The sequence below is a fragment of the Rhinoderma darwinii genome, unplaced genomic scaffold (genome assembly GCF_050947455.1).
Source record: "Rhinoderma darwinii isolate aRhiDar2 unplaced genomic scaffold, aRhiDar2.hap1 Scaffold_127, whole genome shotgun sequence".
NCBI lineage: Eukaryota > Metazoa > Chordata > Amphibia > Anura > Rhinodermatidae > Rhinoderma > Rhinoderma darwinii.
Genome location: NW_027461959.1, coordinates 67,867 through 212,045, shown reverse-complemented (window position 1 = coordinate 212,045; position 144,179 = coordinate 67,867). Strand labels below are relative to the sequence as shown.

The 144,179-nt window shown below is 48.3% G+C and overlaps 1 protein-coding gene across 7 annotated transcripts; it reads right to left on the bottom strand.

The window, feature by feature from the left end:
- Positions 1 to 68,686: 68,686 nt before the first annotated feature.
- LOC142699081 (EGF domain-specific O-linked N-acetylglucosamine transferase-like) lies at positions 68,687 to 119,914 on the bottom strand. 7 transcript variants are annotated; one of them, XR_012865971.1, is made up of 6 exons: positions 76,604 to 76,754; positions 74,126 to 74,338; positions 71,197 to 71,297; positions 69,347 to 69,448; positions 69,182 to 69,276; positions 68,687 to 69,052 (listed from the first exon to the last, which is right to left on the bottom strand). XR_012865971.1 is itself a non-coding variant. In XM_075847989.1 (6 exons), the coding sequence occupies exons 2-6, from the start codon at positions 74,321 to 74,323 to the stop codon at positions 69,043 to 69,045; spliced, it is 513 nt and encodes a 170-aa protein (XP_075704104.1). In that variant the 5' UTR covers positions 74,324 to 74,338; positions 76,604 to 76,754; the 3' UTR covers positions 68,687 to 69,042. The 7 variants fall into 7 exon arrangements, 5 of the variants coding, with proteins under 5 accessions (XP_075704104.1, XP_075704105.1, XP_075704106.1 ...); XM_075847989.1 differs by having other exon boundaries at positions 69,347 to 69,455; XM_075847990.1 differs by lacking the exon at positions 76,604 to 76,754 and adding an exon at positions 76,175 to 76,303 and having other exon boundaries at positions 69,347 to 69,455.
- Between the last annotated feature and the right edge of the window lie 24,265 nt (positions 119,915 to 144,179).

Sequence of the window (144,179 nt, the reverse complement as noted above, 5' to 3'; positions counted from 1 at the left end):
CCCGAGGACAACCTCTTTCATCGGAGTTTCTGTACTTCAGATTGCCCCTTACATACAGCCTCCCATGGAAGCAGCGCCAAGCCAGATCCCAAAACTTCTGGGGAATCCTCACAGAGTTTAAAAGTTTTAATCCCACCCCGAGGTCGCTACTTGGGCAGTCCCTGAGCGCCAGGGGCTTCTGGAAGCAGGTCAACAAGACCTTTCTGTCAAGAAATTTTCTCGACATGGTCTTGATCTCCCTCGCCTCCAGACCCCACCGACGAACAACCTTCAGAACTGGGGCGGCATAAGCCGGGAGGTGCCCATGGGGTACACGCAGGTCTTTCGCTTGGCCTCCTGTCTCCCATTCCTGGAAGAAAGGCCGAAACCATCCCCTGCAGGAGGATATCCACAGAGGAGCCCTTTCTCTTTCAAAGAGGTTTGCCAAATTAATTTTAATGAAGGTGTTTACTAGAAACACCACTGGGTTAACCATACCTAACCCACCTAGTTTCCTCGGTAGGTAAGTAACCTCCCTCTTGATTAGGTTAAGCCTGTTTCCCCATAACAGTTGGAAGAACAGGCTATAGACCCGAGTCCAGAGAGGCTCTGGCAACATGCACACGCTGCCAAGGTAGAGCAACATGGGCATCAGGTAAGCCTTGGCCAGGTGAACCCTTTCCCTAAGGGACAAAGACCATCCCTTCCATTGGCCAACCTTCTGGGCAGCTATTGATAGCCTACCTTCCCAGTTTTTCATGGGGTAATCACCCGGGCCAAATTCAATGCCTAAGATTTTAGCAGACCCTTTGGGCTCTGGGAGGGTGTCCGGGAGATCAAAACTAGGATCCCCTCCCCCCAGCCAGAGACTTTCACACTTGTCCCGGTTGATCCTGGACCCAGATGCCCGTGAGTAGCGCTCAACTTCTGACATCACCCACTCTGCCTCCCCTCTCGAGGAGACAAAGATAGTGACGTCATCCGCGTACGCAACCACCCTCTGAGTGGCTTCCGGCTCCTCCAAGTCCATCCCCACCCCCGCCAATGGCCCACGATCGAGCCGCCTAAGAAAGGGGTCGATCGCGAAAACATACAGCAAGGGGCTTAAGGGACAACCCTGGCGGACACCAGACCCAACCTCAAAGGGGGTTCCAGTCCAACCGTTCACCAGTGCAAAAGACTCAGCCCCAGCGTATAGGGTCTGGAGCCAATTAACGAACTCACCCGGTAGGCCATACCTCAGAAGGACTGACCAAAGGTACTTGTGATTCACCCGGTCAAAAGCTTTGGCCTGATCCAAGGACAGCATGTACCCCTCCCATCGGCCAGAATGTCCCTGCTCCACTGCCTCTCTGACACTGAGGACAGCACTAAAGGTGCTGCGGCCTGGAACAGAGCAATGCTGGGCCGACGAAAGGAGCCGGGGTGCAAACTTCACCAGCCGATTAAACAGTACTTTTGCGAGAACCTTTCTGTCCGTATTGAGGAGCGCTATGGGACGCCAGTTCTCAATACGGGTCGAATCCTTACCCTTTGACAGAATGATCAAGGCCGACTTGCCCATTGACTTTGGAAGAGCGCCCGAGGAGAGGCACTCATTAAAAACCGCAGTCAAGAGGGGAACTAAGGTTCCCTTAAAAGCCTTATAAAACTCAGATGTTAAGCCATCTGGGCCTGGCGACTTTTTGATGGCCAACCCATCAATCGCCAGCATCACTTCCTCTTCCTTGATCGACTCTGTCAAAACACCAAGCGAGGGGTCTGCTCCTGGCTCAGGGATGGTTTCAGCCAGGAAAGCCGACATTTCGTCTCGGTTTAGATCCTGCTCACCCAAAAGCTGCGAATAAAAGGATCTGATGACCTCCAGGATCCCTGATTTGGATCTCATCAGGGAGCCTGTACTATCTACCAGTCCTGTCACCACCTTACGACTCACTGACATCTTGCAGTTCTTGTAAGGGTCGGGCGAGCGGTACCTCCCGAAATCCCGTTCAAGAACCAAAGACGTGTGCCTATCATATTGGCATCTTTTGAGCAGAGCTTTCACCACGGAGATTTCCTCACGGCTACCTCCGGTTGAGACTAGATGTTCGAGTTTCCTCCTCATGTCTTGATACAGGCGATACCTGCTCATAGACCTGAGGCACGAGATCTGACGGAAAAACTCAGCCACCCGTTCTTTGAACACCTCCCACCACTCAGACTTAGTACCACCTAGATCCAATAAAGGTACCTGGCTCTGAAGAAAATCCTCGAAGGCCTGTCTTATCTCTGCTTCTTCCAGGAGAGTAGAATTCAGCCTCCATATACCTCTTCCCATCTGGAGGGACTCTGCAACATTCAAAGAAAACATAATCATACAGTGATCGGAGAACTCCACCTCAACGACGGACACTGCCGAAGAGATGGCGTCCTCCTTTAAAAAAAACCTGTCTATTCTGGATCTACGACTACCACTATGATAGGTGAATCCCGAGTGGCCTGGGGTATACCGAATGTGGATGTCCTCCAGGCGAGCATCACTAGCTATTCTATTCAACTCGACACTATCATAGGCCAGTACCTTTCTGGAACCTCCTCTGTCTTGGGGCCTAACGACAGTGTTAAAGTCCCCTCCAAAAATGACTTGTCGGCCTGTAAAAAGGAAGGGCTTAATCCTCATGAAGAGACTTTTCCGGTCCCACTTTGTCTGGGGACCGTAGATGTTAATGAGTCTTAGTTCTTGTCCCCTCATGAGAACATCTAAGATCAAGCACCGCCCCATTTCTAACTCGATCGTCCGCCGGCATGTGACCGGTGCGGTAAAAAGTACCGCCACCCCGCTATATGGCTCAGCCGCAAGAGACCAGTAGGAGGGCCCACGTCGCCACTCCCTCCTAGCTTTCACGACCTCTGCCAAAAGTGACAGTCTGGTCTCCTGCAAAAACAAAATGTCAGCTTCAACCCGGCCGAGAAAATCAAAGGCTGCAAATCTAGCCATATTCGACTTAATGCTGGCAACGTTAATCGATGCCAGCGTCAACGGAGTGGGTGCCGCCATCATAAATGATTGAGTTAGACGGTTTTCTTCTTCCCACCCCTTGCTTTCTCCTCTGAGGAGGACCCCTCACCCTCTTTACCTCTTTTTTTTGTTTTTGAGGAGTCCATAACCTCCACCACCCCCCTCCCATTCTCATCTCCTGGGTCCGGGCCGACCCCCTCCCCCGGAGACAGTGGCCCCCGCAGAAGAGGAGGCTCAACGACACCTAGACTCCCTACCGTGCTCTCCCCCCCGTCCTGGGGGTCTGGAATATCCATGAGAACACGGTATCGGTTGGGGGAGCACACCAGGGGGGTGCAGGTTTTGCCTTCCTTGGCCGGGGCAGGGCCAGATGTTTTTAGCCCTGTTTTGATGTTACCCGGTGTCCCCTGTTTTGTTTTAGGCTGTGACCTCCCTTCCTCTTCCACACTTTCATAGTGGGAGGACTGGGAGTCCTCAGCCCTCTGCTCTCTCTCTATCCTCCTTATCTCCTCGTCCAGTACGGCCCCCCCAAGAGCATCAGTATCCTGGGGGGCATCCAGGTCCGAGCCAGAGGAGTCCCCAGTTTCCTGGGTCCTCCTCAGCTCTCGTTCCCTTCTGCGTTTTTCCGCCCTTCTCTGACGAGAAGGGGGTCCCCTCCTGGCGTTCGTCCTTTGCTCTTGGGCTCTATCGTCTCTGTCCGCCCCCTCGCCCACGGAGACCTCCCTCCTTACATTCTCCGTAGGGTTGGAACAGACATTGACGACTGAGCGCGGACACCGACTGAAAGGGTGACCTAGGTCACCACACAGGTTACACCTAATCTGCTCACACGATGCGGCCAGATGGCCTACCCCCCCACAATGAGCGCACTTCTGCACAGTGCAGCTTGCGCTCAAGTGTGAGGGGTCGCCACACCGGTGACACAGCTTCGGCTGCCCCTGGTAGAAGACAAGGATTCGATCTCTTCCCAAGAAAGCAGATGATGGTATGTGGGACACCGTCTGCCCCAGACGCTTAAGTTTAACCATAAACGTCCAGGCTCCCGACCAGATGCCAAACTCATCGCAGTTCTTCCGTGGCATCTCTGCTACCTCACCGTATCTTCCCAACCAGGTCATGATGTCCACACAGGAAAGCGACTCGTTACGGGTAAGAACGGTCACTTTCCTGAGACCATTCTGGCGAGAGATTGCTTGCGCAGCAAACCCTCGCCAGCCGGGCTCGCTTTTCACCAGCTCATAGTTCCCCCAGAAGACCTCAAGGCCCCCCGGCTGAACAAAGCTGATGTCAAACTCAGCCGTACCATGAGGATGTATCAAGGCGTAGATGTCACTCGCCTTGAAGCCCATCTCCAGCAGAAGCTCCACCACCCTCTTACGAGGAGGGCACGCATCATTGCCACGCCACTGGAGACGGACCACATTCCTCCTGGCCACGGCCGGCCCGGTTGTTGGGAGCGACCACTGATCTCCCCGTCTCTCTCGGAAGGCATCCAGACCATACCTATTTATCCAAAAGGATAGGTCCTTCTGCACTCCCCCTACTGTTATCGTCTGCTTCCCCTCCCTTAAGGCTTCTAGGAGGCGCTGTTGCAAACTGCCGTCCCCGGGCCCAGAAGATGAGGATGGGTGGGCCGACGGTCCCCCCACCACAACGCCCGCATACGACCTGCCGGGCGCTCTGGCAGAAGGAGCAACCGGCCCGCCAATGGTTGACACTCCCCCCACAATATTACAACCCACATTAACATCCACAACATTACCACCACCAACAATATTACCAACACTACTAACATTACCATTAATATTTACATTTTCACTTACATTCCTCTCCACAACTTTCATACCGGCCAGGCTGGTAACGGAGTTCTTCCTTTTGTCCATAGGCTTTATATATGTTGTTTTTGGGGTCTCCACATCATCAGGTGCCGCTACTTCTGGGGCGCCGCCGGATATCTCAGGCGGCAATCCCTCAGCACCCTCCGCTTCACCGACCTCCATTTCTGCTGCGCCACCAATGCAATGTTCGGGAGGAGGGGTGCCGTCACCCCCCGTGCCCGCTAAACCCCTCCCACCGCCTTGCGGCGAAGCAGATGGAGGGGCCGCAGGCACAGCTAGAGCCGCTCCCGGCACCAAACCACCCCCCCCTCCCGTCGGGGGATGGCCAGCAGTGCCGAAGCCTCTCCTACCGCCACCACTCGCTGCCGCAACACTTTCTGGTGCGTCCGCCGGCCGAGTCACATGACCAGCGGACTTCCGGTTTTTCGGCGCCACATCCGGTTTCCGGTTCCCCCTGTCCCCCGGCCTCCGGCTTGCGCCAGAGACCGGCTTCTGAGGTTCCCCATCCGCCGGACACGGGGACACGCCCCCTAGCGCCACGTGGCCATCGACACCACCTCCTTTACAGGAGACGGCGTCTGGCGCCATCTTGGCCACATTGCTCAAAACCAGCACCATATCTTTCTGCCCACATACCCGCCACGACCCCACTGCAGAGGCCGGAGCTGGGGGATTTGCGGGGTTTGCGTCCCGAACCGAGCTCTCACCCGGTCCGGAACGCAAGGAAGACAGGTAGGAATATTTATAGGATACCCCACCTGTCTTCGCCTTTGTTTTCTTCCGCCTTAACTTCCAAAGCTTCTTCTTCTGTACTTTGTCCTCCTCTGGTGGCAACTCAGCTCCAAAAGTAAAGTTCTGGAGGGACACTGGGGACTCCTGCAGCCGTATTTGCGTGAGCAACCCCGGGGGGTGCCCACTGCCCGATTCAATGTCTTGCACACCTTGGCTGCAGGAAAGTTCCCCACTTGCCCCTCCATTACTGCCCTCCCAGGGGTCCTCCGAGCCCGTCTCCTCCCGGGTAGGCGTCCTCTCCACCTCCACGCTTTCCTCCATTTCTGTGGCCTCCACTTCTGCGGCCTCCAATTTTGCGGCCTCCATTTTTGCGGCCTCCACTTTTGCGGCCTCCACTTTTGCGGCCTCCACTTTTGCGGCCTCCACTTTTGCGGCCTCCACTGCCTCTGCACTTTTAGCAGCCAATGCCTTTACTCCCCTTTTGCAGGGGGTTTCATTACTTTGCGTGGGGGACGCCATCAGGGAAAACCTTTCATCATTCTCCAATTTCTCCCCGAAGGCTCCCCCACCGACCACAATCTCCATCTTTCTCTCCTCCACCATATTAATTTCTTCCAGTATTTCCTTTACCTGTAGATTATACCGGGACCTCTTGGAGCCTGATGTTTTAGCTGCTCGTCCCCTTGCGGCCGCCAGATCTTCCCGCAGCCGCCGCAGGGACTTACCGAGGTCCCGGTATTCTTCCAGCCGGGCAGCTAGGCGGGAGCTGAACGTCTCCACAGACTCTCCTGACCGAAGTAGCCCCCACTCCTCGACCGTGCTCTGGTCCCTTGGTCGGGCATCTGGCCTCGCTGGGCCTTCTGGTCCTCCACCTGGATGATCCTCCATGTCTCTCCTCCTGGCTCCTTCCAGAGCCCCAGCATCAGGGGGGGCCGCACAGATCTTTCCACGGGATGACCTTCTCACCCCTGATGCTGGCTGCACGCTCCCAGCAGGTTGGGAAGACCCCCTACCCCCCGCCTGCATGCTCCAGGGGGTAGAGGTCTGAGGCTCCATGTATGAATGGAGCCTCCTTCAGGGAAGCTTCCTTAGCCCAGGCAGGTGATAGAAACCTGGGCTGGTGAAAGAAAGGAAACTCCCTGGATTCCGGGTGTGGTCCACTCAACTCCACACACACAGCAGCTCTCACTCACACAACCTCCCTCCTTGCTGGTCACTGCTGCTACTCTTTTAATAGAAAAATATAAAACATTACAAAATAAACGGTATTTACAAAACAAACACAACAAAACAAAACTTATGTACATTTCTGCACAATTTACCCAGCCTGGCCCTTCTTACATAAATCCCCATGCATACATAACTATAATCCCATACTCATTCATACACACACCTAAACCCCCCTAACCCCAAGAAAACATAACTATAACACTATATACAACATACTCTTAAAAACCATGTGCCAACAAATGGCCCCCTAAAAAAAAAATCAAGACATATATAAAACAAAAAAATAATAATCACAATAATAATATAAACAAAATAATAATAATAATAATAATAAACTCTGAAAATAAAAGTTACCATCCCATGGTGCACTTACTCCAGTGCACCATGTAAATGAAAAGAAAAGAACAAAACACAAAAAACAAAAAAAAATATATATATATATATATATATATATTTATTTATTTTTTTCTAATTTTTTTCAATTATTATTTTTTTTTAAATATATTTTTTACTTTTTTTTATTTTATTAACTTATCCACATTCATACCTAACCCTGTACACACTAACTTATCCATCACCACCCATCACCTCCCCCAACCAGCATCACGCCTCATGTCCTTCCATGTCCGCATAGTTCAGATGCTGGCCCCCACCACCCAACACATCACCCACCCAGCCCGATCCCACGTCTCATGTCCTCCTCACGTCCACGTAGTCCAGAATCGGGAAGGGCACACCCCCAGGCCCCCCACCCCACCTATCTACTGCCCATCTTATCTAAACATTCACTCAAACCCATGCATACACCTATACACCATATAATCATACCGACACATAACTATAACAAAATATCATACTGTATACAATAACCCGAAAACCTAAGTTTGGCTGCTTGTAAGCCCTTTTTCTGTCTCCAAAAAGCTCAAAACAAAAACCTACTTGTGCTTACTCAGCCCATCACCAGAGGAGAGAGAGAGGAAAGCCCCCCTAGAGCACCAGCCCAGAGGCCAAAGCCAACCCCCAACCACCACCCCGGTCCCTATCGCTAAACCTATGCTGCTTGCCCTATCTCTATCCCTTATTACTTTATAAACTAATCTGTCCCTCCTGCTGTCTCTCATTCTGTCCCTATCGCTATTTCCCGGTGTCATGGCCAGGTGCAGACCCCCACCTCCAGTCTAATACCCAGGGGCACTCCCTCCCCTCCCCCTGAAGGTTGGTTCCACCTAGGGCACCCTAAAATTGAAGCCCCTCCAAAGTCGAGAGGCCTTGGATGCACCCAGTTTCTCAACCTCCAGAGACCGGACCTTCACCAGGTCACCCATGATATTCCTACACACCTCGTCCTCCAGGAGGATTTTACACTGAGTCGATACTAAGCACCGTGCGTTCCACGTGAAATACCTGATCACTAAACTAACTAAAAAAGAAGTGCAATGATCCCTTCCACCCAGGTCTCCGAATGCCCCATAGGCCCAACCAGCGTAGGAGAGGTTGGTCAGACCGGGCCAACCGATGGAGGCACCCACCCGTTTGTAAACCTCTGCATTGAAGGGACACTGAAGCAAGAAATGGTCCATGCTTTCCAGCGTGTCATCGCACTCCTCCCGAGGACAACCTCTTTCATCGGAGTTTCTGTACTTCAGATTGCCCCTTACATACAGCCTCCCATGGAAGCAGCGCCAAGCCAGATCCCAAAATTTCTGGGGAATCCTCACAGAGTTTAAAAGTTTTAATCCCACCCCGAGGTCGCTACTTGGGCAGTCCCTGAGCGCCAGGGGCTTCTGGAAGCAGGTCAACAAGACCTTTCTGTCAAGAAATTTTCTCGACATGGTCTTGATCTCCCTCGCCTCCAGACCCCACCGACGAACAACCTTCAGAACCGGGGCGGCATAAGCCGGGAGGTGCCCATGGGGTACACGCAGGTCTTTCGCTTGGCCTCCTGTCTCCCATTCCTGGAAGAAAGGCCGAAACCATCCCCTGCAGGAGGATATCCACAGAGGAGCCCTTTCTCTTTCAAAGAGGTTTGCCAAATTAATTTTAATGAAGGTGTTTACTAGAAACACCACTGGGTTAACCATACCTAACCCACCTAGTTTCCTCGGTAGGTAAGTAACCTCCCTCTTGATTAGGTTAAGCCTGTTTCCCCATAACAGTTGGAAGAACAGGCTATAGACCCGAGTCCAGAGAGGTTCTGGCAACATGCACACGCTGCCAAGGTAGAGCAACATGGGCATCAGGTAAGCCTTGGCCAGGTGAACCCTTTCCCTAAGGGACAAAGACCATCCCTTCCATTGGCCAACCTTCTGGGCAGCTATTGATAGCCTACCTTCCCAGTTTTTCATGGGGTACTCACCCGGGCCAAATTCAATGCCTAAGATTTTAGCAGACCCTTTGGGCTCTGGGAGGGTGTCCGGGAGATCAAAACTAGGATCCCCTCCCCCCAGCCAGAGACTTTCACACTTGTCCCGGTTGATCCTGGACCCAGATGCCCGTGAGTAGCGCTCAACTTCTGACATCACCCACTCTGCCTCCCCTCTCGAGGAGACAAAGATAGTGACGTCATCCGCGTACGCAACCACCCTCTGAGTGGCTTCCGGCTCCTCCACGTCCATCCCCACCCCCGCCAATGGCCCACGATCGAGCCGCCTAAGAAAGGGGTCGATCGCGAAAACATACAGCAAGGGGCTTAAGGGACAACCCTGGCGGACACCAGACCCAACCTCAAAGGGGGTTCCAGTCCAACCGTTCACCAGTGCAAAAGACTCAGCCCCAGCGTATAGGGTCTGGAGCCAATTAACGAACTCACCCGGTAGGCCATACCTCAGAAGGACTGACCATAGGTACTTGTGATTCACCCGGTCAAAAGCTTTGGCCTGATCCAAGGACAGCATGTACCCCTCCCATCGGCCAGAATGTCCCTGCTCCACTGCCTCTCTGACACTGAGGACAGCACTAAAGGTGCTGCGGCCTGGAACAGAGCAATGCTGGGCCGACGAAAGGAGCCGGGGTGCAAACTTCACCAGCCGATTAAACAGTACTTTTGCGAGAACCTTTCTGTCCGTATTGAGGAGCGCTATGGGACGCCAGTTCTCAATACGGGTCGAATCCTTACCCTTTGACAGAATGATCAAGGCCGACTTGCCCATTGACTTTGGCAGAGCGCCCGAGGAGAGGCACTCATTAAAAACCGCAGTCAAGAGGGGAACTAAGGTTCCCTTAAAAGCCTTATAAAACTCAGATGTTAAGCCATCTGGGCCTGGCGACTTTTTGATGGCCAACCCATCAATCGCCAGCATCACTTCCTCTTCCTTGATCGACTCTGTCAAAACACCAAGCGAGGGGTCTGCTCCTGGCTCAGGGATGGTTTCAGCCAGGAAAGCCGACATTTCGTCTCGGTTTAGATCCTGCTCACCCAAAAGCTGCGAATAAAAGGATCTGATGACCTCCAGGATCCCTGATTTGGATCTCATCAGGGAGCCTGTACTATCTACCAGTCCTGTCACCACCTTACGACTCACTGACATCTTGCAGTTCTTGTAAGGGTCGGGCGAGCGGTACCTCCCGAAATCCCGTTCAAGAACCAAAGACGTGTGCCTATCATATTGGCATCTTTTGAGCAGAGCTTTCACCACGGAGATTTCCTCACGGCTACCTCCGGTTGAGACTAGATGTTCGAGTTTCCTCCTCATGTCTTGATACAGGCGATACCTGCTCATAGACCTGAGGCACGAGATCTGACGGAAAAACTCAGCCACCCGTTCTTTGAACACCTCCCACCACTCAGACTTAGTACCACCTAGATCCAATAAAGGTACCTGGCTCTGAAGAAAATCCTCGAAGGCCTGTCTTATCTCTGCTTCTTCCAGGAGAGTAGAATTCAGCCTCCATATACCTCTTCCCATCTGGAGGGACTCTGCAACATTCAAAGAAAACATAATCATACAGTGATCGGAGAACTCCACCTCAACGACGGACACTGCCGAAGAGATGGCGTCCTCCTTTAAAAAAAACCTGTCTATTCTGGATCTACGACTACCACTATGATAGGTGAATCCCGAGTGGCCTGGGGTATACCGAATGTGGATGTCCTCCAGGCGAGCATCACTAGCTATTCTATTCAACTCGACACTATCATAGGCCAGTACCTTTCTGGAACCTCCTCTGTCTTGGGGCCTAACGACAGTGTTAAAGTCCCCTCCAAAAATGACTTGTCGGCCTGTAAAAAGGAAGGGCTTAATCCTCATGAAGAGACTTTTCCGGTCCCACTTTGTCTGGGGACCGTAGATGTTAATGAGTCTTAGTTCTTGTCCCCTCATGAGAACATCTAAGATCAAGCACCGCCCCATTTCTAACTCGATCATCCGCCGGCATGTGACCGGTGCGGTAAAAAGTACCGCCACCCCGCTATATGGCTCAGCCGCAAGAGACCAGTAGGAGGGCCCACGTCGCCACTCCCTCCTAGCTTTCACGACCTCTGCCAAAAGTGACAGTCTGGTCTCCTGCAAAAACAAAATGTCAGCTTCAACCCGGCCGAGAAAATCAAAGGCTGCAAATCTAGCCATATTCGACTTAATGCTGGCAACGTTAATCGATGCCAGCGTCAACGGAGTGGGTGCCGCCATCATAAATGATTGAGTTAGACGGTTTTCTTCTTCCCACCCCTTGCTTTCTCCTCTGAGGAGGACCCCTCACCCTCTTTACCTCTTTTTTTTGTTGTTGAGGAGTCCATAACCTCCACCACCCCCCTCCCATTCTCATCTCCTGGGTCCGGGCCGACCCCCTCCCCCGGGGACAGTGGCCCCCGCAGAAGAGGAGGCTCAACGACTCCTAGACTCCCTACCGTGCTCTCCCCCCCGGCCTGGGGGTCTGGAATATCCATGAGAACACGGTATCGGTTGGGGGAGCACACCAGGGGGGTGCAGGTTTTGCCTTCCTTGGCCGGGGCAGGGCCAGATGTTTTTAGCCCTGTTTTGATGTTACCCGGTGTCCCCTGTTTTGTTTTAGGCTGTGACCTCCCTTCCTCTTCCACACTTTCATAGTGGGAGGACTGGGAGTCCTCAGCCCTCTGCTCTCTCTCTATCCTCCTTATCTCCTCGTCCAGTACGGCCCCCCCAAGAGCATCAGTATCCTGGGGGGCATCCAGGTCCGAGCCAGAGGAGTCCCCAGTTTCCTGGGTCCTCCTCAGCTCTCGTTCCCTTCTGCGTTTTTCCACCCTTCTCTGACGAGAAGGGGGTCCCCTCCTGGCGTTCGTCCTTTGCTCTTGGGCTCTATCGTCTCTGTCCGCCCCCTCGCCCACGGAGACCTCCCTCCTTACATTCTCCGTAGGGTTGGAACAGACATTGACGACTGAGCGCGGACACCGACTGAAAGGGTGACCTAGGTCACCACACAGGTTACACCTAATCTGCTCACACGATGCGGCCAGATGGCCTACCCCCCCACAATGAGCGCACTTCTGCACAGTGCAGCTTGCGCTCAAGTGTGAGGGGTCGCCACACCGGTGACACAGCTTCGGCTGCCCCTGGTAGAAGACAAGGATTCGATCTCTTCCCAAGAAAGCAGATGATGGTATGTGGGACACCGTCTGCCCCAGACGCTTAAGTTTAACCATAAACGTCCAGGCTCCCGACCAGATGCCAAACTCATCGCAGTTCTTCCGTGGCATCTCTGCTACCTCACCGTATCTTCCCAACCAGGTCATGATGTCCACACAGGAAAGCGACTCGTTACGGGTAAGAACGGTCACTTTCCTGAGACCATTCTGGCGAGAGATTGCTTGCGCAGCAAACCCTCGCCAGCCGGGCTCGCTTTTCACCAGCTCATAGTTCCCCCAGAAGACCTCAAGGCCCCCCGGCTGAACAAAGCTGATGTCAAACTCAGCCGTACCATGAGGATGTATCAAGGCGTAGATGTCACTCGCCTTGAAGCCCATCTCCAGCAGCAGCTCCACCACCCTCTTACGAGGAGGGCACGCATCATTGCCACGCCACTGGAGACGGACCACATTCCTCCTGGCCACGGCCGGCCCGGTTGTTGGGAGCGACCACTGATCTCCCCGTCTCTCTCGGAAGGCATCCAGACCATACCTATTTATCCAAAAGGATAGGTCCTTCTGCACTCCCCCTACTGTTATCGTCTGCTTCCCCTCCCTTAAGGCTTCTAGGAGGCGCTGTTGCAAACTGCCGTCCCCGGGCCCAGAAGATGAGGATGGGTGGGCCGACGGTCCCCCCACCACAACGCCCGCATACGACCTGCCGGGCGCTCTGGCAGAAGGAGCAACCGGCCCGCCAATGGTTGACACTCCCCCCACAATATTACAACCCACATTAACATCCACAACATTACCACCACCAACAATATTACCAACACTACTAACATTACCATTAATATTTACATTTTCACTTACATTCCTCTCCACAACTTTCATACCGGCCAGGCTGGTAACGGAGTTCTTCCTTTTGTCCATAGGCTTTATATATGTTGTTTTTGGGGTCTCCACATCATCAGGTGCCGCTACTTCTGGGGCGCCGCCGGATATCTCAGGCGGCAATCCCTCAGCACCCTCCGCTTCACCGACCTCCATTTCTGCTGTGCCACCAATGCAATGTTCGGGAGGAGGGGTGCCGTCACCCCCCGTGCCCGCTAAACCCCTCCCACCGCCTTGCGGCGAAGCAGATGGAGGGGCCGCAGGCACAGCTAGAGCCGCTCCCGGCACCAAACCACCCCCCCCTCCCGTCGGGGGATGGCCAGCAGTGCCGAAGCCTCTCCTACCGCCACCACTCGCTGCCGCAACACTTTCTGGTGCGTCCGCCGGCCGAGTCACATGACCAGCGGACTTCCGGTTTTTCGGCGCCACATCCGGTTTCCGGTTCCCCCTGTCCCCCGGCCTCCGGCTTGCGCCAGAGACCGGCTTCTGAGGTTCCCCATCCGCCGGACACGGGGACACGCCCCCTAGCGCCACGTGGCCATCGACACCACCTCCTTTACAGGAGACGGCGTCTGGCGCCATCTTGGCCACATTGCTCAAAACCAGCACCATATCTTTCTGCCCACATACCCGCCACGACCCCACTGCAGAGGCCGGAGCTGGGGGATTTGCGGGGTTTGCGTCCCGAACCGAGCTCTCACCCGGTCCGGAACGCAAGGAAGACAGGTAGGAATATTTATAGGATACCCCACCTGTCTTCGCCTTTGTTTTCTTCCGCCTTAACTTCCAAAGCTTCTTCTTCTGTACTTTGTCCTCCTCTGGTGGCAACTCAGCTCCAAAAGTAAAGTTCTGGAGGGACACTGGGGACTCCTGCAGCCGTATTTGCGTGAGCAACCCCGGGGGGTGCCCACTGCCCGATTCAATGTCTTGCACACCTTGGCTGCAGGAAAGTTCCCCACTTGCCCCTCCATTACTGCCCTCCCAGGGGTCCTCCGAGCCCGTCTCCTCCCGGGTAGGCGTCCTCTCCACCTCCACGCTTTCCTCCATTTCTGTGGCCTCCACTTCTGCGGCCTCCATTTTTGCGGCCTCCACTTTTGCGGCCTCCACTTTTGCGGCCTCCACTTTTGCGGCCTCCACTTTTGCGGCCTCCACTGCCTTTACTCCCCTTTTGCAGGGGGTTTCATTACTTTGCGTGGGGGACGCCATCAGGGAAAACCTTTCATCATTCTCCAATTTCTCCCCGAAGGCTCCCCCACCGACCACAATCTCCTTTTTTCTCTCCTCCACCATATTAATTTCTTCCAGTATTTCCTTTACCTGTAGATTATACCGGGACCTCTTGGCGCCTGATGTTTTAGCTGCTCGTCCCCTTGCGGCCGCCAGATCTTCCCGCAGCCGCCGCAGGGACTTACCGAGGTCCCGGTATTCTTCCAGCCGGGCAGCTAGGCGGGAGCTGAACGTCTCCACAGACTCTCCTGACCGAAGTAGCCCCCACTCCTCGACCGTGCTCTGGTCCCTTGGTCGGGCATCTGGCCTCGCTGGGCCTTCTGGTCCTCCACCTGGATGATCCTCCATGTCTCTCCTCCTGGCTCCTTCCAGAGCCCCAGCATCAGGGGGGGCCGCACAGATCTTTCCACGGGATGACCTTCTCACCCCTGATGCTGGCTGCACGCTCCCAGCAGGTTGGGAAGACCCCCTACCCCCCGCCTGCATGCTCCAGGGGGTAGAGGTCTGAGGCTCCATGTATGAATGGAGCCTCCTTCAGGGAAGCTTCCTTAGCCCAGGCAGGTGATAGAAACCTGGGCTGGTGAAAGAAAGGAAACTCCCTGGATTCCGGGTGTGGTCCACTCAACTCCACACACACAGCAGCTCTCACTCACACAACCTCCCTCCTTGCTGGACACTGCTGCTACTCTTTTAATAGAAAAATATAAAACATTACAAAATAAACGGTATTTACAAAACAAACACAACAAAACAAAACTTATGTACATTTCTGTACCATTTACTCAGCCTGGCCCTTCTTACATAAATCCCCATGCATACATAACTATAATCCCATACTCATTCATACACACACCTAAACCCCCCCAACCCCAAGAAAACATAACTATAACACTATATACAACATACTCTTAAAAACCATGTGCCAACCAATGGCCCCCTAAAAAAAAAAAAATCAAGACATATATAAAACAAAAAAATAATAATCACAATAATAATATAAACAAAATAATAATAATAATAATAATAATAAACTCTGAAAATAAAAGTTACCATCCCATGGTGCACTTACTCCAGTGCACCATGTAAATGAAAAGAAAAGAACAAAACACAAAAATATACAAATATATATATATATTTATTTATTTTTTTCTAATTTTTTTCAATTATAATTTTTTTTTTTTTTTTATGTATTTTTTACTTTTTTTTTATTTTATTTTATTAACTTATCCACATTCATACCTAACCCTGTACACTAACTTATCCATCACCACCCATCACCTCCCCCAACCAGCATCACGCCTCATGTCCTTCCATGTCCGCATAGTTCAGATGCTGGCCCCCACCACCCAACACATCACCCACCCAGCCCGATCCCACGTCTCATGTCCTCCTCACGTCCACGTAGTCCAGAATCGGGATGGGCACACCCTCAGGCCCCCCACCCCACCTATCTACTGCCCATCTTATCTAAACATTCACTCAAACCCATGCATACACCTATACACCATATAATCATACCGACACATAACTATAACAAAATATCATACTGTATACAATAACCCGAAAACCTAAGTTTGGCTGCTTGTAAGCCCTTTTTCTGTCTCCAAAAAGCTCAAAACAAAAACCTACTTGTGCTTACTCAGCCCATCACCAGAGGAGAGAGAGAGGAAAGCCCCCCTAGAGCACCAGCCCAGAGGCCAAAGCCAACCCCCAACCACCACCCCGGTCCCTATCGCTAAACCTATGCTGCTTGCCCTATCTCTATCCCTTATTACTTTATAAACTAATCTGTCCCTCCTGCTGTCTCTCATTCTGTCCCTATCGCTATTTCCCGGTGTCATGGCCAGGTGCAGACCCCCACCTCCAGTCTAATACCCAGGGGCACTCCCTCCCCTCCCCCTGAAGGTTGGTTCCACCTAGGGCACCCTAAAATTGAAGCCCCTCCAAAGTCGAGAGGCCTTGGATGCACCCAGTTTCTCAACCTCCAGAGACCGGACCTTCACCAGGTCACCCATGATATTCCTACACACCTCGTCCTCCAGGAGGATTTTACACTGAGTCGATACTAAGCACCGTGCGTTCCACGTGAAATACCTGATCACTAAACTAACTAAAAAAGAAGTGCAATGATCCCTTCCACCCAGGTCTCCGAATGCCCCATAGGCCCAACCAGCGTAGGAGAGGTTGGTCAGACCGGGCCAACCGATGGAGGCACCCACCCGTTTGTAAACCTCTGCATTGAAGGGACACTGAAGCAAGAAATGGTCCATGCTTTCCAGCGTGTCATCGCACTCCTCCCGAGGACAACCTCTTTCATCGGAGTTTCTGTACTTCAGATTGCCCCTTACATACAGCCTCCCATGGAAGCAGCGCCAAGCCAGATCCCAAAACTTCTGGGGAATCCTCACAGAGTTTAAAAGTTTTAATCCCACCCCGAGGTCGCTACTTGGGCAGTCCCTGAGCGCCAGGGGCTTCTGGAAGCAGGTCAACAAGACCTTTCTGTCAAGAAATTTTCTCGACATGGTCTTGATCTCCCTCGCCTCCAGACCCCACCGACGAACAACCTTCAGAACCGGGGCGGCATAAGCCGGGAGGTGCCCATGGGGTACACGCAGGTCTTTCGCTTGGCCTCCTGTCTCCCATTCCTGGAAGAAAGGCCGAAACCATCCCCTGCAGGAGGATATCCACAGAGGAGCCCTTTCTCTTTCAAAGAGGTTTGCCAAATTAATTTTAATGAAGGTGTTTACTAGAAACACCACTGGGTTAACCATACCTAACCCACCTAGTTTCCTCGGTAGGTAAGTAACCTCCCTCTTGATTAGGTTAAGCCTGTTTCCCCATAACAGTTGGAAGAACAGGCTATAGACCCGAGTCCAGAGAGGTTCTGGCAACATGCACACGCTGCCAAGGTAGAGCAACATGGGCATCAGGTAAGCCTTGGCCAGGTGAACCCTTTCCCTAAGGGACAAAGACCATCCCTTCCATTGGCCAACCTTCTGGGCAGCTATTGATAGCCTACCTTCCCAGTTTTTCATGGGGTAATCACCCGGGCCAAATTCAATGCCTAAGATTTTAGCAGACCCTTTGGGCTCTGGGAGGGTGTCCGGGAGATCAAAACTAGGATCCCCTCCCCCCAGCCAGAGACTTTCACACTTGTCCCGGTTGATCCTGGACCCAGATGCCCGTGAGTAGCGCTCAACTTCTGACATCACCCACTCTGCCTCCCCTCTCGAGGAGACAAAGATAGTGACGTCATCCGCGTACGCAACCACCCTCTGAGTGGCTTCCGGCTCCTCCAAGTCCATCCCCACCCCCGCCAATGGCCCACGATCGAGCCGCCTAAGAAAGGGGTCGATCGCGAAAACATACAGCAAGGGGCTTAAGGGACAACCCTGGCGGACACCAGACCCAACCTCAAAGGGGGTTCCAGTCCAACCGTTCACCAGTGCAAAAGACTCAGCCCCAGCGTATAGGGTCTGGAGCCAATTAACGAACTCACCCGGTAGGCCATACCTCAGAAGGACTGACCAAAGGTACTTGTGATTCACCCGGTCAAAAGCTTTGGCCTGATCCAAGGACAGCATGTACCCCTCCCATCGGCCAGAATGTCCCTGCTCCACTGCCTCTCTGACACTGAGGACAGCACTAAAGGTGCTGCGGCCTGGAACAGAGCAATGCTGGGCCGACGAAAGGAGCCGGGGTGCAAACTTCACCAGCCGATTAAACAGTACTTTTGCGAGAACCTTTCTGTCCGTATTGAGGAGCGCTATGGGACGCCAGTTCTCAATACGTGTCGAATCCTTACCCTTTGACAGAATGATCAAGGCCGACTTGCCCATTGACTTTGGAAGAGCGCCCGAGGAGAGGCACTCATTAAAAACCGCAGTCAAGAGGGGAACTAAGGTTCCCTTAAAAGCCTTATAAAACTCAGATGTTAAGCCATCTGGGCCTGGCGACTTTTTGATGGCCAACCCATCAATCGCCAGCATCACTTCCTCTTCCTTGATCGACTCTGTCAAAACACCAAGCGAGGGGTCTGCTCCTGGCTCAGGGATGGTTTCAGCCAGGAAAGCCGACATTTCGTCTCGGTTTAGATCCTGCTCACCCAAAAGCTGCGAATAAAAGGATCTGATGACCTCCAGGATCCCTGATTTGGATCTCATCAGGGAGCCTGTACTATCTACCAGTCCTGTCACCACCTTACGACTCACTGACATCTTGCAGTTCTTGTAAGGGTCGGGCGAGCGGTACTTCCTGAAATCCCGTTCAAGAACCAAAGACGTGTGCCTATCATATTGGCATCTTTTGAGCAGAGCTTTCACCACGGAGATTTCCTCACGGCTACCTCCGGTTGAGACTAGATGTTCGAGTTTCCTCCTCATGTCTTGATACAGGCGATACCTGCTCATAGACCTGAGGCACGAGATCTGACGGAAATACTCAGCCACCCGTTCTTTGAACACCCCCCACCACTCAGACTTAGTACCACCTAGATCCAATAAAGGTACCTGGCTCTGAAGAAAATCCTCGAAGGCCTGTCTTATCTCTGCTTCTTCCAGGAGAGTAGAATTCAGCCTCCATATACCTCTTCCCATCTGGAGGGACTCTGCAACATTCAAAGAAAACATAATCATACAGTGATCGGAGAACTCCACCTCAACGACGGACACTGCCGAAGAGATGGCGTCCTCCTTTAAAAAAAACCTGTCTATTCTGGATCTACGACTACCACTATGATAGGTGAATCCCGAGTGGCCTGGGGTATACCGAATGTGGATGTCCTCCAGGCGAGCATCACTAGCTATTCTATTCAACTCGACACTATCATAGGCCAGTACCTTTCTGGAACCTCCTCTGTCTTGGGGCCTAACGACAGTGTTAAAGTCCCCTCCAAAAATGACTTGTCGGCCTGTAAAAAGGAAGGGCTTAATCCTCATGAAGAGACTTTTCCGGTCCCACTTTGTCTGGGGACCGTAGATGTTAATGAGTCTTAGTTCTTGTCCCCTCATGAGAACATCTAAGATCAAGCACCGCCCCATTTCTAACTCGATCATCCGCCGGCATGTGACCGGTGCGGTAAAAACTACCGCCACCCCGCTATATGGCTCAGCCGCAAGAGACCAGTAGGAGGGCCCACGTCGCCACTCCCTCCTAGCTTTCACGACCTCTGCCAAAAGTGACAGTCTGGTCTCCTGCAAAAACAAAATGTCAGCTTCAACCCGGCCGAGAAAATCAAAGGCTGCAAATCTAGCCATATTCGACTTAATGCTGGCAACGTTAATCGATGCCAGCGTCAACGGAGTGGGTGCCGCCATCATAAATGATTGAGTTAGACGGTTTTCTTCTTCCCACCCCTTGCTTTCTCCTCTGAGGAGGACCCCTCACCCTCTTTACCTCTTTTTTTTGTTGTTGAGGAGTCCATAACCTCCACCACCCCCCTCCCATTCTCATCTCCTGGGTCCGGGCCGACCCCCTCCCCCGGGGACAGTGGCCCCCGCAGAAGAGGAGGCTCAACGACTCCTAGACTCCCTACCGTGCTCTCCCCCCCGGCCTGGGGGTCTGGAATATCCATGAGAACACGGTATCGGTTGGGGGAGCACACCAGGGGGGTGCAGGTTTTGCCTTCCTTGGCCGGGGCAGAGCCAGATGTTTTTAGCCCTGTTTTGATGTTACCCGGTGTCCCCTGTTTTGTTTTAGGCTGTGACCTCCCTTCCTCTTCCACACTTTCATAGTGGGAGGACTGGGAGTCCTCAGCCCTCTGCTCTCTCTCTATCCTCCTTATCTCCTCGTCCAGTACGGCCCCCCCAAGAGCATCAGTATCCTGGGGGGCATCCAGGTCCGAGCCAGAGGAGTCCCCAGTTTCCTGGGTCCTCCTCAGCTCTCGTTCCCTTCTGCGTTTTTCCACCCTTCTCTGACGAGAAGGGGGTCCCCTCCTGGCGTTCGTCCTTTGCTCTTGGGCTCTATCGTCTCTGTCCGCCCCCTCGCCCACGGAGACCTCCCTCCTTACATTCTCCGTAGGGTTGGAACAGACATTGACGACTGAGCGCGGACACCGACTGAAATGGTGACCTAGGTCACCACACAGGTTACACCTAATCTGCTCACACGATGCGGCCAGATGGCCTACCCCCCCACAATGAGCGCACTTCTGCACAGTGCAGCTTGCGCTCAAGTGTGAGGGGTCGCCACACCGGTGACACAGCTTCGGCTGCCCCTGGTAGAAGACAAGGATTCGATCTCTTCCCAAGAAAGCAGATGATGGTATGTGGGACACCGTCTGCCCCAGACGCTTAAGTTTAACCATAAACGTCCAGGCTCCCGACCAGATGCCAAACTCATCGCAGTTCTTCCGTGGCATCTCTGCTACCTCACCGTATCTTCCCAACCAGGTCATGATGTCCACACAGGAAAGCGACTCGTTACGGGTAAGAACGGTCACTTTCCTGAGACCATTCTGGCGAGAGATTGCTTGCGCAGCAAACCCTCGCCAGCCGGGCTCGCTTTTCACCAGCTCATAGTTCCCCCAGAAGACCTCAAGGCCCCCCGGCTGAACAAAGCTGATGTCAAACTCAGCCGTACCATGAGGATGTATCAAGGCGTAGATGTCACTCGCCTTGAAGCCCATCTCCAGCAGCAGCTCCACCACCCTCTTACGAGGAGGGCACGCATCATTGCCACGCCACTGGAGACGGACTACATTCCTCCTGGCCACGGCCGGCCCGGTTGTTGGGAGCGACCACTGATCTCCCCGTCTCTCTCGGAAGGCATCCAGACCATACCTATTTATCCAAAAGGATAGGTCCTTCTGCACTCCCCCTACTGTTATCGTCTGCTTCCCCTCCCTTAAGGCTTCTAGGAGGCGCTGTTGCAAACTGCCGTCCCCGGGCCCAGAAGATGAGGATGGGTGGGCCGACGGTCCCCCCACCACAACGCCCGCATACGACCTGCCGGGCGCTCTGGCAGAAGGAGCAACCGGCCCGCCACTGGTTGACACTCCCCCCACAATATTACAACCCACATTAACATCCACAACATTACCACCACCAACAATATTACCAACACTACTAACGCTACCATTAATATTTACATTTCCACTTACATTCCTCTCCACAACTTTCATACCGGCCAGGCTGGTTACAGAGTTCTTCCTCTTGTCCATGGGCTTTTTATAAGTTGTTTTTGTCGTTTTTGGGGTCTCCACATCATCAGGTGCCGCTACTTCTGGGGCGCCGCCGGATATCTCAGGCGGCAATCCCTCAGCACCCTCCGCTTCACCGACCTCCATATCTGCTGCGCCACCAATACAATGTTCGGGAGGAGGGGTGCCGTCACCCCCCGTGCCCGCTAAACCCCTCCCACCGCCTTGCGGCGATGCAGATGGAGGGGCCGCAGGCACCGCTAGAGCCGCTCCCGGCACCAAACCAACCCCCCCTCCCGTCGGGGGATGGCCAGCAGTGCCGGAGCCTCTCCTACCGCCACCACTCGCTGCCGCAACACTTTTTGGTGCGTCCGCCGGCCGAGTCACATGACCAGCGGACTTCCGGTTTTCCGGCGCCACATCCGGTTTCCGGTTCCCCCCGTCCCCCGGCCTCCGGCTTGCGCCAGAGACCGGCTTCTGAGGTTCCCCATCCGCCGGACACGGGGACACGCCCCCTAGCGCCACGTGGCCATCGACACCACCTCCTTTACAGGAGACGGCATCTGGCGCCATCTTGGCCACATTGCTCAAAACCAGCACCATATTTTTCTGCCCACATACCCGCCACGACCCCACTGCAGAGGCCGGAGCTGGGGGATTTGCGGGGTTTGCGTCCCGAACCGAGCTCTCACCCGGTCCGGAACGCAAGGAAGACAGGTAGGAATACTTATAGGTTACTCCACCTGTCTTCGCCTTTGCCTTCTTCCTCATCTTCCATAATTTTTTCTTCTTCCTTTTTTCCTCCTCTGGCGGCAACTCTGCTCCAAACGAAAAATTCTGCATAGACACTGGGGACTCCTGCTGCCGTATTTGTGTGAGCAACCCCGGGGGGTGCTCACTGTTAGATTCATAGTTCTCCACAGATCGGTTATAGGAATGTTCCACATTTGCCTCTCCATTGCTGCTTTCCCAGGGGGCCTCTGAGCCCGTCTCCGTCTCCCCCCGGGTCGGCATCCTCTCCTCCTCCGCTTCCACACTCTCCTCCGCTTCCACACTCTCCTCCATCTCCACAATTTCTCCAGCCTCCACTTCCACGGCCTCCGTTTCCACGGCCTCCAATTCCCTGGCCTCCACTTCCACGGCCTCCACTTCCACGGCCTCCACTTCCACGGCCTCCATGTTTATTGCAGCATTAGCATCCTTATTTTTCCTGACTTTGCTGTCTTTCTTTTTTGCTACTTCCCCTTTCCAGGGGGTTTCGTTACCTTGTGTGGGGGACGCCATCAGGGAAAACCTCTCATCGTTTTCCAGCTTCTCCCCGAAGGCTCCCCCACCAGCCACGATCTCCGATCGCCTTTCCTCCACCGCCTTGACTTCCTCCAGGATTTGTTTTACCTGGAGACTATACCGGGACCTCTTGGTGCCTGATGTTTTTGCGGCTCGTCCCCTGGCGACCGCCAGATCTTCACGCAGCCGCCGCAGGGACTTACCGAGGTCCCGGTATTCTTCCAGCCGGGCAGCTAGGCGGGAGCTGAACGTCTCCATCGACTCCCCCGACTGCAGTAGCCCCCACTCCTCGACCGTGCTCTGGTCCCTTGGTCGGGCATCTGGCCTTGCTGGGCCTTCTGGTCCTCCACCTGGATGATCCTCCATGTCTCTCCTCCTGGCTCCTTCCAGAGCCCCAGCATCAGGGGGGGCCGCACAGATCTTTCCACGGGATGACCTTCTCACCCCTGATGCTGGCTGCACGCTCCCAGCAGGTTGGGAAGACCCCCTACCCCCCGCCTGCATGCTCCAGGGGGTAGAGGTCTGAGGCTCCATGTATGAATGGAGCCTCCTTCAGGGAAGCTTCCTTAGCCCAGGCAGGTGATAGAAACCTGGGCTGGTGAAAGAAAGGAAACTCCCTGGATTCCGGGTGTGGTCCACTCAACTCCACACACACAGCAGCTCTCACTCACACAACCTCCCTCCTTGCTGGTCACTGCTGCTACTCTTTTAATAGAAAAATATAAAACATTACAAAATAAACGGTATTTACAAAACAAACACAACAAAACAAAACTTATGTACATTTCTGCACAATTTACCCAGCCTGGCCCTTCTTACATAAATCCCCATGCATACATAACTATAATCCCATACTCATTCATACACACACCTAAACCCCCCTAACCCCAAGAAAACATAACTATAACACTATATACAACATACTCTTAAAAACCATGTGCCAACAAATGGCCCCCTAAAAAAAAAATCAAGACATATATAAAACAAAAAAATAATAATCACAATAATAATATAAACAAAATAATAATAATAATAATAATAATAATAAACTCTGAAAATAAAAGTTACCATCCCATGGTGCACTTACTCCAGTGCACCATGTAAATGAAAAGAAAAGAACAAAACACAAAAAACAAAAAAATATATATATATATATATATATATTTATTTATTTTTTTCTAATTTTTTTCAATTATTATTTTTTTTTTTTTTTTTTTTTTTTTTTAAATATATTTTTTACTTTTTTTTATTTTATTAACTTATCCACATTCATACCTAACCCTGTACACACTAACTTATCCATCACCACCCATCACCTCCCCCAACCAGCATCACGCCTCATGTCCTTCCATGTCCGCATAGTTCAGATGCTGGCCCCCACCACCCAACACATCACCCACCCAGCCCGATCCCACGTCTCATGTCCTCCTCACGTCCACGTAGTCCAGAATCGGGAAGGGCACACCCCCAGGCCCCCCACCCCACCTATCTACTGCCCATCTTATCTAAACATTCACTCAAACCCATGCATACACCTATACACCATATAATCATACCGACACATAACTATAACAAAATATCATACTGTATACAATAACCCGAAAACCTAAGTTTGGCTGCTTGTAAGCCCTTTTTCTGTCTCCAAAAAGCTCAAAACAAAAACCTACTTGTGCTTACTCAGCCCATCACCAGAGGAGAGAGAGAGGAAAGCCCCCCTAGAGCACCAGCCCAGAGGCCAAAGCCAACCCCCAACCACCACCCCGGTCCCTATCGCTAAACCTATGCTGCTTGCCCTATCTCTATCCCTTATTACTTTATAAACTAATCTGTCCCTCCTGCTGTCTCTCATTCTGTCCCTATCGCTATTTCCCGGTGTCATGGCCAGGTGCAGACCCCCACCTCCAGTCTAATACCCAGGGGCACTCCCTCCCCTCCCCCTGAAGGTTGGTTCCACCTAGGGCACCCTAAAATTGAAGCCCCTCCAAAGTCGAGAGGCCTTGGATGCACCCAGTTTCTCAACCTCCAGAGACCGGACCTTCACCAGGTCACCCATGATATTCCTACACACCTCGTCCTCCAGGAGGATTTTACACTGAGTCGATACTAAGCTTCGGCTGCCCCTGGTAGAAGACAAGGATTCGATCTCTTCCCAAGAAAGCAGATGATGGTATGTGGGACACCGTCTGCCCCAGACGCTTAAGTTTAACCATAAACGTCCAGGCTCCCGACCAGATGCCAAACTCATCGCAGTTCTTCCGTGGCATCTCTGCTACCTCACCGTATCTTCCCAACCAGGTCATGATGTCCACACAGGAAAGCGACTCGTTACGGGTAAGAACGGTCACTTTCCTGAGACCATTCTGGCGAGAGATTGCTTGCGCAGCAAACCCTCGCCAGCCGGGCTCGCTTTTCACCAGCTCATAGTTCCCCCAGAAGACCTCAAGGCCCCCCGGCTGAACAAAGCTGATGTCAAACTCAGCCGTACCATGAGGATGTATCAAGGCGTAGATGTCACTCGCCTTGAAGCCCATCTCCAGCAGCAGCTCCACCACCCTCTTACGAGGAGGGCACGCATCATTGCCACGCCACTGGAGACGGACTACATTCCTCCTGGCCACGGCCGGCCCGGTTGTTGGGAGCGACCACTGATCTCCCCGTCTCTCTCGGAAGGCATCCAGACCATACCTATTTATCCAAAAGGATAGGTCCTTCTGCACTCCCCCTACTGTTATCGTCTGCTTCCCCTCCCTTAAGGCTTCTAGGAGGCGCTGTTGCAAACTGCCGTCCCCGGGCCCAGAAGATGAGGATGGGTGGGCCGACGGTCCCCCCACCACAACGCCCGCATACGACCTGCCGGGCGCTCTGGCAGAAGGAGCAACCGGCCCGCCACTGGTTGACACTCCCCCCACAATATTACAACCCACATTAACATCCACAACATTACCACCACCAACAATATTACCAACACTACTAACGCTACCATTAATATTTACATTTCCACTTACATTCCTCTCCACAACTTTCATACCGGCCAGGCTGGTTACAGAGTTCTTCCTCTTGTCCATGGGCTTTTTATAAGTTGTTTTTGTCGTTTTTGGGGTCTCCACATCATCAGGTGCCGCTACTTCTGGGGCGCCGCCGGATATCTCAGGCGGCAATCCCTCAGCACCCTCCGCTTCACCGACCTCCATATCTGCTGCGCCACCAATACAATGTTCGGGAGGAGGGGTGCCGTCACCCCCCGTGCCCGCTAAACCCCTCCCACCGCCTTGCGGCGATGCAGATGGAGGGGCCGCAGGCACCGCTAGAGCCGCTCCCGGCACCAAACCAACCCCCCCTCCCGTCGGGGGATGGCCAGCAGTGCCGGAGCCTCTCCTACCGCCACCACTCGCTGCCGCAACACTTTTTGGTGCGTCCGCCGGCCGAGTCACATGACCAGCGGACTTCCGGTTTTCCGGCGCCACATCCGGTTTCCGGTTCCCCCCGTCCCCCGGCCTCCGGCTTGCGCCAGAGACCGGCTTCTGAGGTTCCCCATCCGCCGGACACGGGGACACGCCCCCTAGCGCCACGTGGCCATCGACACCACCTCCTTTACAGGAGACGGCATCTGGCGCCATCTTGGCCACATTGCTCAAAACCAGCACCATATTTTTCTGCCCACATACCCGCCACGACCCCACTGCAGAGGCCGGAGCTGGGGGATTTGCGGGGTTTGCGTCCCGAACCGAGCTCTCACCCGGTCCGGAACGCAAGGAAGACAGGTAGGAATACTTATAGGTTACTCCACCTGTCTTCGCCTTTGCCTTCTTCCTCATCTTCCATAATTTTTTCTTCTTCCTTTTTTCCTCCTCTGGCGGCAACTCTGCTCCAAACGAAAAATTCTGCATAGACACTGGGGACTCCTGCTGCCGTATTTGTGTGAGCAACCCCGGGGGGTGCTCACTGTTAGATTCATAGTTCTCCACAGATCGGTTATAGGAATGTTCCACATTTGCCTCTCCATTGCTGCTTTCCCAGGGGGCCTCTGAGCCCGTCTCCGTCTCCCCCCGGGTCGGCATCCTCTCCTCCTCCGCTTCCACACTCTCCTCCGCTTCCACACTCTCCTCCATCTCCACAATTTCTCCAGCCTCCACTTCCACGGCCTCCGTTTCCACGGCCTCCAATTCCCTGGCCTCCACTTCCACGGCCTCCACTTCCACGGCCTCCACTTCCACGGCCTCCATGTTTATTGCAGCATTAGCATCCTTATTTTTCCTGACTTTGCTGTCTTTCTTTTTTGCTACTTCCCCTTTCCAGGGGGTTTCGTTACCTTGTGTGGGGGACGCCATCAGGGAAAACCTCTCATCGTTTTCCAGCTTCTCCCCGAAGGCTCCCCCACCAGCCACGATCTCCGATCGCCTTTCCTCCACCGCCTTGACTTCCTCCAGGATTTGTTTTACCTGGAGACTATACCGGGACCTCTTGGTGCCTGATGTTTTTGCGGCTCGTCCCCTGGCGACCGCCAGATCTTCACGCAGCCGCCGCAGGGACTTACCGAGGTCCCGGTATTCTTCCAGCCGGGCAGCTAGGCGGGAGCTGAACGTCTCCATCGACTCCCCCGACTGCAGTAGCCCCCACTCCTCGACCGTGCTCTGGTCCCTTGGTCGGGCATCTGGCCTTGCTGGGCCTTCTGGTCCTCCACCTGGATGATCCTCCATGTCTCTCCTCCTGGCTCCTTCCAGAGCCCCAGCATCAGGGGGGGCCGCACAGATCTTTCCACGGGATGACCTTCTCACCCCTGATGCTGGCTGCACGCTCCCAGCAGGTTGGGAAGACCCCCTACCCCCCGCCTGCATGCTCCAGGGGGTAGAGGTCTGAGGCTCCATGTATGAATGGAGCCTCCTTCAGGGAAGCTTCCTTAGCCCAGGCAGGTGATAGAAACCTGGGCTGGTGAAAGAAAGGAAACTCCCTGGATTCCGGGTGTGGTCCACTCAACTCCACACACACAGCAGCTCTCACTCACACAACCTCCCTCCTTGCTGGTCACTGCTGCTACTCTTTTAATAGAAAAATATAAAACATTACAAAATAAACGGTATTTACAAAACAAACACAACAAAACAAAACTTATGTACATTTCTGCACAATTTACCCAGCCTGGCCCTTCTTACATAAATCCCCATGCATACATAACTATAATCCCATACTCATTCATACACACACCTAAACCCCCCTAACCCCAAGAAAACATAACTATAACACTATATACAACATACTCTTAAAAACCATGTGCCAACAAATGGCCCCCTAAAAAAAAAATCAAGACATATATAAAACAAAAAAATAATAATCACAATAATAATATAAACAAAATAATAATAATAATAATAATAATAATAAACTCTGAAAATAAAAGTTACCATCCCATGGTGCACTTACTCCAGTGCACCATGTAAATGAAAAGAAAAGAACAAAACACAAAAAACAAAAAAATATATATATATATATATATATATTTATTTATTTTTTTCTAATTTTTTTCAATTATTATTTTTTTTTTTTTTTTTTTTTTTTTTTAAATATATTTTTTACTTTTTTTTATTTTATTAACTTATCCACATTCATACCTAACCCTGTACACACTAACTTATCCATCACCACCCATCACCTCCCCCAACCAGCATCACGCCTCATGTCCTTCCATGTCCGCATAGTTCAGATGCTGGCCCCCACCACCCAACACATCACCCACCCAGCCCGATCCCACGTCTCATGTCCTCCTCACGTCCACGTAGTCCAGAATCGGGAAGGGCACACCCCCAGGCCCCCCACCCCACCTATCTACTGCCCATCTTATCTAAACATTCACTCAAACCCATGCATACACCTATACACCATATAATCATACCGACACATAACTATAACAAAATATCATACTGTATACAATAACCCGAAAACCTAAGTTTGGCTGCTTGTAAGCCCTTTTTCTGTCTCCAAAAAGCTCAAAACAAAAACCTACTTGTGCTTACTCAGCCCATCACCAGAGGAGAGAGAGAGGAAAGCCCCCCTAGAGCACCAGCCCAGAGGCCAAAGCCAACCCCCAACCACCACCCCGGTCCCTATCGCTAAACCTATGCTGCTTGCCCTATCTCTATCCCTTATTACTTTATAAACTAATCTGTCCCTCCTGCTGTCTCTCATTCTGTCCCTATCGCTATTTCCCGGTGTCATGGCCAGGTGCAGACCCCCACCTCCAGTCTAATACCCAGGGGCACTCCCTCCCCTCCCCCTGAAGGTTGGTTCCACCTAGGGCACCCTAAAATTGAAGCCCCTCCAAAGTCGAGAGGCCTTGGATGCACCCAGTTTCTCAACCTCCAGAGACCGGACCTTCACCAGGTCACCCATGATATTCCTACACACCTCGTCCTCCAGGAGGATTTTACACTGAGTCGATACTAAGCACCGTGCGTTCCACGTGAAATACCTGATCACTAAACTAACTAAAAAAGAAGTGCAATGATCCCTTCCACCCAGGTCTCCGAATGCCCCATAGGCCCAACCAGCGTAGGAGAGGTTGGTCAGACCGGGCCAACCGATGGAGGCACCCACCCGTTTGTAAACCTCTGCATTGAAGGGACACTGAAGCAAGAAATGGTCCATGCTTTCCAGCGTGTCATCGCACTCCTCCCGAGGACAACCTCTTTCATCGGAGTTTCTGTACTTCAGATTGCCCCTTACATACAGCCTCCCATGGAAGCAGCGCCAAGCCAGATCCCAAAATTTCTGGGGAATCCTCACAGAGTTTAAAAGTTTTAATCCCACCCCGAGGTCGCTACTTGGGCAGTCCCTGAGCGCCAGGGGCTTCTGGAAGCAGGTCAACAAGACCTTTCTGTCAAGAAATTTTCTCGACATGGTCTTGATCTCCCTCGCCTCCAGACCCCACCGACGAACAACCTTCAGAACCGGGGCGGCATAAGCCGGGAGGTGCCCATGGGGTACACGCAGGTCTTTCGCTTGGCCTCCTGTCTCCCATTCCTGGAAGAAAGGCCGAAACCATCCCCTGCAGGAGGATATCCACAGAGGAGCCCTTTCTCTTTCAAAGAGGTTTGCCAAATTAATTTTAATGAAGGTGTTTACTAGAAACACCACTGGGTTAACCATACCTAACCCACCTAGTTTCCTCGGTAGGTAAGTAACCTCCCTCTTGATTAGGTTAAGCCTGTTTCCCCATAACAGTTGGAAGAACAGGCTATAGACCCGAGTCCAGAGAGGTTCTGGCAACATGCACACGCTGCCAAGGTAGAGCAACATGGGCATCAGGTAAGCCTTGGCCAGGTGAACCCTTTCCCTAAGGGACAAAGACCATCCCTTCCATTGGCCAACCTTCTGGGCAGCTATTGATAGCCTACCTTCCCAGTTTTTCATGGGGTACTCACCCGGGCCAAATTCAATGCCTAAGATTTTAGCAGACCCTTTGGGCTCTGGGAGGGTGTCCGGGTGATCAAAACTAGGATCCCCTCCCCCCAGCCAGAGACTTTCACACTTGTCCCGGTTGATCCTGGACCCAGATGCCCGTGAGTAGCGCTCAACTTCTGACATCACCCACTCTGCCTCCCCTCTCGAGGAGACAAAAATAGTGACGTCATCCGCGTACGCAACCACCCTCTGAGTGGCTTCCGGCTCCTCCACGTCCATCCCCACCCCCGCCAATGGCCCACGATCGAGCCGCCTAAGAAAGGGGTCGATCGCGAAAACATACAGCAAGGGGCTTAAGGGACAACCCTGGCGGACACCAGACCCAACCTCAAAGGGGGTTCCAGTCCAACCGTTCACCAGTGCAAAAGACTCAGCCCCAGCGTATAGGGTCTGGAGCCAATTAACGAACTCACCCGGTAGGCCATACCTCAGAAGGACTGACCATAGGTACTTGTGATTCACCCGGTCAAAAGCTTTGGCCTGATCCAAGGACAGCATGTACCCCTCCCATCGGCCAGAATGTCCCTGCTCCACTGCCTCTCTGACACTGAGGACAGCACTAAAGGTGCTGCGGCCTGGAACAGAGCAATGCTGGGCCGACGAAAGGAGCCGGGGTGCAAACTTCACCAGCCGATTAAACAGTACTTTTGCGAGAACCTTTCTGTCCGTATTGAGGAGCGCTATGGGACGCCAGTTCTCAATACGGGTCGAATCCTTACCCTTTGACAGAATGATCAAGGCCGACTTGCCCATTGACTTTGGCAGAGCGCCCGAGGAGAGGCACTCATTAAAAACCGCAGTCAAGAGGGGAACTAAGGTTCCCTTAAAAGCCTTATAAAACTCAGATGTTAAGCCATCTGGGCCTGGCGACTTTTTGATGGCCAACCCATCAATCGCCAGCATCACTTCCTCTTCCTTGATCGACTCTGTCAAAACACCAAGCGAGGGGTCTGCTCCTGGCTCAGGGATGGTTTCAGCCAGGAAAGCCGACATTTCGTCTCGGTTTAGATCCTGCTCACCCAAAAGCTGCGAATAAAAGGATCTGATGACCTCCAGGATCCCTGATTTGGATCTCATCAGGGAGCCTGTACTATCTACCAGTCCTGTCACCACCTTACGACTCACTGACATCTTGCAGTTCTTGTAAGGGTCGGGCGAGCGGTACCTCCCGAAATCCCGTTCAAGAACCAAAGACGTGTGCCTATCATATTGGCATCTTTTGAGCAGAGCTTTCACCACGGAGATTTCCTCACGGCTACCTCCGGTTGAGACTAGATGTTCGAGTTTCCTCCTCATGTCTTGATACAGGCGATACCTGCTCATAGACCTGAGGCACGAGATCTGACGGAAAAACTCAGCCACCCGTTCTTTGAACACCTCCCACCACTCAGACTTAGTACCACCTAGATCCAATAAAGGTACCTGGCTCTGAAGAAAATCCTCGAAGGCCTGTCTTATCTCTGCTTCTTCCAGGAGAGTAGAATTCAGCCTCCATATACCTCTTCCCATCTGGAGGGACTCTGCAACATTCAAAGAAAACATAATCATACAGTGATCGGAGAACTCCACCTCAACGACGGACACTGCCGAAGAGATGGCGTCCTCCTTTAAAAAAAACCTGTCTATTCTGGATCTACGACTACCACTATGATAGGTGAATCCCGAGTGGCCTGGGGTATACCGAATGTGGATGTCCTCCAGGCGAGCATCACTAGCTATTCTATTCAACTCGACACTATCATAGGCCAGTACCTTTCTGGAACCTCCTCTGTCTTGGGGCCTAACGACAGTGTTAAAGTCCCCTCCAAAAATGACTTGTCGGCCTGTAAAAAGGAAGGGCTTAATCCTCATGAAGAGACTTTTCCGGTCCCACTTTGTCTGGGGACCGTAGATGTTAATGAGTCTTAGTTCTTGTCCCCTCATGAGAACATCTAAGATCAAGCACCGCCCCATTTCTAACTCGATCATCCGCCGGCATGTGACCGGTGCGGTAAAAAGTACCGCCACCCCGCTATATGGCTCAGCCGCAAGAGACCAGTAGGAGGGCCCACGTCGCCACTCCCTCCTAGCTTTCACGACCTCTGCCAAAAGTGACAGTCTGGTCTCCTGCAAAAACAAAATGTCAGCTTCAACCCGGCCGAGAAAATCAAAGGCTGCAAATCTAGCCATATTCGACTTAATGCTGGCAACGTTAATCGATGCCAGCGTCAACGGAGTGGGTGCCGCCATCATAAATGATTGAGTTAGACGGTTTTCTTCTTCCCACCCCTTGCTTTCTCCTCTGAGGAGGACCCCTCACCCTCTTTACCTCTTTTTTTTGTTGTTGAGGAGTCCATAACCTCCACCACCCCCCTCCCATTCTCATCTCCTGGGTCCGGGCCGACCCCCTCCCCCGGGGACAGTGGCCCCCGCAGAAGAGGAGGCTCAACGACTCCTAGACTCCCTACCGTGCTCTCCCCCCCGGCCTGGGGGTCTGGAATATCCATGAGAACACGGTATCGGTTGGGGGAGCACACCAGGGGGGTGCAGGTTTTGCCTTCCTTGGCCGGGGCAGGGCCAGATGTTTTTAGCCCTGTTTTGATGTTACCCGGTGTCCCCTGTTTTGTTTTAGGCTGTGACCTCCCTTCCTCTTCCACACTTTCATAGTGGGAGGACTGGGAGTCCTCAGCCCTCTGCTCTCTCTCTATCCTCCTTATCTCCTCGTCCAGTACGGCCCCCCCAAGAGCATCAGTATCCTGGGGGGCATCCAGGTCCGAGCCAGAGGAGTCCCCAGTTTCCTGGGTCCTCCTCAGCTCTCGTTCCCTTCTGCGTTTTTCCACCCTTCTCTGACGAGAAGGGGGTCCCCTCCTGGCGTTCGTCCTTTGCTCTTGGGCTCTATCGTCTCTGTCCGCCCCCTCGCCCACGGAGACCTCCCTCCTTACATTCTCCGTAGGGTTGGAACAGACATTGACGACTGAGCGCGGACACCGACTGAAATGGTGACCTAGGTCACCACACAGGTTACACCTAATCTGCTCACACGATGCGGCCAGATGGCCTACCCCCCCACAATGAGCGCACTTCTGCACAGTGCAGCTTGCGCTCAAGTGTGAGGGGTCGCCACACCGGTGACACAGCTTCGGCTGCCCCTGGTAGAAGACAAGGATTCGATCTCTTCCCAAGAAAGCAGATGATGGTATGTGGGACACCGTCTGCCCCAGACGCTTAAGTTTAACCATAAACGTCCAGGCTCCCGACCAGATGCCAAACTCATCGCAGTTCTTCCGTGGCATCTCTGCTACCTCACCGTATCTTCCCAACCAGGTCATGATGTCCACACAGGAAAGCGACTCGTTACGGGTAAGAACGGTCACTTTCCTGAGACCATTCTGGCGAGAGATTGCTTGCGCAGCAAACCCTCGCCAGCCGGGCTCGCTTTTCACCAGCTCATAGTTCCCCCAGAAGACCTCAAGGCCCCCCGGCTGAACAAAGCTGATGTCAAACTCAGCCGTACCATGAGGATGTATCAAGGCGTAGATGTCACTCGCCTTGAAGCCCATCTCCAGCAGCAGCTCCACCACCCTCTTACGAGGAGGGCACGCATCATTGCCACGCCACTGGAGACGGACCACATTCCTCCTGGCCACGGCCGGCCCGGTTGTTGGGAGCGACCACTGATCTCCCCGTCTCTCTCGGAAGGCATCCAGACCATACCTATTTATCCAAAAGGATAGGTCCTTCTGCACTCCCCCTACTGTTATCGTCTGCTTCCCCTCCCTTAAGGCTTCTAGGAGGCGCTGTTGCAAACTGCCGTCCCCGGGCCCAGAAGATGAGGATGGGTGGGCCGACGGTCCCCCCACCACAACGCCCGCATACGACCTGCCGGGCGCTCTGGCAGAAGGAGCAACCGGCCCGCCAATGGTTGACACTCCCCCCACAATATTACAACCCACATTAACATCCACAACATTACCACCACCAACAATATTACCAACACTACTAACATTACCATTAATATTTACATTTTCACTTACATTCCTCTCCACAACTTTCATACCGGCCAGGCTGGTAACGGAGTTCTTCCTTTTGTCCATAGGCTTTATATATGTTGTTTTTGGGGTCTCCACATCATCAGGTGCCGCTACTTCTGGGGCGCCGCCGGATATCTCAGGCGGCAATCCCTCAGCACCCTCCGCTTCACCGACCTCCATTTCTGCTGTGCCACCAATGCAATGTTCGGGAGGAGGGGTGCCGTCACCCCCCGTGCCCGCTAAACCCCTCCCACCGCCTTGCGGCGATGCAGATGGAGGGGCCGCAGGCACAGCTAGAGCCGCTCCCGGCACCAAACCACCCCCCCCTCCCGTCGGGGGATGGCCAGCAGTGCCGAAGCCTCTCCTACCGCCACCACTCGCTGCCGCAACACTTTCTGGTGCGTCCGCCGGCCGAGTCACATGACCAGCGGACTTCCGGTTTTTCGGCGCCACATCCGGTTTCCGGTTCCCCCTGTCCCCCGGCCTCCGGCTTGCGCCAGAGACCGGCTTCTGAGGTTCCCCATCCGCCGGACACGGGGACACGCCCCCTAGCGCCACGTGGCCATCGACACCACCTCCTTTACAGGAGACGGCGTCTGGCGCCATCTTGGCCACATTGCTCAAAACCAGCACCATATCTTTCTGCCCACATACCCGCCACGACCCCACTGCAGAGGCCGGAGCTGGGGGATTTGCGGGGTTTGCGTCCCGAACCGAGCTCTCACCCGGTCCGGAACGCAAGGAAGACAGGTAGGAATATTTATAGGATACCCCACCTGTCTTCGCCTTTGTTTTCTTCCGCCTTAACTTCCAAAGCTTCTTCTTCTGTACTTTGTCCTCCTCTGGTGGCAACTCAGCTCCAAAAGTAAAGTTCTGGAGGGACACTGGGGACTCCTGCAGCCGTATTTGCGTGAGCAACCCCGGGGGGTGCCCACTGCCCGATTCAATGTCTTGCACACCTTGGCTGCAGGAAAGTTCCCCACTTGCCCCTCCATTACTGCCCTCCCAGGGGTCCTCCGAGCCCGTCTCCTCCCGGGTAGGCGTCCTCTCCACCTCCACGCTTTCCTCCATTTCTGTGGCCTCCACTTCTGCGGCCTCCATTTTTGCGGCCTCCACTTTTGCGGCCTCCACTTTTGCGGCCTCCACTTTTGCGGCCTCCACTTTTGCGGCCTCCACTGCCTTTACTCCCCTTTTGCAGGGGGTTTCATTACTTTGCGTGGGGGACGCCATCAGGGAAAACCTTTCATCATTCTCCAATTTCTCCCCGAAGGCTCCCCCACCGACCACAATCTCCTTTTTTCTCTCCTCCACCATATTAATTTCTTCCAGTATTTCCTTTACCTGTAGATTATACCGGGACCTCTTGGCGCCTGATGTTTTAGCTGCTCGTCCCCTTGCGGCCGCCAGATCTTCCCGCAGCCGCCGCAGGGACTTACCGAGGTCCCGGTATTCTTCCAGCCGGGCAGCTAGGCGGGAGCTGAACGTCTCCACAGACTCTCCTGACCGAAGTAGCCCCCACTCCTCGACCGTGCTCTGGTCCCTTGGTCGGGCATCTGGCCTCGCTGGGCCTTCTGGTCCTCCACCTGGATGATCCTCCATGTCTCTCCTCCTGGCTCCTTCCAGAGCCCCAGCATCAGGGGGGGCCGCACAGATCTTTCCACGGGATGACCTTCTCACCCCTGATGCTGGCTGCACGCTCCCAGCAGGTTGGGAAGACCCCCTACCCCCCGCCTGCATGCTCCAGGGGGTAGAGGTCTGAGGCTCCATGTATGAATGGAGCCTCCTTCAGGGAAGCTTCCTTAGCCCAGGCAGGTGATAGAAACCTGGGCTGGTGAAAGAAAGGAAACTCCCTGGATTCCGGGTGTGGTCCACTCAACTCCACACACACAGCAGCTCTCACTCACACAACCTCCCTCCTTGCTGGACACTGCTGCTACTCTTTTAATAGAAAAATATAAAACATTACAAAATAAACGGTATTTACAAAACAAACACAACAAAACAAAACTTATGTACATTTCTGTACAATTTACCCAGCCTGGCCCTTCTTACATAAATCCCCATGCATACATAACTATAATCCCATACTCATTCATACACACACCTAAACCCCCCCAACCCCAAGAAAACATAACTATAACACTATATACAACATACTCTTAAAAACCATGTGCCAACCAATGGCCCCCTAAAAAAAAAAATCAAGACATATATAAAACAAAATAAATAATAATCACAATAATAATATAAACAAAATAATAATAATAATAATAATAATAATAATAAACTCTGAAAATAAAAGTTACCATCACATGGTGCACTTACTCCAGCGCACCATGTAAATGAAAAGAAAAGAACAAAACACAAAAATATACATATATATATATATATTTATTTATTTTTTTCTAATTTTTTTCAATTATTATTTTTTTTTATTTATTTTTTTTTTTTTTTTTTTATATATATTTTTTACTTTTTTTTTATTTTATTTTATTAACTTATCCACATTCATACCTAACCCTGTACACTAACTTATCCATCACCACCCATCACCTCCCCCAACCAGCATCACGCCTCATGTCCTTCCATGTCCGCATAGTTCAGATGCTGGCCCCCACCACCCAACACATCACCCACCCAGCCCGATCCCACGTCTCATGTCCTCCTCACGTCCACGTAGTCCAGAATCGGGATGGGCACACCCTCAGGCCCCCCACCCCACCTATCTACTGCCCATCTTATCTAAACATTCACTCAAACCCATGCATACACCTATACACCATATAATCATACCGACACATAACTATAACAAAATATCATACTGTATACAATAACCCGAAAACCTAAGTTTGGCTGCTTGTAAGCCCTTTTTCTGTCTCCAAAAAGCTCAAAACAAAAACCTACTTGTGCTTACTCAGCCCATCACCAGAGGAGAGAGAGAGGAAAGCCCCCCTAGAGCACCAGCCCAGAGGCCAAAGCCAACCCCCAACCACCACCCCGGTCCCTATCGCTAAACCTATGCTGCTTGCCCTATCTCTATCCCTTATTACTTTATAAACTAATCTGTCCCTCCTGCTGTCTCTCATTCTGTCCCTATCGCTATTTCCCGGTGTCATGGCCAGGTGCAGACCCCCACCTCCAGTCTAATACCCAGGGGCACTCCCTCCCCTCCCCCTGAAGGTTGGTTCCACCTAGGGCACCCTAAAATTGAAGCCCCTCCAAAGTCGAGAGGCCTTGGATGCACCCAGTTTCTCAACCTCCAGAGACCGGACCTTCACCAGGTCACCCATGATATTCCTACACACCTCGTCCTCCAGGAGGATTTTACACTGAGTCGATACTAAGCACCGTGCGTTCCACGTGAAATACCTGATCACTAAACTAACTAAAAAAGAAGTGCAATGATCCCTTCCACCCAGGTCTCCGAATGCCCCATAGGCCCAACCAGCGTAGGAGAGGTTGGTCAGACCGGGCCAACCGATGGAGGCACCCACCCGTTTGTAAACCTCTGCATTGAAGGGACACTGAAGCAAGAAATGGTCCATGCTTTCCAGCGTGTCATCGCACTCCTCCCGAGGACAACCTCTTTCATCGGAGTTTCTGTACTTCAGATTGCCCCTTACATACAGCCTCCCATGGAAGCAGCGCCAAGCCAGATCCCAAAACTTCTGGGGAATCCTCACAGAGTTTAAAAGTTTTAATCCCACCCCGAGGTCGCTACTTGGGCAGTCCCTGAGCGCCAGGGGCTTCTGGAAGCAGGTCAACAAGACCTTTCTGTCAAGAAATTTTCTCGACATGGTCTTGATCTCCCTCGCCTCCAGACCCCACCGACGAACAACCTTCAGAACCGGGGCGGCATAAGCCGGGAGGTGCCCATGGGGTACACGCAGGTCTTTCGCTTGGCCTCCTGTCTCCCATTCCTGGAAGAAAGGCCGAAACCATCCCCTGCAGGAGGATATCCACAGAGGAGCCCTTTCTCTTTCAAAGAGGTTTGCCAAATTAATTTTAATGAAGGTGTTTACTAGAAACACCACTGGGTTAACCATACCTAACCCACCTAGTTTCCTCGGTAGGTAAGTAACCTCCCTCTTGATTAGGTTAAGCCTGTTTCCCCATAACAGTTGGAAGAACAGGCTATAGACCCGAGTCCAGAGAGGTTCTGGCAACATGCACACGCTGCCAAGGTAGAGCAACATGGGCATCAGGTAAGCCTTGGCCAGGTGAACCCTTTCCCTAAGGGACAAAGACCATCCCTTCCATTGGCCAACCTTCTGGGCAGCTATTGATAGCCTACCTTCCCAGTTTTTCATGGGGTAATCACCCGGGCCAAATTCAATGCCTAAGATTTTAGCAGACCCTTTGGGCTCTGGGAGGGTGTCCGGGAGATCAAAACTAGGATCCCCTCCCCCAGCCAGAGACTTTCACACTTGTCCCGGTTGATCCTGGACCCAGATGCCCGTGAGTAGCGCTCAACTTCTGACATCACCCACTCTGCCTCCCCTCTCGAGGAGACAAAGATAGTGACGTCATCCGCGTACGCAACCACCCTCTGAGTGGCTTCCGGCTCCTCCAAGTCCATCCCCACCCCCGCCAATGGCCCACGATCGAGCCGCCTAAGAAAGGGGTCGATCGCGAAAACATACAGCAAGGGGCTTAAGGGACAACCCTGGCGGACACCAGACCCAACCTCAAAGGGGGTTCCAGTCCAACCGTTCACCAGTGCAAAAGACTCAGCCCCAGCGTATAGGGTCTGGAGCCAATTAACGAACTCACCCGGTAGGCCATACCTCAGAAGGACTGACCAAAGGTACTTGTGATTCACCCGGTCAAAAGCTTTGGCCTGATCCAAGGACAGCATGTACCCCTCCCATCGGCCAGAATGTCCCTGCTCCACTGCCTCTCTGACACTGAGGACAGCACTAAAGGTGCTGCGGCCTGGAACAGAGCAATGCTGGGCCGACGAAAGGAGCCGGGGTGCAAACTTCACCAGCCGATTAAACAGTACTTTTGCGAGAACCTTTCTGTCCGTATTGAGGAGCGCTATGGGACGCCAGTTCTCAATACGTGTCGAATCCTTACCCTTTGACAGAATGATCAAGGCCGACTTGCCCATTGACTTTGGAAGAGCGCCCGAGGAGAGGCACTCATTAAAAACCGCAGTCAAGAGGGGAACTAAGGTTCCCTTAAAAGCCTTATAAAACTCAGATGTTAAGCCATCTGGGCCTGGCGACTTTTTGATGGCCAACCCATCAATCGCCAGCATCACTTCCTCTTCCTTGATCGACTCTGTCAAAACACCAAGCGAGGGGTCTGCTCCTGGCTCAGGGATGGTTTCAGCCAGGAAAGCCGACATTTCGTCTCGGTTTAGATCCTGCTCACCCAAAAGCTGCGAATAAAAGGATCTGATGACCTCCAAGATCCCTGATTTGGATCTCATCAGGGAGCCTGTACTATCTACCAGTCCTGTCACCACCTTACGACTCACTGACATCTTGCAGTTCTTGTAAGGGTCGGGCGAGCGGTACCTCCCGAAATCCCGTTCAAGAACCAAAGACGTGTGCCTATCATATTGGCATCTTTTGAGCAGAGCTTTCACCACGGAGATTTCCTCACGGCTACCTCCGGTTGAGACTAGATGTTCGAGTTTCCTCCTCATGTCTTGATACAGGCGATACCTGCTCATAGACCTGAGGCACGAGATCTGACGGAAAAACTCAGCCACCCGTTCTTTGAACACCTCCCACCACTCAGACTTAGTACCACCTAGATCCAATAAAGGTACCTGGCTCTGAAGAAAATCCTCGAAGGCCTGTCTTATCTCTGCTTCTTCCAGGAGAGTAGAATTCAGCCTCCATATACCTCTTCCCATCTGGAGGGACTCTGCAACATTCAAAGAAAACATAATCATACAGTGATCGGAGAACTCCACCTCAACGACGGACACTGCCGAAGAGATGGCGTCCTCCTTTAAAAAAAACCTGTCTATTCTGGATCTACGACTACCACTATGATAGGTGAATCCCGAGTGGCCTGGGGTATACCGAATGTGGATGTCCTCCAGGCGAGCATCGCTAGCTATTCTATTCAACTCGACACTATCATAGGCCAGTACCTTTCTGGAACCTCCTCTGTCTTGGGGCCTAACGACAGTGTTAAAGTCCCCTCCAAAAATGACTTGTCGGCCTGTAAAAAGGAAGGGCTTAATCCTCATGAAGAGACTTTTCCGGTCCCACTTTGTCTGGGGACCGTAGATGTTAATGAGTCTTAGTTCTTGTCCCCTCATGAGAACATCTAAGATCAAGCACCGCCCCATTTCTAACTCGATCATCCGCCGGCATGTGACCGGTGCGGTAAAAAGTACCGCCACCCCGCTATATGGCTCAGCCGCAAGAGACCAGTAGGAGGGCCCACGTCGCCACTCCCTCCTAGCTTTCACGACCTCTGCCAAAAGTGACAGTCTGGTCTCCTGCAAAAACAAAATGTCAGCTTCAACCCGGCCGAGAAAATCAAAGGCTGCAAATCTAGCCATATTCGACTTAATGCTGGCAACGTTAATCGATGCCAGCGTCAACGGAGTGGGTGCCGCCATCATAAATGATTGAGTTAGACGGTTTTCTTCTTCCCACCCCTTGCTTTCTCCTCTGAGGAGGACCCCTCACCCTCTTTACCTCTTTTTTTTGTTTTTGAGGAGTCCATAACCTCCACCACCCCCCTCCCATTCTCATCTCCTGGGTCCGGGCCGACCCCCTCCCCCGGGGACAGTGGCCCCCGCAGAAGAGGAGGCTCAACGACACCTAGACTCCCTACCGTGCTCTCCCCCCCGTCCTGGGGGTCTGGAATATCCATGAGAACACGGTATCGGTTGGGGGAGCACACCAGGGGGGTGCAGGTTTTGCCTTCCTTGGCCGGGGCAGGGCCAGATGTTTTTAGCCCTGTTTTGATGTTACCCGGTGTCCCCTGTTTTGTTTTAGGCTGTGACCTCCCTTCCTCTTCCACACTTTCATAGTGGGAGGACTGGGAGTCCTCAGCCCTCTGCTCTCTCTCTATCCTCCTTATCTCCTCGTCCAGTACGGCCCCCCCAAGAGCATCAGTATCCTGGGGGGCATCCAGGTCCGAGCCAGAGGAGTCCCCAGTTTCCTGGGTCCTCCTCAGCTCTCGTTCCCTTCTGCGTTTTTCCGCCCTTCTCTGACGAGAAGGGGGTCCCCTCCTGGCGTTCGTCCTTTGCTCTTGGGCTCTATCGTCTCTGTCCGCCCCCTCGCCCACGGAGACCTCCCTCCTTACATTCTCCGTAGGGTTGGAACAGACATTGACGACTGAGCGCGGACACCGACTGAAAGGGTGACCTAGGTCACCACACAGGTTACACCTAATCTGCTCACACGATGCGGCCAGATGGCCTACCCCCCCACAATGAGCGCACTTCTGCACAGTGCAGCTTGCGCTCAAGTGCGAGGGGTCGCCACACCGGTGACACAGCTTCGGCTGCCCCTGGTAGAAGACAAGGATTCGATCTCTTCCCAAGAAAGCAGATGATGGTATGTGGGACACCGTCTGCCCCAGACGCTTAAGTTTAACCATAAACGTCCAGGCTCCCGACCAGATGCCAAACTCATCGCAGTTCTTCCGTGGCATCTCTGCTACCTCACCGTATCTTCCCAACCAGGTCATGATGTCCACAGAGGAAAGCGACTCGTTACGGGTAAGAACGGTCACTTTCCTGAGACCATTCTGGCGAGAGATTGCTTGCGCAGTAAACCCTCGCCAGCCGGGCTCGCTCTTCACCAGCTCATAGTTCCCCCAGAAGACCTCAAGGCCCCCCGGCTGAACAAAGCTGATGTCAAACTCAGCCGTACCATGAGGATGTATCAAGGCGTAGATGTCACTCGCCTTGAAGCCCATCTCCAGCAGCAGCTCCACCACCCTCTTACGAGGAGGGCACGCATCATTGCCACGCCACTGGAGACGGACCACATTCCTCCTGGCCACGGCCGGCCCGGTTGTTGGGAGCGACCACTGATCTCCCCGTCTCTCTCGGAAGGCATCCAGACCATACCTATTTATCCAAAAGGATAGGTCCTTCTGCACTCCCCCTACTGTTATCGTCTGCTTCCCCTCCCTTAAGGCTTCTAGGAGGCGCTGTTGCAAACTGCCGTCCCCGGGCCCAGAAGATGAGGATGGGTGGGCCGACGGTCCCCCCACCACAACGCCCGCATACGACCTGCCGGGCGCTCTGGCAGAAGGAGCAACCGGCCCGCCAATGGTTGACACTCCCCCCACAATATTACAACCCACATTAACATCCACAACATTACCACCACCAACAATATTACCAACACTACTAACATTACCATTAATATTTACATTTTCACTTACATTCCTCTCCACAACTTTCATACCGGCCAGGCTGGTAACGGAGTTCTTCCTTTTGTCCATAGGCTTTATATATGTTGTTTTTGGGGTCTCCACATCATCAGGTGCCGCTACTTCTGGGGCGCCGCCGGATATCTCAGGCGGCAATCCCTCAGCACCCTCCGCTTCACCGACCTCCATATCTGCTGCGCCACTAATACAATGTTCGGGAGGAGGGGTGCCGTCACCCCCCGTGCCCGCTAAACCCCTCCCACCGCCTTGCGGCGATGCAGATGGAGGGGCCGCAGGCACCGCTAGAGCCGCTCCCGGCACCAAACCAACCCCCCCTCCCGTCGGGGGATGGCCAGCAGTGCCGGAGCCTCTCCTACCGCCACCACTCGCTGCCGCAACACTTTTTGGTGCGTCCGCCGGCCGAGTCACATGACCAGCGGACTTCCGGTTTTCCGGCGCCACATCCGGTTTCCGGTTCCCCCCGTCCCCCGGCCTCCGGCTTGCGCCAGAGACCGGCTTCTGAGGTTCCCCATCCGCCGGACACGGGGACACGCCCCCTAGCGCCACGTGGCCATCGACACCACCTCCTTTACAGGAGACGGCATCTGGCGCCATCTTGGCCACATTGCTCAAAACCAGCACCATATTTTTCTGCCCACATACCCGCCACGACCCCACTGCAGAGGCCGGAGCTGGGGGATTTGCGGGGTTTGCGTCCCGAACCGAGCTCTCACCCGGTCCGGAACGCAAGGAAGACAGGTAGGAATATTTATAGGATACCCCACCTGTCTTCGCCTTTGTTTTCTTCCGCCTTAACTTCCAAAGCTTCTTCTTCTGTACTTTGTCCTCCTCTGGTGGCAACTCAGCTCCAAAAGTAAAGTTCTGGAGGGACACTGGGGACTCCTGCAGCCGTATTTGCGTGAGCAACCCCGGGGGGTGCCCACTGCCCGATTCAATGTCTTGCACACCTTGGCTGCAGGAAAGTTCCCCACTTGCCCCTCCATTACTGCCCTCCCAGGGGTCCTCCGAGCCCGTCTCCTCCCGGGTAGGCGTCCTCTCCACCTCCACGCTATCCTCCATTTCTGTGGCCTCCACTTCTGCGGCCTCCAATTTTGCGGCCTCCACTTTTGCGGCCTCCACTTTTGCGGCCTCCACTTTTGCGGCCTCCACTTTTGCGGCCTCCACTGCCTCTGCACTTTTAGCAGCCAATGCCTTTACTCCCCTTTTGCAGGGGGTTTCATTACTTTGCGTGGGGGACGCCATCAGGGAAAACCTTTCATCATTCTGCAATTTCTCCCCGAAGGCTCCCCCACCGACCACAATCTCCATCTTTCTCTCCTCCACCATATTAATTTCTTCCAGTATTTCCTTTACCTGTAGGTTATACCGGGACCTCTTGGCGCCTGATGTTTTCGCTGCTCGTCCCCTTGCGGCCGCCAGATCTTCCCGCAGCCGCCGCAGGGACTTACCGAGGTCCCGGTATTCTTCCAGCCGGGCAGCTAGGCGGGAGCTGAAGGTTTCCACCGACTCTCCCGACCGCAGTAGCCCCCATTCCTCTACCGTGCTCTGGTCCTCAGGTCTGGCATCTGGCCTTGCTGGGCCTTCTGGTCCTCCACCTGGATGATCCGCCATGTCTCTCCTCCTGGCTCCTTCCAGAGCCCCAGCATCAGGGGGGGCCGCACAGATCTTTCCACGGGATGACCTTCTCACCCCTGATGCTGGCTGCACGCTCCCAGCAGGTTGGGAAGACCCCCTACCCCCCGCCTGCATGCTCCAGGGGGTAGAGGTCTGAGGCTCCATGTATGAATGGAGCCTCCTTCAGGGAAGCTTCCTTAGCCCAGGCAGGTGATAGAAACCTGGGCTGGTGAAAGAAAGGAAACTCCCTGGATCTCGGGTGTGGTCCACCAAACACACACACACAGCAGCTCTCTCACACACAACCTCCCTCCTTGCTGGTCACTGCTGCTATGTATGGATCTGTGCGGCATATACACTGCTGCTATATATGGATCTGTGCGGTATATACACTGCTGCTACTCTTTTAATAGAAAAATATAAAACATTACAAAATAAACGGTATTTACAAAACAAACACAACAAAACAAAACTTATGTACATTTCTGTACAATTTACTCAGCCTGGCCCTTCTTACATAAATCCCCATGCATACATAACTATAATCCCATACTCATTCATACACACACCTATACCCCCCCAACCCCAAGAAAACATAACTATAACACTATATACAACATACTCTTAAAAACCATGTGCCAACCAATGGCCCCCTAAAAAAAAACACCACATATATAAAACAAAATAAATAATAATCACAATAATAATATAAACAAAATAATAATAATAATAATAATAATAAACTCTGAAAATAAAAGTTACCATCCCATGGTGCACTTACTCCAGTGCACCATGTAAATGAAAAGAAAAGAACAAAACACAAAAAATACAAAACAAAGCCAAAATCTATATATATATATATATATATTTTTTTTTTTTTAATATTTTTTTTTTCCAATTTTTTTTTTTTTTTAATATTTTTTTTTACTTTTTTTTTTTATTTTATTTTATTAACTTATCCACATTCATACCTAACCCTGTACACACTAACTTATCCATCACCACCCATCACCTCCCCCAACCAGCATCACGCCTCATGTCCTTCCATGTCCGCATAGTTCAGATGCTGGCCCCCACCACCCAACACATCACCCACCCAGCCCGATCCCACGTCTCATGTCCTCCTCACGTCCACGTAGTCCAGAATCGGGATGGGCACACCCCCAGGCCCCCCACCCCACCTATCTACTGCCCATCTTATCTAAACATTCACTCAAACCCATGCATACACCTATACACCATATAATCATACCGACACATAACTATAACAAAATATCATACTGTATACAATAACCCGAAAACCTAAGTTTGGCTGCTTGTAAGCCCTTTTTCTGTCTCCAAAAAGCTCAAAACAAAAACCTACTTGTGCTTACTCAGCCCATCACCAGAGGAGAGAGAGAGGAAAGCCCCCCTAGAGCACCAGCCCAGAGGCCAAAGCCAACCCCCAACCACCACCCCGGTCCCTATCGCTAAACCTATGCTGCTTGCCCTATCTCTATCCCTTATTACTTTATAAACTAATCTGTCCCTCCTGCTGTCTCTCATTCTGTCCCTATCGCTATTTCCCGGTGTCATGGCCAGGTGCAGACCCCCACCTCCAGTCTAATACCCAGGGGCACTCCCTCCCCTCCCCCTGAAGGTTGGTTCCACCTAGGGCACCCTAAAATTGAAGCCCCTCCAAAGTCGAGAGGCCTTGGATGCACCCAGTTTCTCAACCTCCAGAGACCGGACCTTCACCAGGTCACCCATGATATTCCTACACACCTCGTCCTCCAGGAGGATTTTACACTGAGTCGATACTAAGCACCGTGCGTTCCACGTGAAATACCTGATCACTAAACTAACTAAAAAAGAAGTGCAATGATCCCTTCCACCCAGGTCTCCGAATGCCCCATAGGCCCAACCAGCGTAGGAGAGGTTGGTCAGACCGGGCCAACCGATGGAGGCACCCACCCGTTTGTAAACCTCTGCATTGAAGGGACACTGAAGCAAGAAATGGTCCATGCTTTCCAGCGTGTCATCGCACTCCTCCCGAGGACAACCTCTTTCATCGGAGTTTCTGTACTTCAGATTGCCCCTTACATACAGCCTCCCATGGAAGCAGCGCCAAGCCAGATCCCAAAACTTCTGGGGAATCCTCACAGAGTTTAAAAGTTTTAATCCCACCCCGAGGTCGCTACTTGGGCAGTCCCTGAGCGCCAGGGGCTTCTGGAAGCAGGTCAACAAGACCTTTCTGTCAAGAAATTTTCTCGACATGGTCTTGATCTCCCTCGCCTCCAGACCCCACCGACGAACAACCTTCAGAACCGGGGCGGCATAAGCCGGGAGGTGCCCATGGGGTACACGCAGGTCTTTCGCTTGGCCTCCTGTCTCCCATTCCTGGAAGAAAGGCCGAAACCATCCCCTGCAGGAGGATATCCACAGAGGAGCCCTTTCTCTTTCAAAGAGGTTTGCCAAATTAATTTTAATGAAGGTGTTTACTAGAAACACCACTGGGTTAACCATACCTAACCCACCTAGTTTCCTCGGTAGGTAAGTAACCTCCCTCTTGATTAGGTTAAGCCTGTTTCCCCATAACAGTTGGAAGAACAGGCTATAGACCCGAGTCCAGAGAGGTTCTGGCAACATGCACACGCTGCCAAGGTAGAGCAACATGGGCATCAGGTAAGCCTTGGCCAGGTGAACCCTTTCCCTAAGGGACAAAGACCATCCCTTCCATTGGCCAACCTTCTGGGCAGCTATTGATAGCCTACCTTCCCAGTTTTTCATGGGGTAATCACCCGGGCCAAATTCAATGCCTAAGATTTTAGCAGACCCTTTGGGCTCTGGGAGGGTGTCCGGGAGATCAAAACTAGGATCCCCTCCCCCCAGCCAGAGACTTTCACACTTGTCCCGGTTGATCCTGGACCCAGATGCCCGTGAGTAGCGCTCAACTTCTGACATCACCCACTCTGCCTCCCCTCTCGAGGAGACAAAGATAGTGACGTCATCCGCGTACGCAACCACCCTCTGAGTGGCTTCCGGCTCCTCCAAGTCCATCCCCACCCCCGCCAATGGCCCACGATCGAGCCGCCTAAGAAAGGGGTCGATCGCGAAAACATACAGCAAGGGGCTTAAGGGACAACCCTGGCGGACACCAGACCCAACCTCAAAGGGGGTTCCAGTCCAACCGTTCACCAGTGCAAAAGACTCAGCCCCAGCGTATAGGGTCTGGAGCCAATTAACGAACTCACCCGGTAGGCCATACCTCAGAAGGACTGACCAAAGGTACTTGTGATTCACCCGGTCAAAAGCTTTGGCCTGATCCAAGGACAGCATGTACCCCTCCCATCGGCCAGAATGTCCCTGCTCCACTGCCTCTCTGACACTGAGGACAGCACTAAAGGTGCTGCGGCCTGGAACAGAGCAATGCTGGGCCGACGAAAGGAGCCGGGGTGCAAACTTCACCAGCCGATTAAACAGTACTTTTGCGAGAACCTTTCTGTCCGTATTGAGGAGCGCTATGGGACGCCAGTTCTCAATACGTGTCGAATCCTTACCCTTTGACAGAATGATCAAGGCCGACTTGCCCATTGACTTTGGAAGAGCGCCCGAGGAGAGGCACTCATTAAAAACCGCAGTCAAGAGGGGAACTAAGGTTCCCTTAAAAGCCTTATAAAACTCAGATGTTAAGCCATCTGGGCCTGGCGACTTTTTGATGGCCAACCCATCAATCGCCAGCATCACTTCCTCTTCCTTGATCGACTCTGTCAAAACACCAAGCGAGGGGTCTGCTCCTGGCTCAGGGATGGTTTCAGCCAGGAAAGCCGACATTTCGTCTCGGTTTAGATCCTGCTCACCCAAAAGCTGCGAATAAAAGGATCTGATGACCTCCAGGATCCCTGATTTGGATCTCATCAGGGAGCCTGTACTATCTACCAGTCCTGTCACCACCTTACGACTCACTGACATCTTGCAGTTCTTGTAAGGGTCGGGCGAGCGGTACCTCCCGAAATCCCGTTCAAGAACCAAAGACGTGTGCCTATCATATTGGCATCTTTTGAGCAGAGCTTTCACCACGGAGATTTCCTCACGGCTACCTCCGGTTGAGACTAGATGTTCGAGTTTCCTCCTCATGTCTTGATACAGGCGATACCTGCTCATAGACCTGAGGCACGAGATCTGACGGAAAAACTCAGCCACCCGTTCTTTGAACACCTCCCACCACTCAGACTTAGTACCACCTAGATCCAATAAAGGTACCTGGCTCTGAAGAAAATCCTCGAAGGCCTGTCTTATCTCTGCTTCTTCCAGGAGAGTAGAATTCAGCCTCCATATACCTCTTCCCATCTGGAGGGACTCTGCAACATTCAAAGAAAACATAATCATACAGTGATCGGAGAACTCCACCTCAACGACGGACACTGCCGAAGAGATGGCGTCCTCCTTTAAAAAAAACCTGTCTATTCTGGATCTACGACTACCACTATGATAGGTGAATCCCGAGTGGCCTGGGGTATACCGAATGTGGATGTCCTCCAGGCGAGCATCACTAGCTATTCTATTCAACTCGACACTATCATAGGCCAGTACCTTTCTGGAACCTCCTCTGTCTTGGGGCCTAACGACAGTGTTAAAGTCCCCTCCAAAAATGACTTGTCGGCCTGTAAAAAGGAAGGGCTTAATCCTCATGAAGAGACTTTTCCGGTCCCACTTTGTCTGGGGACCGTAGATGTTAATGAGTCTTAGTTCTTGTCCCCTCATGAGAACATCTAAGATCAAGCACCGCCCCATTTCTAACTCGATCATCCGCCGGCATGTGACCGGTGCGGTAAAAAGTACCGCCACCCCGCTATATGGCTCAGCCGCAAGAGACCAGTAGGAGGGCCCACGTCGCCACTCCCTCCTAGCTTTCACGACCTCTGCCAAAAGTGACAGTCTGGTCTCCTGCAAAAACAAAATGTCAGCTTCAACCCGGCCGAGAAAATCAAAGGCTGCAAATCTAGCCATATTCGACTTAATGCTGGCAACGTTAATCGATGCCAGCGTCAACGGAGTGGGTGCCGCCATCATAAATGATTGAGTTAGACGGTTTTCTTCTTCCCACCCCTTGCTTTCTCCTCTGAGGAGGACCCCTCACCCTCTTTACCTCTTTTTTTTGTTTTTGAGGAGTCCATAACCTCCACCACCCCCCTCCCATTCTCATCTCCTGGGTCCGGGCCGACCCCCTCCCCCGGGGACAGTGGCCCCCGCAGAAGAGGAGGCTCAACGACACCTAGACTCCCTACCGTGCTCTCCCCCCCGTCCTGGGGGTCTGGAATATCCATGAGAACACGGTATCGGTTGGGGGAGCACACCAGGGGGGTGCAGGTTTTGCCTTCCTTGGCCGGGGCAGGGCCAGATGTTTTTAGCCCTGTTTTGATGTTACCCGGTGTCCCCTGTTTTGTTTTAGGCTGTGACCTCCCTTCCTCTTCCACACTTTCATAGTGGGAGGACTGGGAGTCCTCAGCCCTCTGCTCTCTCTCTATCCTCCTTATCTCCTCGTCCAGTACGGCCCCCCCAAGAGCATCAGTATCCTGGGGGGCATCCAGGTCCGAGCCAGAGGAGTCCCCAGTTTCCTGGGTCCTCCTCAGCTCTCGTTCCCTTCTGCGTTTTTCCGCCCTTCTCTGACGAGAAGGGGGTCCCCTCCTGGCGTTCGTCCTTTGCTCTTGGGCTCTATCGTCTCTGTCCGCCCCCTCGCCCACGGAGACCTCCCTCCTTACATTCTCCGTAGGGTTGGAACAGACATTGACGACTGAGCGCGGACACCGACTGAAAGGGTGACCTAGGTCACCACACAGGTTACACCTAATCTGCTCACACGATGCGGCCAGATGGCCTACCCCCCCACAATGAGCGCACTTCTGCACAGTGCAGCTTGCGCTCAAGTGCGAGGGGTCGCCACACCGGTGACACAGCTTCGGCTGCCCCTGGTAGAAGACAAGGATTCGATCTCTTCCCAAGAAAGCAGATGATGGTATGTGGGACACCGTCTGCCCCAGACGCTTAAGTTTAACCATAAACGTCCAGGCTCCCGACCAGATGCCAAACTCATCGCAGTTCTTCCGTGGCATCTCTGCTACCTCACCGTATCTTCCCAACCAGGTCATGATGTCCACACAGGAAAGCGACTCGTTACGGGTAAGAACGGTCACTTTCCTGAGACCATTCTGGCGAGAGATTGCTTGCGCAGTAAACCCTCGCCAGCCGGGCTCGCTCTTCACCAGCTCATAGTTCCCCCAGAAGACCTCAAGGCCCCCCGGCTGAACAAAGCTGATGTCAAACTCAGCCGTACCATGAGGATGTATCAAGGCGTAGATGTCACTCGCCTTGAAGCCCATCTCCAGCAGCAGCTCCACCACCCTCTTACGAGGAGGGCACGCATCATTGCCACGCCACTGGAGACGGACCACATTCCTCCTGGCCACGGCCGGCCCGGTTGTTGGGAGCGACCACTGATCTCCCCGTCTCTCTCGGAAGGCATCCAGACCATACCTATTTATCCAAAAGGATAGGTCCTTCTGCACTCCCCCTACTGTTATCGTCTGCTTCCCCTCCCTTAAGGCTTCTAGGAGGCGCTGTTGCAAACTGCCGTCCCCGGGCCCAGAAGATGAGGATGGGTGGGCCGACGGTCCCCCCACCACAACGCCCGCATACGACCTGCCGGGCGCTCTGGCAGAAGGAGCAACCGGCCCGCCAATGGTTGACACTCCCCCCACAATATTACAACCCACATTAACATCCACAACATTACCACCACCAACAATATTACCAACACTACTAACATTACCATTAATATTTACATTTTCACTTACATTCCTCTCCACAACTTTCATACCGGCCAGGCTGGTAACGGAGTTCTTCCTTTTGTCCATAGGCTTTATATATGTTGTTTTTGGGGTCTCCACATCATCAGGTGCCGCTACTTCTGGGGCGCCGCCGGATATCTCAGGCGGCAATCCCTCAGCACCCTCCGCTTCACCGACCTCCATATCTGCTGCGCCACCAATACAATGTTCGGGAGGAGGGGTGCCGTCACCCCCCGTGCCCGCTAAACCCCTCCCACCGCCTTGCGGCGATGCAGATGGAGGGGCCGCAGGCACCGCTAGAGCCGCTCCCGGCACCAAACCAACCCCCCCTCCCGTCGGGGGATGGCCAGCAGTGCCGGAGCCTCTCCTACCGCCACCACTCGCTGCCGCAACACTTTTTGGTGCGTCCGCCGGCCAAGTCACATGACCAGCGGACTTCCGGTTTTCCGGCGCCACATCCGGTTTCCGGTTCCCCCCGTCCCCCGGCCTCCGGCTTGCGCCAGAGACCGGCTTCTGAGGTTCCCCATCCGCCGGACACGGGGACACGCCCCCTAGCGCCACGTGGCCATCGACACCACCTCCTTTACAGGAGACGGCATCTGGCGCCATCTTGGCCACATTGCTCAAAACCAGCACCATATTTTTCTGCCCACATACCCGCCACGACCCCACTGCAGAGGCCGGAGCTGGGGGATTTGCGGGGTTTGCGTCCCGAACCGAGCTCTCACCCGGTCCGGAACGCAAGGAAGACAGGTAGGAATATTTATAGGATACCCCACCTGTCTTCGCCTTTGTTTTCTTCCGCCTTAACTTCCAAAGCTTCTTCTTCTGTATTTTGTCCTCCTCTGGTGGCAACTCAGCTCCAAAAGTAAAGTTCTGGAGGGACACTGGGGACTCCTGCAGCCGTATTTGCGTGAGCAACCCCGGGGGGTGCCCACTGCCCGATTCAATGTCTTGCACACCTTGGCTGCAGGAAAGTTCCCCACTTGCCCCTCCATTACTGCCCTCCCAGGGGTCCTCCGAGCCCGTCTCCTCCCGGGTAGGCGTCCTCTCCACCTCCACGCTATCCTCCATTTCTGTGGCCTCCACTTCTGCGGCCTCCAATTTTGCGGCCTCCACTTTTGCGGCCTCCACTTTTGCGGCCTCCACTTTTGCGGCCTCCACTTTTGCGGCCTCCACTGCCTCTGCACTTTTAGCAGCCAATGCCTTTACTCCCCTTTTGCAGGGGGTTTCATTACTTTGCGTGGGGGACGCCATCAGGGAAAACCTTTCATCATTCTGCAATTTCTCCCCGAAGGCTCCCCCACCGACCACAATCTCCATCTTTCTCTCCTCCACCATATTAATTTCTTCCAGTATTTCCTTTACCTGTAGGTTATACCGGGACCTCTTGGCGCCTGATGTTTTAGCTGCTCGTCCCCTTGCGGCCGCCAGATCTTCCCGCAGCCGCCGCAGGGACTTACCGAGGTCCCGGTATTCTTCCAGCCGGGCAGCTAGGCGGGAGCTGAACGTCTCCACAGACTCTCCTGACCGAAGTAGCCCCCACTCCTCAACCGTGCTCTGGTCCCTTGGTCGGGCATCTGGCCTCGCTGGGCCTTCTGGTCCTCCACCTGGATGATGATCCTCCATGTCTCTCCTCCTGGCTCCTTCCAGAGCCCCAGCATCAGGGGGGGCCGCACAGATCTTTCCACGGGATGACCTTCTCACCCCTGATGCTGGCTGCACGCTCCCAGCAGGTTGGGAAGACCCCCTACCCCCCGCCTGCATGCTCCAGGGGGTAGAGGTCTGAGGCTCCATGTATGAATGGAGCCTCCTTCAGGGAAGCTTCCTTAGCCCAGGCAGGTGATAGAAACCTGGGCTGGTGAAAGAAAGGAAACTCCCTGGATCTCGGGTGTGGTCCACTAAACACACACACACAGCAGCTCTCTCACACACAACCTCCCTCCTTGCTGGTCACTGCTGCTATATATGGATCTGTGCGGTATATACACTGCTGCTATATATGGATCTGTGCGGTATATTCACTGCTGCTATATATGGATCTGTGCGGTATATACACTGCTGGTACATATTTATTTATAGGTTGTGCGCAGTTTATTTTTTGCTTTGCTTCTGTTCCATATGCCTTTTTTTCTAAATATACATTTTTGCCCCTTGCAGTTAAAGGGGTTGTTCCAAGATTAAATGTTATCCCCTGTCTACAGGATAGGACATAACATGCTGATCGGTGGGGGTCTGACCACTGGGACCCCCACTGATAACTGGAACGGTGGTCCCTTGTACCCCTGAGTAACTGGAGCGGCAGGGTGTATGCTTGACCTCCATCGTCATTAACTCAGGGGTACGAGGGACCCCCACTGATCAGCATGTTATCTCCTATCCTGTAGAGAGGGGATAACATTTAATATTGGGACAACCCCTTTAACCCCTTAATGACCGGGCCATTTTGCACGTTAATGACCAAGGATTATTTCTTGTTTTTTTACGGTTGCATTCCAAGAGTCGTAACTCTTTTTTTATTCCGTCGACATAGCCGTATAAGGGCTTGTTTTTTGCGGGACGAGTTGTATTTTGTAATTGTACCATTTTTAGATGCTTATAACATATTGATTAACTTTTATTAACTTTATTTTAGGAGAGAATTGAAAATAAGCAGCTATTCCAGCATTGATTTTCACGTTATAAGTTTACGCCGTTTACTATGCAGCGTAAATAACATGTTAACTTTATTCTGTGGGTCGGCACGATTACGGGGATACCAAATATGTAAAGGTTTTATATGTTTTTCCTACGTTTGCACAATAAAAACCCTTTTAGAAAAAAATTACTTGTTTTTGCATCGCCGCGTTCCAAGAGCCGTAACGTTTTTATTTTTCCGTCGATGTGGCCGTATGTGGGCTTGATTTTTGCGGGCCAATGTGTAGTTTTTATTAGTACTATTTTGGGGTACATAGGACTTATAGATTAAGTTTTATTTTATTTTTTATGGGGGGAATGGGAGAAAAGAGAGAATTTTGACGTTGTTTTTTGCGTTTTCTTTGGACGCCGTTCATCCGGCGGTTTAATTAATGCGTTCATTTTATTGGTAAAGTTGTTACGATTGCGGGGATACCATATATGTGTATGTGTGATTTGTTTTGACCGTTTTACTAAATAAAACCACTTTTTGGGCCAAAAAAGTAGTTTTATTTGACTTTGACTGTAATTAATTTTATTTTTTTTTCACAAACTTTATTTAACTGTTTTACTTTTTTTTTTTTAGTCCCACCAGGGGACTTCACTATGCGATGTGCCGATCGCATATATAATGCTTTGGTATACGTAGTATACCAAAGCATTATTGCCTGTCAGTGTAAAACTGACAGGCAACCTATTAGGTCATGCCTCCGGCATCGCCTAACAGGCAGATGCTGAAGGCAGACCTGGGGGTCTTTGTTAGACCCCCGGCTGTCATGAAAACCCGACGGCGACCCGCGATTTGTTTGCGGGGGCGCCGATCGGGTGACAGAGGGAGCTCCCCCCTCTGTCAAACACATTAAATGCCGCTGTCACTATTGACAGCGGCATTTAATGGGTTAAACTGCCGGAATCGGCGCGCGCTTCGATTCCGGCAGTTGCAGCAGGAGCCAGGCTGTGTATAACAGCCGTGCTCCTGCCGCTGATATATCCGTCCTCCTGCGCGAACTAGCAGCTGCTGAGGACGGATATATCCGTCCTTCGGCGTTAAGGAGTTAAAGAGGCTCTGTCACCAGATTTTGCAACCCCTATCTGCTATTGCAGCAGATCGGCGCTGCAATGTAGATACGAGTAACGTTTTTTTTTTTTTAAACGAGCATTTTTGGCCAATTTATGACCATTTTTATATTTATGCAAATGAGGCTTTCTAAAGTACAACTGGGCGTGTTTAAAGTAAAAGTACAACTGGGCGTGTATTATGTGTGTTAGATCGGTGCGTGTTTACTTCTTTTACTAGCTGAGCGTTGTGAATGGGAGTGTATGATGCTGACGAATCAGCATCATCCACTACTCTTCACAACGCCCAGCTTCTGGCTGTTCACAGACACACAGCGTGTTCTCGAGAGATCACGCTTTGACGTCACTCACTTCCTGCCCCAGGTCCTGCATCGTGTCGGACGAGCGAGGACACATCGGCACCAGAGGCTACAGTTGATTCTGCAGCAGCATCGGCGTTTGCAGGTAAGTCGATGTAGCTACTTACCTGCAAACGCTGATGCTGCTGCAGAATCAACTGTAGCCTCTGGTGCCGACACGATGCAGGACCTGGGGCAGGAAGTGAGTGACGTCACAGCGTGATCTCTCGAGAACACGCTGTGTCTGCACTGCCAGAAGCTGGGCGTTGTGAAGAGAAGTGGATGATGCTGATTCGTCAGCATCATACACTCCCATTCACAACGCTCAGCTAGTAAAAGAAGTAAACACGCCCAGATGTAACACACATAATACACGCCCAGTTGGATTTTTACTTTAAACACGCCCAGTTGTACTTTAGAAAGCCTCATTTGCATAAATATAAAAACGGTCATAACTTGGCCAAAAATGCTCGTTTTAAAAACAAACAAAAACGTTACTCTTATCTACATTGCAGCGCCGATCTGCTGCAATAGGAGATAGGGGTTGCAAAATCTGATGACAGAGCCTCTTTAAGACCTGAACATGCAGTGAATAGTTTTCAGATTATATTACTGGCTCGATGATCACATTCATTCCTAGTCTGGTCTGTGCAGTTTCGGTTTACAAATATTACGGATTGGTAGTACAGATCCAACAGACGTGGACAGAAAGCAAGTGCAGTGTGCGTTACTATACTGACTGTAAAGTGCCGCATGTGTTACTATACTGACTGTAAAGTGCCACATGTGTTACTATACTGACTGTAAAGTGCTGCATGTGTTACTATACTGACTGTAAAGTGCCGCATGTGTTACTATACTGACTGTAAAGTGCCGCATGTGTTACTATACTGACTGTAAAGTGCAGCATGCGTTACTATACTGACTGTAAAGTGCCGCACGTGTTACTATACTGACTGTAAAGTGCCGCATGTGTTACTATACTGACTGTAAAGTGCCGCATGTATTACTATACTGACTGTAAAGTGCAGCGTGCGTTACTATACTGACTGTAAAGTGCCGCATGTGTTCCCATACTGACTGTAAGATGCCGCATGTGTTCCTATACTGACTGTAAAGTACTGCATGTGTTACTATACTAACTGTAAAGTGCAGCGTGCGTTACTATACTGACTGTAAAGTGCCGCATGTGTTACTATACTGACTGTAAAGTGCCGCATGTGTTACTATACTGACTGTAAAGAGCAGCATGTGTTACTGTACTGACTGTAAAGTGCAGCATGTGTTACTATACTGACTGTAAAGTGCTGCATGTGTTCCTATACTGACTGTAAAGTGCTGCATGTGTTACTATACTAACTGTAAAGTGCAGCGTGCGTTACTATACTGACTGTAAAGTGCCGCATGTGTTACTATACTGACTGTAAAGTGCCGCATGTGTTACTATACTGACTGTAAAGAGCAGCATGTGTTACTATACTGACTGTAAAGTGCCGCATGTGTTACTATACTGACTGTAAAGTGCCGCATGCGTTACTATACTGACTGTAAAGTGCCGCATGTGTTACTATACTGACTGTAAAGTGCCGCATGTGTTACTATACTGACTGTAAAGTGCTGCATGCGTTACTATACTGACTGTAAAGTGCCGCATGCGTTACTATACTGACTGTAAAGTGCCGCATGCGTTACTATACTGACTGTAAAGTGCTGCATGTGTTACTATACTGACTGTAAAGTGCCGCATGTGTTACTATACTGACAGTAAAGTGAAGCGTGCGTTACTATACTGACTGTAAAGTGCAGCGTGCGTTACTATACTGACTGTAAAGTGCAGCATGTGTTACTATACTGACTGTAAAGTGCAGCATGTGTTACTATACTGACTGTAAAGTGCAGCGTGCATTACTATACTGACTGTAAAGTGCAGCGTGCTTTACTATACTGACTGTAAAGTGATGCATGCGTTACTATACTGACTGTAAAGTGCAGCGTGCGTTACTATACTGACTGTAAAGTTCAGCGTGCGTTACTATACTGACTGTAAAGTGCAGCATGTGTTACTATACTGACTGTAAAGTGCCGCATGTGTTACTATACTGACTGTAAAGAGCCGCATGTGTTACTATACTGACTGTAAAGTGCAGCATGTGTTACTATACTGACTGTAAAGAGCAGCGTGCGTTACTATACTGACTGTAAAGTGAAGCGTGCGTTAATATACTGACTGTAAAGTGCAGCGTGCATTACTATACTGACTGTAAAGTGCAGCGTGCATTACTATACTGACTGTAAAGTGCAGCGTGTTACTATACTGACTGTAAAGTGCAGCGTGCGTTACTATACTGACTGTAAAGTGCAGCGTGCGTTACTATACTGACTGTAAAGTGCAGCGTGCGTTACTATACTGACTGTAAAGTGCAGCGTGCGTTACTATACTGACTGTAAAGTGGCGCATGTGTTCCTATACTGACTGTAAAGTGCCGCATGTGTTCCTATACTGACTGTAAAGTGGCGCATGTGTTACTATACTGACTGTAAAGTGCCGCATGTGTTCCTATACTGACTGTAAAGTGCCGCATGTGTTACTATACTGACTGTAAAGTGCCGCATGTGTTACTATACTGACTGTAAAGTGCCGCATGTGTTACTATACTGACTGTAAAGTGCCGCATGTATTACTATACTGACTGTAAAGTGCAGCGTGCGTTACTATACTGACTGTAAAGTGCCACGTGCGTTACTATACTGACTGTAAAGTGCAGCGTGTGTTACTATACTGACTTTAAAGTGCCGCATGTGTTACTATACTGACTGTAAAGTGCAGCATGCGTTACTATACTGACTGTAAAGTGCAGCATGCGTTACTATACTGACTGTAAAGTGCCGCATGTGTTACTATACTGACTGTAAAGTGCAGCATGTGTTACTATACTGACTGTAAAGTGCAGCATGTGTTACTATACTGACTGTAAAGTGCCGCATGTGTTACTATACTGACTGTAAAGTGCCGCGTGTGTCACTATACTGACTGTAAAGAGCAGCGTGCGTTACTATACTGACTGTAAAGTGCCGCGTGTGTTACTATACTGACTGTAAAGTGCCACATGTGTTACTATACTGACTGTAAAGTGCAGCATGCGTTACTATACTGACTGTAAAGTGCAGCGTGCGTTACTATACTGACTGTAAAGTGCAGCATGTGTTACTATACTGACTGTAAAGTGCAGCATGCGTTACTATACTGACTGTAAAGTGCAGCGTGTGTTACTATACTGACTGTAAAGTGCCGCATGTGTTACTATACTGACTATAAAGTGCCGCATGCGTTACTATACTGACTGTAAAGTGCTGCATGTGTTACTATACTGACTGTAAAGAGCAGCGTGCGTTACTATACTGACTGTAAAGTGCAGCGTGCGTTACTATACTGACTGTAAAGTGCTGCATGTGTTACTATACTGACTGTAAAGAGGAGCGTGCGTTACTATACTCGTTACTATACTGACTGTAAAGTGCCGCATGTGTTACTATACTGACTGTAAAGTGCAGCATGCGTTACTATACTGACTGTAAAGTGCAGCGTGTGTTACTATACTAACTGTAAAGTGCAGCGTGCGTTACTATACTGACTGTAAAGTGCAGCATGTGTTACTATACTGACTATAAAGTGCCGCATGCGTTACTATACTGACTGTAAAGTGCCGCGTGCGTTACTATACTGACTGTAAAGTTCAGCGTGCATTACTATACTGACTGTAAAGTGCAGCATGTGTTACTATACTGACTGTAAAGTGCCGCATGTGTTACTATACTGACTGTAAAGTGCTGCATGTGTTACTATACTGACTGTAAAGTGCCGCATGTGTTCCTATACTGACTGTAAAGTGCCGCATGCGTTACTATACTGACTGTAAAGTGCCGCATGTGTTACTATACTGACTGTAAAGTGCCGCATGTGTTACTATACTGACTGTAAAGTGCCGCATGTGTTACTATACTGACTGTAAAGTGCAGCGTGCGTTACTATACTGACTGTAAAGTGCAGCGTGCATTACTATACTGACTGTAAAGTGCAGCGTGCGTTACTATACTGACTGTAAAGTGCAGCGTGTGTTACTATACTGACTGTAAAATGGTGCATGTGTTACTATACTGACTGTAAAGTGCAGCGTGCGTTACTATACTGACTGTTAAGTGCCACATGTGTTACTTTACTGACTGTAAACTGCCGCATGCGTTACTATACTGACTGTAAAGTGCAGCGTGCGTTACTATACTGACTGTAAAGTGCAGCGTGCGTTACTATACTGACTGTAAAGTGCAGCGTGCATTACTATACTGACTGTAAAGTGCCGCATGTGTTACTATACTGACTGTAAAGTGCAGTGTGCGTTACTATGCTGAATGTAAAGTGCCGCATGTGTTACTATACTGACTGTAAAGTGCCGCATGTGTTACTATACTGACTGTAAAGTGCAGCATGCTTTACTATACTGACTGTAAAGTGCCGCATGTGTTACTATACTGACTGTAAAGTGCAGCATGTGTTACTATACTGACTGTAAAGAGCAGCATGTGTTACTATACTGACTGTAAGGTGCCGCATGTGTTACTATACTGACTGTAAAGTGCAGCATGTGTTACTATACTGACTGTAAAGTGCCGCATGTGTTACTATACTGACTGTAAAGTGCAGTGTGCGTTACTATACTGACTGTAAAGTGCCGCATGTGTTACTATAATGACTGTAAAGTGCCGCATGCGTTACTATACTGACTGTAAAGTGCAGCATGCGTTACTATACTGACTGTAAAGTGCAGCATGCGTTACTATACTGACTGTAAAGTGCCGCATGTGTTACTATACTGACTGTAAAGTGCAGCATGTGTTACTATACTGACTGTAAAGTGCAGCATGTGTTACTATACTGACTGTAAAGAGCAGCATGTGTTACTATACTGACTGTAAGGTGCCGCATGTGTTACTATACTGACTGTAAAGTGATGCATGCGTTACTATACTGACTGTAAAGTGCCGCATGTGTTACTATACTGACTGTAAAGTGCAGCGTGTGTTACTATACTGACTGTAAAGTGCCGCATGTGTTACTATACTGACTGTAAAGTGCAGCATGCGTTACTATACTGACTGTAAAGTGCAGCATGTGTTACTATACTGACTGTAAAGTGCCGCATGTGTTACTATACTGACTGTAAAGTGCAGCATGTGTTACTATACTGACTGTAAAGTGCAGCATGTGTTACTATACTGACTGTAAAGTGCAGCATGCGTTACTATACTGACTGTAAAGTGCCGCATGTGTTACTATACTGACTGTAAAGTGCCGCATGTGTTACTATACTGACTGTAAAGTGCAGCATGCGTTACTATACTGACTGTAAAGTGCAGCATGCGTTACTATACTGACTGTAAAGTGCCGCATGTGTTACTATACTGACTGTAAAGTGCAGCATGTGTTACTATACTGACTGTAAAGTGCAGCATGTGTTACTATACTGACTGTAAAGTGCCGCATGTGTTACTATACTGACTGTAAAGTGCCGCGTGTGTTACTATACTGACTGTAAAGAGCAGCGTGCGTTACTATACTGACTGTAAAGTGCCGCGTGTGTTACTATACTGACTGTAAAGTGCCGCATGTGTTACTATACTGACTGTAAAGTGCAGAATGCGTTACTATACTGACTGTAAAGTGCAGCGTGCGTTACTATACTGACTGTAAAGTGCCGCATGTGTTACTATACTGACTATAAAGTGCCGCATGCGTTACTATAAAGACTGTAAAGTGCTGCATGTGTTACTATACTGACTGTAAAGAGCAGCGTGCATTACTATACTGACTGTAAAGTGCTGCATGTGTTACTATACTGACTGTAAAGAGCAGCATGCATTACTATACTCGTTACTATACTGACTGTAAAGTGCAGCGTGCGTTACTATACTGACTGTAAAGTGCAGCGTGCGTTACTATACTGACTGTAAAGTGCAGCGTGCGTTACTATACTGACTGTAAAGTGCAGCATGTGTTACTATACTGACTATAAAGTGCCGCATGCGTTACTATACTGACTGTAAAGTGCCGCGTGCGTTACTATACTGACTGTAAAGTGCAGCGTGCGTTACTATACTGACTGTAAAGAGCAGCATGTGTTACTATACTGACTGTAAAGTGCAGCGTGCGTTACTATACTGACTGTAAAGTGCAGCATGTTACTATACTGACTGTAAAGTGCAGCGTGCGTTACTATACTGACTGTAAAGTGCTGCATGTGTTACTATACTGACTGTAAAGTGCCGCATGTGTTACTATACTGACTGTAAAGTGCAGCATGTGTTACTATACTGACTGTAAAGTGCAGCATGTGTTACTATACTGACTGTAAAGTGCCGCATGTGTTACTATACTGACTGTAAAGTGCCGCGTGTGTTACTATACTGACTGTAAAGAGCAGCGTGCGTTACTATACTGACTGTAAAGTGCCGCGTGTGTTACTATACTGACTGTAAAGTGCCGCATGTGTTACTATACTGACTGTAAAGTGCAGAATGCGTTACTATACTGACTGTAAAGTGCAGCGTGCGTTACTATACTGACTGTAAAGTGCCGCATGTGTTACTATACTGACTATAAAGTGCCGCATGCGTTACTATAAAGACTGTAAAGTGCTGCATGTGTTACTATACTGACTGTAAAGAGCAGCGTGCATTACTATACTGACTGTAAAGTGCTGCATGTGTTACTATACTGACTGTAAAGAGCAGCGTGCGTTACTATACTCGTTACTATACTGACTGTAAAATGCTGCATGTGTTACTATACTGACTGTAAAGAGCAGCGTGCATTACTATACTCGTTACTATACTGACTGTAAAGTGCAGCGTGCGTTACTATACTGACTGTAAAGTGCAGCGTGCGTTACTATACTGACTGTAAAGTGCAGCGTGCGTTACTATACTGACTGTAAAGTGCAGCATGTGTTACTATACTGACTATAAAGTGCCGCATGCGTTACTATACTGACTGTAAAGTGCCGCGTGCGTTACTATACTGACTGTAAAGTGCAGCGTGCGTTACTATACTGACTGTAAAGAGCAGCATGTGTTACTATACTGACTGTAAAGTGCAGCGTGCGTTACTATACTGACTGTAAAGTGCAGCATGTTACTATACTGACTGTAAAGTGCAGCGTGCGTTACTATACTGACTGTAAAGTGCTGCATGTGTTACTATACTGACTGTAAAGTGCCGCATGTGTTACTATACTGACTGTAAAGTGCCGCATGTGTTACTATACTGACTGTAAAGTGCCGCATGTGTTACTATACTGACTGTAAAGTGCCGCATGCGTTACTATACTGACTCTAAAGTGCAGCGTGCGTTACTATACTGACTGTAAAGTGCAGCGTGCGTTACTATACTGACTGTAAAGTGCAGCGTGCATTACTATACTGACTGTAAAGAGCAGCATGTGTTACTATACTGACTGTAAAGTGCCGCATGTGTTACTATACTGACTGTAAAGTGCCGCATGTGTTACTATACTGACTGTAAAGTGCCGCATGTGTTACTATACTGACTGTAAAGTGCTGCATGTGTTACTATACTGACTGTAAAGTGCAGCGTGCGTTACTATACTGACTGTAAAGTGCCGCATATGTTACTATACTGACTGTAAAGTGCCGCATGCGTTACTATACAGACTGTAAAGTGCCACATGTGTTACTATACTGACTGTAAAGTGGCACATGTGTTATTATACTGACTGTAAAGTGCCGCATGTGTTACTATACTGACTGTAAAGTGCCGCATGTGTTACTATACTGACTGTAAAGTGCCGCATGCGTTACTATACTGACTGTAAAGTGCAGCGTGCGTTACTATACTGACTGTAAAGTGCAGCATGTGTTACTATACTGACTGTAAAGTGCAGCATGTGTTACTATACTGACTGTAAAGAGCAGCGTGCGTTACTATACTGACAGTAAAGTGAAGCGTGCGTTAATATACTGACTGTAAAGTGCAGCGTGCGTTACTATACTGACTGTAAAGTGCAGCGTGCTTTACTATACTGACTGTAAAGAGCAGCGTGCGTTACTATACTGACTGTAAAGTGCAGCGTGCGTTACTATACTGACTGTAAAGTGCAGCGTGCGTTACTATACTGACTGTAAAGTGCAGCGTGCGTTACTATACTGACTGTAAAGTGCCGCATGTGTTACTATACTGACTGTAAAGTGGTGCATGTGTTTCTATACTGACTGTAAAGTGCCGCATGTGTTCCTATACTGACTGTAAAGTGCCGCATTTGTTTCTATACTGACTGTAAAGTGCCGCGTGTGTTCCTATACTGACTGTAAAGTGCAGCGTGCGTTACTATACTGACTGTAAAGTGCCGCATGCGTTACTATACTGACTGTAAAGTGCCGCATGTGTTACTATACTGACTGTAAAGTGCCGCATGTGTTACTATACTGACTGTAAAGTGCCGCATGTGTTACTATACTGACTGTAAAGTGCCGCATGTGTTACTATACTGACTGTAAAGTGCAGCGTGCATTACTATACTGACTGTAAAGTGCAGCGTGCGTTACTATACTGACTGTAAAGTGCCGCATGTGTTACTATACTGACTGTAAAGTGCAGCATGCGTTACTATACTGACAGTAAAGTGCAGCGTGTGTTACTATACTAACTGTAAAGTGCAGCGTGCGTTACTATACTGACTGTAAAGTGCAGCATGTGTTACTATACTGACTGTAAAGTGCCGCATGCGTTACTATACTGACTGTAAAGTGCCGCGTGCGTTACTATACTGACTGTAAAGTGCAGCGTGCGTTACTATACTGACTGTAAAGTGCAGCGTGCATTACTATACTGACTGTAAAGAGCAGCATGTGTTACTATACTGACTGTAAAGTGCCGCATGTGTTACTATACTGACTGTAAAGTGCCGCATGTGTTACTATACTGACTGTAAAGTGCCGCATGTGTTACTATACTGACTGTAAAGTGCTGCATGTGTTACTATACTGACTGTAAAGTGCAGCGTGCGTTACTATACTGACTGTAAAGTGCCGCATATGTTACTATACTGACTGTAAAGTGCCGCATGCGTTACTATACAGACTGTAAAGTGCCACATGTGTTACTATACTGACTGTAAAGTGCCACATGTGTTATTATACTGACTGTAAAGTGCCGCATGTGTTACTATACTGACTGTAAAGTGCCGCATGTGTTACTATACTGACTGTAAAGTGCCGCATGCGTTACTATACTGACTGTAAAGTGCAGCGTGCGTTACTATACTGACTGTAAAGTGCAGCATGTGTTACTATACTGACTGTAAAGTGCAGCATGTGTTACTATACTGACTGTAAAGAGCAGCGTGCGTTACTATACTGACAGTAAAGTGAAGCGTGCGTTAATATACTGACTGTAAAGTGCAGCGTGCGTTACTATACTGACTGTAAAGTGCAGCGTGCTTTACTATACTGACTGTAAAGAGCAGCGTGCGTTACTATACTGACTGTAAAGTGCAGCGTGCGTTACTATACTGACTGTAAAGTGCAGCGTGCGTTACTATACTGACTGTAAAGTGCAGCGTGCGTTACTATACTGACTGTAAAGTGCCGCATGTGTTACTATACTGACTGTAAAGTGGTGCATGTGTTTCTATACTGACTGTAAAGTGCCGCATGTGTTCCTATACTGACTGTAAAGTGCCGCATGTGTTACTATACTGACTGTAAAGTGCCGCGTGTGTTCCTATACTGACTGTAAAGTGCAGCGTGCGTTACTATACTGACTGTAAAGTGCCGCATGCGTTACTATACTGACTGTAAAGTGCCGCATGTGTTACTATACTGACTGTAAAGTGCCGCATGTGTTACTATACTGACTGTAAAGTGCCGCATGTGTTACTATACTGACTGTAAAGTGCCGCATGTGTTACTATACTGACTGTAAAGTGCAGCGTGCATTACTATACTGACTGTAAAGTGCAGCGTGCGTTACTATACTGACTGTAAAGTGCCGCATGTGTTACTATACTGACTGTAAAGTGCAGCATGCGTTACTATACTGACAGTAAAGTGCAGCGTGTGTTACTATACTAACTGTAAAGTGCAGCGTGCGTTACTATACTGACTGTAAAGTGCAGCATGTGTTACTATACTGACTGTAAAGTGCCGCATGCGTTACTATACTGACTGTAAAGTGCCGCGTGCGTTACTATACTGACTGTAAAGTGCAGCGTGCGTTACTATACTGACTGTAAAGAGCAGCATGTGTTACTATACTGACTGTAAAGTGCAGCGTGCGTTACTATACTGACTGTAAAGTGCAGCATGTGTTACTATACTGACTGTAAAGTGCCGCATGTGTTACTATACTGACTGTAAAGTGCCGCATGTGTTACTATACTGACTGTAAAGTGCCGCATGTGTTACTATACTGACTGTAAAGTGCCGCATGCGTTACTATACTGACTGTAAAGTGCAGCGTGCGTTACTATACTGACTGTAAAGTGCCGCATGTGTTACTATACTGACTGTAAAGTGCCGAATGCGTTACTATACTGACTGTAAAGTGCCGCATGTATTACTAAACTGACTGTAAAGAGCAGCATGTGTTACTATACTGACTGTAATGTGCAGCGTGCGTTACTATACTGACTGTAAAGTGCCGCATGCGTTACTATACTGACTGTAAAGTGCAGCATGTGTTACTATACTGACTGTAATGTGCAGCGTGCGTTACTATACTGACTGTAAAGTGCCGCATGTGTTACTATACTGACTGTAAAGTGCAGCATGTGTTACTATACTGACTGTAAAGTGCTGCATGTATTACTATACTGACTGTAAAGTGCAGCGTGCGTTACTATACTGACTGTAAAGTGCCGCATGTGTTACTATACTGACTGTAAAGTGCAGCGTGCGTTACTATACTGACTGTAAAGTGCCGCATGCGTTACTATACTGACTGTAAAGTACCGCATGTGTTACTATACTGACTGTAAAGTGCAGCGTGCGTTACTATACTGACTGTAAAGTGCCGCATGTGTTACTATACTGACTGTAAAGTGCAGCGTGCGTTTCTATACTGACTGTAAAGTGCCGCGTGTGTTACTATACTGACTGTAAAGTGCCGCATGCGTTACTATACTCACTGTAAAGTGGCGCATGTGTTACTATACTGACTATAAAGTGCCGCATGTGTTACTATACTGACTGTAAAGTGCCGCATGTGTTACTATACTGACTGTAAAGTGCCGCATGTGTTACTATACTGACTGTAAAGTGCAGCGTGCGTTACTATACTGACTGTAAAGTGCCGCATGCGTTACTATACTGACTGTAAAGTACCGCATGTGTTACTATACTGACTGTAAAGTACCACATGTGTTACTATACTGACTGTAAAGTACCGCATGTGTTACTATACTGACTGTAAAGTGCAGCGTGCGTTACTATACTGACTGTAAAGTGCCGCATGTGTTACTATACTGACTGTAAAGTGCAGCGTGCGTTTTTATACTGACTGTAAAGTGCCGCGTGTGTTACTATACTGACGGTAAAGTGCAGCATGTGTTACTATACTCACTGTAAAGTGGCGCATGTGTTACTATACTGACTATAAAGTGCCGCATGTGTTACTATACTGACTGTAAAGTGCAGCATGCGTTACTATACTGACTGTAAAGTGCAGCGTGTGTTACTATACTGACTGTAAAGAGCAGCATGCTTTACTATACTGACTGTAAAGTGCAGCGTGTGTTACTATACTGACTGTAAAGTGCCGCATGTGTTACTATACTGACTGTAAAGTGCAGCATGTGTTACTATACTGACTGTAAAGTGCCGCATGTGTTACTATACTGACTGTAAAGTGCCGCATGTGTTACTATACTGACTGTAAAGTGCCGCATGTGTTACTATACTGACTGTAAAGTGCCGCATGTGTTACTATACTGACTGTAAAGTGCTGCATGTGTTACTATACTGACTGTAAAGTGCCGCATGTGTTACTATACTGACTGTAAAGTGCCGCATGTGTTACTATACTGACTGTAAAGAGCCATTAAAGGAGCCCTGACACAAGTTTGAACACTGACATTGTTCTTTCATTTTTGTGTTTGAATTTTGGATACACGTTGCCCTGGTCATTTTACTAGTATTTATAGCTGGGGCAATATAGGGATATTTACTACACAATTGCCTGTAGCATTATGAGACCTTGCAGTTTATAACAATGATGTTCAATAAGGGCCTGTTCACATCACCGTTCGATTCCGTTCCGTAGTCGACTCCGCTATTGATTCCGTCGGAAAACCGGAAACCAGCCGGAATGGTGACGAACGGAAGCTGTGCTGTCACTTTCACTTTTCTGTTGCGGGGTTCACCCGACAGAACCTCGGAACGGAAGCGAACGGTGATGTGAACAGGCCCCAATGTATTTTTTTGTTCACACAGCTTTAATTTTCTTGTTTCGTTTTCCAAGTTGTTTCTTACTTACAATTTTTTTTTTTTTTTTTTGTGGAGGGGGGGGGGGGGCGGGCGCCATTTCCATTTTCGCCTCAGGCAGCAGAAAAGCTAGAATCGGCCCTGCCCTTCATTCCCAGATACCACACTGCTGTCCCGGTAGAAACAACTGATGAAGAATCGATCCTGTTGCGCGGACCAGTTCCTAATCCGTGAGTGGTAATCGCTAATTGTCATGTGAAGACAGAGCAGCTCAGACTTGTGAATAATGCAAGTGTATGGGCGCTGCTGCGGGCACAGTTATGGGGGAACTGAAGCTTGACCTGTTATGGAGGCATAAAGCTGGCCATACATATGCAATAGATGTTGGCAGAGTGTTTGTTTGGCCAACAGCTATTTCACCTGATCCCACTATAAAATGATTTTTGTGCCGGTTTATTTAAATGGGGAGAGGGGGAAGAAACCGCGGCAAGATCTCTCTAACAGCGGCTTATCCCCCAGGAGAACAGAGGATCGGCATGTTTAGTCTCCATACTACAGAGATCATTGGGCAATTACATTTATAATGAAAAGTTAAAAACAATCTATTATACTTTATGTTTTAACCACCTACCATTTAAGATCTCTGCTTGCTTAAAGTAATTGGAAATATTGCTTATAATCAGAGGCTGAATCTGTCTTGATCACGCCCTGCACACACATTCATGGATCATTAATAGAGGGGGCACGGATAGGCTGAGGGGATATATTCACACATGGCAGATTTGTTGTAGAAATTTCTGACAATGTCCCGTTCATGTGAATGGGGCTTGCAAAAAATCTGACGTGTGTGAATAAACCATTAACGGGCTATGTATCTTTTTTTGCCATTCAGTGACAGCAATCACAGATCTTAAAAATGGTAAGAAATTGAGGCACTGAACACATTGTTAGGTTACATAACTTTTAATTATACAGTGAATGAGATTTTTATAGAAAACTGGAAACCCTATTTAGAAAGGGGTTGCTTTGGAGAACGCCAAGGGACCAAAGTGAATAAGCGGATTACGGGGCGTCCAGTGGCAGCACCCCCAGATAGCTGTAATCCGAGAGGGAACCTGGAGGAGAGTGTTCCTTTTCCCTGCAGCGCCACCACAGGAGAAATGAAGCATTACACAGTTCCCAATTAAATAAATGGTCTGTCCGTGAAATGCGTTGTTGTGCTGGGTCCTCCAGTGAGGGACGCTCTTTGAAGCCCCTTAACGCTCTGGCTAATAGACGAGGATCCTGAATGAGGGACTACACCAATAACTCAGAATTCCCTAATAAAGTAATTAAAAAAAAATATATATATATTTTTTTTAAAACAGACATCCCCTTCAATGTGTTTAAATATTATTTTTAATATTATTGTCAACTGGACCAATAGTTCAATATGAAGCACTACAGACCTGTCTTGTGGTTGTCTAGGATTTCGTAAGTCCAAATAAAGGTTGGTGGCTCGGCAGTGCAGGAGGTGGCGGGAACAGGCCAAGAGAGAGTCTCCCTGTAATAAAGAGACATGTCAGACAATCTGGATTACCAGTCAGAAGAAGCAACGCACAAGACAGACCGACCTGCTCACGTGGATGACAGAAGACTTGTGCTTCAGCCAAACGCTCCATAACGTAACCAAAGTCTGCCTGTCTCCAAAATACTTCTTGAGCGCCTTCCAAGTTCTTTGCCCTAGGGGAACAAGATCACATTAATCATGGAATAACGGCTGGAGTCATTACTTGTTATACATATTTCTTACATGCCAAGATATCTGCACCAACATCTCTACTGAGCATCTTCTAGCGACCCTATAAACGCTGTATTAATGGCTGCAATAATGACCACAAGATGCCCAGAGGGCTGGAGAATAACTTGCCATATAGACCTTTCACTGTCTCAGTCTCTCCTGAATGATTACAGAAGTTGCCACCAGGGGGAGCTTGATGCAGTTGTAATCATACAGTTCCCAATGACTTCAATAGGAGCTTTATAAATTTGTACACCGTGAGCTCCCTCTAGTGGCAGCTGAAAGCAGCCAGAATGTTATCATTTAAAGGGAACCTGTCATCTACATTATGCTGCTCACTTAGGGCATCATAATGTACTGACAGACACACTGATTTCTGCTGTCTGTCACTTATTTGCTAAAGTGAAGCTGTTTTTAAGAACTTCACCACCGCTATAGAAAAGACACCATTATTTACGAGCTGCTGCTACCTCCGCCCACTCGCCGCTGATTGACAGATTTCTACCTAGAAGGCCCTGTTCACACAGAGTTTTTTTTGCAGGTGGAAAAATCTGCCTCAAAATTCCTTCTGAAAATTTGAGGCAGATTTTGACGTGCCAGCATAACACTTGCCGCAGTTTTTGCTGCGTTTTTCGGCCGCGGCCATTAAGCGCCATGATGTCAATGGGAGGTCAGAGATGGAAACGCCTAAAGAAAGGGCATGACGGTTCTTTTTCCCGAGAGCGCTTTTTTCTGCTCTCCCATTAAAATCAATGGGAGGCGTTTTCCGAAGCGGTTTCTGCGTCAAAAACCGCGCCAAAAAACTCCATGTGAACTTGGTCTTACTGTGCATGGGTAAAATGTAACACAAAATGGTAGTGACACAGTTACGTCACCACCGTAGATCACCCGGAATGTAGCCATTACTGCCCAAGACCACCACAGATTATACGGCTATATTCTGCAGACCCTATTGTGTATGAGTGGCACTCTGCATGGTACTACATTGTATAGGTGGCACTAATCTGGCATTGATGGCGCTACCATCATGGGCACTCTAGCTCTTACTGATTTATTTGTGTGCTGTATAGCGAGATTATATATTTCTAAAGTGCGTCTGTCGCCAAAATGCAGTTTTCCTATGGCTTTGGGGCAATCATTATAGAGTAATATGATAAATATATCCTGCACCATGTGACTGGGATTTTCTTGTGTCTATCAAGTGTCTGCGCGCTCCGCGTAACATGTAAAAATCCCCCCTCCTTTACAAAATCATGTGTACACCCCCGATACAGATATTTAGGCTGACTGTATCCATGTAGAACTGGGGTAGTATTGCCCTTTAAGATTCCAGTATCCAGACCTTTAGTTGAAAATGAAGAGATTCTAGAGATCATTTTTATTACATGTTACTAATGAAACAAAAGTTATAAAATAGTGTCTCGGGCCCCATGTACATGACCGTGCCCGTAATCACGGTCTGAAATTTGCAGGCCGTGGTCCATTATAAAGTATGGGAGCACGGTACGTAAAATAAAAAAATAGGACATGTCCTATGTTTTATGGAAGGTTTCTACGGCACGGACATTGTCCCGTAAATATATGGGAAGGTGTCCGTCGGCCATAGAAATGAATGGGTCCGTAATTACGGATGAAATGTACGGTCGTGTGCATTGAGCCTTAGGATGTAAAACAAGCATATACCAACCAGCGTCGACCTGGTCACAGACCGGATAACTGAACCTGCGCTCCTTCCTGCACGACTTCTCATAACTCCAGCAGGAATCTAGTTGTGTCAGGAATTCCTAAGGGCGGGTTCACACATAGCGGAATTTCACTTAAATTCCGCTGCGGACACTCCGCAGCGTTAATCCGCAGCGGAGCCGTTTCTCCATTGACTTTCACTTTAATTTAGCAGTGTTCGTTTACACGATGCGTACAATTCCGCTGCGGAGCATAGGCTGCGGAGCGGAATTTGGTGTCCGCAGCATGCTCTGTCTGTTGCGGAGCAGTGGCGGACTGGTTGCGGACTCATGGCGGAATTTCTCCATTGACTTCAATGGAGAGTCAAAATTCCGCAATGAAGTCCGCAGATCTTATGTGTGCTGCGGAGCGTATTGTTTTTACTACCATGACATTTCTTCATTCTGGCTGGACCTATGTATTTCTAGGTCTACAGCCAGACTGAGGAAGTCAATGGGGCTCCCGTAATGACGGGAGCGTTGCTAGGAGACGTCTGTAAATAGTCACTGTCCAGGGTGCTGAAAGAGTTACGCGATCGGCAGTAACTGTTTCTGCACCCGGGACAGTGACTACCGATCTCAATATACATGTATCTGTAAAAAAACATATAAGTTCATACTTACCGAGAACTCCCTGCGTCTGTCTCCAGTCCGGCCTCCCAGGATGACGTTTCAGTGTAAGTGACGGCTGCAGCCAATCACAGGCCAAGCACAGGCTGCAGCGGTCACATGGACTGGAGCGTCATCCAGGGAGGTCGGGCCGGATGCCGAAAGAGGGACGCGTCACCAAGACAACGGGCGGTAAGTATGAATTTCTTTGACTTTCACTAGGGAAAGTGCTGTCCCTTCTCTCTATCCTGCACTGAATAGGGAGAAGAGAAGCACTTTTCCTGCAGTCCGCAGCGGCCAGTCCGCATCAATTTTCTGCACATTTTGTGCAGATCCGCTGCAGAATCTGCAACGCAGATTCTGTGCGGCATTGATGCGGACAGTTGCGGAGGAATTCCGCCATGTGTGGTCATGCCCTAAAAGGTACAAAACCCTTCATGAGCTGAGAGAGAAAAATCACAGACTGATTTGTAAGGATCCGGGTCTCTCCTTGTCTACAAGCACACATTACCTGTAAGAAGCCTTTTTACATGTTCTCCACTATGTACAGATGTAGCCACGTTTATCTTGACTGATAACTTGCTGCAGTGTGAGCTCACACAACAAAAGCCATTGAAAAGGTAAAGTAAGGGTATGTGCACACGACCTCTTTTCAGACGTAATGGAGGCGTTTTACGAATTACGCCTGAAAAGACGGCTCCAATACGTCGGCAAACATCTGCCGATTGCTTGCAATGGGTCTTATGATGTTCTGTGCAGACGAGCTGTCATCTTACGGCGCGTAAAATGACGGCTCGTCAAAAGAAGTGCAGGACACTTCTTGGGACGTTTTTGGAGCCGTTTTCTCATAGTCTCTATTGAAAAAAGCTCCAAAAACGGCCATAGAAAATGCAGCGAAAAACGCGAGTTGCTCAAAAAAAAATTGAAAGTCAGGGGCTGTTTTCCCTTGAAAACAGCTCCGTATTTTCAGACGTATTTTGTTAATCGTGTGAACATACCCTTAAACTGTCTTGCCACTGTATTTAACGCGTTAAAAGTGAAGATAAAGACGGCTACATCTGTATACAGACCACATAAAGCACAAATGGCGTCATGTATGGGACAGCGAACTCCCCCGACTGCTCCATAACCTTGGATGCTGAAACAGCCACAGGTGCATGTTTACTGCTATAGGGAAAAGAGATAAGCGGCAACTAAACAACCGTTTACTATACTGTTTATCTCCAAGGAACAAAGGATTGAAAGATACCCAATCCCTGTTTCTCAACAGAACAGTTAGGCCTGTTCACATCAGCGTTGCTTTCTGTTGAGGGGTTCCGTTCCGAGCCGTGTTGCCATTTTTAACAGCCGATTTTGTATCCGTTTTATTCCCTGTCCGTTTTAAAATCGGATGAATTTAATTTGTAATTTTTTTGCCACACACTTCCCTCTGTAGGTAATGCCACACAGACACCCTTGTAGCTAGTGCCACACAGCCCCCTGTAGGTAATGCCACACAGCCCTCCTGTAAGCAATGCCACACAGCCCCCCTGTCGGCAGTGCCACACAACCCCCCTGTCGGCAGTGCCACACAACCCCCCTGTCGGCAGTGCCACACAACCCCCCTGTCGGCAGTGCCACACAGACCCCCTGTCGGCAGTGCCACACAGCCCCCCTGTCGGTAATGCCACACAGCCCCCCTGTAAGTAATGCCCCCTTGTACATATAGTCACCCCCCATAGATGGCACCCCCCCTACTTTCATGTAGGGGACGGCTCCAGGAGATGTCCCTCACTTCACTGTCCATATATGGACAGTGAAGTGAGGGACTTCTCCTGGATCGGAATCCCCGACCACATCGCAGGGGATTCCGCTTCAGAAGTCTGTGGCGTCACTATGTCCATATATGGACACAGTGAAATCACGGACTGCTCCTGGAGCAGAATCCCCAATCCCCGGCCACAACGTTTCCGAAGCTGTGGCCGGGGATTGGGGATTCCGCTCCTACAGGAAGCAAAAAAAAAAACCTCACATGCAGAAGGACGAGAGAGCGAGCAACGGAAGACACGGCCGTCACTTGTAGCACATTCAAGTGATGGCCATGTATAACCCGGCTACATAGACTTCTATGGGAGCCGGGTGAACGGCCGAAAATAGGGTATGTCCGATTTTTTGACGGCCGGCAAAAAATCGGTCGTGTGAATAGACCCATTAGGGGTCTATTGTTCCTACTGCGGCCGTGTAACGGCCGGAAAACCCTGTCGTGTGAATAAGGTCTTAGGCTTAGGTATGGTAGGACTTACTCTAAAAGGACAGTGGGGGTCTTGACTGCAGGATCTGGCCATATCCTGGTTATTGTGCAAGAAGTAGGGTAAGTGCCCGGCTGGTAGATTGATCTTCTGATAAAACAGGGAAGAGACATTCTGGTCTGCAGAGACAATCAGGCTTTGAGCAGCAAGGTTTACTATGTGTAGTAATAGTCCAGAGATTGTATAGACCATGACAGCGCTCAGCTTCTAGAAATAAAACAACGCAAAACATTAAGAAAAAATGAAGAATACACAAATGGAAAATAAAGGTTCCCTGATGATAGTCTGATGACATGATACCCCCAGCGACCTGCTCAAATCTTGTGGGAAACGGTCAGGAAGTGTTCAATTTCCCTGCAGCACCACCACTGGAGAAATGAGGCATTACACAGTTTCCATTGAAGTCAATGAGCTGTCTGTGTAATGCAGGAACGTGCTGGGTCCTCCAGACCTAGAAACGCTCTCTGCAGTCGCTCAACTCTGGCTAATAGATGCGGGTCCTGAGAGGAGGTTAATCTTCTATTAACTTAGAACTCCTTGATACAGTATTTATAAAATTGTCTCATCACAGTCAATCCCCTGTATTATGAGAGCCACGGCGGTAATCCAGCGATCGCCATGGGTCCGTCTCCAGGGACCCCAGTCACATTCAGCTAGTTTACGATCGGCTACTCATTTTTCCTGCAGCAGCCACTACAGGGAGAATGTGGTATTACATTCCAGCTATTCTGATAACTATCCTATACATTTCAATTGCCGCCATATATTACTACATTCTCCGTAGGTAAAACATGCGGCTGTCCCACAACTCCCCCCAGACATAACAGCTGATCGCTGGGGGTTCGAGCAGCTAGACCAATGGCTCCCTCCCTCTGAGGAGGGGTTGGGACACAATTGTCTGGTGGGTTACCTTTATATCTTGAGGCCAATAAAAAACTATAATGCGGAAGTTAATAGAAAATTAGCCAAGTCACTTCTGACATTCTTTGGCCATGGTTAAGGGGGGGGGGGGGTACCCATTTTCAAGTGTTAAGGATATGTTCACACACTGTGTTTTCGGGAATATTTTGAGGTGTAAATTCCTTGAAATATGCCTGAAAAACGGTAGCTAAACCCCTACAAACTGCTTTTCGTTCAGACGGGGCATTTTTTATGCCGCCGTTTTAAAAAATGGTGTGTAAAAAAAAACGGCGCGTAAAAAGAATGCGGGTATGTTCACACAGCCTATTTTCAGCAGAAAATACGGAGGCTGAATGCCTCAAAACATCTACCCATTGATTTCAATGGGAAAAACAGCTTTTTGTTCCCACAGGACGTTTTTTTTACGCACCGTTTGTAAAAACGGCACGTAAAAAACGCCCTGTAAAAAAGAAGGGGATGTTACTTCTTGAGCAGTTTTTCATTGGGTCAATAGAAAAACCGCTCCAAAAAACGGCCGCAATAAACGCATCAAATAACGCTTGATGCATAAAAAACGACTGAAAATCAGAGGCAGTTTTCCCTTGAAAACAGCTCCGTATATTACAGCCGTTTTTTGTTAAGCGTGTGAACTTAGCCTGAGCTGTCACTTCTTGAGCTCCGTCATTTTCAGCTGTTTTTGATTCTGCATGTGAACATACCCGGAGGCTACGTTCACACGCTAAACAAAATACGGCTGTAAAATACGGGGCTGTTTTCAAGAGAAAACACCCACTGATTTTCAGCCGTTTTTTAAACCAGAAACGTTTTCAAGGCGTTTTTTGGAGCAGTTTTTCTATTGAGAATGAAAAACGGCTCAAGAAATGACATGCACTTCTTTTTTACGGGGAGTTTTTTTTACGTAGAAACGGAACACCTCTGGGTTTTGCACTAGCGTGGCACATGTTATCTAGAGACACTTGTCAAACATGTCTTATAAACAACACAGAAAACTTCATCATTAACATTATTACTCGCCATAAACGATGCTGTATCGTCACTTTCCGCACTTGTACCCATCTATATAACACTACTGAGTGATGCACTTTTTAATTCTCTGGTAAAAAAAATCTAGTTCAAAGAGACCTGCAGGATCTGCTGAGATTTGTAGTCCCCATTGCAGGGCGCACAAGTGGAGACAATATTAAGGATTTATCCAAACTGCTGCAACAGAAAAGTGGAGTAATTGTCCTTAGCAACCAATCAGGTTGCTGTTTTCATTTTCCAAAGCCTCTCTGAAAAATAAGAGCTGGAATCCGATTGGTTGCTATGGGCAACTACACTTTTACATTGCATCAGTTATAAATCAACCCCCCCCCCCCCAAAAAAAATAAATAATCCTGTACTCCGCAACCTGAAACTACAACTCTCAGCCTTCGGCTGTCAGAGCACGCTGGGAGTTGTAGTTTTGCCACAGTCTGACAGCCACAAGTTGCAAATGAATAAATACAGCGACACTGTTGACGCTATGAGGATGTATCATGGCTGTGATCCCTTCATCCATTATTCTCTTACCCGGGTCCAGCTGTTCAGTGTCCGGCCGCATCACCCCTCAGTCTCCGGCTTGCTGTGTAGCAGGAGGCAGGGCCGGCTCTAGTCTCCGCCGGAAACCCGGGGCGGTGATAGGGAGGAGGGTAGTCACCCATTGGAAGGGTGCGGAGGAGACCCGCCTCGTGTGTAGTGACGGGTGTGTTGCGGTATAGGAGCGAGGACAGGGACGGTGCCCATAAGAGCGGAGAGCAGCGAGTACCCGGCACAGTCGGGGGGGGGCACGGCACAGATGGCAGAATACCCTCCCTTTACCGTGTGCATCCAGTGTAGTGCTCCCCAGTGGCGTAACTACCGCCGTAGCAGCAGTAGCGGCTGCTACGGGGCCCGCGGCATGAGGGGGCCCCCACCATGGCCGGAGGCTCCGCTAGCAGCCGCTATGGCTGCTACAGCGGGACGCGACTGAACACTACGGCAGAGCGGGGAGGTATCTCCCCGCTCTGCCATTAAGGGGTTCAAATCTGCACCTAACCGTCATTGCTATTTGTGTTGGGACTGGTATCCCTAAATATTGCACTACTTCTGCTATGGTTATGGGACTGTTACTTACCATTAGATTTTATTATTTACTTCCTATTACTTCTCTGTTTGGGAGGCTACCTCCTACCATTGTTCATATATCTCTGTAACAATTTCTACAGTTTGACTTTATTGTATTGCACTGCGTGCAAACTTTTGCAGTTTTGTGAAAATGTTTTATCTGCTCTGTTTAATTTCTAATAAAAAATTTTGATAACGAAAAAAAAATATATTGTATTACGGTCTGTAGCCTTTGGTGGGAATATATTAACCTTTCTACAACAGTTTACTAGCGTAGAAAATTCACAAAAGTCAAAATTTTGGGGGGCAAACAATGGGCGGGGCTTAGCAGAAATGGCCAACAATTTTACTATAATTTACGCCAGTAACTGATGTAAATTATAGCAGAAATCTATATGTATAGTGCGGCGCAGATTTATCTCTGGGGGGCGTAACAAGGCAAAGGTCGGTGCCAGACCCATACCTCCCCCCAATCAGACTTTATGCCCCCCCAATCAGACAATAAAATAGATTTTAAAAATGTACTTACCTCACCACTGCGATACTCCCTCCCGGATCCCCTCAGGCTCTTACAGCATGCCGCAGCACGTAGAAAGTACTGATGACAGGCCGCGTTGCAGCTAAAAGATGCGACACATTTATTAAGAGTCGTTCGCCTGTTAATAAATGTGTTGCATCTTACTCCAGCAAACTGTTTAATAGGACTGGTGTATGAAACGCCAGTATTAAAGGGGTTTTCCATGCATGCCCGACACCCGGACCTCGCACCGATCCGCCACTCCAGCTGCCTCCGGGCACCGAACAACACTGCCGGAAGCAGATGGCTCAGGTCAAAGAATAGAGGCTGAGCTGCAGTTCTGCCGAACGGCCGCTATGCAGTAGTCGGAGCCATCTGCTTCCGGCAATATTGTCCAGTGCCCGGAGACAGCTGGACTGGTGTATCGGTGCGGTGTCTGGGTGTAGTAACGTTTGTTTGCCCCCCCACACACATTACCGACGATATCATCAATCGGCGCTTGTTTTAATGGTCAGTGTCGGGCCGTCTAAAAGGATCTTTACTTCCTCAGACACTATACTCCAGTCTACAGACACCACCATAACTAGGCATTGGAACCAACCCTCCCACCTTAGCGGGTAAAGATTAACCATCTAAAAGGTTCATACATACACATAAGGGCTAAAGGTGAAAACACAGAGGTGCTCACCATATATCCAGCGTATAACTGTGTCCTCCAAATCTTAGGAGTGCACGGAGCAGGAGTTGTTCTAGATTCCTGTTTATATCCCAGACACGTTCATACCATTTTAGACAATGAATCAACATATCGCAAACTTGTGGTGAAACCAAGCACCACATGTAAAGAATCTTTAAAAAATCTGCTAGAAGAATGAATTGGATTAGGAGTATTAGCCAAGAAACAGGCAGAATACTTACTGATAGAATTCCCTATTGTTCCCATATTCCATGGGATGCCAAAAATCCATAACTTTGCATGGTCTTGGGTTATCTGTGACGTAGTTGGCTAATACCCCTGCAAACCGGCCTGCTGGTACTACTGTCAGGGGCCTGGCCACAGAAGTAAAATAAAGTGGGCAGCCACCGCTCATCAAGGTTATGATCAGCGGTAATTGGTTTGTAGAAAGGAATGGGACCCATGCAGAGGCCAGAAGCGGCGGCCAGTTCTGCAACTTGGTGAGTGACTCTGTTTTAAAGCAGTAGATTCAGTTTAATTATTTTTTTTATGTTGCCCCTTCTCTCCCACCTTCCCACCGGTCTCCCTCCCTTTCCCCACCCCAGATGCTGGTCAAGCGTCATATCCACTCCGGCCCAACTCCCGCCTCGGCCACCTCCCGTTCTCTTAGCCTACTCCTCCGCCCGCTCACAGAGTCCCTGACACTTTGCGTCCTGCTCCCATCCCACGACTTTCCGTTGCCACCTCTCCAAATCCCCTAATAATGGGGGACCAAGATGTATGTCCTCAAATGGAATTCCACTGACTGTATGAGGCCCAGAAATTTCTGATTGTGGCCCTACCTGCATACCACATATTCCGGCAATCAAGGCAGTGGAATTCCATTTGAGGAAATATACCAGGTATTCCAAATGTCTACAAGAATTTCTTTTAATGTCAGTGGAGTATCTGCGCTCACATAATTTTTTCTGCCTTGATAGTTTTATTTTATTGCAAACAGAAGACGCCCTGATGGGGTCAAAATTCTCCCTCTCCATGGACAATTTGTTTATGACATGGTGGGAGAACAACATTTTTTCAGCCAATAATCCCTTTTACGAGTGGATTGTGTGGGATGGACGCTACATCGACGATCTTTTTTTTGTTTATGGGTCATGATGTGGTGTCTGTACCACCATTTATGGAATACAATAATACCAATATATTTAATTTACAATGTTACAGGCTCGGCATCCATGGATTCTGTTACCTTCTTTGAGATTACGTTACAGGGGAATTGTAATACAGAAAAGGAAACATTTTGTGAACCCTCTTCGGGCACTACAGTCACCCAGCTCACACCATCTAGGCAATACCTACAGGGGAATTTATAAGATCTAGGATAGCCTGCTCAAATGACAAGACATTTCACAACCAATGTATAAATATTGACCGTGGATTACATTTTACAGGATATTAACAATGAATGTTAACCCGTTAATGACCAGGCCATTTTGCGCGTTAATGACCAAGAATTATGTCTTGTTTTTTCACGGTTGCATTACAAGAGTCGTAACTTTTTTTTTATTCCGTCGACATAGCCGTATTTGGGCTTGTTTTTTGTGGGACGAGTTGTATTTTGTACTTGTACCATTTTTAGATGCTTATAATATATTGATTAACTTTTATTAACTTTATTTTAGGAGAGAATTGAAAATAAGCAGCTATTCCAGCATTGATTTTCACGTTATAAATTTACGCCGTTTACTATGCAGCGTAAATAACATGTTAACTTTATTCTATGGGTTGGCACAATTACGGGGATACCAAATATGTAAAGGTTTTATATGTTTTCCTACGTTTGCACAATAAAAAGCCTTTTAGAAAAAAATTACTTATTTTTGCATCACCGCATTCCAAGAGACGTCATTATTTTTTTTTCCTTCAATGTGGCCGTATGTGGGCTTGATTTTTGCAGGCCAATGTGTAGTTTTCATTAGTACTATTTTGGAGTACATAGGACTTATAGATTAACTTTTATTACATTTTTTTATGGGGGGAATGGGAGAAAAGAGAGAATTTTGCCGTTGTTTTTTGCGGTTTTTTTGGACGCCGTTCATCCGGAGGTTTAATTAATGTGTTCATTTTATTGTTGAAGTCGTTACGATCGCGGGGATAACATATATGTGCATGTATTATTTGTTTTGACACTTTTACTAAATAAAACCACTTTTTGGGCAAAAAAAGTAGTTTTATCTGATTTTGACTGTAATTTTTTTTTTTTCACAAACTTTATTCAACCGATTCACATTTTTTTTTTTTGTCCCACCAGGGGACTTCACAATGCGATCTGCTGATCGCATATATAATGCTTTGGTATACTTAGTATACCAAAGCAAATATTGCCTGTCAGTGTAAAACTGACAGGCAATCTATTAGGTCATGCCTCTCGCATGGCCTAACAGGCATTTGCTGAAGGCAGACCTGGGGGTCTTTGTTAGGCCCCCGGCTGCCATGGAAAGCCGACGGCGACCCGCGATTTCTTTGCGGGTGCGCCAATGGGGTGACAGAGGGAGCTCCCTCCCTCTGTCAAACACATTAGATGTCGCTGTCACTATTGACAGCGACATTTAATGGGTTAACTGCCGGAATCGGAGCGTGCTTCGATTCCGGCAGTTGCAGCAGGAGCCAGGCTGTGTATAACAGCCGTGCTCCTGCCGCTGATCGTGTGGCTACAGTCTCAGTACCCGCGCCATCACAGGACGGATATATCCGTCCTCCTGCGCCAACTACCAGCTGCAGAGGACGGATATATCTGTCCTTCGGCGTTAAGAGGTTAAGAAGGGCATCAAAACAAAGGACACAAGAATCCATCTTGTTTAATAATAAATACTGAAGCACGAGAGATCAATTACCAGTTTCTTCTTTGGCATAGAGCCAAAAGTTTGGAGAAATTGTGGGTAAAGGCAGCCCTTGGGTCACCTAGAGGATGAGATTAGTTACATGTTGTCACAAGTCTTTTCTACAGTGTCACTAACAACAAAACTTGACTTTCCCAAAAAGTTTTTTATTTTTTAAAAAGTACTTACGATATTGATGCGTTTATAAAAACTGTACTAAGCATCATGTCATTTATGCCATTAAATGCAAACAATGTGATCGCGTGTATGTACGGATGTAGCCATCTTTATCTTGTCTCGGATAACTTGCTGCAGCGAGATATCACACAACAAAAGTCATTAAAAAGTCATTGAAAAAAAACTGACACTGTGTATTTAATGCGTTGAAAGTCAAGATAAAGCCGGCTACATCTGTAGGGCGCACGATTAGAAAGTTCAAAACGCGCATTGTAGAACACATTTCAGATACAAAAACAAAAAAACACTAATGCCTCCCGATGCAGAAAAACACTTCTTAGAAACACATAATGGTAATTTTTAAAGCTTATGGGGAAATGTATTAACCTTTTTACGCCAGTTTTCTAAAAGAGGGCTTTCCAAAAGGGGGCGGGGTGACAGCAGCTCAACAAATTTATAATAATTTACACCTGACGTAAACTATAGTCGAAATCTACGCCTGCTAATAATTGACAAAAATGTCACTATGTGGAGCGTAGCAAGGTAGAGGCCCATGCCAGGCTCCTCTCCGTCCCCTCTATCGGACAATTAAATAAAAAATGAATGCTCACCTCACCACTCCTCTTCTGGTCCCCTCATGTTCTCTCCGCAGCCTGCGGCTCATACAATGCACTGATGACGTTGAGTGCTGTGTCACATATAAAGAACCTGACGCTGCTCGGTGTCAGTGCATTCTATGGGCAGCAGGGAGCCTTAGGGGATCAAGGGGGAAGAAGAGAAGCAGAAAAAAGATTATACTTATTTTTTATTTTACATTTTGTCCGATGGGTAGGGGGAATGGATGGAGCATGGCCGCGGTCGCTGCATAACGATTGTGGCGCACGAATGGCCGAAAGATGTGACACATTTAATAAATGTGTTGCATCTTACTCCAACTTTCTTTATATTAAGACTGGCATATGAAATGCCATCTTAATAAATTCCCCCCAATGTCTTTATGGCCTTGAAGAAACCAAAGACGGGTGGATATTGGAGAAGACACTTCCTGAATAGGGAGGCGTTCTGCGATCTGCAGCTTCATACAAGATTCCCGAAGGGTCTTAATTGGAGGAATGATCTGTTATATGTTTACTTAAGTGGAATAACACTTAATACACAATTTATATATCAACGACATAGCATAACAGTCATTTTCCTCTTATAATATGCAGTTTGACGACTTTAAGATGGCGATTTGTTTTTAAAATATTGCATATTTAAATATGGTGCTAAACTCCTGTTAAATAAAGATTCAGCTTCTCCCCTACTTGAGTAGCTGTGCAGCACCTGCACGAACTTGAGAATTTGCCTCTCTGGTCATGTGATCACAGGTCCTGCACACATAACACAACAGCACTACACAAACTATCTATGCAGTTTGGTCACTAGATGGCAGCAAAGCACTAAAATGATATACACATACATGTTTACATAGGCGGCGCACTTGGTGCTAAATTTCTAAATAAAAACACATCAAAAGAAACATAAACACATCAACTATCAATTTGTAATCCATGCCCACTTGCGGCTGCTAGGCATATCCTCACCATTGTGGTCGGACAGTCTGAAGGTGACAGTGGAGAGGATTATTTTCAGACACTTCTACACTGGTTTGGACTGGTTCACTGGTTTCCCAGTTTGATCGGCTGCTTGTCTCATTTGAATTAAAAACCTCCTGAGCTCAGGACAAGGGGCAAATAACAGAAAAAGTCCCAGAAAAAGTCTCTCTCCACCTGCAGCAAAATAGACAAAGTGGTTCCCCCCATTCCTCACACTGGCCGCAGATGAAACTGCTATGGCGAAACTCCACTGACTTTAGAACCTAGCGCAACAGCCCCAGATACCGAACCATACCACGCCGCCACAGGAGAAGAGCAACGGGGACCACAGGTGGTGGGACCTCACGCTGCACCAAAGCCTCTCTAACACCAGCCAGTAATTGAGCCACTACCTGTCCCAAATCAGACACAGTCAAGCTGGGGGGCTCCTGACTATGGTGTGAGCAGGGCTCAGGAAGCCTTAACCCCCTAGCTAGTCTTGACTTGGGGATTAGCGGCATATCCCTGATCACCCCTGATGGTAAGTCTATAACTTAACCTTTACCTAACAATGTCCACCACCCCAGTCTCTTCTGTTCCATGGAAGGTTTCTGTCCTCCCTGAGGTCACCTCAGGAGCAGGACGTATGTTACGTCCATGGCCGGGGGTCGTCGTTCTGACTTACCTCTTGACGATCCCAGCCATGGACGCTTCTCTTCTCGGCGTGTACTCCCTCCAGGGAGACGCCGGCACTCTCTTTCGGGTCCTCGGACTGTGTACCGCAGGGCGCCAACGCGTGCACGGCCTTAAAGGGCCAGTATGCGTCAAGCTGCCTTACATCAATTATCAGCCCAAATGGCTGCTGGACTATAATAAGGGGACAAAAAATAGAAGAGAATATCCAGAATCCCAGAATATTGTGGTTGGGGGGCCACACGGTGCCGTCCTAGTAACTAAACCAAAAACAATGAACCAAAAAACTATCCAGGACAAAACAAGCCCTCATCTGGGTAAGAGAATTCAGATATTGATATATAAAAAATAAATATATCTATAGATATTGTGATATAAAATTAGTTTAATTCGTAGAAAAAAGGGAAAAGTAGCAAACAAATTCCCACAAAATTCATATACAATAATAGAATACAATTTAAAAACTACCTGGCCAGGGATAATTATGGGTATATATCGATATAAGCATAAATATGCTAAATGAGATACAAAAAGATATATCGGCAAGGTACATATAACAAGTTACAGCCTAGGAGGGACAGTCAATTCAAACCTGTCAGAACGGCAAAATTGTTAAGCACATCCAGGAACCAATATAAGTACGGTAAAGTAGAGTGAGCAAAGAGAATATAAATGATCCACAATGATTTTCCGCATACTCATCTATTGTATGTACATCAGTCCATAGATGGTCTTTATCATTCTTGAAGTTTCAGTGCAACTTAACAGCCACATGTATCTGACCTTAGAATCGTATTCTTGGTCACTTCGATTCCTTCAAGCAGGCGGATTCCTGATTATACACAGAGTGGATTTCTCCCTTGCTTCCTTGTCCGTAACAGGATGGGTTAATTCCCGGGTACAGGTGAATTTAAGGGCTGTTGTAGCGTGCATGCAAAGTTCTTGCTTCAAGTTTGAAACAGCCAATTGATATCCTCTAGATCAGGGATCTCAAACTCGGCCAGGTATTATTATTGTTAATCAATTAGTTATTTGAACGACTATAACACTATATTACTAGAATAATAATACTACATTACTATAATAATAGCGCTAGGTTTAAAATTTGAGATATTTCTCCACGTGCTTATTTCAACAATCCAGCTTTCCAGTTTAAGTGTCGCTAAATGCAGTCTGGCGGCTGTTAGCGCACATGTCAAGATTGGGCAGCCCCTTTTTAGATAGTGCCGCAGTGCCCTCTGTGGATGCTGCCGCAGTGCCCTCGGTAGATGCTGCCGCAGTGCCCTCGGTAGATGCTGCCGCAGTGCCCTCGGTAGATAAGGCCGCAGTGCCCTCGGTAGATAAGGCCGCAGTGCCCTCGGTAGATAAGGCCGCAGTGCCCTCTGTAGATAAGGCCGCAGTGCCCTCTGTAGATAAGGCCGCAGTGCCCTCTGTAGATAAGGCCTCAGTGCCCTCTGTAGATAAGGCCGCAATGCCCTCTGTAGATAAGGCCGCAGTGCCCTCTGTAGAGGCTGCCACAGTGCCCTCTGTATATAATGCAACACACCCCTAGATAATGCCAGTGTCCTCTTCAGATACTGCCACACACCCACTTGTAGATAACGCCACAGTGCCCTCTGTAGAGGCTGCCACAGTGCCCTCTGTAGAGGCTGCCACAGTGCCCTCTGTAGAGGCTGCCACAGTGCCCTCTGCAGAGGCTGCCACAGTGCCCTCTGTAGAGGCTGCCACAGTGCCCTCTGTAGAGGCTGCCACAGTGCCCTCTGTAGAGGCTGCCACAGTACCCTCTGTAGAGGCTGCCACAGTGCCCTCTGTAGAGGCTGCCACAGTGCCCTCTCTAGAGGCTGCCACAGTGCCCTCTGTAGAGGCTGCCACAGTGCCCTCTGTACAGGCTGCCACAGTGCCCTCTGTACAGGCTGCCACAGTGCCCTCTGTAGAGGCTGCCACAGTGCCCTCTGTAGAAGCTGCCACAGTGCCCTCTGTAGAGGCTGCCTCAGTGCCCTCTGTAGAGTCTGCCACAGTGCCCTCTGTAGAGGCTGCCACAGTGCCCTCTGTAGAGGCTGCCCCAGTGCCCTCTGTAGAGGCTGCCCCAGTGCCCTCTGTAGAGGCTGCCCCAGTGCCCTCTGTAGAGGCTGCCCCAGTGATGTCAGGGGCTTGCCCAGAGCTGGAGTCCCAGGCAGAGCGCTAGTTGGCTCTTCCTGGGACTCCAGCTGTGCTCCTGACATCACTGGGACTCCTGCTCTGGGGAAGCCCCTGACATCATTGTCGATGTATGGACAGCGATGTCAGAGGCTTCCCCAGAGTCCCGGAGCAGAGCCGATACTAGCGCTCTGCCTGGGACTCCGGCTCTGGGGAAGCCCCAGACATCGCTGTTCATATATGGACAGCGATGTCAGGGAATTCCACAGAGTCCCGGACCAGAGCCGACACCAGCGCTCTGCTCGGGACTCCGGCTCTGGGGAAGCCCCAGACATCGCTGTTCATATGTGGACAGCGATGTCAGGGAATTCCACAGAGTCCCGTAGCAGAGCCGACACCAGCGCTCTGCTCGGGACTCCGGCTCTGGGGAAGCCCCAGACATCGCTGTTCATATGTGGACAGCGATGTCAGGGAATTCCAGAGTCTCGGAGCAGAGCCGATACTAGCGGCTCTGTATCCCGCGGGCCGCAGATGACAGCCCCAGGGGCCGCATGCGGCCCGCGTGCTTGAGAACCCTGCTCTAGATGTTATGTCCCATACCTCATAAGTAGTAGAGGTTAAGAATCTCAAGTCCAGGGACCCAATAAGGAGATACCAGCCAAGGTAGTAGGTAACAAACCAAGCGTGGTTTGAGGCATGGAGTTTACAGGTAACCACGCCTGAGGAAAACGGTGTGATGACGTCTCTCACCACCGTGCATACGTCTTACGCGTTTCATCCCAGCTGGGACTTCATCAGAGACAGGAAATCATGTTCACGATAGTACCTGCTTATATAGCACAGCCATTTAAAGATACATTGTCAATTTCAATAACTCGATCGTTTACATGCAGTAGAATATTGGGAATAAACGGCAAGTACAGATTAAACAAATGTACAATACATCTTAAACCATTTTTAGAAAGGTAATCATAATAAAGAATAATTTCATTAGAAAATATTACCAGGATTGCCAAAAGCAGATACGACCAAAAATTAGGTCCTCATTAATGACTTTAATTAAGATTCTAATGTCATTATCCTGGAGAGAGAGGCATCGCTCTCCCTGAAAAATAATAAAAAGAGAAATAAAGAAATAAAGAAACAAGAAAAAGAAAAATTAAGAAAAAGAAAACAAAAAAAAAAAGGGGAGGGAAAGAAAAAATATGAGAAAGAGGCAATAAAGAAAGAAACAAAAAAATCCCAAACATATTGCGAGTAGCGATATTCTGTTTCCTTTATAGCTCACAGAGATATATATTAAACAGAGTGTCACAAATTGGTCAGACGTCAACTAGATCCAAAGAATAATATTGTAAGTGAGAGATGGAGATGTGTCCTGAGATGGTTAATACATCTGAAAAAAGAAGGGGGTAGATACACATTATGAGCCGGCTATAGGGAAGAGGATCTCTTTTCTCTCCATTTCCATATATGTATAAATCCATCCATTGAATATGCTCAAGAGTGAACATTTTTATTCCCTGCATTTCAATGTATGAATAAGGTCATTAGTTCAATATAGGGAAGAACTGAGGAGGTAAAGAGTGTATCTCCATCTTTACAGTTTCAGAATAGAAATAAGGTTATTTCTATAGTATGGATAAGGATGAGTGAGTGCAAGACCACTCAGCTGCTGGTAAACAGCCCACCGAGCGGATATCGAACCCACCCATACAAAGTCCAGGAAAGAACCAAGAAAGAGATACAGTATACTACGTAATGATCGCAAAAGGGGACCGGGCAGGTCGGCAGGGAGTAGGTCAAGGGCCAAAAAATGACCATCGACCGAGTCCCCACCGTCCTGAGCAGGGATCCAAGAAAGAAAAAGAACCTCGGAGAAAGAAGAATCCATAACAGATACATAAGCCCAATAATTTCAGAGGAACATGTTACATTTGATCTCATTATTTAGCCCCCTAGGGGATAAAGTCCCCAGGGTGTATATCCACATGGTTTCTTTTTGGAGTAATAGTTTATTTCTATCTCCACCCCTCCAGTCTTCATGTAGCTGGTATATCCTCATAAAGAGTAAACCCTTTGGGGATTGTTAATGATGGGACTTAAAATGGACTGCCCACTGGTTCCTTGCCTGAGCGTTGTTGTATACCCTAGTTTGTCTTGCTAAAGGTCTCCCAGTGTTTTCCAGTTCCCAGTATTACCCGTTCCTGCTGCCTGTACCCTGTATCCCGTGCTATCGTCACCTGCTGTGAAAGTCAAGTCGTGTCTTCCCGCTGCATCCGCGACGTCACCTGCTGTGAAAGTCAAGTCGTGTCTTCCCGCTGCATCTGCGACGTCACCTGCTGTGAAAGTCAAGTCGTGTCCCTGCCACTATCTACAGTGCCTCAGGTACCCGTTCAGAACTATAGACATGGTTTTGTACCTTGTTGGCCAGCTGCTACCCCGCTGCGCGGTACGGCCCTGTGGGTCCACATCCTGCGCCGTGACAACGTAGAAGAATATTTATCACCGCTTAACTGCAGTAACTCTGCTCAATCTTTATTAAAACCATAAAGCAGTACAAAATGTAAAAAAATGCAGCTCACCAAAAGACAGTTAGGAAACAATGTAAGCGTCGTCTTTACCAAATCTGTACTTTTATCAATGAGAAAGGTTAAAACAACAAGCAATAGACAGACGACAATTACAGAGAGAGAAGAAAACAATTTGAATGGTCGGGCACTACAGCGAGGTAGCAGAGTGGAGGGGGTTAGCAGTCAACTACTCAGAAAATGCCTGAGATTTTACTTCAACAATCGGCAGAGTTGCTGGATTCTGAATATCAGTGAATGTGGCCAAACATTTAGATTTGTACTGGGGAATTGTAGACTTCCAATGTCTAGGCACAACCTAGTCTGAATAAATGGAGGAGAACCTTCTTCTGGAAAGAAATAGATCTGGAGAGAATGGAGCGGAGAGGGCATGTTCAAAGAGAGAATTTATTGCCAACCAAAATGGTGCGATGTGCCTACAATCCCATCAGATGTCAGTAAGCGTACCTACCATTCCCCCACAGCTCCAACATGTCTCCAAACACTGCATGGGTAAAGCCCATGGAGGACCACCGGGACTCCTGAACCAACATGTATGTAAAAGTTTTTCTCGTTTTGCACAATAAAAACACTTTTTAATTTTTTTACAAAATAATTTGTTTTTGTGACGCTGCATTCGAAGATGAACTGCATAGTTTTTCAACTAATCTCGTCCCCATGGCAGAAACATGTCTTTCCATCTGGCACCTCCAGCAGACTCCTTTCAGTCTAGTTTGATTTATTTTACCTCAGAGTTCCTCTTTTTCCCTTTTTTTAATTTCTTCTCTCCCCCTTTTTTTAACTATTTCTAACAGGGGCTGTGCAGAATTAGAAAATTATGGCTGCTTTCTTCCAAAAATAGCACCACACCTATCCACAGGTTGTATTTGGTATTGCAGGTTTGCTCCATTGAAGTGAATGGTAATGAGATGTAATACCACACACAACCTATGGACAGGTGTGGTGCTGGTTTTTGGAGAAAGCAGACAAGTTATCTTATCCTGGAGTACTCTTTGTCATGGATTTTTCTTGTGCGGAGATGCTCCGTGTATTATCCCTTTTCCTTTATGGCCATTGATATGTTCTATTCAGCTTTATGGCCTCTGTGGTAAGTACACTGCCAGTCATTAAAGGGTTAACACTTCAGACCACTGTGGGTGATGTCACAATGAACGAGGCGGCAGTGGTAAGAAACTCCTGTAGTAATGATGATGAATGTGCTGATGTCATAAACACAAATGTTTATGACATAAAGAAGATTCCACATTAGAAGGTTTTACTGCCACATTCAGCGCCATATTGGATGGGACTGAGGACCTTGAGCTTGACTTCCCCACCAATGCCGACCTGATGTAATTTGTAGGTTCTAGCAGGGAAACCCTTCACCCCAGACCACTTCTTCATCACAGTGATGCCATCCTCTTCATACCGGTTGTCTGTAATAGAGGGTTTTCCAGCAGGAGATCCCCCCCTATTAGCCAGAGCGGAGACAGGTGCTACAAGGAGGCATCTGGAGGACCCCTCTGGAGGACCCGTCTCAACCGAGCATCGCCCATTCATTTTAATGGGTGCCCAGGAAGACAGACATCCGCCTAGCCAACCAGATCAGCCGATTTATGTGTTTTATGTCGTTCGTTCGTTCGTTCGTTCGTTCGTTCGTTCGTTCGTTCGTTCGTTCGTTCGTTCGTTCGTTCATTGTAATGTCTTTCCTTGAAAATCTGAGAAAATGTACAAATTCTGTTACAAATTCTATTTTGGCACCTTCTAAGCCCAGAGGAAGGGCAATCCTCCAGCTATGGTTTCCCTAGAGGTTTCCCCCACAGGGGGTTTTTCCTTTCCTGCGTGCTGGAGGGTGACTCTTCGTGAGTCGGAGGTTTGCCATTTTGGGTTTGGTCATATAATATAATAAAAGTTTTGACCATTTAACACCCAATTATAATGTTTTGTGTCTTTATTTTGCATGACTTGGGGTAAGTCGAGTGATGTATGTGTATGCAAATTACACTTACCTATATATCTGTTCCCCATTCATAACCCACACCTTTCTCTCAAGAAGACTCGACTCCGAGGGTTTGGATAAAGTGGCCACAGCAGCCATTTTATTAAGAAATAAATATAAAAGTTAGTAAACTCAATAAACCATAATTAAATAATATCCATATTATTTATTAACAAAAACAATAAAAAATCAATAATGCACGAACCATAAATTATAACCCAAACACGTCTGACACCACTGACAAACAAACATTAACACATAGACTAGGAGAAGTCCTTGGAGCTATTGTGATACCCAGGAAAATTGCTGTTTATTTACGGTCATTCTACTGTTGCTTTAGTATGCAGGTTTTAATGTGCTTTCTTCTGTAATCATGGTTGGTACTGAATTCACTTCCCTATATGACTCAGCAGAAACATAAATGGGCTGTTTCACCTTAAGATGCATTCTCCAGAAAGAGGGGAGGGGTGTAGCTAGCTGGGACACAGGAACGAACCTCACTGATTGCAGCAGTGTGCAGCAGAGGAGTGCAGCAGTGTGGAGCAGAGGAGTGCAGCAGTGTGGAGCAGAGGACAGCAGCAGTGTGGAGCAGAGGAGTGCAGCAGTGTGGAGCAGAGGAGTGCAGCCGTGTGGAGCAGAGGAGTGCAGCCGTGTGGAGCAGAGGAGTGCAGCAGTGTGGAGCAGAGGAGTGCAGCCGTGTGGAGCAGAGGAGTGCAGCAGGGTGGAGCAGAGGAGTGCAGCCGTGTGGAGCAGAGGAGTGCAGTAGTGTGGAGCAGAGGAGTGCAGCAGTGTGGAGCAGAGGAGTGCAGAAGTGTGGAGAAGTGTGCAGCAGCGTGCAGGCAGAGGAGAGCAGACAAGTCGGTGTCTGAAGTTGCATTCAGTGAGATGCTGCAGCAGCCATGTGGAACTGAGAGGAATTCTGTGAGAGGATCTGCAGCAGCCATGTGGAAGTGAAAGGAGTGCAGGTCAGTGTGTGTTGCATGTGGTACAGAAGCCAGACAAGGAGCTTGGACACTACTGAGCGTTCCTAGAGCAAAGCAAGGAGCTTGCACACAGCCTAGAATCCCGAAGGGACACCATTCCTCTGTGATAGTGCAACTGGATTGGGACAGTCAGCAGCGCACCTTCCAGCACAGTATAGAGAAGAAAGTGGAGCAGAACTCAGAGCAAACTTGGAGGAATTACAGACAGAGTCAGGGAGGTGAAGCAGGTACCACCATTTGCAATACCCTGTGATATGTTTATACTACTTAAAGACATTGCCTCTGTAACAGAAGTAACCACCAAGCATATTGTGCCCAGTAAAACTACTGTGAAAGTTTATTGAACCCTGTCTCTTGGAACATCCTTATTTCGGGGTACACCACATAACATCCCAGGGGACAGAGAACAGTGTATCCCACAAGCACCACTTATTTCACTGGTTCTGCGGCCCGAGGAGCGGGAGAGAGAAAGTGCGCCACCGTGACCAAAGGGCGTGAATACCAACTTCAGCTCAGAGAGCCCCGCCCACCCCGACTCGGCGCCCGCGTTACCACAAATTGGCGTCACGAACAGGATGTACCACGAGGTGTGGGCCTTAAACAGGAGGTCCTGCGGCAGCCATCTTGTAAAGTAAGCCGCGATTCGCTTGGAGAGTGCAGGACTGTGAGATCGCTCTGTGTGTGTGACGGTAAGTGGATGACTGCACTGTTTTCTTGCTGCGTATTATCTGCAGGGACACACTGTTGTTAAGTAAAGACAGCACGACCGGAAGGTCTCTGATAAGATGTCAATGGAGGGAGATCGTGAACTGCCTGGCAGCAGTGGGACCCCCAGCACAGCACAGCGCACACAACGCCGATAACGATGCCGTATTATTTTGGAGCGCCCTGGCTCCCCAACTATAATGGAGATGCAAACAGCCTGAGAGACTTCAAGGAGAAGATGCAAGCCATGTTCCGGCTGTACCCGGTTACCGCAGAGCAAAAAGTGGAAATGCTGATCGGTCAGTTAGGATGAGCAGCCTTGAGGGAGGTGAAGTCCTGGCCTCACACCGAAAAACGGACAGTGGAATGGATTTTTGAGAGGCTGAGCACTACCTTTGATACCCGGACTATCTCTGAACTAAAGATGCGGTTCTTTGGCACGAAGCAAAAAGCCTGGTGAGTCGTTACGTAATTTTGCCCTCAGTTTGCAGGAAGCGTTGCATGCTATTAAACAAGTGGATCCACATGAAGTGCTGTATACAGACAGAACCCTGAGGGATCAATTCGTTAAAGGAGCAAGGAAAGAAGCTACAAAGACGCAATTGAGAACCTTGGCACTGCAGAACCCTGATAGCTCGTTCCTAGACTTTAAAGAGATGGCCATCAGAGTCCTAGGGACCGTATCAGAGTCCAACCAAGTCCAAACCCGCCCTGAACAGTACCCCAGCGGTGCAGCGCCAATGTCTGGCGTCAAGGAAATTGTCACGCAGTGTGCTCAGACACAGGTGCGGGATGTGGCAAAGGAGTTGCAAGTGCAGGTTGCAGAACTGGCTAAAGGTCTGACAGAAATGTGCCGAGAGCTGAGAGAACTTAAACAGCAACGCCGACAAGATGCAGATCGCTGTTCTCCGGGAGGTAGGCAACATTACAGCCCCGGTGGGGACAGTTATAGAAATTTTGGGAGAAGGCCCACTTACCAGTTTGATTCCCAAGGAAGACCCATTTGCAGGCAGTGTAGGAGAAGTGGTCACATTGAGCGAGAATGTCAGCATTTAAATGTGAATCTCCCCCAAGCTATCAAGAATTACCTTTCAAGACGTCTTGAACCTAGAGGTCACCACCACGCAACATACCACCCAAACAGAAGTCTGTCCTGATAAAATCCCTGATACTCCATGGTGGGAAGAAATACATATTGGCGACAAAGACACTCCAGATGAATGGAAAGATGGAGCCATGAAAATTCCAAAGAACATCACCAAGCATTTAGCAAGCGCCCTATAGACTTTGGAAGAGTGGATGTCATCCAGCATACCATCCCAACTAGTTCACACTCACCAATAAGGGAAAGATACCGTCCAGTACCTCCGTCTCTATACCAACCAGTGAAGAAGTTGATTCAAGAAAGATTCAAATGTTATACGGGATAGTCACAGTCCCTGGGCTGCACCCCCTGGTGTTGGTTAGAAAGAAAGACGGCAACATTCGCTTCTGTGTTGATTATAGGAAGCGAAATAATATCACCCACAAGGATGCCTACCCTTTACCAAGAATCGAAGAGTCACTGACAGCGCTAGGGTCAGCCGCATTCTTTTCCACATTGGACCTGACAAGTGGATACTGGCAAGTACCAATGGCCCCTGAAGATCGAGAAAAGATAGCTTTTACCACATCAATGGGCTTGTTCGAATTCAACAGTATGCCATTTTGGGCTGGGCAATGTCCCAGGAACATTTCAAAGACTGATGGAGTACTGTTTAGGCCATAAAAATTTTGAAACGGTCCTCTTGTATCTAGATGGCGTCATTGTTTACTCTAAGACATATGAAGAGCATTTGAAGCACCTGGGAGAAGTGTTGGATGTCCTCATCAAGTACGGTTTAAAAGTCAAGCCATCAAAGTGCCATTTGCTGAAGCCAAAGTTGCATTACCTGGGACATGTTGTCAGCGCTGAAGGAGTCATCCCAGATCCAGACAAAGTGGCTGCAGTGAAAGATTGGCCGACCCCTACTACCATTCAGGAGGTAAGAAGTTTCCTTGGATTTGTGGGGTACTACCGCCGCTTTAAAAAGTACTTTGCCCAAATTGCAGCACCCCTACAGAAGTTGTTACGAGGCCAACCCAATCATAAGCTACAGAAGAATGTGCCTATACTCTGGTCTGAAGCTCAAGAGGTCTCCTTTTTTAAACTCAAACAGATGCTAATTGAAACCCCCGTGTTGGCTTACCCAGACTACAGCCGTCCTTTCCATTTGTACACAGATGCCAGCAAGAAAGGATTGGGTGCTGTGCTTTCCCAAGTACAGGATGAGAAAGAAAGGGTGATAGCTTATGGAAGTCAAGCCCTTAGAAGTACAGAAAGAAACGATGATAACTACAGCTTGTTTAAGTTGGAATTCCTTGCACTCGTGTGGGCCATTACTGAGAAGTTCCGGGACTACCTTACTGCCACTTCATTTGTAGTCTTTACCGACAACAACCCCCTGGCTCATTTAAACACAGCTCGGCTGGGAGCTTTGGAGCAAAGATGGGCATCCCGACTAGCCAACTTCAAATTCACCATCAAATACAGAACAGGAAAATCGAATGTGAATGCAGATGCACTGTCCCGGCTGCCTACAGTAGAAGAAGTGGACAGAGATGAGAAGAATTGGGAAGAGGTGGAAATGCCTGCTTTCTATGCACAATTTGCCAACCAAAATGCCATGACAACAAGGAGAGGAACCCAGCCCCCATCTAAACAAGTGCCTCTTAATCTGCAAACAAAGAAAGTACATTGGGCTCAGGTCCAGAAAGAAAGCAGAGTCTTGGAAAGTTTAAAAACCCTTCTTGAATCTGGCAGAAAACTCAGCAGGAGTCAGCGTATCAATGCCGATCCAGAGTTGGTCAAGCTGTTAAGGCAGAGAAAACGGCTATTCATAGGGAAGGGTCAGCTATACAGACGCACTCTAGATCCAATCACTTATGAACGTGTGAATCAGATTGTGGTGCCCCGGCAGGACGCCAGCATAGTCCTCGAAGCTTACCACGACCAGTCTGGTCATTTTGGGTGTCAAAAGACTGAAGCCACTATAAGAAGACGGTTCTTCTGGATTGGAATGAGAGAGGACATTGAAAAATGCTGTCGAGAATGTACTTCTTGTGCAGTGAGCCGACGAGAGCAATCTGGTCAGAAAGCACCACTACATCCTATTGTGAGTCATAAGCCGCTGGAATTAGTTGCACTTGACCATGTGAAGCTGGAGCCAAGCAGAACTGGGTTCACCCATGCTCTGACCATCATTGACCATTACACAAAGTTTGTTGTAGCAATGCCCGTGAGGGATTTGACAGCCAATACCACAGCTGAAGTCTTCTGGAAAACCTTTGCTCTACCTTGTGGATATCCTAAACAGATTTTGACGGACCAAGGGTCTGCGTTTGAGTCACAATTATTTCAAGAGTTGTGCACCCTCTATGGCTGTAAGAAGTTAAGAACAACTGCGTACCATCCACAATGCAATGGACTCTGCGAAAGAATGAACAAGACACTGATAGGAATGCTGAAAACTGTGCCTACTCATCGAAGAGCGGATTGGCCCATTCTGATTCCAGAGCTAACTTATTTGTACAACAAAACTGTCCATTGTTCCACCGGATACACTCCATACTTCCTGATGTTTGGTCGTCAAGGCAAACTACCGTCTGATATAGCTATGGAAGTTCAAGTCAGCGATACCATCAATCCACTACCACGGACAGACTGGGTAGCAGACCATCAGCGTCGCCTGAATGAAGCCAATGAAATGGTTGAGAACCGGATGAAAATCGTACGTCAGAGACAAGAGGAGGACTATAATTGCAATGCCAACGCCGAACCTTTGAAAGTTGGGGATCGAGTCTGGTTAAAGAAGAACCACAGAACCAGCAAGCTAGATGACTATTGGGAACCAAGGCCGTACACTGTGAAAGCCATTCCTCATCCAGAAATAGAAATCTACGAGATTGGAAAAGAAAACGTAGAGAGTACCAAGGTGGTACACCGTAATCAGCTGAAACTTTGCCTGTTGAAGGATTCTAGAGAGGAAACCATTCCAGATGAGACACTCTCTGAGGGAAGACTGGAGTCCCCCATGGAAAATGAAGGTAACTTGTTCCCGTTTGGCTGGCTTTTCGGTCCTTGGATGCAACTAGGTGTCCCACAAGTTGTCCCTAGCCAAAGTGTGCCGATTGAGTCCCACCCAGAAGTTGTTCCGAGCTGCTGTGAACTAATTGACTCTCAGCCCCCTACTACTTGTGATCCTCCTAGAAGGTCAGAGAGAGCCACCAAAGGTAAAATGCCTGAACGATACTGTGACTGAATAGACATGTTTATGCTACAGACTATTTCTATGGATCCCTATAGTTACATATGACCCCCCAGTTGGCTGATGCAACCTTGATTTAATTTTTGAGACCCAGAGACTGTCCTGGACTTTATTTTGAAACCCAAGTTGCGCACGTTGCGCCACATCTCTATTGAGTCTATTGAAGTGCAGCGCAAGGATTGTCGGCTGTACCATGCGCCTTGCAAATGGCGGCAGAAAATGTCTTGCCATATGGACGTTGTTGCCGGATATATTGAGAGACACTCGTTTTACAGTATTGCCTTAATATTTTTGCCTTTCAGGAATGCACTACGGACATTTGCCGTTATGATGCACAGTTTACCTTTGATATGTGAATATGTTATATTGCATATTTTTGTCCCATTTTCGTTGCAGGAGAGACAGTGTCGGGGATGACCCTGATTTTACCGGGGACGTATGTGATACCCAGGAAAATTGCTGTTTATTTACTGTCATTGTACTGTTGCTTTAGTATGCAGGTTTTAATGTGCTTTATTCTGTAATCATGGTTGGTACTGAATTTACTTCCCTATATGACTCAGCAGAAACATAAATGGGCTGTTTCACCTTAAGATGTATTCTCCAGAGAGAGGGGAGGGGTGTAGCTAGCTGAGACAGAGGAACAAACTTCACCAAGCGCAGCAGTGTGGAGCAGAGGAGTGCAGCAGTGTGGAGCAGAGGAGTGCAGAATTGAGGAGAAGTGTGCAGCAGCGTGCAGGCAGAGGAGAGCAGACAAGTCAGTGTCTGAAGTTGTATTCAGTGAGATGCTGCAGCAGCCATGTGGAACTGAGAGGAATTCTGTGAGAGGATCAGCAGCAGCCATGTGGAAGTGAAAGGAGTGCAGGTCAGTGTGTGTTGCATGTGGTACAGAAGCCAGACAAGGAGCTTGGACACTACTGAGAGTGCCTAGAGCAAAGCAAGGAGCTTGCACACAGCCTAGAATCCCCAAGTGACACCAGTCCTCTGTGATAGTGCAACTGGATTGGGACAGTCAGCAGCGCACCTTCCAGCACAGTATAGGTTAGAAAGAGGAGCAGAACACAGAGCACACTTGGAGGAATTACAGACAGAGTCAGGGAGGTGAAGCAGGTACCACCATTTGCAATACCCTGTGATATGTTTATACTACTTAAAGACATTGCCTCTGTAACAAAAGTAACCACCAAGCATATTGTGCCCAGTAAAATTACTGTGAAAGTTTATTGAACCCTGTCTCTTGGAACATCCTTATTTCGGGGTACACCACATAACATCCCAGGGGACAGAGAACAGTGTATCCCACAAGCACCACTTATTTCACTAGTTCTGCGGCCCGAGGAGCAGGAGAGAGAAAGTGCGCCACCGTGACCAAAGGGCGTGCATACCAACTTCAGCTCAGAGAGCCCCTCCCACCGCGACTCGCCGCCCGCGTTACCACACATAGTGATGTATTCTGCAGATTATTACACCACTGACCTCTCTGGAGAGCTGCAGAACATTGCTCTGTCCTCTCTACCTCCTGACAGATACATAGTTATGTATTCTGCAGATTATTACACCACTGACCTCTCTGGAGATCTGCAGAACATAGCTCTCTTCTCTCTACCTCCTGACAGATACATAGTGATATATTCTGCAGATTTTTACACCACTAACCTCTCTAGAGATCTGCAGAACATTGTTCCTCTACCTCCTGACAGATACATAGTGATATATTCTGCAGATTATTACACCACTGACCTCTCTAGAGATCTGCAGAACATTGCTATGTCCTCTCTACCTGTTGATAGATACATAGTGATATATTCTGCACATTATTACACCACCGACCTCTCTAGAGATCTGCAGAACATTGCTCCTCTACCTCCTGACAGATACATAGTGCTATATTCTGAAGATTTTTACACCACTGACCTCTCTGGAGATCTGCAGAACATTGCTCCTCTACCTCCTGACAGATACATAGTGATATATTCTGCAGATTACACCACTGACCTCTCTGGAGATCTGCAGAACATTGCTCTGTCCTCTCTACCTGTTGATAGATACATAGTGATATATTCTGCAGATTATTACACCACTGACCTCTCTAGAGATCTGAAGAACATTGCTCTCTCCTCTCTACCTCCTGACAGATACATAGTGATATATTCTGCAGATTATTACACCAATGACCTCTCTAGAGATCTGCAGAACATTGCTCTCTCTACCTACTGACAGATACATAGTGATATATTCTGAAGATTATTACACCACTGACCTCTCTAGAGATCTGCAGAACATTGCTCCTCTACCTCCTGACAGATATATAGTGATATATTCTGCAGATTATTACACCACTGACCTCTCTGGAGATCTGCAGAACATTGCTCCTCTACCTCCTAACAGATACATAGTGATATATTCTGTAGATTATTACACCACTGACCTATCTAGAGATCTGCAGAACATTGCTCCTCTACCTCCTGACAGATACATAGTGATATATTCTGCAGATTATTACACCACTGACCTCTCTGGAGATCTGCAGAACATTGCTCTGTCCTCTCTACCTGTTGATAGATACATAGTGATATATTCTGCAGATTATTACACCACTGACCTCTCTGGAGATCTGCTGAACATTGCTCCTCTACATCCTGACAGATACATAGTGATATATTCTGCGGATTATTACACCACTGACCTCTCTGGAGAGCTGCAGAACATTGCTCTGTCCTCTCTACCTCCTGACAGATACATAGTTATGTATTCTGCAGATTATTACACCACTGACCTCTCTGGAGATCTGCAGAACATTGCTCCTCTACCTCCTGACAGATACATAGTGATATATTCTGCAGATTATTACACCACTAACCTCTCTAGAGATCTGCTGAACATTGCTCCCCTACCTCCTGACAGATACATAGTGATATATTCTGTAGATTATTACACCACTGACCTCTCTGGAGATCTGCAGAACATTGTTCCTCTACCTCCTGACAGATACATAGTGATATATTCTGCAGATTTTTACACCACTAACCTCTCTAGAGATCTGCAGAACATTGTTCCTCTACCTCCTGACAGATACATAGTGATATATTCTGCAGATTATTACACCACTGACCTCTCTAGAGATCTGCAGAACATTGCTATGTCCTCTCTACCTGTTGATAGATACATAGTGATATATTCTGCAGATTATTACACCACTGACCTCTCTAGAGATCTGCAGAACATTGCTATGTCCTCTCTACCTGTTGATAGATACATAGTGATATATTCTGCACATTATTACACCACCGACCTCTCTAGAGATCTGCAGAACATTGCTCCTCTACCTCCTGACAGATACATAGTGCTATATTCTGAAGATTTTTACACCACTGACCTCTCTGGAGATCTGCAGAACATTGCTCCTCTACCTCCTGACAGATACATAGTGATATATTCTGCAGATTACACCACTGACCTCTCTGGAGATCTGCAGAACATTGCTCTGTCCTCTCTACCTGTTGATAGATACATAGTGATATATTCTGCAGATTATTACACCACTGACCTCTCTAGAGATCTGAAGAACATTGCTCTCTCCTCTCTACCTCCTGACAGATACATAGTGATATATTCTGCAGATTATTACACCAATGACCTCTCTAGAGATCTGCAGAACATTGCTCTCTCTACCTCCTGACAGATACATAGTGATATATTCTGAAGATTATTACACCACTGACCTCTCTAGAGATCTGCAGAACATTGCTCCTCTACCTCCTGACAGATATATAGTGATATATTCTGCAGATTATTACACCACTGACCTCTCTGGAGATCTGCAGAACATTGCTCCTCTACCTCCTAACAGATACATAGTGATATATTCTGTAGATTATTACACCACTGACCTATCTAGAGATCTGCAGAACATTGCTCCTCTACCTCCTGACAGATACATAGTGATATATTCTGCAGATTATTACACCACTGACCTCTCTGGAGATCTGCAGAACATTGCTCTGTCCTCTCTACCTGTTGATAGATACATAGTGATATATTCTGCAGATTATTACACCACTGACCTCTCTGGAGATCTGCTGAACATTGCTCCTCTACATCCTGACAGATACATAGTGATATATTCTGCGCATTATTACACCACTGACCTCTCTAGAGATCTGCAGAATATTGCTCTGTCCTCCCTACCTGTTGATAGATACATAGTGATATATTCTGCAGATTATTACACCACTGACCTCCCTAGACATCTGCAGAACATTGCGCTGTCCTCTCTACCTGTTGACAGATACATAGTGATATATTCTGCAGATTATTACACCACCGACCTCTCTAGAGATCTGCAGAACATTGCTCCTCTACCTCCTGACAGATACATAGTGATATATTCTGCAGATTATTACACCACTGACTTCTCTAGAAATCTGCAGAACATTCCTATCTCCTCTCTACCTCCTGCCAGATATAAAGTGATATATTCTGCAGATTATTACACCACTGATCTCTCTAAAGATCTGCAGAACATTCCTCTCTCCTCTCTACCTCCTGCCAGATACATAGTGATATATTCTGCAGATTATTACACCACTGACTTCTCTGGAGATCTGCAGAACATTGCTCCTCTACCTCCTGACAGATACATAGTTATGTATTCTGCAGAATATTACACCACTGACCTCTCTGGAGATCTGCAGAACATTGCTCTGTCCTCTCTTCCTCCTGACAGATATATAGTGATATATTCTGCAGATTATTACACCACTGACCTCTCTGGAGATCTGCAGAACATTATTCCTCTACCTCCTGACAGATAAATAGTGATATATTCTGCAGATTATTACACCACTGACCTCTCTAAAGATCTGCAGAACATTCCTCTCTCCTCTCTACCTCCTGCCAGATACATAGTGATGTAATCTGCAGAATATTACACCACTGACCTCTCTGTAGATCTGCAGAACATTGCTCCTCTACCTCCTGACAGATACATAGTGATATATTCTGCAGATTATTACACCACTGACCTCTCTGGAGATCTGCAGAACATTGCTCTGTCCTCTCTACCTCCTGACAGATACATAGTGATATATTCTGCAGATTATTACACCACTGACTTCTCTGGAGAGCTGCAGAACATTGCTCTGTCCTCCCTACTTCCTGACAGATACATAGTGATATATTCTGCAGATTATTACACCACTGACCTCTCTGGAGATCTGCAGAACATTGCTCTGTCCTCTCTACCTCCTGACAGATACATAGTGATATATTCTGCAGATTATTACACCACTGACATCTCTGGAGATCTGCAGAACATTGCTCCTCTACCTCCTGACAGATACATAGTGATATATTCTGCAGATTATTAAACCACTGACATCTCTGGAGATCTGCAGAACATTGCTCCTCTACCTCCTGAAAGATACATAGTGATATATTCTGCAGATTATTACACCACTGACATCTCTAGGGATCTGCAGAACATTGCTCCTCTACAACCTGACAAATACATAGTGATATATTCTGCAGATTATTACACCACTGACCTCTCTGGAGATCTGCAGAACTTTGTTCTGTCCTCTCTACCTCCTGACAGATACACAGTGATATATTCTGCAGATTATGACACCACTGACCTCTCTAGAGATCTGCAGAACATTGCTCCTCTACCTCCTGACAGATACACAGTGATATATTCTGCAGATTATTATACCACTGACCTCTCTAGAGATCTGCAGAACATTGCTCCTCTACCTCCTGACAGATATATAGTGATATATTCTGCAGATTATTACACCACTGACCTCTCTGGAGATCTGCAGAACATCGCTCCTCTACCTCCTGACAGATACACAGTGATATATTCTGCAGATTATTACACCACTGACCTCTCTAGAGATCTGCAGCACATTGCTCCTCTACCTCCTGACAGATACATAGTGATATATTCTGCGGATTATTACACCACTGACCTCTCTAGAGATCTGCAGAACATTGCTCCTCTACCTCCTAACAGATACATAGTGATATATTCTGTAGATTATTACACCACTGACCTATCTAGAGATCTGCAGAACATTGCTCCTCTACCTCCTGACAGATACATAGTGATATATTCTGCAGATTATTACACCACTGACCTCTCTGGAGATCTGCAGAACATTGCTCTGTCCTCTCTACCTGTTGATAGATACATAGTGATATATTCTGCAGATTATTACACCACTGACCTCTCTAGAGATCTGCAGAACATTGCTCCTCTACCTCCTGACAGATAAATAGTGATATATTCTGCAGATTATTACACCACTGACCTCTCTGGAGATCTGCAGAACATTGCTCTGCCCTCTCTACCTGTTATTAGATACATAGTGATATATTCTGCAGATTATTACACCACTGACCACTCTGGAGATCTGCAGAATATTGCTCTGTCCTCCCTACCTGTTAATAGATACCTAGTGATATATTCTGCAGATTATTACACAACTGACTTCTCTAGGGATCTGCAGAACATTGCTCCTCTACATCCTGACAGATACACAGTGATATATTCTGCAGATTAATACACCTATGACTTTTCCACACCCTTATGATCCCTGTAGATAAAAGGCTCCCTGGATAAATTCCCCAATATATATGTAACACCTTCAGAGAAAGCATTGTGTATAGAGGATGCTGCAGTTAATGTCAAGCAGGGACTCACATCAACAGACATTAGCACCTCTTCTTCTGAAGTGCAGTGGACTACATGTCCCAGCAACACTTGCTTCTCTATACCCCTGCAGCCTAGGACAGGAGCAGGAGAGGGGAGCACTGATTGGCTGAGCAGGGGCTTGTGGGACAAGGCTGGGCAGGGAGGAGAGACAGTGGCCATTTTTGGGAGAGACACATAGTCAGGAGATAGGGAGACTGTGAGTGCATTGCAGAGAGTAGAGAGTCCTGCACTGGGGCACACAGCACAGAGACCCAGAGACAGTCCTGACAGCCCAGCAGCTCACTGTATGAGAGGAAGAAATGCTGCAGCAGCATCCCCTCTGCAAAACAGCCTGATTCCAGGGAGGTTCCCTGCTCTGCAGCACTGGAGGATTTTGCCTGCCACTCCATTGTCTTCCACGCGTCTGAACGCTGCGGCCCCGACCTGGATCCCGGGGAAATATCATCTTTGCTGCAAGAAGTAGTGAGTACACATTGCTGGAACTTATTGTGCTGATATTGAGGACTTAGTGAGAGAACTGTTCTTGAGAAGAATTCCAGTAATTAAGTGCACCAACGGTTACAGAAAAGCGCACCAACGTCCGCGGCAACAGGGCCCCAACGTTTGCACTGTGTTCATTGCATTACTGCAGCCAATAGTAACATTATAATGTGACAGTAACAGTATAAGCACGTGCCGGCTATTACCAGCAGTATAAGTGCGTGACGGCTATTACCAGCAGTATAAGCGCGTGCCGGCTATCACCAGCAGTATAAGCGCGTGCCGGCTATCACCAGCAGTATAATCGCGTGCCGGCTATCACCAGCGGTATAAGCGCGTGCCGGCTATCACCAGCAGTATAATCGCGTGCCGGCTATCACCAGCGGTATAAGCGCGTGCCGGCTATCACCAGCAGTATAAGCGGGTGCCGGCTATCGCCAGCGGTATAAGCGTGTGCCGGCTATCACCAGCAGTATAAGCGAGTGCCGGCTATCACCAGCAGTATAAGCGCGTGCCGGCTATCACCAGCAGTATAAGCGCGTGCCGGCTATCACCAGCAGTATAAGCGCGTGTCGGCTATAGCCAGCGGTATAAGCGTGTGCCGGCTATCACCAGCAGTATAAGCGAGTGCCGGCTATCACCAGCAGTATAAGCGCGTGCCGGCTATCACCAGCAGTATAAGCGCATGCCGGCTATCACCAGCAGTACAAGCGTGTGCCGGCTATCACCAGCAGTATAAGCGCGTGCCCAAGGGCGTAGCTAAAGGCTCATGGGTCCCGATGCAAAAATTCTAACTGCCCCCCCCCCGCAAACCTCTCATGGCCGACGGTCCGCAGCTTTCAGCTGCATCGCTGGGTCTCCTAAGTGACCCAACAATGCAGCACTAGCAGCCGGGAGCGTCACTAAGGCTGGGTTCACACACCCTATTTACGGACGTAATTCGGGCGTTTTAGCATTGAATTACGTCCGAAAATGCGGCTCAAAAGCGTTGGCAAACATCTGCCCATTCATTTGAATGGGTCTTACGATGTTCTGTGCAGACGGTCATTATTTTTTACGCGCCAAAAGGCGGCGCATAAAAAAGACGCCCGCGTCAAAGAAGTGCCTGTCACTTCTTCATATGTAAATGGAGCCGTTTTCCATGGACTCCTTAGAAAAACAGCTCCAATTACGTCCGTAATGGACGCAGCTAAAGACGCCTGCACATGCCATTACGGCTGAAATTACGGTGCTGTTTTCTCCTGAAACCAGCACCGTAATTTCAGCCGTAACAGACGCTGCCGTGTGAACATACCCTCAGGGCTTCAAATGTCAGGGAAATGGCCCCAATACATATGTGTCCGCCCCAAAAAAAGTGTGTATATGAGACAGCATAGCATATCTATAGCACTACGACCCTATAAACTATGGATAGGATTAGATACAGTGGCTCAGCAGACAGTATCACACATGATAGGATTAGATACAGTGGCTCAGAAGGCAGTATCACACATGATAGGATTAGATACAGTGGCCCAGCAGACAGTATCACACATGATAGGATTAGATACAGTGGCTCAGCAGACAGTACCACACATGATAGGATTAGATACAGTGGCTCAGCAGACAGTACCACACATGATAGGATTAGATACAGTGGCTCAGAAGGCAGTATCACACATGATCGGATTAGATATAGGGCCCAGCAGACAGTATCACACAAGATACGATTAGATACAGGGCCCAGCAGACAGTATCACACATGATTGGATTAGATACAGGGCCCAGCTCGCTGACATTGCGTTTCCAGCGCTGGACCCAGGAAAGGTAACAATAATAATTTTGCTTCTTTATGTGTTACTGATTATTTTTGTGTGTTTGTGTTTTTTTTACAGGTTCGGTTGTTGGACTTCGGATTCGAGGACTTCAATGACGGTGTTTTTTTTATTCTCAATAAAATAGTTAATGAGGGTTGTTTTTTTATTTCAATAAAATATTTTTTCTATGTGCTTGTATCTTTTTAAACTTTATTATCACCGCCTTAGTAATGGCCGCTGGCTGATTGACAACCTCCATTACTAAGGCGAGGCTTAATGTTAGCAGGTGCAGAGGCTACACTAACCCCCATTATTACCCCGGTACCCACCACCACCAGGAGTACTGGGAAGAGCCGGGTACGAACCAGTACCCAACCATCTGTAGTGACGGGCAGGCACCGGGGTGGCCGCAGGCTGGTAGTATTAGGCTGGGGAAGGCCAAAAACAGTGGCCCTTCCCACCCTTGTAATGCTGCCTGCTGCTGCTGTGTTGTATCTGGCTGGTTATGAAAATTGGGGGGGACCCCACATCGTTCTTTCCAATTATTATTATTTTTTATTTTTTTTTAAATGACGTGGGGTCCCCCCATTTTTCATAACCAGCTAGATACAATAAAGCAGCAGCAGCCTAGCATCACCAGGGTAGGAAGGGCCACTGTTTTTGGCCTTTCCCCTCCTGATAATACCAGCCTGCGGCCGCCCCAGTGGCCGACCATCACTACAGATGGTCAAGTACTGGATCGTACCCGGCTCTTCCCAGCACCCCTGGTGGCGGTGGGTACCGGGGTAATAAAGGGGGTTAGTGTTAGCCTCTGCATCGGCTAACACTAAGCCGCGCCTTAGCAATGGATGCTGTCAATCAGCCGGCGGCCATTACTAAGGCGGTAGTAATATAGTTTAAAAAAAAACACAAAGACATAGAAAAAATATTTTATTGAAATAAAAAAAAAAAACACACAGCCCTCATTAACCATTTTATTGATAATAAAAAAAAAAGTTGTCATCGAAGTAGTCCTGGAATCCGACGTAGTCCAACGACCGAACCTGTAAGAAAACACACAAGAAAAACGATTAGTAACACATGTGTTAGGCTTAGATACAGGGCCCATGTGTGATACTGTCTGTGGGACCCTGTATCTAAGCCTACCACAACGTAGGCTTAGATACAGGGTCCAGCAGACAGTAATCTTATACAGTATAAGATTACTGTGTACTGGGGCCCTGTATCTAAACCTACAGTGTGGTAGGCTTAGATACAGGGCCCATAAGACAGGATCACACATGGGCCATGTATCTAAGCCTACCATGTGATTGGCTTATATACAGGGCAAATCAGACAGGATCACACATGGGCCATGTATCTAAGCCTACCATGTGATTGGCTTAGATACAGGGCCCAGCAGACAGGATCACACAATCTGTGATCCTGTCTCATGGGCCCCCTAAGCCTGCTACATCGTAGGCTTAGGGGTTGTGAAGTCCCTAAACATTGATGGCCTATCCTCAGGATAGGCCATCAATAGCTGATGTGTCTCCCGGGACCCGCCAATCAGCTGTTTTGAAGGGGCCGCAGCACTCGTACGAGAACTGCTTCCCCTTAATTTCACTACTCGCTCACACTGTGAATCGCCGACACGGATTCACAGTGTGACCGGAATGAAGTGACAGGAATGAAGGGGAGCAGCTCTCGTACGAGTGCTGCGGCCCCTTCAAAACAGCTGATTGGCGGGACCCGGGAGTCGGACCCTGCCAGTAAGGGCTAACCTTACCTTCCTCTTCGGCCGCGGCGGGAGTTCTGTCGTCTCGATGCTGTGCGCGGCGCATAGCGCTGTGACGTAATGCGCTGCGCACAGCGCTTGACGTCAGGACCTCCGCTGCGATCCGGAACCAGGAAGGTAAGTAAAGTATGTTACTATAGTAACAGGGGCCCGCGGCCCGAGTTACTATAGTAACTTTTTATTGATGTGGTGCGGGGGGCCATGGGCCCCCTGGCTTCGGGGCCCGGTCGCAATTGCGACCGCTGTGACCCCTATAGCTACGCCAGTGCGCGTGCCGGCTATCACCAGCAGTATAAGCGCGTGCCGGCTATCACCAGCAGTATAAGTGTGGGTGAGTGATCATTATCCTGTGTGGGTCACTGATATACTGTATATGTTTGGTAAAGACAGTATCCTAACCCTTTGTTATCCCCATAACCAGAGGCGCAGCTATGTTCTCCAGCACCCGGGGCAAAGATTCAGTTTGGCGCCCCCCACCAACCTCTTTTCCGACATCTCCTTCCCCCTCGCCGTGTTTGTTTTCTCTACCAATCGCGAGCATAAAAACATTTGTACATTTTACAAGCAATATGGTTCTATACACAACACCAGAACCAAGCTCACTACATATATAAAACACCAGCACAAATACAGCTCAATTTAGTGCAACCCCTGACGTATAGGTGTGTACGGCGTAAAACTACAGCTCCCAGCATAGCCCAAACAATGATAAGAATAAGCTGGGAGATGCCGTTTCACAAAAAATAAATCCTATCATAATCATCTCACTGCAGATCATACAGCGACTACAGTACTGATTAGAGGCAGAATAAACACTTACATTAAGTGACTCACCGGTGACATCTCAGATTCTAGTTCTTTTTCTCCATCCGGTCCAGACCTCTATGATGACTTCTCCCGATCACAGCCCATTTCTGCAGTTTGCCGCTCACATGTCTTCAGCTTCTCACTTTTCCAACATTTCTTCACCTATAAATAAATATAAAGTTATCATTATACCACACACTACGCCCCTAAATATAATAGCGCCATACACTGCACCTCTAATTATAATAGCACCATACACCGTGTCACACACACACACACACACACTGTGCCCCCTGTAGATAGTGCCTGCCATAGAGCCCCCTGTAGATAGTGCCTGCCATAGAGCCCCTGTAGATAGTGCCCCCATATAGACAACCCCTGTATATAGTGTCCCACAAATAACTCCCCCTATAGTGCTCTACAGATAGCCCACCCCTGTATATAGCCCCCTGTAGATATAGCCCACCCCTGTATAGAAGAGGCTGGACGCAGCCGCAGGGTTAAGGGAAGCCGACATGACCGTCCTGGTAGGGAAAGGGTTAATGAGGTGAGGGAAAGTTGAAGGAGCTGAAGGAGGGACGGGGAGGAGTTAAGGGGGACGGGGGGGCCGTTACTGCGCTTCCCGCTGTTTCTCGGCATTGAGCCGGAAGCAGCGGGAGGAGTAACATACAATAAGCAAGCTCCCCGTTGCCCGTGCTTTTAATGATGGCAGAAGCCCTGATGTTAGAGCGGCTGCGTGCCGCTGCTGTGCACCACGGTCCCGGATGGCTAGAGGAGACCGTGGCTGCCATAACGAGGATCCCGGACGCCGTTTCGCCACGTCGGGCACGGCGTTCGGGGTCTGTTGAAAAGGACAGGCTCCCCTCCCCCGGCCCCCTTACGAGCATGGCTATGGCGGCGGGGGGGGAGTCGGCAACAACCGCTCCTGCGCTGAGCAGGCAGAGAGCGGTGCCAGGGGTGACGGCGACGCAGGCTGGGTCGACCCGTCCCTCTCGGCGGTCCCGACCTCCAGAGCGCCTCAGTCCGGAGGTAGTCCCGCGGACACGGCGTCGCAGAGGGAGCCCGATCCCGGACGCTGCAGGCCAGGCAGCTGGGAGGACCGCCCCTTCCCAGGCCCTGCGTCCTGGCAGGAATCCCAGGCCGCGACGGGGTCCGGCGGTAAGCAGGGAGTCGCAGGCTGGGCTCCCTGTTACCCCTCCCCCATCAGATGGAAGATTTGGAGGACAAGGTACGGCCGCCCCGCATGGTGATGTTCCGGCCAGGGGGCAGGCTTCGTCAGGATCGTCTAGACGGACGCCTAGAGCTGCAGCGACGTCAAGGCAACAGGTCCGGTCGGAAGTCTGGGTCCCGGCGGTCGGGCGGCAGGTTGCCGGCCCATCGGTCAGCGCGTCCTCATCCCCGTTCCGAAGATGTCGTTGGGAGGGACAGTCGTCGGCGAGAGAAGAACTGGAGGAAGGTGAACTGGACGTGTATCGTCGAGGTCAGGATGGTCCGGCTGACGGGAACACAGCGCCTGTGCAGCCCGGTGAGTGTATAACTCCATCATTGTCTTATCCAGCGATTTTTATGTCGGGTGTCGGCGGGGGGGCTGCTAGCATTGCATCGGGGGCCGGTAGTGGCGCGGGCGGACGCGACGGAGCGGGTTTGGCAGATTTAGTGGGTTGCTTACGGGAGCTGGTGGGGCGCCTGGATAGGGCCGCGGCGCCGGTAGTAACGGAAGTGTCTCCTGCGATAGTTTGGGAAGGCCCCAGGGACGTGGGATCGTTACAGGCGCGTCCTGCGGCGGCGGTTAGAGAGGCGGTCGCGGTGTCGGTACAGACCGAGGCACAGAAGGACGGCGATCGAGTGCGTATGGACGATCGTGCTCGTGGGGAGGTGTATGTTTGTTTTGAGGGTCCGTTGGGGGCGCATTTAAAGCAGGAGGTGCGTGATCGGATCTGGAAAGACGAATACGTTGAAATTTTTTCTCTCTTGCCACTGGCTAAATTTAATTTGGATAAGAGCAAGCGGGATGAGAGTAAAAAGGACGAGGAGGAACGGCGGCGGTATAGGCTGATCCCGCAGACGTTCGTTAATTGGTCGCAGGCGTTCGCCATATTGGCTAGTGTGATAGGGGAAAAGGCGCCGGAAAATTGTTCGGCGCTGTTTTGTTATTTTGATGCCATTGGGGAGGCTCATAGGGCGTATGGGGGTCAGGCGTGGCTGCGATATGATGAGCAATTCCGTCAGCGGAAGGCGGTTCGGCCGGCGATTCGGTGGGACCAGAAGGATATTGCTCTCTGGTTACGGGTTACGGCTCCGGTTAGGCAGCCCTTTCCCGGGAGCGGTGGCCAGGGAGGCCAGTCTAGTCAGAGTGGACAAAGCGGCGGGGGAAAGGCAGGGTTTTACTGGCAATTTAATGAAGGTCAGTGCAAGTTCGGGGCCACGTGCAAGTTCAAGCACGTGTGCTCCGAGTGTAATGGTGCATCACACGGGGCGGCAAAATGCCTGCGAAAAAAGAGGTCAGGGAACCAGCACGGGACTGGTCAAGGGGGTGTCGCCGGTGAGGGTGGAAAGGATGGCCCCTTATCTAAATGAGTATCCGGATAGGGCGGCAGCTAAGTTGCTTTATGAAGGGTTTCGTGTTGGGTTTGTTATTCCTCCACCTCCTTATGAGGTTCCGGTTACGCGGAGGAATTTAAAATCGGCTTACTTGCATGCGGAAGTCGTGTCGGAAAAGTTGTTAAAAGAAGTTTCGTTGGGTCGCATGTCGGGGCCATTTGTTGAGTCGCCGGTAAAAGATTTAGTTGTGTCCCCTTTGGGTATTGTCCCTAAACGCGAGCCCGGAAAGTTTCGTTTGATCCAACATTTATCGTATCCCAAAGGTTCGTCGGTAAATGACGGGATTGATCACGAGTTGTGTTCCGTAGTTTATACCTCATTCGATAAGGCGGTGGGGTTAGTGCGGGCTGCGGGTCCTGGGGCGCTGCTAGCAAAAACTGACATCGAGGCGGCGTTCAGGTTGTTGCCGGTTCATCCAGAAAGCCAACGGCTGTTGGGTTGTTTTTGGAATGGGGCTTTTTACGTGGATCGGTGCCTTCCGATGGGGTGTTCCCTTTCTTGTGCATACTTCGAGGCGTTTAGTAGCTTCGTGGAGTGGGTAACGAGGGGGGCATCCGGGGTCGACTCGTTGATCCATTACTTGGATGATTTTTTGTGCGTTGGCCCGGGGGGTTCGCCGGTTTGCGGTAATCTGCTTCATGCTCTACAGAAGGTGGCGAGGGATTTTGGGATTCCTTTGGCGCCGGAAAAAACGGAGGGCCCGGTAGCGACGATTTGTTTTTTGGGAATCGAAATAGACTCGGTGGCAATGGAGTGTCGTCTCCCGGCGGATAAGTTGGGTGCTTTGAGGCTGGAGGTTCGACGGGCTTGTAGAAGGAAGAAAACGTCGCTGAGGGAGCTTCAGTCGCTGCTGGGGAAGTTGAATTTCGCCTGCCGGATTATGCCGATGGGAAGGGTGTTTGGTAGAAGGTTGGCGGCGGCAACGGCGGGAGTGCGTGCGCCGCATCATTTTGTGCGGCTCAAGGAGGAGCACCGAGCTGATCTTCAGGTTTGGGATGACTTCTTGGGCCAGTACAATGGTCGCTCGCTATGGATGGCCCCAGCGCAGGATACGAGTGATTTGAATATTTTCACGGATGCGGCTGGGGCGGGTGGCTTTGGAGCTTACGGGGGAGGTCCGTGGTGCGCAGGTCAATGGCCGGCTAGCTGGGTGTCCAGTGGACTCACGCGGAATCTGGCCCTGCTCGAGCTGTTTCCCATCGTGGTGGCGGCTACCATTTGGGGGGACAGGCTCAGGGATAAGAAGGTCCGTTTTTACTGCGACAACATGGGGCTGGTGCTTGCCATTAACAACATCACGGCGTCTTCTCCTCCGGTAGTTCAATTGTTGCGACATTTAGTGTTGGTGTGTTTGTCGTTGAACGCGTGGGTGGTGGCGGTGCATGTCCCGGGTGTACGGAATGGTATTGCTGATGCTCTTTCTCGCTCGCAGTGGGACCGGTTTCGGCAATTGGCCCCGGGAGCGGAACGTCTCGGTTTGGCTTGTCCGGAGCATCTTTGGGATCTGGTATCGGTCCCGTAGAGCAGCTGTTACAAAGGTCTTTGGCGCGCACGACGTGGAGTGCTTATGCTGCTTGTTGGAGGCAGTGGGAGGAGTGGGTAAGAGAGTTGGGTGACGTCAATACGGATAGAGACAGGTTGGTGGCACTTTTGTATTGGTTAGGGGATGCCTGGGAGGCGGGGTTTTCAGTAGCGAAGGTGAACCGGTTCATATCTGCTGTGGCGTTTGGGCTTAAGTTGCGGGGCTTGCGGGATGTATCGAAGGAATTTCTGGTATCGCAGGCTTTGAAGGGGTTGCGCAGAGGTAGGGTGGAGGCGGATGGTAGAAGGCCGGTGTCGTTTGCTTTGCTTGGCTCGTTGGGGGGTTCATTAGCATCGGTATGTCGTTCTTCAGATGAAATGGATCTGTTCCGGTTGGCTTTTTCGTTAGCGTTCTTCGGAGCATTCAGAATAGGTGAGTTGGTGTCGCCAAGTACTAAACAGGCAGGGGGGCTGAGATCTGGGGAGGTGAGCCTTTTTGCAGATCGGCTGGAGGTATGGTTGCGTAGATCTAAAACTGACCAAGTAGGGAAGGGTAAACTGATAGTTTTGTTCGCTCTCCCGGGGTCGGTCATGTGCCCAGTGGAGTGCATGCGGGGTTTTACGAGAAACAGGGGGTCTCCAGATTTGCCTTTGTTACGTCATGAGGACGGGTCGTTTTTGTCCAGGTTTCAGTTTGGAGCTGTATTTAAAAAATGTTTGACGGCAGTGGGGGTTCCGGCAGGCTCATATTCATCTCATTCCTTCCGGATTGGCGCAGCAACGGAAGCGGGGCGCTGGGGGTTGGATGACGAGGGGGTGAGGCGTATTGGTCGTTGGGAGTCTAAAAGGTTTAAGTCCTATGTCCGCCCCCATATGTTGTAATTTTGTTGTTTATGCTTGAAAATGTTATATGGTGGTGCCTAACTGTGTTTTCCGTTTCAGATTCGCCTCCTTGTCTGGTGTGGTTGATGGGTCATTCGTACGTGCACTGGGGGGCTTTGAGGGCGGACGTCCGCCCGGATGGTCGCCAGTTGCGCATTCCGCGACAGGATGCGGTTGTGCATTGGCTGGGTTTTAGAGGTATGTCTTGGAACAGGGTGTTGGCGGAATTCCAGACATATGTGCGGCTTGATAGGGTTCCGGAGGTTCTAGTGTTGCACGTGGGTGGGAATGATTTAGGAGTCCGCCCTTTTCGTGAGTTGGTGCGGGATATCAAACATGATATGTTGTGTTTGTGGGTATCTTATCCCAAGTTGGTGGTAGTGTGGTCGGACATAGTCCCAAGAAAGCATTGGCGGTTAGCTAGATCGGTGGAGAGAGTCAATAAGGCTCGCATAAAAGTTAACCGGGCGGTGTCTCGTTTTGTGGCAAAGAACGGGGGCATTTGCGTGAGGCATAGGGATTTGGAGTCAGGAGTGGGGAATTTCTGGAGAAGTGACGGGGTTCATCTGACCGAGGTTGGCATTGATCTTTGGAGCTTGGCGATAGCAGAAGGCATAGAAAGGGCGGTGGTGGTGTGGAGGAACTCACAGGCTTAAGGTGGTCAAGGCCTGTTTCGCGGTGGCGGGGGGAGTCCTTGAGGCCAGTCAGTACAAAATGGTGGGGGGGTCGCATCGGGGGTATGCGTCCCCCAAAAAAGGTACATGGTTGAAGACTTCATCGGGTGTTATCCCTTTGAAGTGGTCTTCTGGTAGAAGGTATATCACTTGAAGGCTTCATCGGGTGTTATCCCTTTGAAGTGGACTTCTAGTGGTCGGTATATCACTTGAGGGCTTCATCGGGTGTTATCCCCTTGAAGTGGACTTCTAGTGGTTGGAGCCATCTGCAGAGGTGAACGGTGCTTCCGAGCTGGTTTACGGCTGGAGGTAATTGGTGGTTTGCAGATGGCTAATTCGGTGTGTTCTTGAAAGGAACATCTGAAGGGGCTTCAAGGACTTCCTCTGCTCGGGTTAATGTTAACGTTTAATTGTTATTTATGATTCTGACCCATGTTGGGTCATGTGAATTATTAGGAGGAATTCTCTGGTGGATTCCTAACTAGTTATCCGAATGTTTCGGATTTAAATTGTTTTTATAAAACTGTGAAATTAATAAACGGCTGCTGTGGCCATTTCACATCCAACCTCGGTGTCATGTGTCTTTACTAAATGGGGGTGGGGGGATAGTATGGTCTAAGGTTAACACACGACTCTACCTAGGCAGGTCAAGAAGAGGCTGGACGCAGCCGCAGGGTTAAGGGAAGCCGACATGACCGTCCTGGTAGGGAAAGGGTTAATGAGGTGAGGGAAAGTTGAAGGAGCTGAAGGAGGGACGGGGAGGAGTTAAGGGGGACGGGGGGGCCGTTACTGCGCTTCCCGCTGTTTCTCGGCATTGAGCCGGAAGCAGCGGGAGGAGTAACATACAATAAGCAAGCTCCCACCCTCCCACCCTTGGTTTGTTACTCCTTAGGTCTTATGTACGTCCGTCTATGAGCGTTGTGTTTTATTTTGTGTGCTTATTTAACATGTTTTTCTTTTTTCCGGAGTAGGTTCTGTTGTCATGGCAGCTGGCGGGGGGAGTCCTTGAGGCCAGTCAGTACAAAATGGTGGGGGGGTCGCATCGGGGGTATGCGTCCCCCAAAAAAGGTACATGGTTGAAGACTTCATCGGGTGTTATCCCTTTGAAGTGGTCTTCTGGTAGAAGGTATATCACTTGAAGGCTTCATCGGGTGTTATCCCTTTGAAGTGGACTTCTAGTGGTCGGTATATCACTTGAGGGCTTCATCGGGTGTTATCCCCTTGAAGTGGACTTCTAGTGGTTGGAGCCATCTGCAGAGGTGAACGGTGCTTCCGAGCTGGTTTACGGCTGGAGGTAATTGGTGGTTTGCAGATGGCTAATTCGGTGTGTTCTTGAAAGGAACATCTGAAGGGGCTTCAAGGACTTCCTCTGCTCGGGTTAATGTTAACGTTTAATTGTTATTTATGATTCTGACCCATGTTGGGTCATGTGAATTATTAGGAGGAATTCTCTGGTGGATTCCTAACTAGTTATCCGAATGTTTCGGATTTAAATTGTTTTTATAAAACTGTGAAATTAATAAACGGCTGCTGTGGCCATTTCACATCCAACCTCGGTGTCATGTGTCTTTACTAAATGGGGGTGGGGGGATAGTATGGTCTAAGGTTAACACACGACTCTACCTAGGCAGGTCAATAGTACTCCACAGATAGCCCAACCATGTATGTAGCCCCCCCTGTAGATATAGCCCACCCCTGTATATAGTGCTCCACATATAGTCCACCCCTGTATATAGTGTTTCACAGATAGCCCCCCTTGTACATATAGTCCACCCTTGTATATAGTGCTCCACTAGATAGTCCACCCCTGTATATAGTGCACCACAGATAGTCCACCCCAGTATATAGCCCCCCTGTATATAGCCCCCCTGTAGCTATAGCCCACCCCTGTATATGGTGCTCCATAGATAGTCCACCCCAGTATATAGCCCCCCTGTAGATATAGTCCCCCTGTATATAGCCCAGCCCCTGTAGATATAGTCCACCTGTATATAGCCCACCCCCTGTAGATATGGTCCCCCTGTAGATAGCCCACCCCAGTATATAGCCCCCCTGTAGATATAGTCCACCTGTATATAGCCCACCCCCTGTAGATATGGTCCCCCTGTAGATAGCCCACCCCAGTATATAGCCCCCCTGTAGATATAGCCCACCCCCTGTAGATATAGCCCCCCTGTAGATATAGTCCCCCTGTAGATATAGTCCACCTGTATATAGCCCACCCCCTGTAGATATGGTCCCCCTGTAGATAGCCCACCCCAGTATATAGCCCCCCTGTAGATATAGCCCACCCCCTGTAGATATAGCCCCCCTATAGATATAGCCCCCCTGTAGATATAGTCCCCCCGCAGATACAGACACACACGTCTATTACAGTTTAAAAAAAATAAAAAATATTTAAACTCACCTTATTCCCGCTCCCACGCCGTCCGGCAGCCATGGAGACCTGCACTCTTCTGCGCAGGTCTCCAGGGGGTTGAACACAGCGTCTATGAAAGGCGCTGATTGGCTGGGAAGGATGACTTTCCCTGTCATTCAGTCAGCGTCTTTCATCGACGGAAGCTTCACTGGTACAAAAGGTACCAGTTGCTTCATTCGTGGAAAGGCGCTGAATGGCCGGGCACGGAACGTGCCCGGTCATTCATTGCTTCTAATTGTACCTGTGTCCTTGCGACACAGGTACAATTATAGTGCAGGAGGAGGTGGCGCTGGCGCCCCCCTCTGAGCTGCGCCCGGGGCATGTGCCCCGTCTGCCCCCCCTAGCTACGCCCCTGCCCATAATATTTCTGGGAATATTGATATGTGTTGTACCAGCCAGGCCTGGCATATAGCCCATGCCCACCACTAGGGGGTCAATCACACAGAACTGTAACTGTTATGTCATTTGTGCTTTATTTCTTTATTTGCATCATTTTTATTTAGATCGCCCTTGTTTACCTTTCCCTAAATAAAACGGTTGAGTAGTTTCACCATAACCGCTTGTGAGTATGTACTGAGCAAATGTGGGGGTTTCCCGCGTCGACCCCTGGCAGAAGAGGAAGACCCTCCTGCTTTCGTATAGAGCTCCTAGCAAGATTTGGGTGGAGGCACTGCGCCATAGTGAGGTGAGAACTACAATACACCCTGCCTACAGAGGTCGGCCCAAAGGGGTGTTACACATATATTGTAATTGACAGATTTTGACATGATATTGATCACTTTTTAGCCCAACGTTTAGTTGATCTGTCCCAATCTCCACAGTAAAGTGTCCATAGGTCTCCACTTGACCGACAGGGGTAAAAATAAAGTGTCCTTTTGGCCTAAGTCAGGCTGGTATACGTTATTCCATACAACGGAATCCCTCAAGAAATGTACAATGTGTGGTATATGTTTTTAAGCATGGAAGACTATGGGTGACGTATACCGCTATATAGCATATGTCACAGGCCTCTGTTTCATGTAAACGTCATAGGATTTACAATAGATTTTCATGACATGTATATGTTAAATTGATCCGTCGATGGGAGTCAGATGCCTGTGACAGATGCCTAACCGTGGAATCCCTCACCTATAGGCTATTATGGCATCCGTTTAACGTATATGTCTTGAAAGGGGTCATGAGAGATAATGACGCATACATTTAAAGAGGCTCTGTCACCAGATTTTGCAACCCCTATCTGCTATTGCAGCAGATAGGCGCTGCAATGTAGATTACAGTAACGTTTTTATTTTTTAAAAACGAGCATTTTTGGCCAAGTTATGACCATTTTCGTATTTATGCAAATGAGGCTCGCAAAAGTACAACTGGGCGTGTTTAAAAGTAAAAGTACAACTGGGCGTGTTGAAAAGTAAAAGTACAACTGGGCGTGTATTATGTGCGTACATCGGGGCGTGTTTACTACTTTTACTAGCTGGGCTTTCTGATGAGAAGTATCATCCACTTCTCTTCACAACGCCCAGCTTCTGGCAGTGCAGCACTATGACGTCACTCACAGGTCCTGCATCGTGTCGGCACCAGAGGCTACAGATGATTCTGCAGCAGCATCGGCGTTTGCAGGTAAGTCGATGTAGCTACTTACCTGCAAATGCTGATGCTGCTGCAGAATCAAGTGTAGCCTCTGGTGCCGACACGATGCAGGACCTGTGAGTGACGTCACAGTGCTGCACTGCCAGAAGCTGGGCGTTGTGAAGAGAAGTGGATGACACTTCTATACACAACGCCCAGCTAGTAAAAGTAGTAAACACGCCCCGATGTACGCACATAATACACGCCCAGTTGTACTTTTACTTTTCAACACGCCCAGTTGTACTTTTGCAAGCCTCATTTGCATAAATACGAAAATGGTCATAACTTGGCCAAAAATGCTCGTTTTTTAAAAATAAAAACGTTACTGTAATCTACATTGCAGCGCCGATCTGCTGCAATAGCAGATAGGGGTTGCAAAATCTGGTTACAGAGCCTCTTTAACGTACGCTATTGTAGTCTATGCTTGGCAGATGCCACTGTTTAGTATCTGTCACTGTCTATGTTTAACGTATATGTCGGGAGCTGTTCCTGGCATATACATTAAGTGGAGGCTAAAAACGTGATGTGATGGGGACTTATAGACTTTTCTAGACTGATATTCGTTGGAAACACAGTAAAATGTGACTTCTCGTGATCTAGTCCCCTGCAGGCCGTCTTCATTTCCGATAAAGGAGTTTCTAAGTACATTCTTTTCTCTGGCAATTAGCTGAAACAAAATAAAACATAATACTGTCCTCACTGTATGTCTTATATTCCCAGTATACTGTCCTCACTATATGTCTTATATTCCCTGTATACTGTCCTCACTGTATGTCCTATATTCCCTGTATACAGTCCTCACTATATGTCTTATATTCCCTGTATACTGTCCTCACTGTATGTCTTATATTCCCTGTATACAGTCCTCACTATATGTCTTATATTCCCTGTATATTGTCCTCACTATATGTAGTAAATTCCCAGTATCCTGTCCTCACTGTATCTCCTATATTCCCTGTATACTTTCCTCACTGTATCTCCTATATTCCCTGTATACTGTCCTCACTATATGTACTATATTCCCAGTATCCTATCCTCACTGTATTTCCTATATTCAATGTATACTGTACTCACTATAGTTTTCCATGTATACTGTCCTCACTATACGTACTAAATTCCCACTATCCTGTCCCCACTGTATGTCCTATATAGTACATACTGTGACGGCACTGTGGCATTATCTACAGAGGGCACTGTGGCATTATCTACAGAGGGCACTGTGGCATTATCTACAGATGGCACTGTGGCATTATCTACAGAGGGCACTGTGGCGTTATCTTTGCCCATCACTTCTGCAGCCATTTCCAGCCCCTATAGAAACACACAAATTTAGACACCAAGGCCCAGGACCATACATTAAAGGGGTGGTGCGGGCACAGACCGTTTTTTATACTGATGACCTATCCACGTGCCTGGACAACCCCTTTTACTCATACTAATAAAATTGGACCACAGACTAGATTATAGAATACCTACAGACCCCAGACCTTCTAAGCTATTGCAGTCCCCAGACCAGACCCCCTAAACAAATACAGACCCCCATCACAAGCACCCTGAATAAATACAGACCACTGACCGGACCCCTAAATACGGACACCAGACCTGACCCCCTACACTAATAATAACCCCAGACCTGACTCCCTTAATACAGACCTCAGACCAGACCCCCTAAACTAATACAGACCCCTAAATAAAAACCCCAAAACTAATACAGACCCCTAAATACAGACCCCATAAACAAATACAGATCACACCCCCAAATACAGACCCCCTAAATACCGACACAGACCTCAAACTAAAACAGACCCCCTAAATACCGACCCCAGATCACTTAAACTAACACAGACCCCTAAATATACAGACCCTAAATCCCTTAATCTGATACAGACCCCAGACCAGACCCCCTAAATACAGACCCCTTAAACTAATAGACACCAAAACTCCTAAATACAGTCCCCAAACCAGGCCCCCTAAATACAGACCCCACACCAGACCCCCTAAATACAGACCCCACACCAGACCCCTAAATACAGTCCCCACACCAGACCCCTAAATACAGTCCCATTAAAAAAATCAATCCCCTTATACTTACATAGTCAGTCTTCTCTGTGGAGTCGCTGCTGCTGGAAGTCCTGCGGTCATGTGACCAGCAGGTCTCTAAGCAATAGTAAGAACTTCAGAGATGAGGTCATGTGACCAGCAGGTCTCTAAGCAATAGTAAGAACTTCAGAGATGAGGTCATGTGACCAGCAGGTCTCTAAGCAATAGTAAGAACTTCAGAGATGAGGTCATGTGACCAGCAGGTCTCTAAGCAATAGTAAGAACTTCAGAGATGAGGTCATGTGACCAGCAGGTCTCTAAGCAATAGTAAGAACTTTAGAGATGAGGTCATGTGACCTTATGTCTAAAGGTCCTTTTGCAGGACATACACAATGTAGTTTTATCGCGTTTTTTTGCCAAAATCGCGACAAAACTACAATGTACCATGATAATCCGCCATTGATGGCCGGGCACATGCCCCCCCCCCCCTGCCATCCCCAGCTACGCTCCTGATTACACCCTGTAGTAAAAAAAACGCTTCGTGAAATAAAAAGTTCATGTCACTTCTTGAGTCCTTTTTGGAGCCGTTTTTCATTGTGTCAATAAAAAAACAGCTTAAAAAAAAAAAACGCATCAAAAATGTTTTTTTCCCTTAAAAACATCCGCATTTTACAGCCGATTTTACTTTAGCGTGTGAACATACCCTCAGCGTAAACACTGTTGATTTTCGAAAACGGATTTAATTGCGTATTATAGTAACCGCAGAGTGGATGAAATTTGACCAAATATGCTGAGAAACCGTTTCATAAATTGACCTGCGGTGCGTTTTTTTAATCCGCATCCTGTCACTTTATGCTGCGGAATCGCTGCTCTTCTCTTTCAGGTTTTTTCCATTGAATTTAATGGGGGGTAAAACTCGCAATAAATAGGCAAATGTTGTGATTTTTGCAATGGAAAAGCTGCGATTCCGCCTGCAAAAATCACGAATCCGAAAAAAGTGTTTATTTTTCTAGCAGTATTTCCGCAGTGGAGATTCCAAACGAAAAACTGCACCACAATTCTGTGCAGTTTTTCTGGTGAAATTCCCTGCGGCTCCCATGGCGGATACGCTGTGTACTTTTACGCAGCGTATCCCCCCTGTGTGCCCTTACCCTATACGTTACATACATCCACTATTCAGGAGGGGAGGCCTCGCAGCAATTCATTAATAATGTGAGAGGCCAATGTGGTTACTGTTGTGATACCGCCATAAATAGGGAAACCGCCGCTTATCTTCTATCAATCACATTATCTCCCCCGTCCAGTATGATGAAGACACTAACAGAACATTAAAACGTGGATATTGGGAGAATCTTTATCTTTACAATTAACTCGCTGACAGGAATAAAAAGACTTAAAGCGCTGCCGTTTCAAAGAAACCAAATCACCCCATAAGGCCCCATGCACATGACCGTATTTTTGTCCACCCGTAAATACTGGCATAAATACGGGTCCTTGGTCACACGTATTCGACCCGTATTCCACCCGTATTTACGGGCACGTTTTTGGCTGCAAAATTGCACTGCACTAATCGGCAGCCCCTTCTCTCTATCAGTACAGGATAGAGAGAAGGGATAGCCCTTTCCGTAATAAAAGTAAAAGAAATTCATACTTACCCGGCCGTTGTCTTGGTGACGCGTCCCTTTCTTGACATCCAGTCCGACCTCCCTGGATGACGCGGCAGTCCATGTGACCACTGCAGCCAGTGATTGGCCTGTGATTGGCTGCAGCGGTTACATGGGCTGTAACGTCATCCCAGGAGGCCGGACTGGAGGAAGAAGCAGGGAGTTCTGGGTAAGTATGAACGTCTTTTTTTTTTTTTTACAGCTTTATCTATATTGTGATCGGTAGCAACTGTCCAGGGTGCTGAAACAGTTACTGCCGATCGTTTAACTCTTTCAGCACCCTGGACAGTGACTATTTACTGACGTCGCCTAGCAACGCTCCCGTAATTACGGGTGCACACACGTAGTCACCAGTAATTACGGGAGTCCCATAGACTTCTATTGGCTGCCTGTGCAGTAATTACGGCCTGAAATAGGACATGTTCTATCTTTTTCAACAGCACGGGCACCTTCCCGTAAGCATACGGGGAGTTACCCGTGACCAATAGAAGTCTATGGGCCCGTAATTACGGGAGTTTTTACGGTCATGTGCATGGGGCCTAAATCTGTAATGTCAATATTTTTCTGTTTGAGATGGAATAAATCATTTCCTTTCCATACACATTTATTTGTGTGTGTGTGTGTGTGTATATATATATATATATATATATATATATATATATATATATATATATATATATATATATGTGTAATGGGGGTACCAGCCTCCTGCACCCTCATGACATGATAGGGGTTGCAGCCCCCTCGCCTCCCGCGGAAGTTATAAAGGTTCCGGTCCCCACCATCTCCACGAGCCTTAGGTGTCCATTTGTGCTCTCAGCCCCTTCTGGGCCTCGTGTTTTCCCCCGTTTGTGTGACGTCAGGCCGCTTGCAGCAAAGGTTAGACATATGTCTTAGAAACAATGTGTAGAAACCGTAAAGTTAACATGAAACCACTGGGGGGCAGTGGAACACAGCAGGAGTGAGAAAACAGACAGGTCATTAGGACAGAGAAAAAGGAGGAACCAAAGAACGGACGGAGAGAGAGGGAAGGGGAAATTGGCGGACCCCAGGAAGAGGAAAGGGAGGGGAGGGGACTGGGAGAGAGAGAAGATGCAGAGCTGAGTGGGGACAAGAAAGTGACCAGGCTGCCACCATTTGTAGGAGAAGTATCCTTGGCTCAACGTTCCTGGAGGAGGACTAGCTGGACATTCACTACAGCTCAGCGGTGTCAGGAGACACAAGGGAAAAGACGTCATCTGCATCAACAGAGGAGCAGAAAGCAGAGGTAAGGGTGGTATGCCGCGTGGTAGTGAGTAGCTCTCTCTGTGACCCGCGGAGGCGCACGCGGTAATATATCCGCCGGACTTACGCCGTAGCCAAAGGGCGAGGGGCATAGCTTCTACCTTTGGGGATTCCGCAGTGTGAGTGGTAGCACCACAGTGATCCGCGGAGACGGCCCATTTCCTTTTTGAGACCCGCCGGGCCGGGTCAGTGAGCGCCAGGCGCAGCCACCCATGAGAGGGGAGGACTCCCACGAGGGCGAGTGCCTCAGCTACTGAGAAACTTGATTTGAATACCGTATTGTAGTTATTTGGCCTGTTTGATATTGTGATTTTCAGTAAACCGTTGATTTGAAAAGAACTGAGTAGTGTTGTGGTGTCCACGTTTAGTCTTACCTAACATATATATATATATATATATATATATATATATATATATATATGCCTTCATAGAGGAGGTGAAACGTTGTGGTTCCATGTTGGATGAATAAATTCACTTTATTTGAGTGCTGCTTCACATTCTCTTTTTTGGATATATATATATAAAATGTATAACATATAACCGCTTGTTGCTTTATTAAAAAAAACACAAAAACTGTCATTGGTTTGGTCCGAGCCTACCCTTGTAGTTTACCTAGTGGTACAAACCAGTTGGCAGCTTCTGATTGGACGCTTTGAATGATCCCATCCTCAGAGCTCCTCTGCACCAGCCGTCTCCATAGAACTGCAGGTGTCAGTTGGTGTCAGTTGAGCGGATAATAGACAGTGAGAGACTTGAGATCTGTGTAAGAGACGATGTTTAGGGACGGTCTTAGGTGTATGTGACCTGTACGAGTGCACGGGGCGCTGCACCCTCCCAGCATGTAGGGGGCACCACTGGGCTCTGCCCCTATTCTGTCCTCTCCTCCTCGTTACACACACGGAGGAAACAAGAGCCGAGGAGCAAGAGCAGAGGAGGAAGCTCCGTCACAGCCCGTCCTGCAAGAAACCTGTGATCCTGTCAGCAAGGAGAGATGTAAGTGTCTATGTGTGTGTATGTGTCTCTGTGTTTGTGTGTGTATATGTTCCAGTATGTGTGTGTGTGTGTGTATATATGTCTCTATGTTAGTGTGTATATATGTGTGCCTCTGTGTGTATATATGTGTGGGTATAGTTATCAGAGTGTGATATCTGTGGTGTTACATAGGACTGCAGGTGACATCTACTACATTATCTGTAATCAGAGAGTTATCACTGTGTTATCTGTAGTGTTACATAGGACTGCAGGTGACATCTACTACATTATCTGCACAGTGTATATATGGGTATGTATGTGAATGTGTGTTTGTATATATGTTCCTGTGTGTGTGTGTGTATATATTCCAGAATGTGTATATATATATATATTTGACTGTTTGTCTAAATATGTCCCTCTATGTATGTGCAGTATATATGTTCCTGTGTGTGTGTCTGTGTGTGTCTGTGTGTGTGTATATATTCCAGAATGTGTATATATATATATATATATATATTTGCCTGTTTGTCTAAATATGTCCCTCCTATGTATGTGCAGTATATATGTTCCAGTATGTGTCTATATATGTGGTTCATTTTTGGTTTGTGGAGGGCGGCAATAGAGAATCCCGCACAGGGCGCCATCCAACCTAAGGCCGGCCCTGACGGTATTTATATATAAGTGAGCGCAAATATGGCAGCTAAGAGCTTTTATAATGTGACATCTAGTCATGAAATCCATGAAATCTGGACAGAACCGGAGGAAAGTCTCTCAGCTTATGTGAAGCAGTAAATGACTCTACAACTTGTAATGTTTATACAAGGACCTTCCCAAGAAACGTTCCTCATCCTCTGTTGTAATATTATACAATGAGCGGACCTGACGTTCTATCTGGTAATGATTGTTACTTCCCGGTCCAGTCACTAGTACAGCTGTAAGGAAGGCGAGGACTACAGGCAGGAGAAGAACACAGAGACATAAGACACTAAGGGGGGGGGGGTCATTTATCAACTCTTCTACGCCAGGCGTAGAAAAGTCGCAAGAGGGATTAAAAGTCGCATTTTTGATGCAAATTGCAATTTTTGCCCTTTTTTTGCGCCACTTTCCACACTTTTGTAGAAATGGGGCGTGGTCGAGGGGAAAGGGGCGTGGTCACCGAGCCAACAAATTTATTATGATTCTCCCAGAAAAGTGGCATAAATTATAGTGGAAATCTACGCCAGCTCCTCGCTAATGTATATTTCACTCCATGGGGCATAGCAAGGTAGAGGCCCGCGCTGGACCTCGCAGATCTGGCACAGTTTAGAATTTTCTGTAAAAGCAGAATGAGCCATTACAGAAGAGAGAAAGCAGAATACATTGGGACCCTAAAGAGGTCAGGAGCTTTAAATTGTTTGGGGTTTCCGGAAAAAATCATCTTCTGTGCGTGAATATAACCTTAAAGAACCAGTTCCTGTTGTTTAACCCCTTAACTGCTTCCCGCAAAATGTTGTGTCAGATATGTCATAGTGCGAGGGGTGATGTACGGAGCGCTCACGCGCTGTGCGTGCACCATACGCTGCGGCTGTCAGCTGTGTATTACTGATGACATCCGGGACTAACGGCCAGAAACAGTGATCGCGCTGATTTCTGGCTGTTTAATCCCTCAAATGCTGTGGTCAGTCACGACGGCAGCATCTGAGGTGTTAAAAAGAGGGGGCGGCCCCCTCTGACAGCTCGTCACCCCCACCCGCAATGAGATCGCTGGGTCACTATGGTTGTCATGGCAGCCCAGGGCCTAATGAAGGCCCCCAAGACTGCCTTCACTCTGCCTCTCCTAAGCCCTGCATGTGGCAGGGCTTAAAGTGTAGCTAAACGTTTAAGAAACTTCTGACATGTCATAGTGACATGTCAGAAGTTTTGATTGGTGGGGGTCCGAGCACTGAGACCCCCACTAATCGCTAAAATGAAGCAGCTGAAGTTCTCGTGTGAGCGCTCAGCCGCTTCGTGTCTGTTCGACTTTTTCCGGAAACCAATGTATCGGAGAAAGTCTAAGAGCCCGTACCGAGCGCTTCAGCTCCGTACTTTTAGCGATAGGTGGGGTCTCGGTGCTTGGACCTCCACCAATCAAAACTTCTGACATGTCACTATGACATGTCAGAAGTTTGTTAAACGTTTAGCTGCACTTTAACAGAAGCCTGTGGAAATGACAATATACTGCAATACATTAGTATCTAACAATCGCTGCTTCATGTCCCCTAGCAAAAAAAAGGGAAATATAGTTTTTAGTAAGGAAAAAAGAACAAATTAAAAGTAAAAAAAAAACACCTTTTCCCAGTTTTCCTCTAAAGTAATGTAAAAAATAAAAAAAAGTTAACAAAATTGGTATAGCTGTTTCTGAACTATTAAAATATAGCGTTATTTAACGCGCATGGTGAACCCAAAAATATTTAAAACCCCAAAATTGCTGTTTTTTGGTCAACTTAGCTCTTAAAAAAAATGTAGTAAAAAGTGATCAAAAAATTGCATGTACCAAAAAATGGTACCTATAAAAACTAGAGCTCGTCCCACAAAAAATACGCATCACACCGCTCAATCGATGGAAAAATAAAAACCGTATGGCTCTTAGAATGTGGCTACGCCAATAAAAAAAATTTAACAAAAAGTTTTTTTCTTTGAAAGTAGTGTAATTTAAGAAAACCTATATAAATTGGTATCTCCGCAATCGTATTGAGCCACAGCATGTAGTTCCGTTTTCATTTTTACCGCACCGTGAAATCTGTAAGAACGAAACCCAAAAAGCCATGAAGGGATCGCAGTTTTTTCCAATTTCAGCCCGCAAATAATATTTTTTCCGTTTACCAGTGCATTGTATGGTACTTTAGATGCTACTAATAGAAACTACGACGCCTCCCGTAAAAAATAAGCCCTCAAAGTCTATTAAAATGGCTTCGGCCTGAAGAGGTTATACAAGCCATTTTTCATTTGTCACTCGCCTTCCTAGAGTCATAACTTTTTTATTTTTACGTCAATGGAGTGGTGTGTGAAGGATTATTTTTTTGCGAGAGGAGTTGTAGTTTTTTGGGCACCATTTAAAGTACCATGTAATGGTTGAATTTGAGAAAACTGAGCTTCCTCCATGTTTTTTGGGTTTAGTTTTTACTGTACACACTTACCTTCTCTTAAGGTAAAAGTAGATTTAACATCTACTTTTACCATAAAGAGGCTCTGTCACCAGATTTTGCAACCCCTATCTGCTATTGCAGGAGATCGGCGCTGCAATGTAGATAAGAGTAACGTTGTTTTTTTTAAAAAAAACAAGCATTTTTGGCCAAGTTATGACCATTTTTGTATTTATGCAAATGAGGCTTTCTAAAGTCCAACTGGGCGTGTATTATGTGTGTTACATCGGGGCGTGTATTATGTGTGTTACATCGGGGCGTGTATTATGTGTGTTACATCGGGGCGTGTATTATGTGTGTTACATCGGGGCGTGTTTACTACTTTTACTAGCTGGGTGTTCTGACGAATCAGCATCATCCACTTCTCTTCGTTACCACCCAGCTTCTGGCACTTCACAGACACACAGCGTGTCCTCGCGAGATCACGCTGTGACGTCACTCACTTCCTGCCCGAGGTCCTGCATCGTGTCGGACGAGCGAGGACACATCGGCACCAGAGGCTACAGTTGATTCTGCAGCAGCATCAGCGTTTGCAGGTAAGTCGATGTAGCTACTTACCTGCAAACGCTGATGCTGCTGCAGAATCAACTGTAGCCTCTGGTGCCGATGTGGCCGACACGATGCAGGACCTGGGGCAGGAAGTGACGTCACAGCGTGATCTCTCGAGAACACGCTGTGTCTGCACTGCCAGAAGCTGGGTGGTAACGAAGAGAAGTGGATGATGCTGATTCGTCAGCATCATACACTCCCATTCCTAACGCCCAGCTAGTAAAAGTAGTAAACACGCCCCGATGTACGCACATAATACACGCCCAGTTGTACTTTTACTGTAAACACGCCCAGTTGTACTTTTGCAAGCCTCATTTGCATAAATACAAAAATGGTCATAACTTGGCCAAAAATGCTCGTTTTTTAAAAATAAAATGTTACTGTAATCTACATTGCAGCGCCGATCTGCTGCAATAGCAGATAGGGGTTGCAAAATCTGGTGACAGAGCCGCTTTAAAGGGGTTGTCCGAGATACCAAAATTTTTTCAAAAACTGTGTCATACATTACCCCTTATACAGACAACCTAAATAAAGCATTATTTAAAAAAAAAATTCCACTTCGCACATTTCTGCTTTGAGTTTAGCACGGCTTGTTTACATGCAGTTCAGCTCTGGTTTGTTGATCTTTCCTTGTGAGGAAACTTTTTTCCCGTGCACGCTCCTTGCAGGCTGCAATGAGCGTGCACGTACCTTCCAAGAGTTCACGTGAGCTGTCCCTGCTCCTCCCGCTGACATCCTTCACTGGACTTGTCTTCTTGCTGACATTCTTGAAGGATGGTGACCGTTCTCCCCCCATTATGTTTTCACATTTATGTTTTCTTTCTCTTTTCAGGTCTATAAACCTCTTCGTGTCTCCCTCACCCTCGTCCACCCTCTTCTATCTCATGTCTCTCTCCACTAAGGCCATGTTCACACACAGTTTTTTTGCAGGAAGAATATCTGCCTCAAAATTCCGTCTTGAAGTTTGCGGCAGATTTACCTCTCCCTGCACGTTGATTTTTGCGTCATTTTTCCCGGAGTTTTTTGTGCGCTGTTTGCGGCTTTGTTTGCGATTTTGTTTGCCGCTTTGTTCGGGGCGTTTTTCGCTTAGTTTATCTTGGCGTTTTTTGCTTGTTTGTTTGCGTCTTTTTTTGCGATGTTTTTTGCTGTGTTTTCCGTTGCGTTTATCGTAGCCTTTTTCGCGTCGTTTATCGTTTCTTTTTTAGTGTCGTTGTTTGCGGCTATTTTTGCTGCTTTTTTCGTTGCGTCTTTCGTGGCGTTTTCCCAGTTGTTTTTCGCGGCGTTCTTTGCCTCTTTGTTTGCGGCTTTTTTCGCGTCTTTTTCGCAGCGTTTTCCGTGGCGTTTATCGTAGCCTTTTTTGCGTCGTTTTTCGCGTCTTTTTTGCGTCGTTGTTTGCATTTTTTTTTCTGGGTTTTTCGTTGCGTCTTTCGTGACGTTTTCCCTGTCGTTTTTTGTGGCGTTCTTTGCCTCTTTGTTTGCGGCTTTTTTCGCGGCTTTATTTGCGATGTTTTTCGCGGCGTTTATCGTAGCCTTTTTGGCGTTGTTTTTTGCGTCTGTTTTTTGTGCCGTTTTTCGCCCATAAAACAACGCGAAATACGCTTTCTCTGCCTCCCATTGAAGTCAATGGGAGGTCAGAGGCGTAAACGCCCGAAGATAGGGCATGTCGCTTCTTTTTCCCGCAAGGCAGTTTTACTGCTCGTGGGAAAAAGACGCCGACGCCTCCCATTGAAATCCATGGTACGCATTTTCGGGCCGTTTTTGACGAGTTTTGCAACGCTTTTTCCGCTTAAAAAAAACTCGTCAAAATACTCTGTGTGAACTTAGCCTAATGCTGCCTCCGTTATTGTACTTCATGTACCATTCCTGCTCCTGCACTTTGTGTTGTGAGGAGGAGTCATTTTATTACATAGATGACACACTACCCCTCCCCCCACCTGTACCTAGCGCTATTGTAACTTATCGGAGTAGTGGAATCCCACTATGGTCGGGGATTCCGCTCCTGCACGCTTTGCTTGGACATAGACCTAGGCAGAGACATGAAGCAATCCGTTGTGGACCGGAATCATAGTGGCGCTGTCTACCTAAGGGCGGATTTACACGAACGCCATATACGTCCGTGCAACCCGCGTGTTTTTCACACGTGTGGCACGGACCTATGCAAGTCTATGGAGCAGTGCAGACTGTCATTGATTTTTGCGCAGCGTGATTCCGCTGCGTATAACTCACGACATGTTCTATATTCCGGCGGTTTGCGCGAATCACGCACCCATTGAAGTCAATGGGTGCGTGAAAACCACGCATTGCCGCATGGAAGCACCTCCGTGCGAACTGGCTGTTTTGCACAACAGCTGTCAAAAGGATGAATGTAAACAGAAAAGCACCACGTGCTTTTCTGTTTACAAACATCCAAATGGCGTGTCATAATGATGGCGGCTGCGCAAAAAACACGCATATGACGCTGCCTCACGGAGCAGGTAAGTGGCTTTTGCGCAGGCAAAATGCCACGTGTTTTGCCTGCGCAAAAACGCCACGTTGGTCTGAATCAGGCCTTCTACACATTTTTAGGCAAGTTAGTTCAGACATTGATGGGAACTCCGCTGCGGACGATAGGCAGCGGTGCAGAAATTTCAGGCCGCAGCATGCACTGTCTGCTGCGGAGAAGTGGAATGGCACAAAGTATTTCAGCCTTTGCAATGCAAAAACCGAAATCAGTGGCAGGTCCGCTGTGTTTTCTGCAACGTCTGAATTACCTGTCAAAACTGCAAATATTGGTGCAGATTCGTTGCGTACTTTCCCCTAAATCTGCAACAACATTTGAAGCATAAAAACTCTGCCATGTCTGAACGTGCCCTAATAATAGCAGCCAGCGCTGTGGCCACCACAGTATTAGCGATGGTCAGCTACTGGATGTTACCCAGGTATGCTATTCCCGGTGCCCCTGGTGGCGGAGGGTAACAGGGTCATAGTGATGGTTAGTGTTCGTCCAGCCCCGTCTTATGCCTCATGCACACTTGCGTGTAAGATTGACGCCCGTGAGAAACGCGTATGAATGGGGTCAGTTTGTGTGCGTTCTGCATCAGTGTGCTTAGCAAGTGGCATGCGTTTTTCACGCACTCAGAAAGGCCATTTTTTTGTTACAACAAATTGCAGCATAAATCACGCAGCAAACACGCTTGTTTGGTTCATGGTTTTCACGCATGCGTCTACTTTAATGTGAGTGTAGGTGCATGATAACGCGCCAATAGAGGACATGCAGTGTGTTTCACGCAGCGGACTCTCGCTGCGTGAAAACGGCCCCATTGAAATAAATGGGTCGCGTGTGCTATGCCTGGTTTCGACGATCAGCACACGGACGAGATTCACCCTGGTGTGAATGGGGCCTTAGGCACGATTTACACAAGTGTGAATCACATCCGTGTGCTGTGCTTTGAAAAAACGCACAACACACGCGACCCATTTATTTCAATGGGGCCGTTGACACATGCGTGACTTTTCACGCAGCGAGAGTCCGCTGCGTGAAACATACTGCATGTCCTCTATTGGTGCGTTATCATGCACCTACACTCACATTGAAGTCAATGCATGCGTGAAAACCACGCACCGCACACGTGTTTGGTGCGTGATTTACACAGCAATTTGTTGTAAAAAAGAAGAAAAAAATGGGCTGGCTTTGTGAGTGCGTGAATAACACATGACAATCGAAAAGCGCACTGATGCATAAGGGCGGATTTACACGAGCGTGTGCGTTTTGCGCACACAAATACGGTGGCGTTTTGCGTGCGCAAAATGCACTTGACCGCTCCGTGTCATGTTCATACGGATGCGCGGCTGCGGTTTTCGCGCAGCCGTCATCATTATGACACTCCGTTTGGATGTTTGTAAACAGAAAAGCACGCGGTGCTTTTCTGTTTACATTCATTATTTTACTGTTGTTGCGCGAATTACGCGCGTCACACGGAAGTGCTTCCATGGGGTGCGCCTGATTTTCACGCACCTATTGACTTCAATGGGTGCGTGATGCTCGAAAAACGCAGAAATATAGAACATGTCGCGAGTTTTACGCAGCGGACTCATGCTGCGTAAAATTCACGGACTGTCTGCACTGCCCCATAGACTTGCATAGGTCCGTGCCACAAGCGTGAAAAGCACGCGGGTTGCACGGACGTATAGCACGTTCGTGTTAATCCGCCCTAACGCACACACACGGATGGGATTGACGCAAGATTTTCACGCGCGGAAAATACACACGCTAGTGTGCATGAAGCCTTACTAATGGACGCGGTTAGACAGTGGCCATTAATAATGCACTAGTAATACATTTTTAAATAAATGAGAAGGACATAGAAAAAATATTGTAATAAAATAACACACACAACACTGGTTAACGATTTTATTAAAAATAAAAAAGGTGTCATTGAAGTAGTCCTTGAACTTGATGTAGTACCAAGGACCCAACCTGTAAAAAACACCTAATAACTAAGAAGAAAAAAAAGAGGGATGCTTAGATACACTGCTCATGTGTGATACTGTTAGACCATGTATCTAAGCCTACCACAAGGTAGCCTTAGTAACATTACCCAAGCAGACAGTGTCACACATGGGCCATGTATCTAAGAATACCACATGTTAGGCTTAGATACAGGGCCCCAAAACACTAATCTTAGGGTATGTTCACACGGCAGCGTCCGTAACGGCCGAAATTAAGGGGCTGTTTTCAGGAGAAAACAGCCCCGTCATTTCAGCCGTAACGGCATGTGCAGGCGCTTGAACGCCGCGTCCATTACGGACGTAACTGTAGCTGGTTTTCCATGTAGTCCATGGAAAACGGCTCCATTTACGTCTAAAGAAGTGACATGACACTTCTTTGGCGCGGGCGTCTATTTACGCGCCGTCTTTTGACAGCAACGCGTAAATATACGCCTCGTGTGAACAGACAAACGTCAGCCCATTGCTTTCAATGGGCAGATGTTTGCCAACGCTTTCAAGCCGTAATTTCGGACGTAATTCGGGGGTTAATACGCCCGAATTACGTCCGTAAATAGGCCGTGTGAACATACCCTTATACAGGAATAAAAAGAATGTCATCTGGGGTCCTGTATCTAAGCCTACATTGTGTTAGGCTTAGATACAGGCTCCATGTGTGAAACTGTTTGTTAGACCCTGTATCTAAGCCTAACAATGTAGGCTTAGATACAGGACCCCAGAAGATCTTATCCAGTTCAGGACCGGGCTATTTTGCGCCTTCAGGACCAGACACCGTTTAGCCCTTTTTAGCACGTGTTAGTTAAATGGCTATAACATTTTTATTTGTTGGGCTAACGGCGTTATTTTTGCGACGTTTTTTCCGTAGACAATGGAGGTTTATTTTTTTATCGTTTTTATACCCACCTTTTTGCCATTTTAGAATTTTCATTCATAAAGTTTGAAAATAATAGTAAAAAAATACGCTTTTTTACGTTTCAGCTATTTTTTTTTTGGTAATAACATAGTTTTACCCTAAAATAGACCTTTTTTTTGTGATCGTCATTGTCTACCGTAAATTTTAATATATTATATGTCTATATTAGGGTAATTGGGTCAGCGCTAGCGTTACAACAATGATTGGCGGGGGGAACGGTATTTTTTTGGGGTGGGTATTTTATGTGTATTTATTATTTAATTTTTTTTGTACTTTACTATTTTTTTATTATTATGTTCTGTCCCTCAAAGGTCAAAAAAGACCTTTGGGGAACTTTATATATTTTTTTTCTTTCTTTTACACCATCTTTTCCACTGTAACTGGAGTTGCACAGCAGCCCCAGTTACAGGGGAAATCAGCCCTCTCATAGTGACGATTGTCACTAACTGGGCTGTGCTGGGTCTAGTAAGACCCAGCAGCAGTCTGTCACTAACGGCACCCGGCGATCATGTGACCAGTCACATGATCACCGGGAGGAATAGAGACAGCGCCGCTTCTGCTGCTGTCTCTATTCCTATACACAGCGTTCATTGAAACACCACACACACTAACAATGCCCCCTGTAGATAGTGCCAGTGACAATGCCCCCTGTAGATAGCGCCAGTCACAATGCCCTCTGTAAATAATGACCGTCACAATAACCTCTGTGGATAGCACCAGTCACAATACCCTCTGTAAATAGTGGCAGTCACACTGCCCCCTGTAGATCGCGCCAGTCAAAATGCCCCCTGTAGATATTGCCCAGTGTAAATAGAGTGCCCTGTAGATATTGCCCCAATGCTGCCCACAGAAAAAAAAGCCAGTGCAATAGTAATCGGTTGTATCTGCATCCTAAGGACACGGATACAATTGGGTAAGAAGTCCTGTTTCACCCCAGTTCTCTGAACCAGCTGTAATTTTAACAACCAGTTCGGGAAAACCGGGGCGAACAGGTCCCCCTTCAGCCTCGGGACCTGGGCAAGTGCCCACACTGCCCTCATTGTAATCCGCTCCTGCATATATGGCTCTGACACTTCTCGGCATCCACTATGTATGAGCGGCGCTGAAATGATGACGAGATGGAGGGGAGAAGAAGAGCGGTGAGGTGAGTATGTGTTTTTTGATGTTATGGGAGACGTGGGAGGGATGCTATGGTGCATGGTGTGGTCATTGCTGCACAATTTTACCGCACGGCCCAGCAGAAAAATGCAACACATTTATTAAAATGCTTTTGCCTCTTAATAAATGTGTCGCACTTTACGTTCAATTTTTTTTCTATTAAGACTGGTGTATAAAACAGCAGTGTTAATAAATTGCCCCCTTTATGATTAGTATCAGCGACTGGTAAGTATCCGGATAGATTGTAGTTGTAGGATCACACGCTGCAGTAACATCTTATTTCATGGATTTCTTACAGACATCGGCGTTATATAGAAATCGATAACATTTACCAGCAATGTATTCTCACACCTCCTTCTTCTTATTCAGGTGTCTATTTCCAAGTTCAGAGAATCAAGATGGTGAATGCTCCACAGGTCGGTTCACACGGAAACCGCAACGGAATCAGCGCCAAAAAAATGCCCCAAATCACTTTCCTGGAGCGGTTTCCGCCTCTGACCCCTCATTGAAATCAATGGGTGGCAGAAAAAAAGGCGGAACTGATTAATTTGATTAATTTATAGGACTTTGTGGCTGGCGTTGGAGCCGTTTAGGTATTGTGATTGTCATGGGGCAGTTGGGTAAAGGTATGTTTTTAGTCTTGTGTGAGGCTGATAAAGTGTAACTAAACTTTTAACATATCAAAGTGACATAGCAGAAGTTTTGATCAGTGGGGGTCAGAGCACTGAGACCCCCCCCCCCCCCCGACTGCTACAGCGAAGCGGCAGAAGCGCTTGGGTGAGTGCTGTGCCGCATGGTTTCTGATTGGCTTTCCACGGAAAACTGAGTGAGCGTTGTACGGACTAAATGGAAACTCTGAGTCTGTACACCGTTTGCTCAACTTTCCGAGGGAAGACGATCAGAAACAAAGCAGTACATCGCTCACCCTGCCGCTTCTGCTGCTTCATTTTAGCAATAAGTGGGGGTCTCAGTGCTAGGACTCCCACCGATCAAAACTTCTGACATGTCACTATGTTTAGTAACAATTTAAGGCCCCATGCACATGACTGTAAAAAAACAGAACCGCCTGGTTCTATTGGCCGCAGAAACCTTTCCGTATCGCTACGGATAGCTGTCTGTGCCGTAGAACCGTGCCGTGAATTATGGAGCATGTCCTACTTTTCGTTTTTTATGGGCCGTGCTCCCATACTTTGTATGAGAGCACGGCCCGAAACTGTGGCCCGCGGCCATCGGCAGCTGGCCGTGCCCACAATCACAGGCCGTGATTATGGGCACAGCCGTGTGAATGGGGCCGAAATGTTGATAAAATTCCTATAGAAAGTATTATGACTAAGTAAAGTAGCTGTGATAGAAATAATTCATACAGTTCTGGTAATAAAGTGATTTTGAGTTGGATTTCCCTGGTCAGATGCGGTTTGGTTGCTGTTTGCAGAAGAGTTTTCTTCTGGAGTTCTTGTTCTTGGAGGATATTCTTGAGGACGTTTGGACGTTCTAACAGTCAGTTGTCTACCTCTGGCCATAGAGTAGTGTTTCATCTCTTACAGACGAGTGTGCAGCTTAAAGGGGTATTTCCATCTTAGACATTTATGGCGGGTCCAGCTCTGATGTATGCCATAAATGTCTAAGATGGGAAGAACTCCTATAAAATGCTCCATTTGTGGCAGGGTAAGGAAGGACACTCTACTTGCCGTCAGATCCACCAAATTAAAGGTAGCGATGAATGGGGTGATAAATGTTGCAGCCAGACGCCCCTTACATCCCGGCTAGTAACAAGATATCATCATTATTTGAGGTGTTCCTGATGTAGAAATCCCTATGTGTAATGACAATGACGTTATCGAGCCCAGTATATTTTGTTTGTCAGTATGTTACACAATCTTTCTGGTTATCAGCAGTGTCCATGAAAGTCTCCCCTGAAATAAGGCTCATTTTTGTAGGGTTTGTGTGGGCAGGGTTTTAATATTTTTCCTGTGAATGGCGCAGTTTAGTTGACGCGTCTCCTTTTCTTTTCCTCTCTAGTGATTTGGCCAGAAGTCACAAGTCAGTGTCCGGCTATTTTCACTACTAGTGATATCACTTTGTGTCATAACTTGGCGCATGTGAGGTCTCTATTGAATGTGTAATATTTTTCCTGATGATGATATTAGATATACGGTGTCCTCTCTAGGCCACACTTAGGCCCATGTTATAAATGAGATGTAAATGGTCCACTGAATAGATTGTAGAATGGTTTTCTGTTATACAGATGTGAAGGAGAGCGCTATTTCTTCTAGACATATGATCTTTGGTGTGATTGGTGAATAATTTAGGGGCTGTGGTCAGAGACAATTCCATGATACTTGTGGCTTATAGTCAGTGTGGGGTGGTCGGTGTGACCTCTTGGATAGGAAGACTTGAGGTGGGATCTCTAGTTTGGCTCCGCAGAATGTACCCCAGAACGGATTTAATTGCCCCTTAAAAATGATTTGAGCTTTATCAGAAACCAGGCACACTAACATCTCTTTACTGATCCAGTACATCTATAGCATATACCAGGAACGTATTATAGCACCTCTTTCTTTTCTAGATGTCTATAAGTGAAGAGAAGCAAAATATAGAATCCTCCAGTCAGCGGCAATGGAGGAATCAGAGGACTGGTAATTAATATTATTATTAATTACTGATAATTATCAGGCTGGTTTCTAGCTCTGGATTACTCAGAGGTGTAATTCCCAAGTGACGGCTAAGATTTGAACAGCGAAGCTACTGCAGTCCTAGTACTTGTAGCAGACGCTGAAATAGTAAATTAGAATCACTCGGAAACAACCGCCGATTCCCGGGTACATACCGTCTTCTACAGCGCTGTGACTGCGCATGAGCAGTAGCGCACGCTGAAATACAGGTTTAGAATAAGCACTTGGGAACAGTCGCTGGTTCCCGGGTACATACCGTCTTCTACAGCGATGTGACTGCGCATGAGCAGTAGCGCACGCTGAAATACAGGTTTAGAATAAGCACTTGGGAACAGTCGCCGGTTCCCGGGTACATACAGTCTTCTACAGCGATGTGACTGCGCATGAGCAGTAGCGCACGCTGAAATACAGGTTTAGAATAAGCACTTGGGAACAGTCGCCGGTTCCCGGGTACATACCGTCCTCTATACAGCCATGTGACTGCGCATGTGCAGTAGCGCACGCTGAAATACAGGTTTAGAATAAGCACTTGGGAACAGTCGCCAGTTCCCGGGTACATACAGTCTTCTACAGCGATGTGACTGCGCATGAGCAGTAGCGCACACTGAAATACAGGTTTAGAATAAGCACTTGGGGACATTCGCCGGTTCCCGGGTACAAACCGTCTTCTACAGCGATGTGACTGTGCATGAGCAGTAGTGCACGCTGAAATACAGGTTTATAATAAGCACTTGGGAACAGTCGCCGGTTCCCGGGTACATACAGTCCTCTACAGCGATGTGACTGCACATGAGCAGTAGTGCACGCTGAAATACAGGTTTATAATAAGCACTTGGGAACAGTCGCCGGTTCCCGGGTACATACAGTCCTCTACAGCGATGTGACTGCGCATGAGCAGTAGCGCACGCTGAAATACAGGTTTAGAATAAGCACTTGGGAACAGTCGCCGGTTCCCGGGTACATACCGTCCTCTATACAGCCATGTGACTGCACATGAGCAGTAGCGCACGCTGAAATACAGGTTTAGAATAAGCACTTGGGAACAGTCGCCGGTTCCCGGGTACATACAGTCTTCTACAGCGATGTGACTGCGCATGAGCAGTAGCACATGCTGAAATACAGGTTTAGAATAAGCACTTGGGAACAGTCGCCGGTTCCCGGGTACATACAGTCTTCTACAGCGATGTGACTGCGCATGAGCAGTAGCGCACACTGAAATACAGGTTTAGAATAAGCACTTGGGGACATTCGCCGGTTCCCGGGTACAAACCGTCTTCTACAGCGATGTGACTGTGCATGAGCAGTAGTGCACGCTGAAATACAGGTTTATAATAAGCACTTGGGAACAGTCGCCGGTTCCCGGGTACATACAGTCCTCTACAGCGATGTGACTGCGCATGAGCAGTAGCGCACGCTGAAATACAGGTTTAGAATAAGCACTTGGGAACAGTCGCCGGTTCCCGGGTACATACCGTCCTCTATACAGCCATGTGACTGCACATGAGCAGTAGCGCACGCTGAAATACAGGTTTAGAATAAGCACTTGGGAACAGTCGCCGGTTCCCGGGTACATACAGTCTTCTACAGCGATGTGACTGCACATGAGCAGTAGTGCACGCTGAAATACAGGTTTATAATAAGCACTTGGGAACAGTCGCCGGTTCCCGGGTACATACAGTCTTCTACAGCGATGTGACTGCGCATGAGCAGTAGCGCACACTGAAATACAGGTTTAGAATAAGCACTTGGGAACAGTCGCCGGTTCCCGGGTACATACCGTCTTCTACAGCCATGTGACTGCGCATGAGCAGTAGCACATGCTGAAATACAGGTTTAGAATAAGCACTTGGGAACAGTCGCCGGTTCCCGGGTACATACTGTCCTCTACAGCGATGTGACTGCGCATGAGCAGTAGCGCACGCTGAAATACAGGTTTAGAATAAGCACTTGGGAACAGTCGCCGGTTCCCGGGTACATACCGTCTTCTACAGCCATGTGACTGCGCATGAGCAGTAGCACATGCTGAAATACAGGTTTAGAATAAGCACTTGGGAACAGTCGCCGGTTCCCGGGTACATACAGTCTTCTACAGCGATGTGACTGCGCATGAGCAGTAGCGCACGCTGAAATACAGGTTTAGAATAAGCACTTGGGAACAGTCGCCGGTTCCCGGGTACATACCGTCCTCTACAGCAATGTGACTGCGCATGAGCAGTAGCGCACGCTGAAATACAGGTTTAGAATAAGCACTTGGGAACAGTCGCCGGTTCCCGGGTACATACAGTCTTGCTGAAATGCAAGTTTAGTAGAAGCACTCGGGAACAGTTGCCAGTTCCCGAGTGCAGGCGGGGACTTGGGCAGCGCTACTGTTGCACATGCGCAGTTGCAGCTACAGGCTGGTAGTCACACCAAGCACTCGGGAATAATTGGATGTTCCGGAGTGCAAACGAAATAAAGCGTGTTCATGAGAACATTGAAAGCGACCACAAAGCCATACTATGGTCGGGATGTGTCTTTTCCCGACCATAGCCAGAGGAATGGGTTATGGTCGGATCCAAGGGCAACCAGTAACACAACAAAACTTCTGCAACAAAGGCCTTGAGTACATAATGGCATGGCTTTATAAGCATTCACACATGGCAGACCTGGGAGCCTTGTTTAGGCCCCCGGTTGCCATGGCACCTATCAGAAACCTGCGATTGCGCTGATGGTGACAGAAGAAGCCCCCGCCATCTGTTTACCCACGTAGATGCCCCACTATTGACCACAGCAACTGAGGGGTAACGTGCCGGGATCTACGCTATTTCCCGCACCATCCAAGTACTGTACATTTACGGTACTTTGTGCTAACTGCATGGCACTGTATATGTATGTCACCCAGTGGTTAAATGACAGAAAGCTGACATCAGTACCTTGAATTTCTAGGTTTTTAGGATTTGCGTCTGTAAGTAAATAAACCGTATGCAACCCCAATGGCAGCCTCTATCTGTGGTGCACGGTTGGGTAAACGTTCTTTTGGCACTTGCCCCCTCCCCACCTAGTGCTGCACATGGAATAATACAAGACGTTTCTGGGCATGTGCAGTAGCCTGGGGCTGCTCTGCTTGTATGTTCCAAGATGATGAAGCAAGCGGGCCTGGGACATTTCACCCATCTGCCTCTTAACAACAACCCACCCCCAAATCTGGAACTTCTACAGAGCAGAGAGTAAGCCGGAGGGCATGAATAGCAGAAACAGTGAGGAAAATCCTGACCTAGAATGGATCCAATTGTAGCAAACTATCAGCTGCGAGAAATATCAGGCATGTTCCTGAATATAAACAAGAATATTCCCATTCACTGACCCCAAACAGATATCTTAAAAATGCTGAGGAATTAGTAAGTTGCCGAACTTTTCATTATACGAAATTTAAGCATCTAGTTACATGAAACCGGAAAATCCCTATTATATTGCCATTTTATAGAGATCAGTGGTAAAATAGTGGCCACTCGGGGGCACAAATATGGATAACCAGGCCTGTACCTCTAGTTGTGCCTGTGACAATGCATCACCCCCATCTTATTATTAAGGACCATGAAGTGTTTGAGCTTCTACATGGACCTAACAAGCGATCTGCTGGAGTCCCTTATCTACACATATTCAGGGCGGAGGTGCCTTGCTGGGGGCTCCACTACATAAATATCCTGCAGACTGTCCGGAAACAAAATGTACTTCTCAGTCGTGTGTATATATGTATGGAGCATGTCCTCACTGTATATACTGTACTCCCTCCTTACTGTCCTCATATATACTGTATATAATGTACTGTTCAGTTATATGTATATATGGGACGTGTCCTCACTATATATACTGTACTCCCTCTTTACTGTCCTCATATATACTGTATATAATGTACTGTTCACTTATATGTATATATGGGACGTGTCCTCACTGTATATACTGTACTCCCTCTTTACTGTCCTCATATATACTGTATATAAAGTACTGTTCAGTTATATGTATATATGAGACGTGTCCTCACTGTATATATTGTACTCCCTCTTTACTGTCCTCATATATACTGTATATAAAGTACTGTTCAGTTATATGTATATATAGGATGTGTCCTCACTGTATATACTGTACTCCCTCTTTACTGTCCTCATATATACTCTATATAATGTACTGTTCAGTTATATGTATATATGGGACGTGTCCTCACTGTATATACTGTACTCCCTCTTTACTGTCCTCATATATACTGTATATAATGTACTGTTCAGTTATATGTATATATGGGACAGGGTCCGCTCTCTAATCAGGATTTTTAAGGTGCTATGGATAAAACATTATCCCCTACTATACCTTTTCCTGTAATATTATAATAAATATTGGATTTCTCTCTTTCTAAACAGACTCCGCTCCCACTGGACAACATGCAGGGCTCCCATGTTACGTCATCGCCATAGAAACTGTTCGGTTTCCAACCATCGTAGAACGGACAACTAACCGGCAACTGAAAGCTCCTCCCAATGTATTAATGTCACTTCTGTATGGACAGGTAAGATTTGTCTATCCCCTTCAATGGGTTTTCCCATGAAGGACATTTATGACATCTCCACAGGATATGTTATAAATGTCAGATAGATGGGAGTCCCACCTCTGTGACCGGCGCCTATCTCCAGAACGAGGCCCCCTAAACAGTGGCGGATTAAGTAGGCCATAGGCCCTGGGCTGTTACCCAAACATGGGGCCCCCCTACTCCTCCGCCGCCCTGCCACTACCTTTTTGTGCAAGCATTAACAGATGGATGTTACGATTCCCCTTGTCAAAGGGCTGCGTCCCTACATACTGACAGTATCAGACTGTGCAGGGACACATCCTCCTGACAAGGGGAATGGTAACACGCAATTGTCTATCAGTCCTGGACTGCACAAAGATATTTTGTGAAAGACAAGGATTTCCTATAAAAAACATGTCAGGAGAGGAGACAGATTCTCTATAAATCTAGTGACTCACAGAAGGTAAAGTAAAGCACCACACACACAGCCCCCGTAGAAAGCGCCACACACAGCCCCTGTCGATAGCGCCACACACACAGCCCCTGTAGATAGCATCACACACACAACCCCTGTAGATAGCATCACACACACAGCCCCCGTAGAAAGCGCCACACACAGCCCCTGTCGATAGCGCCACACACACAGCCCCTGTAGATAGCATCACACACACAGCCCCTGTAGATAGCTTCACACACATCCCCCCTCCCCTTGTATATAGTGCCACACAGTCCCCCCTCCCCTTGTATGTAGTGCCACATATCCCCGCTCGCCTTGTATGTAGTGCTACACAGCAATCACCCCCCTGTATATTGCCACATATATTGCCTCCAAAACAAAACATTGTACTTACCTTGCCCCGTTCCCGCGACGGACGGTGCGCTGCACTGTCTCCAGGCAGAACGCATGCTCATATCAGCGTGATGCAGTTACGTCATCACAGCGGCCTGCCCAGTGAGTCTTCCCAGCACCTTATAGGCTGCAGTCCTAACTTGGCCTGAAGCCTATATCATTAATTCATATCTGCGTCCTGAGGATGCAGATACAAGTGAATGTGGCTGTCGCTAGTATCGGGGCCCCCTCCAGTGCTAGGCACCAATGGGCTTGAGGGGGCCCGTGCAGCCCAGCCAATAAATGTTATGGGCTTGGCAGCCATGGGCCCCCTGGGAGCCTTGGTCGGCTGCCTGAGCCTTCCTAACGATGATCCGCCTCTGCCCCCAAACCCAGTTATAGCTTTTTGTGCTCATGCTGCTTCCTGGTCACTTCTTGATGACATGGTCGGAAGTTACAGAAACAGCGGTGAGTGCCTCGAATTTCTATCTTCTATACATATATATATATATTGATGTGCTCAGGACTTCACCCTAGGATCCCCCCTTACTAGTAATAAAGGCCGTGTACCTGCATTTGGGATTTCAGATCCTCGCTGTCTTTTTGGATTATTTATCAGTTTGTTTTCTGTGTTTTTACAGATAGTGCCAGAAACCCAACTATGGATTTTAGAGCCAGAGAACAGTCATGGCTGGTTAAAGATGACTCCGCAGCCACAGGTGTTGGCAGTCAGAGAAATATTAGGGAGCCACAGAACTCCTTCAAAAGCCTTGTAAATAAAAGAATGAAAGTTTGGTGGTACCGAGCATTCCTAGCAAATTATCTCCAACAGAACCTTATACCGAGGGGGTTACGCATACAAGTTTTCCCATCATTTCCAACTGAAGATGTGAATTTTCCATCTAAATGGGAGGAGAACTGCAGTGCGTGTTCATTTAAAGTGATGGAGCTTCTTATTGGACTCAATAACACCTCATTAGAAAACAGGGATAACGAGCTGGAAAAGATCCAGCAAAAATTAAAAGCAGAGATGTCCAAAGAGGACTTAGAAACATTTAAAACACAATTGGATCAACAATGCCTCGTCTGGGAAAAAGAAATGGAGAGCAGAAAAACAAAGAAATTGATATGTGATAATAATGATTTTCAACAGAAGAAAATATATTGATGGAATCGGAGAGAAAATGGTGAATCACTGAGTCTTTCCTCTTCTATGTGATCCTTGTCATCACAGAGCGGTCACCATGATATGACATTATGTAGTAGCGTGAGGTCTACACGTGACTTACCAAGATACAAAAGAAAACGGAACTAAAATCAGTCGTCCAACAGTAGGAGAAAAATGAATAAGGGATTGGAACAAAATCCAAGACATCACAAGAAGGTCATTAACATTTCTATGCATCAATTATCTATAGGTGACATCACAAGAAGGTAATTAACATTTCTATGCATCAATTATCTATAGGTGACATCACACTGTTGGACAAAGTCTTGACCTTTTCTCCCGCCTCCTGTTTTGATCTTTTCTCAGCAGTAAAAGATCTGCAATTTTTTGCACAATCTTTGATCTTTAAGAAATGGTATTTTAAAGAGGAAGGCGATTTATGTGTGACAGTTGAGGAACGAGAAACATTGCGAATATTTGAGAAACTCTTTCACCAAGAAGGGGGAATATCCCAACTCATGGCTTGGAGGCACTTTACTCTATCATTTTTAGGTAGGGCTAATCTATTAAAAATGGTTGTCTTCCCTAAATTGTTATACTTACTACAATCCTTGCCTATATACTTGAGACCAGTTGACGTTAGGCGGCTGAATACTCTCTTTTGAGGCTACATTTGGAACCAAAAGAGACCAAGAGTGAGCCTATGCATATTGCAGCAACATCATGAAAATGGAGGGATTAATTTTCCACAGATTCACTTATACAATATGGCAGCTCAACTACGAGTGATTGGAGATTGGATAACTGGTAGCTCCTGCTTTTCTGATTCTACATTGGACCAACAATTTTCAAAACCCATTTCCTTAGCATGCCTCTTACACACTCCCTACTCGGCTCTATCACCTGATGAACGGGCTAACCCCCTAGTCATGTCCTCCTGGAAACATGGACCAAGGTCAGACAACACTTAGGTTTAAACCCTAGATTTTTCCTACTTCTTCCTTGGGTC

What these genes read in the sequence shown, in the direction of transcription:
- LOC142699081 (XM_075847989.1), bottom strand. Translation starts at nt 74,323, where the DNA reads ATGGTCTATACAATCTCTGGACTATTACTACACATAGTAAACCTTGCT. An exon ending in ACCCCCACTGTCCTTTTAGA is followed by an intron (nt 71,298 to 74,125) that starts GTAAGTCCTACC and finishes ACCCGCCCTTAG; the next exon opens with GAATTCCTGACACAACTAGA. An exon ending in GACCAGGTCGACGCTGGTTG is followed by an intron (nt 69,456 to 71,196) that starts GTATATGCTTGT and finishes TTGTTCCCCTAG; the next exon opens with GGCAAAGAACTTGGAAGGCG.